The sequence below is a fragment of the Nipponia nippon genome, unplaced genomic scaffold (assembly GCF_047370975.1).
Source record: "Nipponia nippon isolate SJK-2023a ecotype South Korea unplaced genomic scaffold, ASM4737097v1 scaffold_9, whole genome shotgun sequence".
Taxonomy (NCBI): Eukaryota; Metazoa; Chordata; class Aves; order Pelecaniformes; family Threskiornithidae; genus Nipponia; species Nipponia nippon.
The window spans coordinates 37,879,343-37,983,309 of NW_028262413.1; the positions used below are offsets into that span (position 1 = coordinate 37,879,343).

Here is a 103,967-nt window from a genome sequence, read left to right on the forward strand (position 1 = left end):
TGGTTTTCTGTCCCCTCTCCTTGCTCGGGCACATACTCTCCTCCACTTTTCTATTTGGGGCAATACCAGCATGTTTGAAAGTGTCTTGGCACATTACTTTGTCTTGGGCAATAATATGTGCCTCTGTTCCAGTATGGAGACCAGCGTTCATGAGGAGGTTTAATCTTTCGGACTCTCTTAAAGCAAATGCAGCAGTCATACCCACCAGCTCAATCCACCAGTAGCAGTAATTTAAAACACTAGTTTATCTTCTGCACATCCTTATCTGTGTTACGCTCCCACTGACTTTCTGGGGTTGCATTAATGTTGGTGCAACAGCCTGGCTTAGATTTGAAAAACAAAAAAAGTAAAGGAAGTTTTTTACAGTTTTATCGGAAGCTGAAATGCGCTCGTGCTGGCTCTCCCCGTGTTTTGCAGAAAGACTACCAGAATATATTAGCTTCTGTATTGTACATGCGTGGGAATACAAGGAAAGAAAACGGGTATTGGTACATGTAAAAGTTCAACAATAACTCAGTTACTTTAATTTCAGGCTTTGTTGTGATGTGTCCCTATCAAAGCTACAAGAAAAATGGGGTCCTTTCTTTCAAAAGGTAACAGAGACTATGCTGGGAAATTGATCCATCCGCAGGGATTTAAGGCAACTAACTGCAAAAAATTAGCAAACAGGTATTTCTCTGGTAGGTGAGTATTTCTCTGGTAGCTGATTTAAAAAATTTTAAAAGTAAATTTCCAGTATAGTAACAATGGAAAAAAGAGCAAATGTATGCCCATTGGTACCTTTTTTCTCTAGGAAGTGGAACAGCAAGCCTCTGCAGGACAAAGTGACACTGTCGTCAGGGTCACTGCCAAGTAAGAATTCAAAGTTGGACTATTAAGACCAGTCCTGTACAGACTCACTTAACATTTTACCTTTTGATTATGAGGTAGCTATCCCTGGATTTAAAAAAAAAAAAAAAAAAAAAAAATCAAGAAACGGAGCTCTGTAAGGCTACCTGGGAACTTGTCTCCAATTTCTAAAATTCAGGAAGCCGTTGGTTTGACCTGCTGCCCTGTTCCTACAAAGCCATTTGTTTAGACTATCTCACTGCACTGGCATGGCCTGCTGCTGCTGCTGCCTGCCCCACGGCGAAGCAGCACCTCTGGCTGCCGCCGCTTTCCTCGCTGCTTTGGGAAGGAGATGCTGCACCTCTTCTTGCACATGGAGCATCTCTACACGAAGGTCACCTCGCTACCTGTCCACCATGCACCAGCTCAGCTTCTAACAAGCTAAAACTCAAAACAAGAATTTGTGAGCTCAAAGATTGCAGCAGGAATAATTTTCACAGGGAAACTTTAAAAAAATCCTATAAAAGTTATGGGGGGAGAAAGTTCAGAAGGAACAAAACTGACATAAAGTCTCCTTAGGTATTTTTTAAAGGCAGGCACTGATAAAATCTTGCAAAGGGTCACCATTATGGTGTAAATGTCCCCATACTGTTCCTGGCAGCTACGCATTTTACGCATGTAAATGGAGACGCCCTTGGTGGTTTTGTGCAAGACTTCGGCCTGCGTTGGCTAAGCTCTCAAACACAGTTTTCTCAGCTGTAAGTAATGGATCATATTCCCAAATACAGTATATGCTTACATTATACTTTAGATGATGGGTTGGGTAACGTATCTTTTTTTGTACACTTACAGAGCATGTCGAAGGCAAAATCGCGCGTTCAGAACTCTGTGTGCTCAACTTAATTAGCTCGTTAACTTGAATATCCCCTCCTATTAATATGGAATATCTTTAATTCAGATTTTAAAACTGGAAAACCCACACTCTCAATTGTCTAACTGGGATGCGACAAGCCATACCGCAAAGCCCAACTTGAGTTACTGGTTTTACACTCCGAGCCTGGCGCTTTGGGCCGCCGTGCCCTCTGCACCGCCATCGGAAAGCCCACGCCACAGCACCGTCCTAGCGTTGCTGGTCGTTTGCCAGCCCCAGAAAAATGGGGAAGCACTGAAAAACTGCGACGCCTCGCGTAGCTTTCCCTGCATGGCTGCCTCTGTAAGGGAACTAATGCTCCAGCCCTAAGGGAAGAGGCTCAATGTAGTGAAAAGCCCCTCCTCCTCTTGTGGTGGGTGTCGGGGCTAGAGGGGACCTGAAGTGCACTGGTGGCCTTCGGTGATACCAAACCAGCCCTCTTACCTCTAGAGGCATGCTACTCCGCGTTCCCTTTTTATAATTACTTCGTTCAGTAAGATGTCAATGCTATTTTGCCAATTTTAATACATAAGCAGTTCTGTTAATTTAAATATGTACATTGCTTGTGAGATTGGAGTCTAAATCAGTTACAGGGGATTATTTGTTTTATGACTGTTAAATACGCAAAATTAACTTTTTGTACATTATTTTGCTCCTGGTATATCTTGAATTTACTCTAGATCTTATGACCTATTTCTTGAACGTACAGCTAAGGCACTTGTTTCCTTTGAGGGAACACATACCTTCTCAGCTGTTAAAGCTAAGACATTGCTCAGAATAACTACTTTTTGCACTATACCAAGGTTCTTCAAAACCAAAAAGATTACTGAACTTTTGGGACCTCATCAGAAGATGATGTGTAACTCTGGAGCATACCACATACCAACAAAGTAACCAACATTTCTAAACAGTTTAAAAACTCCGAAGTTATACATTTTCTGAGTTTTATTTTCCCTGATTTCAATGGAAACAAGCCGCCTCCTTTTAGGTTATACTTCCCAAGCGTTGTGATTAACAGCAATAAGCTGTTTCTACTTCATCCCATTTTGAAATAGCATATTTTGAATTGCTGAAAAGTTGCGTGTTTGTAATGTTATTTGGTGTATTATCAGAGAGGTATCGGGCAAAGTGTTTTCACAGAAACTCTGCAACTCCAGCACTCGAAAAACCCTTCACAAGTAATGGAGGGGACTTACAGATCCCATTAACCTGTGGCGTCCTACACCTTTTTTGCCTTACTTGACAAATTTTTAACTTTCGTGTTGAAAAAACAAGTATCATCTTCAGCGTTCAGGAGTAGCAGTCAGAATGTAAACTAGTGGGTTGCCACTTTAGCTAAAGCTAGACAGCTGATGTACCTAGGTGTATCAGAAATGGACAAACCTGTGGGGGGGAAAAAATAGGGTTTGGGAGAATTCACCCTTGTTAAAAGCGTAAGAAAAGTGACTCAATAATACCTCTTTTCTGCCAAAGGTGACTTTAGTAGGGGACAAAAATGGTTTCTACACAGAATCTGTTTGACCTTGAGTAGGATATTAACTAGATTTCCTTATCAGTTGGCATTTGCATCTGATTTAACTATATGAAGTCCAGCACTTATTTTGAATAACTTTAAAAGAACAGCTGGAGAATAACAGCATATCTCTGGTGAAACTTATCACGGAGTCAAACAAACAAGAAAAGTCAAAACCAGATTGCTTTTCTTCAATGGTAACGCATTTCATTTCTCATAAAGAGGAATGCTGTCTTTTAATTTTTTCTTTCTGTGCATGAGTCAGTATTTCATCTACATGAGGGGGAGTGAGCAATCAAACAGCCTCAGCCTGGCTACTGGATATTGCAATATTGAGATAAGGGCTTCTTCGAGAGGTTTCTTACAATCCTTTAGCACGTACTGCGGTGAGATCAAGTTACAGCTGGTTTAATGCGATGTAAAACCTATTAAGGTTGACATCACGAATTTTACTAGTCCTGGTGATGATTACATAACAAATAATTACTCAACATAAAGTGCCAGTGACAGACTGATAGTTTGCTTCGAGATATAAAAATGAGATACAGGAACCACATAGCAAAAGGAGTTCTGTTTAAACCAGTTATATTCCATTTTAGATAACAGAAGCTTGCTTCAGGTTAAAGGTCCTTAAATGCAATAAGGCACAAAATAATGCTTCATTATTTCATTCTAATTCACAGCTGACAGTTGTTGATTTGGAAGAAGATATCAGAGGAATTTTGAGTTGACTGTTGGTGTGGTTGGAAGGTAACAGGGTGACAAGCAGCAAATATTTATCCTACTGCTTAGCCCTCTAAGGTTGAGGTACAGTGATGAAAACAACATTTAGCATCTGAACGTAGAAGGACTCACTCTTTGTGGATGACTAACACTGCTAGCTCAGGGTCAGATCACGTTATGTTGCGTATGGCTGACTGACGTCATAAAAGGATGTACAATGACTTCCTTGTGCCATGTGCCATCAGTCCCAGGTCATGGGGATGTATTTCACCGTGGTGCTATGTCCTGCCCCCCCCTTCACAACGCTTTCTGAAGGCTGACGCTCCCCCTGACAGAGCAAGGCAGAGAGGATGTTGATGACTCATTTTCCCTTCATTTTATTCACAAGCTGTTCCAATGAAACAATGTCCTCCCTCTCCATCTAAGCTTATCGCGAACAGTTTAAGTCTAAAATAATTTGATGTCAATCTCTTTACGTTTTTGCATGATCAACAGGAAAAAAGGCATGGAAAATTCCTCACCTCGAGCATGTTCTAAAACAATAGCTTGTACCAGAGAAGTCTCATGCCCAGGCTGGCCTCCAGCTACTTTTTCCTACTTCCCTTGCTCCTTCTAGCTCTTGGATTTACAAATATTAAACTTAGAGGTCAACATGATAACCATGAGAATCAAGTCAGTATAGCCTAAATACTACTGTGAGATGAGATGAAGGACCTAGTCGTGGAAGAACTTGCTCATTAACTTCATGTGGGATGTGAGCAGGTTTAGATTCATTAATTAGAAAGGGAAAAAGGAAGGGAGGAAGCAGGAATGCGGTAGTTTGTCAGAAATGTTTTATGGTGTTAGCTGAAGAATTCAAAAATCCACCGTTTTCTCTGCTTTCCTTTGGAAAGTTCTTGAACCACCTCCAGAAAAATCTTACTGGGCTTCCACTGCTCCCGCTGTCCCTGCTCCGTAAGCCAAGCACTAGCACTGGCGCAGGGGAATCTGGGCTGGAACAAGTAGCTGCGGATCAGCAGGCTTGGGATTCCTCCTGTGCTAAGGGAGTGAATTTAGCCTGTTAGTTGGGAGATCTGGTATTCAGAACTAATGTAAGTTGTCCCTGGAAACACCTAATTTTCCTATTCTATGGAAATTAAGAGTCCTAGGAGCCTAATTTTCATACCTATGTAAGATAGCACAAATTCTTCTTAAGTTAACTAAAAACAAGCATTAGGAGCTCCCCTGCAGCTGAGGAACTCCCCGCAGCAACATCCTAACGTGGAGCTGAATGCCCGCAGTTGTGTGGGTCTTCTCAAATTTGCACCTATTGTTTGCAGCAAATGGGTTCTGCCACCAGAATTTACTACTTGCCCTGCTGAATGGCTGTTAATGCGAGGACGTTTTGTTTCTTGGTATCTACGGTGAAGTTTAAACTAGCAGCTGCCAATTCTGGTTTTTTTTTTAATGCTTGGTTTGATTTTTTTATCATCCCTTTCTAACCATTGGAATGGGTCTAGTAAATTTAGTAGCGTACTGAGCCTCAGACCCTTAAGAGACTGTTTCTGTCACGCTGAGGGTCACCAGTTTTTGGCTGTGAGGACCTGCAGAGCTCCGTCACCCGGTGATGCACAAACCCACGGTTCAGGTGTGAGGGCACACTCGCATGTCCATCAGCTTGGCCCAACACCACAGGGAGTTAATGCTGGCGTTTTGCAGCAAGGGGAGACGGATGATATGACATTCAACATAACGTCACAACAGCGCAGACAAATGAAAAACAGCCTGACAATGAAAATCAAAGTTTTAAAACGAATTTTAACATTCTGATTGAGTTTATACAAAACTACCGCTCTTGTGTGGCTATGGTAGTTTAGAAATTATACCAGGACCTTTAAGCCAGATTTAACTCACTTTTGAACCATGTTCTCATTGCAAAGGAAACACTGAGCTCTCTCACTCCCTATGTCTTAAACAAAAATGAATGGCCTAACAGTAATATCAGACATACATTTCAGAGGAGAGATTTTTCTAGGAAATCTTATTTTTTCATATTTAGGGAACAACAATAATTTCAGCCAAACTTAGTTAATCACTGTTTCTTCCCCCAGAAATGCAGTTTATTCTAGCATACAGTTTGTTGCAAAAGATAAATACTGAAACGTGTAGCGGGAATTATTGTACGAGGCTTTTTGTCAGTGATACGGATTCTCAAGTTTTGCTGACAAAAGAAGTCAAGGTTCCCGCCCTGGACAGTTCCTACTCTAAACTGGGAACAGAGTTGATTGAAGTGGAAGAAACGCATCCTCCTGCCTCCCTCCAAAATGAACTTTCCTCCAATGTTGCTCAGAGCGAGCGACAAAACGTGTTCGGCACGGCGCTCGTGGCAGCCCTTCCACGCCCGAGCGCGGCTGGCACGAAGAGCTCAAACGCATCTCAGCTGACGCCGTTCCCTGTGATGCCGTTTACATAACCAATAACGCCGGGGCACGCTCTCGAGGCACCAGCGACCTGTGATCCACCAACGCGGGGCGCCCCGGCCATGCGGGGACGTTTCCTCGACGGGGAAGCGGAGGCCCTGCCCCAGGCCCAGGCCCCTGCCCCAGCCCCCTCACGCCCTGCCCCAGGCCCCTGCCGCGCTCGCCGCCCGCCCCCGCCGCGGGGGAGCCCCGCAGCCCGGTGCCCAGGCTGGTGTCTTTGCAGAGGGACGGGGCTTTCGCTCTCTGAACCGCGCGTTTCCAGTCAGACTGGTTTCTGCCCCGGAAAGCCCCGTTTCTGCCGCCTCTTCGGCCTTCACCTCATCAACCGCACACGGGGGGCACGGCCGCCCGCCCCCCGGCAGCCGCTCGCACCTTTTCGGGCTGTTTCGGAACGCTGCCCCCGGCTCCCCCTCTCCCGCCGAGGGGCCGAGGCCGCCCCCGCCCTGAGGGGGCCGCGGCGGACGGGCGGGCGGGCAGGAGCCGGCAGCGCCGCGCCGCCCCGGCGCCCCCCTCCTCCCGGGGGCGGTGCGCGCTGACGCGGCAGCGCCGCTGCTCTCCGCCGGCCGAGTCGCACAATTATGAGAAGGAGCCGCCGGGCCGAGGCCGCCGCCAGCGCTGGGTCCCGGTGCGGAGTCGAGCCAGCGCCGTTCTCCTCGTCCCGCACTCCTCTTCGCCCCGGGAGCCTCGTCCTCGCCCGGCTTCTCCCCACCCAGCCCTCCGCTGCTGCCGAGCCCAGCCCCGATAGATGGAGACAGGCCCCGCCACCGCCGACGCCGAACCACGAGCAGGAGCTGCCCGGCGCGAGGAGAGCCAGAGTCGGCGCCGAGACCCAGCCCGGCCCTGAGGAGAATGGTGAGGGCCGCGGCGGCGGCGGGGCCGGGCTCGCCCCGGCGGGGCGCGGGGAGCGGGGGAAGGGACGGGGGCGCCGGCCGCCGCATCAGACCTGTCCCAGCCGGCTGCTCCGGGTGCCGGCTGCCGCGGCCGCCCCGATGCGCCGCGGCCCCTCTGCCGCCCGGGCTCGCCTCCCGCCGCGGCGGTCGCTGCCCTGCCCGCCCCGTGCGGGGCGCCCCGGCGGCGGGGAGGAGGGACCCCGCCGGGCTGTCACCTGCGGCCGGAAGGGGAGGCGCGGGCTCGGGCGCCTCAGGCCGGCCCGCGCGCGGTGCCCCGGCCCCCGGCGGGGCGCCCCGGCGTCGCCCCCCTCAGCGCCCGCCCGCCCACGACCCTGCGGGCCCGGCGGGCCCTGCCCTTCCGGAGCGCCCCGGCCGGGGCTGACCCGAGCCGCCGGGGCGAGGCTGCCGCCGCCTCCCGGCGTTTCCAGAGCCTCCTCGCGTGGTGCCCGCGGGGCCGGCGGCGCCGCCCTGCTGCCGCCGGCCCCGCGGAGGGGCGGCCGCTCCCTTGGCAGCCCTCCGCTCCCCCGGGCAGCGCTCTGGGGAGCCGGCCCTGCGGCCGCGGGGGCCTCGCCGCTTAGAGACGCGACCTTTCCTTCCGTGCTCTTCGAGTGCTGCCGTAATCCGGCATTATGGTTTTGTGCAGCACCAGAATGTGCGCGGCGGACCACGTAGTTCTCTGGGATGCAGCTCTTCCTCCCTTCTCGTCTTTCTACCTATTTAATTTTTACAGTTTCTACACCTTGTCATATACAAGGGAGCGTATAAACCCTTACAAAGAGGCGTATCAGCTTCTACAAAGAAAACACGGGTTTAATTTCAGTTCTTTCTTATTCTGGCTGCTAATCAGTTCTTTATCCCTATAAGTTTATTCCTTAATTGATATTTACGGAGTTCAGTGAGCCGTCACATCAAGTGTTTTCAAATCATTTTGGAAATCTAAGTGTGTGTAAATCTGTGGATTTCTACAGTCTGCTTGAACTTCTAGTCAGATGCTTTATTTCGTTTTAAATAAAAGTGTTTTATTTCACGGTATATTGTTCAAAACCACAGGGATTCATATCCCTGAAGCTTCCATTTCTGACTGTATCTGTGAACTGTGTAGAAATGTGGGCTGTCTTTTTCTAGAATCTGCAAATCCACCACTCTTCTAGGAGGAAGCTGAAAGTGCAACCTTCCGTTCTGACTTGAAAGAGTACTTGGCATCTCTCACTTGTCTGGTACTTGCTCTTCTCAACTGAAGTGTTTTTTTTTTTAGTTTTGTGGGGGTTTTTTGGTCTTGGCTTTTTTTTTTTTTGTTTAGTTCTGGTGGTTTTTTTGGTGCTGACATAGCCTAGAAATGTGCAGATTGGTTTTAACCATTGTAGATTTGTAAACTGATCGTGGCTCAGCACTTTTTCTGGCAATGTAACATGTTTGCAATGTTTTATAAGTATCTGTTTATCAAATATTTTGAAACCACTGTTTAACAGGTGTTTTGCCTGAGTTGAATGTAGGACATTTTATGCAAGTTCATTTTGCTAAAAATTTCCCTGCTGCTCCATGACTATTTAGCAATTTTGAAGAATTGCTGGACAGTGTCCAACATGAAATCAGGAATTATTCTAAAGAGTGACTTGTTCAATGTGGCAATTCCGGGAGTTCAGTCTTTTTTTTAATGTGTCTGTGTGGGTGAGATAAGTGTCTGCTAGATCATCCTTCATACCTTCTGGTATGAAGCCATTCTTGACTTTGCTATTTAAAGTGGGGGGAAAAAACCTTTGTGCATGTGGAACTGTTTAGGCTGGTTTTGGACTGTTTGTACGTTAGCTTCCTGATGTTTTACTTTGATATTTCTTTTGCTTGCTTCAGCTCAGGAGCGGAAGGGTAATTTTCACTTGTCATACAAAGGCACCTTGAAACATCACCTTACATTTAGCAGTTATCTCACTTATGTTTAAAGATACTCTATCAGATCGTTTACCTCCCGACATGGATTATCTTGGAGAGAGGTACTCTATTGTGTTTTAAACTTTCACTTCTTTTCTTGTCCCTTGAGGCTCTGCATAACCTAGTCTTGCCACCTTACCTTTTTGTCTTATCACATCAGCCCTGCTTTCTCTGCCTTGCTGGTGATAGACTGCAGCATCCAAACTCCTCTCTTTTTCTCATAGTTATCTTTACCACTTGCTGTGCTTCCCTTTCCTGGAAGCTTTGCACCAACACCCAAACTTTTCCTGCTTCCCTTTCATGTCCCTTCGTGGGGTGCGTTTCTATTAACTGTTCACTCCTTGTGGACAGTTGTGACAGATGACTATTTTCTAAACAAACAAATATTGTTTTAAACGTCAACAATTGATGCTGATGCAATAGGGTTTGGCCATATTGGTTTGTCGATTTTACACCAGTAATGTTGCAAATAAATCTCTAAGAGGACTTGTCAAAAAGTGTGTGTGAAGGGAGGGAGATGCTTTTGTAGTCTACAATTTGTGTGCTTGGCAGGATTTTTCATAGTAAGTTTAATTTTCTTTCCCAGAAAGACCCTGATTAGCCTAATTAGGAGTTTAACACGTAGTTATACTAGCAGTGACACTTGTACTAAACTTCTGATACTGTCAGCCTATTGTCTGAAACAACCCCAAATTTGAAGTTCCAGTCTTTAAAGGTTTGGGGTTGGATTTTAAAATTGTGGCTTATGCTTTGAAAAGTCAAGACAATGAAATGATACTTCTCATGCCAATATACTTAACCTGAATAATGTATCTTTGTCTTTTTTTTTTAAACAGATATTTATTTCTTTTGGAATCCCTCATTTCCTTTAACCATGTCTACTTTGGCCGCAATATTTGCGTGACACGTTAATTTGCTGAAACAAGTACCGTTAGTTCTGGTTTTTGTGCCACTTTTTTAAAGGCAAACTGACAGTAAAATCAATGTGTGTATTTTCCAGAATTGGAATTTTGTCTTTGAGGTCATGTTTCTTGTTTCTAACATGAATAATTCTGTCTTGGTGCGTTTCAGCTTCACTGATTGAAATTCCGGCAGCTGGCTTTTCAGCAGATAAATTACTGAATAATTTTACTCTGTGTATGTATTTGGATAAGATACTTTGATTATTAAAGATAATGTCACTTCTTACCTCGGATACTGACCAGTAGTGGTGGCCTCTGACAAAAGAGTCCATATGCTTTGTTATTTCTACAAAAAATAGTGAGTGGTACTGACTTGACCTGTGGTAAAACTTGAACGAAGTTTGTTGCATGCTTTCTTCACGTCCCCTGGCCTGAAACCTTCTTTCTCCTCTATTGTATTCTCTGCAATCTCGTTATTGTCCTTCATCTGATTTAATCCCATCTTTTTTGCTCCCATAATGAGGATGTACAGGTAATGGTGTCATGTTAATATATTGTGATACAACCTATACTGAAAATGATCTAACTAATCCTTGGTTTCTGTTATTTTTATTGCTTTAAGCTTTCCTTTTACTTGAATTGTAGATGTTTTTGTATTTCAAGTAATAGAAAGCTAATCTAACAGAAGAACAGAAAAAGTAAACCCCAAAACCTTTGCATTGGCAAGCTTCGCTTCCTGACCTGGCGCAGCCCAGGGTTAGCTGGGCACGGGTGCTGCTGCGCCAGAGAGGAGGTCGGATGTGCAGGAAGTGACTTGTCTTTGTGGTCGCAGCCAGTCATTAAACCAGCGTCGCCTGGCACACCGAACCGTTGCATCGAACTGGATGGGACCACAGACCAGAGCGGCAGTGTTTTGGAGACCAGGCTCCATCATAGGCGTTGCACTGACAGAGAGCATGCTATTTTTCTGAGGAGTGATGAGGTTTTTTTCAGCCTTTTTGACACCTATATTTTGCTTAGCATGTAAAGTGGATGTGAGGCATTTTAAAGCGGGGTTGTGAGCCACTTTCTTTAACTGCCAGGTTTGCTGGAACCACAGTAGAGCTCGAGTTTGTGTTTCTCCCCAGCCACTGTATTTCTTGCACAGAAGCAGGGATGATGCAGGTTGTGTAATCACTGTTAGGTGAGCAGGGGAAATTTCTTACCCCTCTCTTCTTTCCAAGAAGGAAAGGTCTGTGAACTTCTGATGGGATAATGAAATATAAAAAACAAGAGAGAAACTGGGACAAATAACATTGTTGTCCTTAACTGTATTAGTTTTTTTTTTCCTTCCCAAAAATTGAGTGAAAAGTGTTCTAAATGTATGGGACATACAGGCAGAAAAATAACTGTGTTGCTGATTGTGGTGCTGATAGTTCCGAAAAGCTGCCTTGTGAAAGGGCTAGAATATTTAACTGTGGAAAATGGTTTGACAACATATGGTATGAGGATGTTGCAGGAATAGTCTGTAAGGTAAATGTAGTGGTTGATTGCCAAGGAGAGTTTAAAGCATGGTAACAAACTGACAGCATGTTAAAGCTGATTAAACTTGGTTTATAAGTTATGCATTTTTTCCCCTTAACTAAAGCAAAGTTCAGATGTTACTGAGGTGGTAGGCTTGGATCAAACCTTAATTCTGGGGATTTCTGTGTTGTGTTTCTTTTTTTTAAATTCTAAAAGTCGGATCAAGGTTATGGATTATTTAATACTTGTGTTATTAAGAGCAATATAATTTTGTTCTCAAACTCAAGCTGCTTCACACATTTTCCATCATCAGATTTTCTGAAACATTTGAACTCTGTGTGTATGGCAAATGTGCAGTTGCTGAGTTAGTGTATCCCAACCCATCTTTATTTCATTTGATTTCAGCTGAAGGAGGATGGCATACAGTATGTGTGCTAGCATATCTGTTGACTTTCTACAGCTGCAAAATCGGAATTTTACAGGCTGATTCAGTAATAGAGTTGGTACTTTGTTGCGTGTAGTTTGACAACTGCTGTTTTCAGAAGATGATCCAACTTCAGAAACAGCTATCGTAAACCTTCTGTGAAGCTTTATTGCTGCTTCCTCTTCAACCTGTCCATGGAGATCACTGGTTTACATTCAGATATGGTCCAATGTGAAGTGCTTATTTTGTTTAAATGCACATCATGTGTTTTGCAAAGAGCATGCAACTGGCGAATGAATATACAGTTTCAAAGAGTACAGGTAGATATGTGCATATAGTTTGTCTACATCTGAAAATTATGCATGCGTGAATCTTATCAATGTCTAGACTTACTGCAAGTAATTGTAATAGCAACAATTTGGGGAGGCCTTTTTCTGAGCTGGAGAGATTTGGAGCTATTCCAAGGTCTGTGGCAGCCTGGTCAGGCTTTTTACTTCCTAGTCACAGATCCCAAAGCCTGGTGTGGATGACTCCCAGTGCTATTGGATTCTGCCTTTAATTGTTTACTACTAATCAAATGAGGTTTTAAAGAAGAACCTGCAGGTTCTGAGAATTGGCATATTTCTATTTAAAATTCTAGTTCGCTGATTTTTATTTTTTGTTTTTATTTTTTTTTACTGACTACCTTTTGGGTGATTACTGGAATATATTTTTGCTGTCATACACTAACATGTTCGTGCTTGAGAATACTGTCTCAGTTACAGCTCTAAGTTAATTTAATCTAGGTGTTCAGTCTTTCACCATAATATAACTCTGTAATCTTCAAAGCCTGGGAAAGTGTCTGTTACAGCTCAGTCAACCTTATCACAATGGTTATTGCAATTGAATACCAGCCTCTGTTCCATGCATTGTTCCCACTTACCTGTACCCAAAGAGGTAATTATTTTCTTAATCTTATCTACTTGATTCTTGTCACCTTTGCCAAGAGAGGAACAGAAACTTTGCTTTGACTTTGCTTTGTAGTCCCCTGACTTGTGTTGGGTGGAATTTTGCAAGATATCCCTGGCTGATGGTTCTTATCCTAATATCTGCTAAGTCTTTCTCCTCCTAATCCTAACACTGCAAAGTGATAATCAGTTTTTGTGAAATGCAGACTTGACAAACTTGACTTTTAAAATTTAAATTTAATAAACAAATAAATTTACATTTATGCCTTCTGCAAATGAATTTCTGGTTGCTTTGTCAGGCATACTGTATTTCACAAGCACTTATTGCCTAAAAATTTCTAGACTCAGGGCACTTTTAGAACTAGTATTACTGAACAGTACAGGTCTTCCCACTATTACTCACTTCATTGACAGTATAGTTACTGAGAGTGCTTGAGGTGTGGATATGTGTTGCAGGGTAATAATCTCAGATACGAGGCAGGGTTGATGTTCAAGACCATAGTATCTTTACTAGCCGCTCCTAAGTCTGCCAAAACGCTTCTTAAAGGTGTGGTTGTAATCCAGTCTAAACTCATCTGAGCCCTGGCTGTTACCCTTCTGCCCATCCCTTTGTGCTTCCTTCTGTGCTCAGTCACTGTTTCGGGGATCTGAATTGAATGAACATCTAATCATCTCCTTTTTTTGAGGATTAATTCTTTTGTCGGTCATTTCCCTGAATCAGCTCTCCACGTGACTGCATAAATGCTGGTGCTGGTATGAGATAGGGTGGGATCATGTGCAGAGGCTTAGGAAAATGAGATTGTGGCACCCCAAACTTGACATAAACAGTGAAGCTGGTTTGGAAGCTTGCTCTGAGGTGCTTGAGAGTTCACTTGTGCCATCATATTAGTCAGTGTTCGGTTACTCTGTATATCACCCGCTCTATGTGAGTGTTTTCTAAGTCTTACAGCCTTGTGTGCAGGCATGGATGGAGCTGTGCCATCACAAGTCAGGTTCTGTAGCCTCTTCAAAATATAACCCAAATTGCATTGTACACCTTGTCTAATTGTACTGTAGGCACGTAGTAGCTATGCTTGAATACTTTTGTATCTAAATTCTGTTTCCAGAGGATGTTTTCTTGACCACCTTTTCTGAATGTGTGCTACCAGATATAAGATACCTTTTTTTTTTCACCAGATATGCTGTGCTATAATCTGTCTGTGAACTGAGCTGCACCAAGATGAGTTTGACCCTTTCCATCCAGTTGTTTCTGTTGGCAAATGATCCACTGTTGGTAACTTGTCTTGCATAACAAAATATTGCTAGATTTTTTTTTTCTCCGTGCTCTTAACATGCTGATTATTTGCTTTTTAGTGCTATTCCCATCCCTGTTTAACTTTCTCAAGAAGCTGAACCTGTTCCTTTGGGGTAGGAGAGAGCAAAGCTGCCTTCTGCTAATGTATCTGATAGAGCTCAGCACAGCAGCTGTGTGACCAGGTTCAAAGACCGTCATGCTGATGTGCAATATAGTTAAAATTGCATGTATATTGGCTTCGTGTAGTAAGCTCCGTGCGGTATACTGGTTTGTGGCTAGAGCCAGTCTGAAAAAGCTCAGCTTCCTTTCAAAGCCTGTCCCTGTGGCTGCTGCGGTCATGCAAGTGTTTAGTGATGTGTAACTTCAGTCACCTGAATAGGTTAAATTATGCATGTGCTTAAGTGACACATGATTGGAGCCTAAAAATACCAGTTGTGTAATTACAGAACTGTTAATCAACTTTCTCTTCAATTATAAAAAAATCAGTTAATCTACAAGAGTAGGTGCAGTTGATGATGTTTTAAATGTCAAAGTCTTACCAGTTTCTTCTGTGTTCCCTGGCTGCAGTATTGTCTGAACTGTAGTTTGCAGAATTCTGTTAAACAGCTAATCTAATAAAACTTCAACTGAAGGCATTAGAAGAGTACATGGCTGAGGGTGATCTTCTGGCCAAAAAGTTTGAGAGTGATTGATCTTGAAGGAATTCCTGCTCATGGTAGTAATCTCACACTAGGGAAAGAGTAATGAATCACCGCTACCATAGCTGACAAATATCCTGGACAACTTTCTAGGAACTTAGCATGGTCTGGTGTTGCAAGGCCTCTGGATGCAGAACTAGTTGGAAGAGGCTCGCTCCTCCCAATTTCATAAGCTATATTTTACTCACTCCTTAATTGTGTTGCTGAAAGTGTTTATGGGATCACACGGCAGACTAGCCCACGGAGCAGCCCTGCGAGCACTTACCTCGGCCTGTGTGAGAGGCACTGAGCAAAGATGTGGAGGTTGGGATGGACATTAACCTCTTAAACTGGCATTAACTGGCTTTGCAGCCAGAGGCATTGAAAAGCAGAAATATCCCCTTAACTAACCTTTGTCCTTTCAGTTTGTGCCAACTTCAGAAATGCTCTTGATGAGGATTTATGCCTTTGCCTCATTAAGCAATTGGTCTGTCTTATTCTTGGTTTCTTTTATAAAAATCTTATGCAGAAAAATCCTTTTTTAGTTTCCAACTGTAGGAAAAACAGTTTGTTTGCGTACAGTTTTCCGTATAAATCCTACCTCTGTGTGTAGAACTTGGGGACTCTTCACTGTTAAATTCTCTGTAATTGTTTCAATGCTTTAGTGAAACAATGTGGTCTTTTTATGTTGCTTATATAGGGAAAGCGGGCAGAAAACACTCACCGTCCTTGTCCTGGTTGGGGCTGCCAGCTGGTGTTACAGGTGAACGTTCTGCAGCGCTGAAGGCCGCTAACAGACGAGTCATTGTCTGAATGCATCGGCCTGGTTGCGCTTGGTGTTCTGTAGCCCAGGAGAGAAATATTTGGTGCTAGTATAATCATAGTACTTTGCTGGACAACACGATACAGTAAACTTTGGGCTGCACTTTCTTCCTGGTATAGAAAATGTAAAAGACTGAAGCTTTTCTGCCTTCAGAAAAATCCTGTTTTCAGGTTGTAGAAAAATGTTTTCTTGTCACATGCATGTAGACAATCTGCAGAATACAAGTAGACTTTGCAGAGAGGGGGAGGATTATTCGCAAAAGCTAATTAGGCAGTGAGTCCCTCGGCTTGCTCAGTGGAGACTGAGGGGGATTCAGAGCAGCTTTTTTCTCTCTGCAGAGAAGATGTAGAAAAATTAGCGCTGCTAAGATAAGGTTAGTCTTTTTGACTATCCTCTTGGGTGTCATTACTGGGTTTTTCAGGGCTTTTCTGATAAATGTAAAGATCTTGCAGGTAGGACAAGAAAAATCTTTTGTAATTAATATATTAGGAGTTAGCTGGGTTTTAATTATACTATGAATTAGGAAAAAACATCTTCAGTGCCAGATGGAAATGGATGCTATTCTCAAAGGCAGGGTATCTGCTCACCTAAAACGTGACCTTAGGCAATATGTTCTTGCTTCATTGGCAGCTGTCTGAGAAATAAAGAAATACCGTCTTAGCTTCCTTTCCTTCCTGAACATCAGGGTACAGGTGCATAAAAGAATGCCTTTTTGTGTGACAGATCTGTAGTCTTTTCCTGGATGCCTAGAGTAAGTGTGCTTTGGGGGATTATTTTTATGTACCTTGACAGGATGCTTAGATCAGCTCAGCTGTTCTGCTAACCCAGTATCTTACTGCTACCAAAGGGGATGTCCTCCTTCCCTTGTTCCCACCCTGATCATGGCCATGGGGTCCTTTCCTGTGCCTTAGCTTTCAGCCCAGATTGCATCTGAATCTGTTCATTCTGAGATCAAAGCTATCTGCACTTTTTTTCCTGGAAATAATGTTGTGCTGGTTTAGGGAGCCCAATAAACTCACTAAAGGGCTAGTGCACAACTGCTGGTGGGAGGGAAGTAGTAGGAGAACAGGTGGGAGGGCAGGTTAGTAACTTGCTCAGCTTGTCTTCTCTGACTGCACCCTCACTGTATAATTTGAAGAATTGCATCTGTTAACGCAAATATTTCCCTTACGTATCTTGGCTTTGCTGTTGCCAGGACCTCCACCTCCTTACTGTTGTCTTTTTTTTCTCTAGAATGATAGTCTGTCTTCACTCCTTTCCCCCTGTAGGCCAGAGAGGGGCCCGAGGTATAACTCCAGTACAGCTTAGGGAGGCCTTTGTGCCACGTGCCACTTGGCGTTGGTGAGTTTTACTGGGAGTACGCTGGAAGAAACTGTAATAAACAGAAAACAGGTATGAAGTGCAAGTGGTGTTTAATTAGTTGTTTCCCCCCACCCCGCAAAAAAAAAAGTTACTTTATTTCTAAAAATCATGTATTTAATTTCTGAGTGATTATTTAGGCTTGTGGTATTTAACATGGATGTGTTGCAGGTAGTTCAGTTTGGTGGGTAACCTGCAATTCTGCATCAGCATTTGGTGGGAGAGCTGAAAAACTGTAGTTTCTTTGATCTGCTTAAGTAGAGGATACCTATATCACTGTGCAGTGAACAAAAATTAAGAGATAAGATTGAGGCAGTAAATTGTACATCCTGGGGAACTGCCTGCATTGCTTCATTATACTTTCAGTGAATGAACAGTCATTTGGAACGGATCTCTTTTTTATGTTTCAAATTTTTTTCTTCTCGAGTTGATCTTCCCTTTATCAAATATATTTAGCTTTCCCTGTTAGAGCAAAAGAGAGTTTTTGTCCCCACAGATTATTCTGCCTTTTAGTTGATACTGTCCAACTTGATGAATCAGAGTATTTCAAGTCCATACAAGTGTTTGATAAGAGTTTTGTGCTTTTGATTTGAGATCTGAATACTCAGCCTGGGGACTCAAGCTTGCCAAGGCAACCATGTAAGACTAGGATAAGAGAAACACCAAAATGCATTCTTCTGTTTCCCTCTGCATTAGAGCTAGCCAGACCTTGGTTTAAATCAGTAGTTAGGCATTAGTATATCTGTGCTTGTATCTTAATTAGCAATGCTGTGTTCACGTGAAGGACGGTGTTATAGGAAGCTTTGTAGTGCTTTTGTTAAATGGTGCAGTAAAATGGTACGTTTTAGCAGCCTGAGTATTGACTTGGAGATAAAATGAGTGACTTTAAGCTCTCTCACAATACATTGCATTGTGTAGGTTTTACATCTCTGTAATATGTAAAAAGAACATTCATGAAGAGGGATGTAAGAATGTAGTTGAGACTTTCAAAACTTGCTAATAATAAAATGGTTGAATGCTAATAGGAGAATCAGTGTAAAAGAATATTTCAGCAGTTAGTATGAGGTTGTGATGGAGAGCTCAATTTTTATGTAAGACTAGCCTCATGAGAGATCAACAAAATAAGACACAGTAGTTCAAACAACTGTTTGTTCCCCTCAAAAACAGAGGGTGGAAATTTTTTAAAATGCCTAAATAAGCATTATACATTATTTCAGACAGTAATTAGCTGCTTTCACATTTGCCTAAATAAAGCCAGTTAAATTTCTTCTTTGCACTTCTCTAGAGTAAACTGAAACTACTTAAGTAGTTTTAGTGGGGAACTTTATTTTCTGATAAGAGTTTAGGTACATGGATGTCTCTAGAATGCTGTCAGGCTGCCTATGCCCCGAGATGAGGGCTGTAGTCAGTGTGTGCTCTTGAGCAACTGTGGACCTAGCTAGCTCTGTTAGGAGGGCCGTCCTGACGGGCAATGGAAGTGTAACTGAATCCAGTAGCTCTTTGTTAGTGAGCTGAATTTAAAAATGCTTAAGTCTTTGTAATTCTACAGTAGATGAACTATATTACAGCAAATTCTTGCTTTGGCTTGTTTTTCTCCCAGCTCATCCTACTTTCTCCATCCCATTCTAATTTCCCAAGATTTCTGGTGACTGTAGAGAGTTGACCAAAATGTTCGCTTCCCCTACTGCAGCTAGCAAATACTGGCACATTGACATGCACATGTGTATAAGCAGGGAGAACATAGAGAACAGGAGCTAAGACAATGCACCCCATCACACCTCAACGATCCTGTCCATAAGTAATGCACGTGTTCCCCTTACCAAGGAAGTGAAGACAGTTCAGGGGTTATATGACTAACTTCTGTCTCCCTCAGACATCAGGTCCAATGCTGGTATTTTAATACTGGCCTGGAACCAGCCTAATATTAATTTTCTACTCTGAGATGACTTGTATAACTTAGAGTGATTTTTTTACAGGACTTGCTATTAAAGTGAACAAAATTCCAAATCTGTTTCAGGTGCTTCTTTGCTAGCATGGTTGCTGAAGGGCCTCTTTCCTGATGTTAGTAGTTTTGATTATAAAAATAAATTGGCTTTCCCTGATACTGTGTCTAAAGATAAGTTATGTGAAATTTCATCATCCCTAGCAGTGGTCTTGTGCTGTCACCTATTTCACATGCCCACTAGTATGTTCTCTTGTTCTTTGCTCTCACCCATGCTATTCAGAGAAATAGTATTGATCTGTAATAATTTAAATGTGGGCATAAGGCTTCCTGTTCAGTTTTTTTTTGATATTCAAAGGGTCATCTGAGGCTAGCTATGTCAAAAATCCCTTAGTGATAACAAGTTTTCATTGCTCTAGTGTGTTAATTATAGCCTACTTAAGTCAGCAGGCACCAAAATCTTTGCTGGGGTGATAGAGAAGTACCTTTCTTTGTATGACATTTAAAAATAAGTCAGATCTGTAAATGGAACAGGCTAAGAAAGCGGTAGAGCAAGACCAACAACATCCACCCTTCCAGCTTGCTTTTGTAGTTGTAATGTGCTTCAGCACATACTACATTAATCAGATGTCCATGCACTTCATGAACCAGAAAGGCAAGATCTTCTTTAAATCTGCAGCTCAAATAAAGCTGAAATATATCCTTTGCACTAGGTGAACTGAACTTGCAGCCTGTACTCTGTCTATGAATAGCAGCTGCCAGAGCTGAGCTTTTTTCATCTGGGAGCAAATCGGAAGCAAACCGAGGGTGGGATTAATTATTTGGCTGGTCGCAGGAGCCCTTTCGTACTGCCTTATTTCCAGAGGTGGCCACCACTAACTCCTTTCTTGCATCTGTGATTTGTATTCCCTATGTGATGGGGACGGGACTGGAAGTTGCTTGGGGAGGACAGCCAACGGATCCAGGCTATGTGAATTGTTTTAGCTCTGAAAGTGTGCCCCAAGCCTCATTCCTTCCAAAAATAAACCCAGAGTTTATAGGATTGTCTGTTCATACACCCTGTGTGGCATGTGCAAGGTAATCCCAGCATTTGCTAGAAATGTGGGGTATGAATGAAACTAATGCTTTCATGTGGAGTAAATCTGGTGAGCCAGGACGTGCAGAGGTCTTAGCAGCCACGCACAGTGTGTCCCATCAGTCCCTGCGGAAAGGACCAGGCTGAGTGGCCATCCTTGACACCCACAGAAATTATTTGACCCACTTAAAAAGGCTTGGCATCGTTTTTGTTGCGTGTTGGTGGGTAGATATGCTGACTGTACCTCCCTGCTGGTCTTATTTAAGAGAATGTGTAGGCTTGTAGTCTGCATCAATGGTAAGATTAGAACGACTGCAGACTGCAGCTAAATCGTTGGTGTTAAGAGAGGTGAAGTGTACGCAGACTATACAATTGTATCACTGTAGATAAGGAAGAAGTAGGTTGGGTGTTTAAAAATGTAAGAGATTTGGGATTGGTTTATTGGTGACTTGACATAATTAAAAACGGGTTTTGAACAAGGGACCCTGGCAGAAAGAAGCAGGCACTGTATGACAGGTTTGAAAGCATTCCTATGTACTTTTGCCATGTATTTTTTTGGAATCTCTCATTTGAACAAAGTGGGTATGAGAGTTAAAAACGTTGGCTGAAAGGCTGTAGCTATATTTTCCTTGCAGTTACTACCACATGTTCCCTTTCTATCCTTTTCTTTCATCTATGGTTCTAAGTCTTAGGGGGTAAAGAATTATTTTCATCTCCTTTGAAAACCCAGTGAGCTAATTCCTGGTTTGTTGCTTCTAGATCATAGCTTTGGTATATGTTTTGAAATACTTTATGGAATGCATCGGAATTTGATTGGTCTGGGACTTCATAGAAGGTCATTTATAGATTCTTTAGAAGGGCTAACATTTTTTAGCTTGGTATTTCATTAGTTGGGAGGATTGCAAATGTAAACTATGTTGAAATCAATTTACTTCCTCCAGTTTACAGCAGTGAAACTGGTCTACCTTCTTCTGTGTTTTCTTTTCCTACCAAAATTCCAAATTCTGTGGATGAAAGTTGGGAAATAAAAAACAAAATACACCCACCCCACCCTCAATAGGATAATCTGCTTTTCTGAAGGCATGTTCAGGAACAGCGTGCCATCTGCTGTGCTGACACAGTCTTATAGAGTCTCTGGTTTTGGCAAGTTTGTTTAATTACTGTATCTGGTAACTGGACATTTATCTCTGAAGGTGTTTATTGTTACCTCAGCTGAGAGAAAGCCATTTTGGAATTATACCAGTGTGCATGTGTCTTCTGAAATCAACTGATGATTTATTCCAGCGTGACCTGAGATCTCTCATACTGTAGAATCAGTTGTGAAATGTTTTCTAGGTGTATTTTAATATTTTTTTATGCCTTGTATGGATGGCGTATGCATTTTAAGATTCAATACTTTCTAAAAGGGAGGAGTAACTTTATGACTGGTCTAACTGCAGAACAGCATGCACCTTCACATGGGTGTTAAGCCAGCAATTTAAAAAAAAAAATTTAAAAATATGCTGGATTTGCTTTGAATTTACCCCTGAAAGATCTGTATTGCAGTTAGAAGATGACTTTCCCAATAATGTGGGTAAAGTGGATTGAGTCTGAATGTAATAAAAATATTAGGTCTCTGGGTTTTATTTTGGTGCATCAAGATTAAAAATAACGACTTCAGAATGTGAGATTCTGTATATGAATTTATGGTCTTCTGAATTAAATGAACCTACAAAAAAAATCCCCAAACAACTTAATGTTACACTTTGTGATTGTTTGGTGAAAAAGTTCCCACAGAAGCAGCCTGTTCTCCAAACAGCACATTGGAATCACTGTCATCAAGTTTGAGAGAGCTGTAAAAATCCCTTTTGACAAATCCCAAGTATTCTTTGCATCCAAAACTGCACGTGGATTTGGTGAGTTCAGTGGTGGCTGCGTTACGTCAGAGAAGAACTTGATGAAACAATAGCTACTCTGTTAGAGACCTGGATTGCTGTGAAAACTGTTCAGAGCAAATCTCCTGAACTGTTTAATAAAGAATAGGATTGCTGAAGGTTTGTTTTCGGCACTAAGGAAGCCATTGATATGAAGATTGATATCTTCGATTGCTGCCTCATTTGAAGTCTGCTTCTGAATACAGTGTGCAGGAGAATTGACAGCAGACTTTCTCTGACTGCCCTTTTTCTTTCCCTGCTTCCTCAACAGTTTTTATTTAAAATAAAACCAATATTTTTTTCCTGTTGAGCAATGTATTTTCAGGACCGTAGCAATATTTTCACTAGAGAAGTCTTTCAACACAGAAAACTAGAGCTGTTTGGTTTCACATTAGTTAAGTGAAGCCAGGTGAACCGTTCTGCTCAGAACAGGATCTGCAACATAGCAGAGACACCTTTTGTGCCTGATGGGTCTGTGTCTGAGCCGTTCGGGTTCTGTGACAAGAGGTGCCCCAATGGGTTTGAGAAAAAATAAATGAAACAACTTTTTCTTGTAGATGAGGCTGGTAGTTGTTTTAGAATAACAATAAAATAATCCTGATGTGGACTGCAGGTAAAATATCCTTGCAAAAATTTTCATTTGTAGTGGATTAAACAACAACTTAATCTTAATCCGCAATCCTTCTCATTTAGAGTGACGTACTTCACAGGGATATGTTAAAGCACTCTGTATAAATATCATTTGGCATTTTGATAATATTTGGTTGGGCTTTTTTGTCTTTCTAGCATTGCACATATCCACACTTTCTATAGAAGTTACTTAAAATATTGGTAAGGTTGACTGATATTCAAGTTATTGATTCAGGAACAAATTTTGTAAGCTCTTGAATGTGTTGTGTATTCTCTGGGCAGACAGTGCTGTTATTCTTCAGCACAGAGTCTTTTAAATATAGTTCGTAATACTAGCTGGCTAAATGCTTTGTTTTCTCCCCCCCCTTAAAAAAACAAAACAAAACAAACCCAAGCAGTAATTATAGAGGTATGTAATTTTAAATTGCAAGGAAAGCAAGTAAATTAAATGTCTGGGGTTTGCTGGAGCCAGGAGTTTAAAACAAACGTTAGCAAATATATGGCATCAAACTGCCTACCTTTTTCTTTTCTACTCCCGTCTTCTTATGTACTTAATGTTAGCTGAAGTTCTGAAGACTTTCCTCAAATGATGTTTCCTTGAAAAACTGAATTATACTCTGCTAGCATTTTTAGTACAAAATTTTAGGTATTTTCTTTGAGAAATGTAGGCATAACTGTTTTTCAGATAACTCTCCACCCCGTACACAGCAGCTTAGTTACTTAGCTCTTCCTAGGATGCACATTTTTGGTATCGTTCAGTTAATTTGTAGTAAGAACAAGTCCAGGTACTTTGCCTGGAGCACAGTTCTTACTGCCTTAAGGGTTTGAAGCCCCTGCTGGAAGCCTTTGCAGTGAGAGCTAGCATGCATTTTATTTATGGCACCTCTTCCCACAAGAAGTTTTATGGATTCTAAACTACTTGATACGCATTAACTTAATTGGGTATCATATTCATCCTGGTTGTTTGACTTTATTTGGTTTTATTCGATGTATTGAGTACAAAAGCAGTAAGATAAAGGTTTGTTTGGAATTTCTGCCTTTTGGCTCTAGCTGCAGGAGCCCAGTGCTCAGTTAGGGGCTAGCTGGCTGGGCAGGGATCACAGTTCAGTCCCATGGTATAGCACGTGTTTGGCTAATGGAGTGGGTATCTTAGATAAGAGATCCTCTTGCAAATCGTGAAAAGAGTGTGTGCAGTATGTATAGTTATATAAGAAGCAGTAACTTGTCAGTGGACATTTCCTTGAATAGACAAGGTAAAGGACGTTCCTAGTGCAGAACGTCTCTCAGAAATGTTTTGAAATTTATCTTGTTGGTTATAAGTGACCTAGATGGATAGGACTGCTTTACGGCAGCGCTAGCATGAGTATTCCTGCTGCAGTTAGTTTCCACTGTATCTTCTTGTTTTCAGGCTTCCTGAAACTTTCCATGTATTTTCTTTTGCCCAAATGGAAACTTTAGCTTTCTGGAAAATTGGAGGTGGTGGGGAAAGAATACAGAGTCTATTTATTTTTAAATAAAGGGCAAATAACATCAGAGGATCTTTTCCTTTTAAAAACTATTGCATATATTGAACTGCCATATAGTGTAAGCAGAGATTTGAAAGCTGAAATATGAGATGCTGTAGAAAGTGGTATGACTTCTAAATTTGAAACTGAGGTCTATTCAATCAGTAATTGAAATCTCTATTATCAGCCTTCCACAAAAGTCACAGTTTGGAATATTGGTTTTTAATCCACTTCAGTTTCCTGATTCAGCTGGTCAGCTTTGCAGAAAAATTGTCAGCGGCAGTGCTAGGTTGGTATGCAGCAATTACAATTATTTGAGCACTGGTGAAACTGTTATGAAAGCACTTATTTATTGGAAATAGTTTAAAGTATTTCCTTTAATCGTGATCCCAGGGTGAGTATATCTCTTCTAGCTTATTAAATCAAATCTGTGTGCTTTTTGTTTCTTGAAGTTCTTTCAGAAGTATTGAAAGACACAGTGAACTTTGTTGTCTGCTGAGAAATCAGTGCAACCAGAATGAGGTATCTTGCATAACTCTCTACAGCTTAAAGACTGAGCAAAAACCTTGTTGGCTGCTTCAGGACTAGGAGTTAGTAGTTACTGTAGTACATCTTCCAAAAGCTAGAAATTAAGGGGTTTTTGGTGTGCAGATGAGTTTCTGCCAACATTGACTGCTAAGAGGTCTTAATGTGCTGAAATCTTCATAGATATCTTACCTGTAGGAAAAAGATAGTGAAGGTACTTCTGGAGTAATATTAATTGTATTAACATTTTTCTTCTAAGTCTTCAATTTTATTCAGCTCGAGGATTTGAAATATGCAGGGGAGAGTCTGGAAAGCTAAGTTTTTTTTTTTTTCCTCAAGTTGCAAGTTGGAAAGGAAAGTAAATAGTTGAAAAGCAGCTCATTATATGTTCATACTACTTGCGCTTTTTGCTAAAATCTGACTATATGTTTTTGCAGGAGGGTTCATAGTTCCTTTTTTCCCCCCTTTTCTTTCCCTTTTCTTGAACAGCAGCACTACAGAGCTCACTATTGAGAGCTCCTGGCCCACGTTGCCTGTAACCATCATGTAAGGTACGCCTTTTAAAATACACTAGCAAAACAGATCATGTCAATCAGCAAAAGTTGGCCCGTTACTGGAAGCAGAGTTTAAGATGGGTAGTTGTGTATGCTGTAAAGATGATTAAAAAGCTTTAATGAGAGTGGGGAATTTTTTTAAAACAGTCTGATAACTTGCGTATTGATTTTTGACTACTGACTTGATCTCCTATTTTAACTTAATCTTTAGCTGATAAGGAAGTATTTCTTAGAGGTAATTGCTGCAACTAATTTATCTTAACAGTGTCCTCCCATCATCTTCCTTTTTCTGGTCATCACAGGAACGTTATGTAATAGTAGTTCGTTCTTACAGGGAAGGCAATACCGTGTGTCAGTTCTTCCTGCATTTTTAATGTGATCTTTACCCGTTTATTGGAAATGTCTCTCACTTAGTCTGTTCTCTTTTTGGTTTGCTCCCCACCCTACCTTTTCACCTCTCCTCAACTGAAAACAAGACTCTGTAATTAGCAAGTTCTGTGTAAAATCTCTTGCAATAAAGATTGATAGGCATACAGGAGTCCTTCTGGAGAGAGCCTAATTTTACCAAATGAAAAGTTCCAGCTATGTTCTAATAAAAATATAGAGCCTTCTCCATGTAAATTGCATAGACGTACCCATGCTCTACTGAAAATACTTTCACTACTGAGGAATAGAGAGAAATCCTTGATGAGTGGTTAAAACTGTACATTCTTTAAGATAAATTTTTTTTATATAATTTTCAGATCTGTTTATTATGCAAAGTGGTGTTGCATATTGTGAGCCAGTGTTCCTTGTCCCCAGTTTTGATCACCACTCAATAATAAAACAATATTGCATGGAGCAATTGATGCAATTACTTGTGGTTTATATACTTCAGATTCCAGTATCTAGCACGTTATGCCTGTGATAGCTTGCTTCAAGGTGTGGTTTCAGCCAGCTGACTAAACCATTTAAGTATTAAATAATTACTCTGTATCTTTTTGCATTCTGGCGGACCTGCAGAGTTCATATGTAAGCTTAAACTATTGCAACATTAAAGTAATGATCTATACAAGACCTCCAGTTTTAAGAAATGAAGTACAAAAATACATACCCATATAAACAGTGGGGACACTCAGCTAAGCAGAAACCAGCTTCCAGAACTGGGATTCATATCACAAAGGCTAAGGCTTAATAGCGTTAAAAAAAAAAACAACTGTGAGAGGAGGAAGCTAAAAATTTGGACTACCTACTGTACTTATATTTTTACATATAATATTATATACATGTATAAATGTACATATACACATATATCAAATTTATTTTTATAACACTGCTAACCTTCTGATAAAGGTAGAGAAGAGATAAAGCTGTTTTAAGCCCAGCTCATGTAAGGCACAAGTGTCCTAGGAAATACCCAGCTCCTTCATGGAAATTGATGTGCTTGTCTTATCCAAGAACTGAGGAGATTGCCACTGAAAGATTAGAGATTAATTTTGACGAGAGCAGAGGAAGAGATCTTCTCTTTCACAAGCCTGTTTAGAGTCAGTTACTTCGATCTCCTGCTCCAAAGGAGAAAGAAAAAAAAAAAAAAGGAAAACAAACAAACAAACAAAAAAAAACAACAAAGAAGAGGGAAAAGCACCGTAAATGTAATAGAAACCTTCATAACACTATGTTTGCATATAATGTCTAATATCCTGTTTTTCCCTTGCTAGGCCTTCTTTCTTTCTCCATTGTAACAGTATTCTTTCCTGTGTATAGGGAAAGGAGGTAGAACAGTAGCAAATAATGGCTTTGGCTATTTATTCCAGGTGTTTATAATACTAATTTAAATGTAAGATACATGGTGCAAGTGCTCATTCTGTTATTTACATCCCCGCCATGATTCTTCCCTGTGGATTGTGCCTCTACCTCTCTTCTACCCTTCTTTCTCTATTGGGAAGTGCCTGGATCCTGCAACTTTCCGTCCTCCTTGGAAGAGACTGGTGGCCCTCTTAATGTGAGGACAGAAACTGGAGCAGCAGTTTGTTGCCATCTTGACAGACTCATAGTCAAAGTTCACTAAAACAAAATACTGGAAGGAGATCATGATGAATAATGTGGGAAAGATCTGCTGAATCTGGGAAATGTTTGGAAAGAGGGTAGGCAGTTGAGGAGCAGTTTTCCAGGGGCCTATATTAAAACTAGCTGGTACATTCTTACCTGTAATAATTTCTCTGTATTATCTTAAACTGATCTGGAAATTGTGGTGAGTGAAAAACCATCCATCTTTACTGAATCTTCTGTTATAATAGATCTGAAAAAAAAAAAATCTTAATTTCATCATAGTTTCCAGATACCTCTATTTAGATACCTATGAATAATATACATCAGTCTTTTTTTCCCCTCGTTGTAAAATAGAACAGGTATGAAATGTCTCAAATTTTTCTAAAGGTAAAATGTAAATGTAGAACAGGGCATGCTGTTAGCAATGAAGAAATTTTAATGTAACCTTAATAAGGATTTAAAGCAATATTGCATAAGGTGCAAAATGGCATCCCAAGATTTTTTCTTGTTTTTTATTAGTAAAAGTCATGTCTGAGTTCCTTTCCCAATGTATTGCTGAAATGTGATGTAGACATCAGGTGTTATGCATATTGTTTAGCATGTAATCCTGAGATTATCGTGTAAGATAATGTTACGTGGTTGTTTAAAGCAACCGAAATGAAATTATGTCCAGCTATTAAAATAGGTAAGCATTTCAAGAAGTAAACATCCTTAATTTCATGTTTCGGAACATGTTTCGAGTTTAAGCTTAAGACACAGCTTAGAGATGGTAATTAAATTTGTTTATTGAGATGAAAATTCTCTTGATTAAGAACAGAGGTTATGACCTATTTATTGCTACTAGAAAAGATTGACAGTGGTGTTAGAAAACTTCCTTACCCACAATTTCAAGGTAAAAATTTTACTTTATTAAAGAGGTAAATAGATGAACTTACTATTATCTCAGTGTAGCGGAGTTAATTTTTAAAAAATTTAACTTTTTTTTCTTAGCAAGGTAGGTAAACAGTCTATTTTGAAATTGTTTGGGGGATTTTGGTATGTCTTTATGTGCATATTGCAAATTTTTACTATTCAAATGTTAGCTTTGAAAAATATTACTTTGGATTTTAATGGATTTGTATATAAAATAAGTTATATAATGATTCTGGTTATCTCAGCTTTTAGGCAGTGTGAGATGCTTTTATAGGGTCATGTATGGTTTTGTTAGTTTTGGGGAGACAATGACAATTTAACTTCTTTTTGTTAGAGAGTACTTGCCTTCATTTTTAAATAAAAAAAAAAAACCCTCGTTCTAATTCTTGTTTCCTTAAAAAGCATTTTTCATTGCAAAGTTGTATGACTTGTATTTTATGATACTGTTATACTTTTTGTTTTTCAGTCCCAGAAATCCTGGATAGAAAATACTTTCACCAAGAGGGAGTGTGTGTATATTATACCAAGTTCAAAAGACCCCCACAGGTAAATGAGAAATGAGAAATTATGCAAGAACTCATTGCTGCTCTTTAAAATTAAAAAAGTTAGTATTGTAAAGAGAGTGTATAATAGATTTTTGGACTAACTACTCTGTCTGTATAAAATACTGTCTTTAGTTCACTCTTTTGTGACTGGGCATTATCACTCTCCGTGCTTAGTTTAGATTTTTTTTTTTTCCTTTTCTGAAAGTACTTTGGCATTGCAGAAACCTCTAATAAATGTTCCCCTGTTCTCTTTGCTTCTTCTTACCAGTCTTCCTAGTGATGTCTGTGGTGTGTCTACAGTGTGTGTGTGGGGGGTGTAATTTTTTTTTTTTTTTTTGGTGGCATAGTTCTGAAGTCAAAGTCTCATAGAGACATACTCTATTGTAATTTAAAGAACAGCAGTGTGAGTGTAGGGTGAAGTGTAAAAATAAACCTGACAGTGCAGGAAAAAGGGATGAAAAATTCATAGAAGAATAAAGAAAAACAAGAACCGTGCTGGAAGAAAAAAGTACAAAACAAAGACTGAAGAAATATTTGCTTCCAGGGAAGACAGATAAAATAAGAACAGTTCGGATATCGAAAGATTTCGTGTGGTATCTAGTAATTTTTCATCCTTAAGTTCTGTAAGTAAAAAATGAGGCTGAAAAATGGGGAAATATGTTTCTAAAGGGGAGACTGAGACTAATGAAGAATATTTTGCACATCTCACGTGCTGCTTTTACCTTATGCTAAATTAGAGATGTGAAATCAAGCCAAATTAGTGATACCTCTAACATATCTAATTGGTAGAGTTTACCTTCACTAAACGTTACAGGTGTAATTTTAAGAGTTCCTACAATGATGGAACTTGATGTGCATGGTCATGACATCTATGTCACAGATTAAATAAGGTCAAATTGAAAACAGATTAAAAATTGGTATTTTAAGGCAGTTCTCTCTCCCCAAAATGTTTACTATTGTCATTATGGATTTCAGATCAGCTTTTTTTCTTTTTTTAGCTTCGTATATTTGAGAGCAGCTGAGAAACCTTTTCTTCTGAACTTCTGAAAACTTCAATGTCAATCTTTTCCATGAAAATGTTATAAATCTCTTTTGTTCTGTTGGGGCAGAATATTATTTTTCTTTTAAGAACTTTGTTTTTAGGCAGAAAAAGAACAAAGTAAATGCTGTAGAATTTTTAAGTTATTGTAAATAATTTACCACATTCCTTGAAACCATGTGACGTGAGAAGCTTTTAGAATTTATAGCCATGATTGTAGCACATGGAAAATTTGCAAATGCAAACAAAGTAATTAGGAAGCTGTTAAAATTTCCAGAGCACTTCACAAGGAACAAAATGATCTTCAACACTTGCACTTTTAGTTTAACCCATTTGTAGCATACCTTACAACTTTTCCATCAGATTTTGCCCTTCGGTTTCTAAGAATCACTTACTGTTGTTTGTGAATTATGTGTAAATGAAACAAATGTAGACAGGAGTATTTGGTATGTTTTGTTGATCTGTACCGTTTAGTATACATAATTATACTTTAATAACTGTTAGAGAAGATCTAAAGCTATAGTTCAGTATTAAAAATGTAGATTATCAATAGCAGACTGTAACTTCTATAGAGGACAAAATTAAAAAATTGTTTATGCTCAAAGTCTGAAAACAGTGTAAGACTACTGTATAACATCTGTATTTGTACACTTCTGCATACTAGCTCTTAACCATAATTGGTTAACAGCTGCTTATAAAAATTATGGAAAACAGTAGTATAAATTTACCTGCTATGTTAATTTTCAATGTTACGAAAGCTGTTAGCAGAAAAGCACAGAAAATGTTTAAGATGGAAGCGGGTACAAACGAAGAATTCTTTTTATATAATAAACTTTCTGTAAAGATAGTACTGTATAAGGTTTGTTCAAATACATCTTTTTCTGCACATGTAACTTAGAAATGATCGAATAACCTTGCCACACAGGCAGTTCAACTTGCATGTATAGTAGAAGGATGAATTTGTAGAATAGATGCAACAACGTATAGTTAGAATGAGTCCAGGAAAATGCTGGTCTGTAAGTAACTTCTCAGCATCTAGCAAAATGTTTCAGTTTGAGTAGCGCAGACAATCCAGTCTGAAATATTCCTGGGCTTCAGATACTGATGGCTCAAAGCCTGAAAACCCATCTGAAGTCTCAGGACTGAAGCTTTTGCATGTTTATGTGTTTTTACTTGCCAAGTAAACTACAGTCAAGACAGACAAGTTACCATGTTAAAAACGGGCAAACTTGAGCATGATGTTTTCCATTTACTGGAGATCTCTCTTGTTCGGTAATCTTTCTGTAACCACATGAAGTTGTGTGAGTGGTTCGTTCCCCCCCTCCCCCTGCCCCTAAAACTGAAGCTGAAGTTTACTCATATATTTAAATATTTCTTATAGATGCCTTCCAGGATGTCAGATTTGTCAGCAACTTGTCAGGTAATAGTCCTTTGTAATTACAATATTTATGAATATTTTTTTTCCATTAAATAAGCACTTTCATAATAGGGTTTTAAAAAGTTTTGATCAATATTGCAAATGACAAGTCAGTGAAAGGTTAGATGTAAAACAAATATGACTAATGAATAAAGAACTGTCTGCAATACGTAGGTCACAGATTTATAAAGGTTATATAAAATATTTGGCTTCAAAGTATCAATTTTCTATGTCCTGACTACTCAGTTTCTTCTGGCCTCCAACTTGCTATGTCAGTGAGCCTCAATATTTTGCATAATAATTATGTATTGTAATTAATTCTTGCTACAAATATCTATGGCAACAAGGTTTGCTCTGGAAAAGAGGTTTATATAATATTTAGAGTCTTTGCTTTCTAAATCTGATGTATCTCTGTTATAGATAAAAAGTTCTTTTCTCTTGTCTTCTAATAATAGTATTTACTCAAGTATTCTAAACGATATGGTTGGGTGCAGGTGCTGTTGTGGCCGCTTGGTCAGACAACATGCTTGTTTTACTGCAAGTCTTGCTATGAAATACTCCGATGTGAAGCTGGGTGAAAACTATAATCAGGAAATAGAAGAATGGTCAGTGGAAAAACATACAGAACAGACCTCTACTGATGCTTATGGTGTCATCAACTTTCAAGGTGGCTCTCATTCTTACAGGGCTAAGGCATGTATGACGTTTTCTTTTTTTCTTACTCTAAACATGTTGATAGAAATGGTGAATGCTTCATTTAACTTTTGAAATTAAAGGCTGAAAACAATGTCACCTATATTGTGACAAACAAGTGCCCTCTACTATTCTAATTTTTTTTTATTGTGATCTGAATTCTTTCCAATTTCTATTTTTTAATTTATTTTTCATAACAAAAGTTGCTCAGATCTATCAGAATTAGTTGTATTTGTGTACAGGCTTACCTTCAAATTGCAAATAGTGATAAGAATTCATAATCATTTTAGCAAAACATTACATTAAGAATTCAGTGTCACTGTTTCAGACTTCATGAAAATACAGCTTACTTATCTGTGCTGCTTGCTTACTTGCTACTGTTAAATTTTTACAGGACCTGTTAAGTAACATCTGCTATCTTAACCCTCTATTCATAATTTTCAAACCCTGAAAAATCATTTAAAATTATGGACAGATGTGAATATGCTTCTTTTTTTCAAAATTATTAAAGCATAATCGTACTGATCAGAATAACTAAGTTTTTTGGGAGAGGGGGTTAGTTAAAAACAAGCATACCAATAAGTCGAAATTTTGGAAACCAACTCAGTTCACAAGTGCGCATGTACTGGAGGGGCTAGAAAACTGGAAATTCTGACGTATTCTCCACAACTATTTTGTAAAGGATTTCTGGTTGTGGTAGAAATAATTTAATGTTCATGCAGTTATAATCTGCAAGGGGTTCTGATACCGTGTGGCTCCTATGAAGTGCTTGAATGAGGGAGCTGTGTTCCTTATGCAGCCTGCGGAGCCCCCAGGGAGAGTCCTGTGCTCTAGGTGAGATCATCTCTGTGGAGAGAAGGGCTCTTAGCAGAATTCTTTCATGTTGGTAATAGCAGTGTATGTGTTCCTTTGTACACTTAGTATGGCTTAAAATTACTGCGAATCCTTTTCTAGGAGTGCAGAGGTAGCAAGCTGCCTGTACTAATGTCTGTGCTTATTTCTGCAGAGCGCTAGTGGGGTTGCTAAAACCAGTTTATTGGAATAGTGATTTTTTTTTTTTTATAGTTGGAACTTGATTCAGGTAGGGCTTATTAAATAGCTCATATTAAAGATGCAGCCGTGTTTTTAACTGATCAACCATCTACTTAATCTTATGCTGTTAAACACAGCAAGTTAAAAAGCTGCTGGTTTTGAAGTTTTCTATTAAAGAATGTAGCTGTCCTTCCCAGCAGGAATAGAGAAGGAAAAGCAAGCAGCTGACTTGCTGTAAAACTTTCTGGAAGAGACATGCAAGCCTCTCCCCAGTAGATGGCAGAACTTTTATAAATATTTCTGAATTTCATCTAATTTAGAGATCATCCAATGCTTTCATAAAGACTAATTTTTCTATGTCACTGTGTCAGTAGGATGGAATAACATAATCTTTCTGTAGTTGTTCCCTTTCCAAAACTTGCTTTCAAAACTGTTAACGATCTTGTCCTTAATTCTGGAGGACATAAAGTAAGCTTGTTCATTTATTGCATCTGACACGTTTCAAGAAAGCGAATTACATTTTCCATAGCCAGGAATAGGATAACATGTGCTGAAGTACATCCTGGTTCTTCCTTTTACTCATCGATTCTGTGATGATTTCTTTTAAGAACCTTTTAACTCTCTTCTTACGCCTGCAGTATGTGCGATTGTCATATGACACTAAGCCTGAAGCTATTCTGCAACTTATGCTTAAAGAATGGCAGATGGAGTTGCCGAAGCTTGTTATATCTGTACATGGGGGCATGCAGAAATTTGAACTTCACCCACGCATCAAACAGTTGCTTGGCAAAGGTCTTATTAAAGCTGCAGTAACAACAGGAGCCTGGATTATAACTGGAGGAGTGAACACAGGTAAAGAAGTACCAATGAACGTGCACAGTTAACTGGATTATGGTTTGAAAGAGCCAAAAGATTTAATGGATGCATAGTTTCACCTTAAAGCAAAGATTTGAGTGAGTTTGGTCAAGTGAAATTAAAATAATACATTTTGAACATGTGTAGTTGGAAGTGGGCTGCTGTTTTGTCTTGCAAAGAGAAACAATACAAAGGTGGGGGGTTTTTGGATTTTTGTGCTTTTTTGGCTTGGTTTTGGGGTTTTTTTGGCTTTTTGTTTTTGCAACTGCAAGAGGAGAAACAATGCAATTAAAACAAGTACAGTAATGTACTGGGAACTCTTTAGTTTTTACTAGGCTAATATTTATTTTGTTGAATTACTGATACATAGTACTTTGTTTCCTTTAGTAGGTGTAGTATGGTCCTTTTTCTTTGGTGTTGTGTCAAATAAGTTCCCAGATCCTTAAGGGCCCAGTTAGCTAATAAAACAGTTGTATATAAGATGCGACATTCAATACATTGAAACCTTTTTGTGCACAAACAGGTGTTGCAAAACATGTTGGTGATGCTCTAAGAGAACATGCTTCCAGATCATCTCGAAAGATTTGCACTATTGGGATTGCTCCATGGGGAGTGATTGAAAACAGAAATGACCTTGTTGGAAGAGATGTAAGGATAAATTACCTAATTGCAATAATGATTTACCTGACTTTTTTTTTTTTTTTTTTTTGACAAATCTGCTCAAGCATGTTTTTTTCACTCGCTTTGCATCATTGGAATACTTGCTTTAATACGAAGATACATTGACATGTGACTTATGCAAGATCATTGGTGTAAACAAGTTGCAAAATGCAGATGCACTAGAGGAGGAGCTTGTTCTGAAGTACTTAGTCCTTTCCCCCCCCTACTGATATTACTGGATCAAATAACAAAAATGCTAAAGTATTACAGACAATTCACATTTACAGAGGCCAATAAGTAGAAAAATTTTGATGCCAAGTCTTCAATGCTGCTGTGTACCAAAGCAGTCACAAGTTTCCCCAAAGACACCTTTTCAAAGGATCTTTTCTCTATTATCCTTCAGAACAGAATTCTTTTGTAATATAGCTACCTGCTTTCCTGCACAAAGTTAAGGGCTACAGCTGTTGGTGTATCCCGACCCAAGGCATGCTTGTATGTGTCAGTGCTTCTTGTTGTGCCACCAGTTCTTGTGTCTAGATGTTGTGGTTTAACCTGTCAGGCAGCTAAACACCACACAGCCGTTCACTTGCTCCCCCTGCCCCCTGCAGTGGGATGGGGGAGAGAATTGGGTTTAAAAAAGTAAAATTTGTGGGTTGAGATAAAGACGGCTTAATAGAACAGAAGAGAAAATAATAATCATGATAAAAAAATATACGAAATAAGTGATGCACAATGCAGTGGCTCACCGCACGCTGACCGATGCCCAGCGAGTTCCCGAGCAGTGGTTGCTGCCCTCCAGCCAACTCCCCCCAGTTTATATACCGAGCATGACGCCATACGGTATGGAATAGCCCTTTGGCCAGTCTGGGTCAGCTGTCCTGGCTGTGCTCCCTCCCTGCTTCTCGCTGGCAGGGCATGAGAAGCTGAGAAGTCCTTGACTAGTGTAAGCACTACTTAGCAACAACTAAAACATCAGTGTGTTATCAACATTATTCTCTTCCTAAATCCAAAACACAGCCCTATACCAGCTACTAAGAAGAAAAAATTAACTCTATCCCAGCTGAAACAAGGACACTAGACAAAAAGTTAATTTTCAGAGAAATAAATTTGAATCTTTATAATTAAAAGACATTGTTGTGTGCTTATATTTAGGTGGTTGCTCCATATCAAACCTTGTTAAACCCATTAAGTAAACTAAATGTCCTAAATAACCTCCATTCCCATTTCATTCTGGTGGATGATGGAACAGTTGGAAAGTATGGAGCAGAAGTTAAATTGCGGAGAGAGCTGGAAAAAACTATTAATTTGCAACGGATCCATGCAAGTAAGTAATTCTGATGCCTGAGGGGGCTGAGTGTTGCTGTGCTTTAATGGAAAAGGTACTCACACCAAACATCTGCATGAGAAAATAGAAAAATTAGTCTTTTGGTTTTGTTTCAAGTCTGAATGATTATTTTGCAAATGTCAACTGCTACTTTGGACCCTAGATATTGCTAGGAGATTTAGGATTTCTCTGGGACCAGAGAGGAGGGTTCTTCTGAATAAAGTTGTTAGTTTTGCTTTGATAAATCAAATGTATGTCACTTGAGTTACTAGTACGTTGTAAGGCCTTACTGGTCTGATTGATTAATGGTTTTGACACTGATCACTTGCAGTTTCACAATAGGGCAATTGAGTTTGTAAAACATCATCTATGTTTGTGCAAAGAAGCCATGACTTCTTTTGGTGTTTTCCCAATTATGGCGCAACACGTGTGTTTTTCTCTTCTAGGAATGCTTTTGCAATACTCCCTGTCAGTAGAGGGTTTCCATGTAACTGTGTTCAAATTGTATATGTGTTGTCATCTTTGGAAGCTATGTGGGGGGGAAGGCAGAAGGGGAGTTCCCTGAAGAAAAAATGTTCACTTTTCTGCATTCATTCAGGAATATTTCTGTGAAGAGTCTCTTCTGTTTTGTAGACTGTATTCCATTGTATTTATCAGCTTCTTTGCAGTGCTTTCCCCCCAGCTCAAAGTATAAATAGTGCTTGAAACTGTGCATTAGCAGCAGTTAAAATGTCTGGCAGGCAGCATTTTAATATTTATTCAGTAGAAGGGACATACTTGATTTATTAAATCTGTAAAATCAATCTTAGCATTCCCTATACACTTACTACATTGTCTGCTTTTTATTGCTTATTTGCAACTTTATAGGAATTGGCCAAGGTGTGCCTGTGGTGGCACTTGTATTTGAAGGTGGCCCCAACGTCATACTCACAGTTTTAGACTTCCTTCAAGAAAGCCCTCCTGTGCCGGTGGTAGTATGTGAAGGAACTGGTAGAGCTGCAGACATATTGGCGTATGTTCACAAGCAAACAGAGGAGGGAGGGTAAGTCCTAGCACTGCTAGCCAAACTATCAGTCATACACAGATGGGGTTTGAGATCATTCCTTAATGAATTTGTGCAAGAGTTCTTTCTATGGAAAGACAAAGGCTAATAGTGGAGAGTGTAGTCTTACCTGTGATGCAGCTTTCCAGGTTGGCTGCAATAATAGCTCTGGCTAAAGACCAAGACATCTTTTCTAGTTCTAGGTTCCTCCCACATACCTTGTACTAGTTGCACCAAATTCTGTAGCGTACGCTTGCTTCAGTAAGACTTACAAGGACAGGAAAAATGTACACACCTATATCCTAAATTAGGAGTATTATCTCATGTGCAACTTCAGTTACATGCAGTAATTTTGTTACACCATTGTAACTAGAGGACCCAGCTCGCAGTTTAAATGCTCTGTCTGCTTCAACTTCAAATCTTAACTAAGCCACAGTAACTTAAGTGATAAATGGCACTGTTCTTAAGTGTGCACAACAGTTTTGCTCAACAGAAGTCAGAGCTGACCAGACCTTCCAGAGATGTGAGAATAACATAGAGAATAGAACCAAACTCCTTGAAAATATCACTTGACTACATCGAATGGAAGTATTTTCATGCAGTTAGCTGTTGCATAGTAGTAACTTTTCTTGAAAGAGATCAGAAAGAGTTTCTGTGTTATTTCTTCTGAGTAGTCTTAAAACTGAACTTTCTACACACTTCTATTTAGTGTAGAAAACACTTGTCTGTTTTAATTGTAGTTTCAAATAATAAAAGGGATTTCCTTGGGCTCCACAATACTTAGTGATTTCTAGTTAGTTGTCAGGCTTGCATAAATCCTTACATACATTGGGTCCTTGTTGCAGGAACTGCCTCAGAACCAGGAGGCAGGGATCTAACATAGCAGTAAACCAAACAGCTTTGTCCATAGTAAGATCAGAAGCAGGTCTTACTCAGAGGGCTGAGTACTTAGTATTTTGTGTCAAAATCTTTTAGTTGAGAGTATCCTAGAATGGATGAGAAGGAAAGGGAGAGAAGCTGAGTTACTTTTAGGAGGTAGTAGTAGAAAGTCATAGATTAAGCAACCTATACTTCTTTCTAAAGGTTACCCAAGATTTTGCCACTGAAACAGTAATAAGCTTATAGATAGCAGGACTTTGAATGGACATGTTGAAACGAATCAAATGCATTGTTGTTCTTACTGTTCATGTATAACAATGTGTTTTCCTGTTTGTTTGTTTCAATCTCAGGAATGTTCCTGAGGGTGCTGAGCCTGAAATAATTTCAACCATCAAAAAGACATTTAACTTTGGTCAAAGTGAAGCAGTTCATTTGTTTCAGACACTGCTGGAATGCATGAAAAAAAAAGAACTTGTAAGTAGATCTTGCTATAAAAATTTTTTATGCAAGGTGCATGCATTCGTGGATATAATATTAAATTGTATATCAATGTTGTAGATGATCAAGTCATTAAAAAATCTTTTCTGGACATAGTGGATCTTCCAGTTACAGAAGTCAAATACAGTTTTCATGTATACTTTATCTCATGGCCAAGAGAGACTAAATTCTTGTGATTATTTCTGGTAATCTGAGTTTGTTTTTGTTTCCAAGCCTATTTGTTTTCAGATGACAGGATTCTGGTCTGTTTATAGTGCGTATGTATTTTGTATTTGCATTGCTGTCCTTTTTTCTTGCTTTGATTTTTGAAAACCTTGGGACTTTTTTTACTTTTTTTTGGTCTTTTAATTATGACTGTACTAACAAAGGTCTACTACCACTGCGTGCTTAAAGCAAAAGCACTTTATATAGCTTCATATGTAGCCTGAGTTCAGGAACTGGTGTCTCATTTGGACATCATATTGCGTTGTTCTAAAGGTTTAAAATTGTCATATTCGGCTAAACATGTTTGGTGGCAGGTTAGTCTCATAATCTAGAATGAACTGGAGGGGTAAACAGAAGACTGTGTGGTGTTTATAGACAATAGAGAATTGTAATCATAGTGGGGAAAGAAGTTCAAATTGATTGAAGAGTGTAAAGGGTTTCTGCTATGCTTTTTCTCATAAAAGATTGTCTTGTGTGGCACCCGGTTAGGAAAACAATACCGAATGCACACTAAAGGTAAGTTTTTAAGTTGAGCATAGGCTTAAATTGTTAAATTGCATCCAAGATAAGGTGACTTTTTAATGTATTTCAATCTTGACATAAAAGACTGGAGCTAATCACCTTTGCCTGAAAATAACTTCTAAAATATGTTTTCCCTATTTTACCATTTTGGACAGATTACAGTTTTTCACATTGGGTCAGACGAACATCAGGACATTGATGTGGCAATACTTACAGCATTGTTAAAAGGTGAGACTTTTAAGAGCATTTGGAATCCCCAGCTATTGTTGTTTAGTGTTTATATGATGAATTATTTATAAAATACTATAATCTGTAAGAATCTTGTTTTTAAGCAAATAATTATCTACTATGTTTTCTCATTGTATAATACCATAATTTGTCATAAATGATGAAATATACTGTATAACTTTGTGGTGGATTTCTTTATTTGGCCTTTTAAGGAAGCAAGAATGTTTATTATCTTATATTTTAATTAATTTTAAACTTTTTTCATTTGTTTTGCTTCTTCAGGCACGAATGCATCTGCATTTGACCAGCTTGTTCTTACACTTGCGTGGGATAGAGTTGACATAGCCAAAAATCATGTTTTTGTTTATGGGCAACAATGGCTGGTATGTAATGGTGTGGACTAAGCAGAATGATATTTCCTAAGACAGAAACTCAACTTGCTGTAAAGAATGAATCTTTTCACTTTTGTAGAGAGAGACTGTAGAATACTGACACATTCATTTTGAGGACAGTAATTTTTGCATACTGCATGATCTTAGAGCTGTTTTGTTTATTGTGTAGTTGAAAATGGTCCAACAATTTTAGAAATGTGCTAAGTGTTCTTAGTAACTAGAGGAGAAAAAACATTGCAAAAGGTGGAAGCTGGATTCATGTTAGTCAGATGCTCTTACTTCCTTACAGTTGCATGGTCGTAGGAAATTCTTAAGAAGCATCTAGTAAAATGCATATATTAACTACTGTTGGCAGCACTGCAGTGTCTTTTGACAGGGAGGACAAAATGTCTGTTTCTTGTAGTCTGCAAATTAGTTTGAAAACTACATTGTGGATCTTGCCTTTTTCCCATATTACTGTAAAAATAAAACACAATCTTATATGAGTGGGCAGTCAAAAGTACATAATACAAGGCTTGTTGATAGCAATGATGGTTCTGAGCATTTGTCTTTGAAGCAAATTGTGCTTTAAATGGTTTATGTCTTTGTGTTTCATCCAGTATCAATCTATGAGAACAGCTTAACTATGTTAAACCAAATGTCTACTTAGTCCCATGTACTGTGTCAGCAGGAGATAGCTGTGGAAGAGTATAAGACTTAAGTGTTCAGAATATTCTCTCATCCTCTAATTGTGTGAGGTTCAGGGGATTTTCTGAACCAAGGGTGACATCTTTGTATTTGTAGACATATAAGGTTTCCCCAGCCCTGGAAGTGAATGAGGTTGATATGTAATCTAAGTACACTTACTTTTGTGATGCCCTGTTTTACTGGTTCTTTCCAGGCTCTATCTTGTGACTTATTTGTTGTAGGTTGGCTCTCTGGAACAGGCTATGTTAGATGCCCTTGTGATGGATAGAGTTGCATTTGTGAAACTTCTGATTGAAAACGGAGTAAGCATGCACAAATTTCTTACAATTCCCAGGCTGGAAGAACTTTATAACACAGTAAGTGAATGAGTGCTTTTTAAGCTACTTTTAGAACAGCTGTTTAGTCGCTCAGTATGTTGTATACTGGGTCATGTGCACCAGTCCGAAGGCCATTGGGTGTCAATAGGGACGGCTTCCTGGCGTGAGGTTAGAGTTGAGAAGTGCATGCTGTCTGGCTGCTTTGTAGCGCCACAGCTGCTTTCTGGCTCTTCAGAAATGATACCAGAAATAGTTTGTCAGCAGGATGTTCATCTGTTTCTGATGCTGGGGATAGATACTAAAGGGAAAACTGCAGCCTTGTTGTGGAACATATGAAATGTGTAAACCACAGTGGGGAAGAGAACAAGAAAAAGTCAGATGGATGGAACTTGTGCACAAAATATGAGGTCTATAGAGAGTATTGTTAGGGCTTCATGAGATGAATTCTGTCTATAGCAGTTAATATTATCATAATAGTTGTAAAAATAGTTTATTTTGTGAACCTGAATAGTTATAAATATTACTTAGAAAAATTTTGTTGCTGTAGGTGTTGATTTAAGAATTTTAAAGTAGTTTTGTATAACACTAAGTATGTAACAGGACAAAACAAAAAACCTTCCACCAAAAAGTAGCTAATGTGAGTAGCACACAAATATGACTTAGGCTTACATTAACATTCTCATTATCTGCTTTTAACAAAAAAAAAAAAAAAGAAGACAAAAAAAAGAAAAAAAGGAATTCTTTAGCTAATAAAGCTCTGTAAAGAAGCCCACATGATCAGGTTTTGTTATCTGAGTTTTTTTTAATCAACCTTTTATGGTGTTGCTTTTACACACTTGATGTGCATTTGATTGAGTTTTGTATGGGAGCTAGGGTAACAATACGTCTAAAAGTGTAACAGTCCATGCACTCACAAGACATTAGAGAAGGAAAAAAATCCACTTTGGTAAAAAGAGGGAATGTTCAGACTAAAGATTTACAAAGTAAGGTAGCTTTTACTATGGATCCTGCAATACTGTAAACATGAATATCAGTCTGTGTGTGTTCCTGTAAATTAAAATGTTTATTTGTTAAAACTTGTCTCTATAATATTATATTTTAATAATATAAAAACCCCATAATGCTGCTGTTTGCATTCTGGTTTTTTTCTGTTTTTCTTTTTGGACAAACTATGGGTACATTAATTACCTCCCAAATTAAAACAGAAGTAAAATGAAACAAAAAAGGAAGTAGTCTATAGCTAATATGGTAGTTTGAAATATTTGCATTTATTTGATGGTTACTGTTTGTTTAAAAACTAGGGATTTTTTTTTTTCAGCCAACATGCAAAAATATTTGGCTTCTACTGTAATCTTCTCATGTTGTCATTGCACTCTAATTTCTCATTCCAAATCCTCTCTGCCCCCCCCCCCCCCCTTTTTTTTTTTTAAAAGAAACAAGGCCCAACAAACCCAACACTCTTTCATCTTGTTCGGGATGTCAAACAGGTATGCTGTAAATGTAAAAAAAATCTGTCAAACTAGCAGTGCTAGTGTTTTGGTGATTTCTTATGTTTGACTGTCACTTTCATCTTAGGTTTATTATTGGATTTTATTGTAAATAATAAGCTATCTCTGCAGTCATTCTGTTGTTTCCAATACTTGCTGTTGTATGCTTAGTGCCCTGCTGCCAGAAAGATGTTAAATCCGATGAGAGTTGTCTTTCTCATCTTACTTGTGATTGGTTTGCTTTTTGGGGGAATTGAAAGCTGATATGCCCAGCTAGGAGTAATTTTGGCTGTTAAAACAATAGACAAAAACCAGTAAAACAGTTGTCTGTCTATCCGTCCCCTGCCCCACTAACAGAATGAACATCTGCCCTGCTAGGGAAGATCATACAGAAAAGAAGCTATAACCTTGTCTTTTTTGAAACTGATAAATATTGAGCCATGTAGATGTTTTTTTAATCATGAAAGGTTTAATTTGTTTTTTACTTAGAGCTGTGATGTGACATGTAGAAAGACTCTAAGCAAGTTTAAGATTGTAATTTGAAAAAACTAAAAATACCTTTTTTTTATTCCTAGGGAAATCTTCCTCCAGGATATAAAATCAACCTGATTGATGTGGGGCTGGTTATTGAGTATCTGATGGGAGGAACCTATAGATGCACCTATACAAGAAAACGCTTTAGAGCTATATACAATAGTCTCAGTGGGAACAATCGGGTATGTGGCAGTTGGATAACAGGACATGCTGATTCATATGTTCTCAATTAAAAAAACCCTGTGTATTTTGGGGGAAAATTGGATCCATATCGTTTTGTTGTTCTTGTCAATGGATTGGTTCTTTTAAAGGCAATAGTAAGGCCTATGAGGGCAGCTGGTAGCTGTTTTGGGATTGAGGAGAAACAAAAGGTTTTGTTCTCCTGCTCCTTATTCTAGCACATCTAAATTCCTTCTCTGTTATTCCCTTTTTTCCTACTCATAGGGGAAGAATGGGCACTAAACACGCAGATTCACCAGGGCTTGGGATGCAGATATTTTAGCTTTTTGTAAAGTAACACGTGTGACTCTTTATTTTGCGACTTATTAAAAAAACCAAAACAAACAAAAAACTTGTTAAATATCCAGTGAAAATTCTGGTTGTTGCTGTTAAATAAATTTATCACTGTTTCAGTAGCAAAGTAGCTATTTAATTGCTCAACTAAGTATCTAGCTATAAACAGATGATTTTATAATGCATAGTAGGTAAGAGTAAAGAAACCAAACCAAACCCCTTCTCCTTATTCTTCTTACAGCGATCTGGGCGAAATCCTTCAAATACTACTCCTCAGATATGTAAAAGCCACGAGTCTTTTGGTAACAGGGCAGACAAGAAAGAGAAAATGCGCCATAATCACTTCATCAAAACAGCACAGCCATACAAACCAAAGGTACAGATGTGTGAGGGGAACATGGTGGGGTTTATTTTAAGTAGTTAAGAGTGGAGAAACTGGTTGAAATCCAGGTGCCACTGAAGTGTGAGTAGCAGCAGTTTTACTGACTTTGGTAAAGCTGGAATTTCAGCCTTGCGTTTTTTACTTGTTTATAAACTGTCCAGCATGCTTACAGGATTCTGCGAAGAGTGTTTAACTTTCTGTATAGTAGTCTTCTGGATAAGCTTTGGTATGTTAGGGAGCAAAAAGCTTATCTTTGGCACAGTTCTAGCAATGCGGGGACTCGTGGCTTTTTAGACGGAGCAAGATTTGGCCACATGTCTCCATGAGTTTCCTCATTCGTATGTAGGTATATTAGTTACTGCTTTTCTTTTGATCTATAAATCAAAGTAATTCAGTCTCCCCGTTATTACAGTGAATTGGACTCAACTGAAGTTTTGGAACAAAGGTTCCAGCTGCTTTTCAAGTCTTCAGAAATTCATTTTTCTTTTTATAATTATATATAATTTGATATTGGATCACTCAGGATTTTATTTCGTGTTATGTAATGACCAAGTTTAGAGATTTAAAATGTAACTTTGTAATTTTATTTTGAAGATTGACACTGGTGCAGAAGAGGGAAAAAAGAAAAGAACCAAAGATGAAATAGTAGACATAGATGATCCTGAAACGAGACGTTTTGCTTATCCTCTCAACGAGCTGTTACTTTGGGCGGTGTTAATGAAGAGACAGAAGATGGCTCTCTTTTTCTGGCAGCATGGGGAGGAGTCCATGGCAAAAGCCTTAGTTGCTTGCAAAGTGTATCGTTCAATGGCATATGAAGCAAAACAAAGTGACCTTGTTGATGATACTTCAGAAGAACTGAAACAGTATTCCAAGTAAATTACATTTATATAGTTAAAAATCTTTTCTTGAAATTTACAATAAAAGTAGTGGGCTATATATGAACAAAACCCAAACTATTTGATTAGCACACTTGAAGACAATTCCTTTTTGCAAGAAGGCTTAAGTGGCACTCTAGTAGAAGTTTTATATTAGATAGTGCTCTTTCTTGAGAGCTGTTACAAGCCGTGATTTATGATTAAATTAAAATGACACTGAATGTGCCATTTACTTAGTTCCATGTAATTTCCTTGCATGTTTTAACAGCTGTTTGTAACCTGCATATGTTTTTAACAGAAGTCACAGATTCACGTGTTGTAGTTACACATTACTGTGCAGTATATCTGTACAGAAGGGACAGGTTGACAGTCCCTTCAAGTTGTGCTACTGGGAATTCGATAGTACAAGAAAATTCGACCTAAACTCAAGGTCATTTCTATAGATACTAACCTTGTTTTGTTGATTTTTCTTCATTCTAGCGAGTTTGGTCAACTGGCAGTTGAACTGTTAGAACAGTCTTTCCGACAAGATGAAACTATGGCAATGAAATTACTAACCTATGAGCTTAAAAACTGGAGCAACTCAACTTGTCTGAAGCTAGCAGTGTCATCAAGACTTCGTCCATTTGTAGCACATACTTGTACACAGATGTTGTTATCAGATATGTGGATGGGAAGGCTGAACATGAGGAAGAATTCATGGTACAAAGTAAGCATTGTCGCAGTTTATTGGTGTAAAAAGGATCAATGTTTAAACGGAAGGAAAGCATGTGTTTACATGCTAGTAGTATAAAGCTTTCACGACTATAGCTTATGTTAATAAATCCTGTAAAACAGTCTCTTATAACATAATCAAAACTGGAAGTATTTATTGTTAACTCTTCTTTTGACACTCTATTATCTTTTCAAATAAGGTACAGAAATATAGAAGGCAAAAACCAGGCAAGTAGCCTTTAATCAGAGGCTTAAAGAGATCACGTGAATACTAATCCGCTACTAAAAACCTAGTGGTAAAAAACCTTAACAGACAGAAAACCCGCTATAAGAATATAGTTTCATGTGTTTTGGCTTTTTACAGGCAGCACATAAGACTTGCTGTAGAAAAGCCTTGTGTATATCCTATTTTGGAGGAAGAAATTGAGCAAAAGCAGGGCACAGAATGAAACAAGGGTAGGCAAATTGGGGATAGGTTTTCCAATGGTGTCCTTTGTGATATAGATCAATTGAACCAAAATGGGAGTTGCCTATTTCTTTGAGATGGTGTACCAAAACCTTATTGTTGCTAGGAACTTAATGAAATAAAACTTTCCTACAAAATATCTACAAGCATCACTTAACTTGTGACCTACTAAAATCCTCTTTGATAACTGATTAACCGTTTTCTTGCTTGCTTTGTAACAGGCTACTGACAATAAATAGCTCTCACTTATTCTCTTCATCCATACCTTAGCTCATTTTTCTACCATAAGTTGAAATAAAACCCCAAAATAAACAAAACACACATACCCCCCCAAAAAACCCCAAAACTACAACCTCGACTCATATATGCTTTTTAAATACACCTTGACAGTACACAGTTCTAGAGTTTCTGGGAGCGGGTTAAAGAACAGAGTGTAAACAAAACATCTCTGGATCTTCAGGCTTGGAGTACATTCCTTCTAGTGGCTTTTAGTTTTGGAATTTGTTGATTCTTCCCCTTTCCTGTATCTTCAATTCAAGGAATGCTCTGTTTATATGATCTTAGCCTCTTAAGTGTGTATATAAGTAATAACAACTAATTATTTTCTGCATTTTTTTTTCCTCAATAACAAGCAAGTGAAATTTGGACAATATATTTTCCGAGGATGTTCTGTGTGTTGGTGTATTCTAATACTTTAATGTAGCTGTGAACTATTTGCACTTAGCCTTCATCTTTTCCAGGTGATACTGAGTATTTTACTCCCTCCTGCTATACTGCTGTTGGAATATAAGACCAAGGCTGAAATGTCACATATTCCTCAATCTCAAGATGCACATCAAATGGCAATGGATGACAGTGAAAACAACTTCCAGAATGTAGCAGATGAAATACCTATGGTAATGTGTGGCAGGGGGAGATATTAAAAACAATATTTCTAACTTAAAATAATTACATTTTTAAATTGAAGCGAGAGTTAAAACGAGTGTCTAAAAGCATGTATTTCTGTATGTGAAGTTAACAGTCCTTTCATTTTAGGAGGTGTTTAAAGAAGTAAGGATCTTGGACGGTACTTCAGAAAAGCATGATATGGAGACTCCAGCAAAACCTAAAAGACTTCCAATTACACAGAAATTTTATGCATTTTATCATGCACCTATTGTGAAGTTTTGGTTTAATACGGTGAGTTTTCTTCTGTGTAATGTGTATTTTATTTGGAAATCTAATGAAGATTTTTGGGTTCTTTTCCCAACATGTAGTTCTGTGACCTGAATCCAAGTTTAAGCACTTTTTAAAAACAAACGAAAAACCCTTACCTTGCTAAGCTAGAAGTACTTGATTCTGAAAACCTGCATACGCACATGAAGTGCTTCGTGGTTTGGGTTTTTTTTAAGTTCATGATGTTGGCTTTGAGAAATACTTTTTTTTTTTTTTTTTTTAAGCTAAGAGAATAATTAGCATGAACATTTGTATTCTGGCCTTAGTAATGAATTTCACCAGTTGCTAGCAGGAATTCTGTAATCAGTTATTAGGCTAAAGTGTTCATGCACAGCTTTGTTTGAATTACTGTAATAGAAACTCTAAAATTTGTATTAAAGGAAAAATAGCTGCAATAAGAACAAAGCTTTGCTAGTAATAGCTTATTACAGCTATTTTTCCTCTTCTTAGAAGAAAATGTTTGTATCCCCTTATAAACAATAAGTTGTCTGCTTAAAGGGGTAAATATAGTACTGTAATCCTATTTGAAGCTTTTATTGTATACCACATCAAAAGATTCCATGCACATCTATAAAGATCCCTTCAGTAATTATATGTATAATTTTCATTGCTTTTTTTAGTTGGCATACTTGGGATTCCTCATGCTCTACACATTTGTGGTTCTTGTAAAAATGGAAGAATTGCCGTCCGTTCAAGAGTGGATTGTTATTGCTTACATTTTCACATCAGCAATTGAGAAAATTCGTGAGGTACGCCTGTAACAATCTAGGATTTTAGTTTTCTTTGTCAATTAAAACAGTATGCTTTAAACTGTTTATAAACAAGAAAACCTAAGAAACTTTAAGATAAAGGCATTACATCATGTACTCTGATGCTTGAACTTTGGTATAGGCTGCTGGTTTCAATACCGGTGTTTCTTGGCCTGCTGCTTGGACTTTGCTTGCTTTTCTTCTGTTTCCAATGGGGAAGAGATGGAGGCCTATTAAAAGGAGGTGGTTTTTTTTCCTCCTGAATTTCAAGGAACTGGCAATGACATCCTTTTTAAATTGTTAAAATCCACCTCCCCTCCCAAGTTGATTTTTTTTTTTTTTTGTGTGTGTGTGCCTATCTGTAACTCACTGTCTAGAAGTTGTAATGAAATAAGTAACCTTAATTTTCTGAGGGGTGAAATGTGTATTTATTTATTAACATCAGTCAAACTCTACCACTGTGCTACAACTGGGATGACAAAACAAAAAAAGCTTTATTGAGACAGGATAGCTATTACAACTGCAATGTTGCTGGTCAGCAAGAGACTTTTGAGAAGTTCTATGACAATTTTTAAATGAGAGAGAGAAAATTAGTTCATTAACCTGATACCTCAAGCCTAACTGAAGGGGCAGAAAGTAGGACTCATTTTTGTAACAGTAACTGCCTCAACCCCCCCCCCCCCCAAAAAAAAACCCAGAACCAAAATTCCTTCATAAATTGTTCAGACCGAAGGAAACATACATCCTCCTTGTCCTTGTAAAGCTGACGCAGTTAAAAACCAGTTTTGATTCCTCAGTGTAAAACAGTTAATCCATTTGAATAAGTGTTTTATTTTTGCAAGTATAAAAATGTTACTGATTCATATATTTCAGTGTTGGTCCATGTGCAATGAATGTGAGTGACTTTTATCTTTATTGCAGATTTTTATGTCAGAAGCTGGGAAGATTAATCAGAAGATTAAAGTTTGGTTCAGCGATTACTTCAATATCAGTGACACAGTTGCCATTGTCACTTTCTTCATCGGGTTTGCATTAAGATTTGGAGCAAAGGGGAATTTTGGTGAAAACACTTACAGGGAAAATTATGTCTTTGTTGCTGGAAGAATAACATACTGTCTCAATATAATTTTTTGGTATGTGCGATTACTGGATTTTCTAGCTGTAAATCAACAGGCTGGCCCTTATGTTATGATGATTGGGAAAATGGTAAGTCCTACTTTTGTTACTGTGTTTTGTTTTGTTTTTTTTTCCAACTGAAATATGTTTTTCTTGCTGCATCCATTTACAAGTATTCTCAAAGTTTTATTTAGAAAAAGTTTGCTTAACCTGGTGTGATATGTCAAGAACTCAGTATGCAGAACTAGCTAGCTGGAACATAAGTTAATGTGTTTCAAAGCAAGCACTGATTTAGAAGGCTTCCTTTATTATGGAGCTTTCTCTGTCACATATCTGTAAAAAGCTGGCAAATCTTCCTTCTCTGGTCTGTTTTGTTTTTAGATGTCAGAGACTTGAATGAATATGATGATGCCTTTTTCTTGATTCATCTAGCATTGCTTCCCTTTTGGGTCTGAGACTGACTTATAGTCTTGGTTTTCTTGCCTTTGTGCTCTCTAGTGCAAGGCTTCAACTTGTTTTGTGTCCTAAAGCACCTTCATTTTTTGTGCTGTGGAAAACTGGGAATAGATTGTGGCTCTGTTCTTGTCTTCTCTCACACAAAAAATATTCAAATTGTTTAAATTTAAAAACAAATAACTTAGAATAGTTCACTGACAGTAAAGCTAAATGTTAAAAAAGGTTTTAAGGTTTGAGAACTGTATATACAAAGGTGGAAGGGGTGTTTGTTTTTCTTCCCCCTATAAAATGGTTCCTATAAAGTTGAACCCTCTTGTTCCTTAAAAATGAGGGCATCAAGTTGCTCATTTCTCACTTTGATTTCTTGCAAGAGGCATAGGTTCTGTGTTTCAGCCCTTGGAAAACTACTTCTGCGTTTTGTGCAGCTATTGAGTGCATTTAGGAAGGAATGTTTCTCTATCAGCTGCTGCTCATCCACGTAATAGGTGTTTGAGTTACAAAGGAAATACTCTCAGTTGCCTTTGGCTGAGGATACTAAATACTCTGTAAGAAAGGACAGGAAAAAAACAAATTTTGTTACAGGTTTTGTTATTTAATAAAATTTTCTGACTGAAATATAAGTGTTCCAGACTCTTTTCCTTATATAATACATAGAACTCATCAGGCTTACACTGTCACCGTAGAAGTGTTTGAAATTGTGAAATCCTAATTATAACCTCGTGGATTAACTGACTTTTTTGTGTTAATAGGTGGCCAACATGTTTTACATTGTGGTGATTATGGCCCTTGTACTACTTAGTTTTGGTGTTCCCAGGAAAGCAATATTGTATCCTGATGAGGCACCGTCTTGGACTCTTGCTAGAGATATTGTGTTTCATCCATACTGGATGATTTTTGGTGAAGTGTATGCCTATGAAATTGATGGTAAGACACTGCAATTTTGAAGCAAATAAGGAGAAAACTTACTCTGATAAGATCTTCTCAAGGTCTTATGAAATTCTAATTTTATTAAATGAAATGAAAGCTGTCATGCCAAAATTTTGGCTGTGGTGGTGTATTATACTATTTTTTTAATGGTATGATTATACCATAGTATTAACCAGAAATGTTTCCTGTATTTTTCTACCGTATTCCTAAATGCATGGAGACATTTTGAATTGCAGAACCAACGCATGACAGTTGGTTGTTGCAATCTTTATAAGTGATTTTTTTTTTTTCCCCCCCCCCCATCTATACCTGCTGGGAGTTCTAAAAATTGTACGTATTTTCTCTGTCTTTTTTTTCCCAACACAGTATGTGCAAATAATTCTGATGAAAAAGTTTCTCATCTCTGTGGCCCAGGAACATGGTTGACCCCGTTTCTTCAAGCCGTCTACCTCTTTGTACAGTACATAATTATGGTTAATCTCCTTATTGCATTTTTCAAGTAAGTATATGGATAATTGTTAATTTTTGCTAATCCTTTGATAAGTTTCTATTTCACTGCAATAAGATGACAAGATAAGAATAACTGATGGCAGTTCAAAGCAATCCCATTTGCTTGGAAGTGTTTTCAGGTTCTAAGGCTGGTCTTCGTCTCCTCACTGCAAGCCCATGACTAAGTAGGGAAGTGTGTGATGTGACTGGTGTGTGTCACATCTATGAAGCCAGGGGAATTGGAAGTTTAAGAGAATTTGAAAGCATTTTGTCAGAAAACAAACAAAATTATTTCTGGAACTGTATATTAACTGTTGTTCCTAAATTCATTTAACAATCTCTGGTTGGTTGAGTTGAATTGTAGTCGAGCAAATTGTCTTTTACAGTTCTCTGCAAGCATTTGATTTATGGGAATAATCAGCTCGCTAACACTAAAGAACGCCAGACTGCAGAATTAACGTGATCTGATATAAAAATATGGGTTTAGTTAGAAATAAATTTTGTTGTTGTTGTGTGGCAAACTTGAAATTTGATCTCAGTGTAATTTATTTCTGAGGAAAGGCACTGAGATGTTACCTGATGAGGGAATTTTTTAACCCTCTCCTTGCTTTGGATCATGGTATTTTCTTGAATGTGTTTCCAACTTCCACTAAAATAATTTTGCAGTAAAACACAAGTATGTGCTTTTGTCTCTTTACTTAACTAGCTTCGGAATTCAAGATTGTTATCAAAGTGTTACACAAAAAAAAACAAACAAACAACAAAACCAACAAAAAAAACCCCACCAAACCAAACAAAAAACCCCAAACACCAACCCTCACCCGCACCCCCCTTCCCACCACCCCAAACCAAAAACCACCTTGATCTGTTAATGCTTTTCTGTTCCCTTTCAGCAACGTGTATTTACAAGTCAAGGCAATTTCAAACATTGTGTGGAAGTATCAACGCTATCATTTCATTATGGCCTACCATGAAAAACCTGTTCTGCCTCCACCACTTATTATTCTTAGCCACATGGCTTCCCTGTTCTGTTGTATATGTAAAAGAAGAAAGACAGACAAGACTTCAGATGGGCCAAGTATGAACAGTTATTATCCAAAAAATTACAGTAACTTTTTTTGACATGATTAAAGCAAACTGTCAGAAAAGTACTATGTTCTTGGTTATAATGTATATTCTCAAGAAATTTGAAGTAGGTCTTAATTTTCCATGGTTTTAATATTGAATAAGGCATTAATTCTGTTCAAAGTCGCAGTGTTTTTATGAAGTGTATAATGCACAGCCCCTAGAAATCTCCAGTCAAACTAACTTATGACAAAAATAAACAAAAACCCAAGATTTAGAATTCCTATTAGTGTTAACGGGGGAAGAATTTTTTTTATTTCTTTCTGGAAAACTTCTGTTCTTACTGGAAACTCTTTGAGAATTTTTTAAAAAGGAAAAAAAAAATATTCCACAGATGATAAAATCAAGTTAAGTAATCTTAGCTTCTGCCTCAAAGAAAAAGGGATTGGAGGGTAGGAATGTAAGGAATGATATTGTGCACAGATCCTCTCAGAATTACTATTTTGATTTTTATTTTAGTGGAAATCTTTGACCATGAACTTTTTTCTAGCAAGGAGAGAGGAAGGGTCTTAGGTGGCACTGTGTTTTTTTTTGTTTTTGTTTTCTTTTTTATTTTTAACACCCTTTGTAAAGTTGTGGCTATTAGTTTCCAGCACCTGTACTACTTCACTACATATGCATCTTCTTAACTGTTTAATCTCTCTTTAGAACTCTTCCTGACAGAAGAAGATCAAAAGAAACTTCATGATTTTGAAGAGCTGTGTGTTGAGATGTATTTCAATGAAAAGGATGATAAATTTCATTCTGGAAGTGAGGAGAGAATTCGAGTCACATTTGAACGGTAGAATATTTGCAAATAAAATTTCTGAATAGAGAAGCTTAGAGCTTTTGCAGGTTTTTGAAATGTGCTTTAAGGGGGGTAAAATGCAGCTCAAGAAAATACGTATTTATGAAAACTTTAGATTATGTCTTTCCATTGCTATGCAGAAACTAATAGTGTGATTGATGCTTCCTGATGTGTAGCAGTACTCAGTAAGCTGAAGCAATTGCATTATTTAGTTTCTCAAGATATTTTAAGAAACTGATAAATTTGAAAAAGTGCTGTAGGCCCTCTATTGATATGTGTGTTAATTCTGTGATTCAGAAGTATGTACAAACATTGTATTACGAAACAGTCCAACACTATAGTGTATACCATCTTGAAATTTCAGAGGTTTTTTCCTTAAATGGGCAGCAAGAGTTGCAAAGATGTTTCTTTTGCACGTTGAGAAAAATACCTTTCATAGCTACTTCATAATTTGATTTTTCTTAGGGTGGAACAAATGTGCATTCAGATAAAGGAAGTTGGTGATCGTGTCAACTACATAAAACGGTCATTACAGTCTTTAGATTCACAGATCGGCCACCTACAGGATCTCTCTGCTCTAACTGTTGATACTCTGAAAACACTGACTGCACAGAAAGCTTCAGAAGCCAGCAAGGTTCATAATGAAATCACACGGGAATTGAGCATTTCAAAACATTTGGCACAAAACCTCATTGAGGATGGCTCTCTAAGATCTTCTGTGTGGAAAAAGCACAGCATTGGAAACGTCTTTGGTTCTTTTCCACAAGGAGGCCTTGAAAGTAATAATGCTTTACTCTGTAACATTTCTCTACGTGATGAAAAAGAAGTCCAACATAAGACAATTGGTCAGGAGTTAGCTCCAGTTCCCCGAAGAGAAGAAACAAACTTTCAAGAGGCAGGTTCCTCAGGCAGTGCCTTATTTTCAAATGCTGTTTCTCCTCCAGAACTTCGCCAACGAATACAGGCTGCAGAGATCTCAAAGTCTATTACTAAAAGTAAAAAATTAGGCAATTCATCCAACAGCATGCCACATGTAACATCCCCAACAGCTAAATTTTTTGTTAGCACTCCATCTCGGCCCAGTTGCAAAAGTCAGCTGGATTCTTCAGCGAAGCATGAAGAGACTGTTTTCTCTAAGGCTACAGAAGGAGATAATAATGTAGAATTTGGTGCATTTGTGGGTAAGTATAACAAAGTAGATTCTGAATGTCCTGAAGTCATTATTAGCTGCTCTTATCCTCTTGCTTCTGGCTCTGCTTGCCTTGCTTTCACCCAACCTTGTGTTGAAAATGGAGGATACATTAATTGTGGTTTTATTCATGATGAGAGTGACACTAATGATAACTACAGCTGCAGAGTTGACAAATGTGATCACCAGTCCTCTCTCACCTTATCGAAGAACAACCCCCAAACGAAGTTCTCTTTGTCAACTGGCGACTTGACGTCAACAGTCAACTGTGGCGGCTCACATGGAAAATTGAATATTAAAGATGAACTTTCCAAAAGTCAGCATGTCCATGCAATGGAACTACAAAACCAAGATTTATGGTCTAACATCCTTATGGGACTACTTCATAAACTGTGGACCAAATCTAAGCCACAAGGTTTGACTTATCAAGAATTGTATAGTATTTTGGGTGTATTCCGGTTGCAGGTGACTTTATTCTACCATTTTGCTCTGCTTTTTTTTGCTTTTAACATCTCTAATTTCCCTATTGTTGCTTGAATTTTTTTTAATTAAATTATCATTTCTTTATAATTCTGTCACATAGACAATATTTTTCTGAAAAACATTAGCCAGTTGTTGAGTATGGCAGCTTTGTGCAATTAGCAGCTCTACGACTTGGTATGGGCATTGTAGACAAACCTTTTCTGACTCATTATAAAGCTCCTACCTTTTCATTGCATAAACTAAAAATATTGTCTATTTCTTGACGTAATTACAGAAGACTTCTTAGGCTCATGGAATCCTGGACAAATATCTTTGTGGTATCTGTGTCAAGCTGAGGGATCCTCCTATACTATGTTTCTAAACACTGTTACAACTGGGATCTTCCACTGTTGCCTAGGCTAACGTATCTTTTGGCAGTCGTTTTGGAAGCTTCCAAAGTCCTTTTATTAAATACACCATTATGCCTCCCCTCAAGTTCTGCTTAACAGTAAAAAGGTGCATGTTTCTGGTTAGAGGTACTTAGATATTTGAACAGTAAAACAGTGGCAGATTCATTGCAAAACACAGGTGTGGGTTTACTAACTGATTTCTGTAAAGTAGGTAATGCTTTAAGTACGCTTAGTGTATAGCAGAAGATCACAATCTGGAATTGTCAGGTTGCCTGCCAGAGGTGTTGTCTTGCCCCCACTGTTCAGGGATGTCTCAGTGTTTTCCAAAGGCTTGTTGAGGATGTAAAAATTTAAATCTTTAGACAAACGTTTATTCTGCTGCTGTGAAACTTGGAGTTCGAAGAAGTTACCTGCATGCACTAGCATTTTTAGGTTTGGGTATGCATAGGAAGAGTATCCACATGTTTGTACACTCACTAGGTATTTGTTTATAATTTCCTCATGGTTTAAAAAAAGAAAACTTTTTTTTAAATTCAGAAAGCAAGACAAAACAGAAATAATGGACAGTGATTGTAAAACTCTAATCTTTAAATGTACTTCACCACTAATAACTTTGAATACTAACTATACTTATTTTACTGGAGCCAGATTTTTAGTGTATGTTCCTCTGACATCTCTAGCGTTTAGAACATACTCTTCATCCTTATGGTCCACGTTTTATAAAACTTGTGATACAGTGTAGCTTTCCACTGTGAAGCCAAGTAGTTTTTCATTCATTATAAAGCCACATGCTTGGTAAAATTCTGAAAAGTATTTCTTGCAACTGGGAGGATGAAGGGTATATTGTAAAAGCTACCTCAAGAAAACTGTCTGCTTTTCCTTCATTTGTCATATGTAGATAAAAATACTGTAATTCAGACTGCTCTGTTCCTTTCATGTGAGGAGCATACGCTTGAGTAAAATTCTAAAACGTTACTTTTACTTTTTGAATTGTGGTAATCCACACCTTAATGTGGGAAAAGCAATCGTTTCATATTTAGTGTGTTTGGAACGTCTTCTCTAGTGCAAACAGGCACACAGAACTTAGATGGTTTGTAACCCTTTGCTATGGTGATGCAGACTGTTGGCATGGTCAGACTATTGGAGGTTGCCTTTGATTTTGAATACTGTTTTTCAATTCACTGTGTCAAAGGTCACAGAGACAGCATGGAGTTACAGCGGTTTAAAGAGGCAGCAAGCAAAATTAAAGAAAGAAGTGCTGATATTGAGGTAAGCATGGAAGACTATCAAACAGGTGAATGGAAATTTTTGTTTTGTTTTGTTTTTAACACTAACTTCACAATATGTTTTGAAAAAGTCCAGGAGCAAATATAATCAAAGAACTTGCAAAATGCAGCCTGGAAGGAATGTGTATCTGTTTTACGAGTTTAAAAAAAAAAAAAAATCTAGTGAAAACTCATGCAACCTTAACTACACATCAAATACTGTTGCTTCATAATATGATACTAATGAAATATTAAACAAGATCTGAGGTTATGAAAGCTGAGATGACTACAGCTGTGAATTAAGATAAAACTATGTATCCCATAGTTAGTGTTTAATGAAACTTTTGACATGCATAAATTTCAAGATCAGCATTGAGGAAGATTTCGGTGCTTTACGTGATATTTTGTAGAGCAAGATGATAGTGTGTATGATTTTTAAGAGTGACAAAAATTGACAAAAATTGTTCATTAGGCTTCCAAGAAGAAACGGCCTTTCTAATAAACTTACCATAAACTAAAATGATGTATAATATCAATTTTTCAAAAGAATAATAAAAATAACTAAATGGAAAGTGATTAATTGTAACAAACCTGTCCTCCAAGTGCTATAGCATATGTAAAAAAGCTAGTTTTCTCACTGTAGTTGTTAAGAGAAGTTAGTAAATACAAGTTACCATTTGCAGTTACCCCTCATTCAGGGGAGAATCTGACTTGAGAATTGCGTTATGACCATTTGCAATGTCAGTGTTCTGCTGAGTTGCTCTTCTGGACCTTCTGATAAGTATCACGTGTGATCAAAAAGCTTTGTGTGTGTGTGCATTTTTGGCATGGTTTTTTTGGTAATAATGTTTACAGTTTGCTTTGTTTTCTTTTAACAGGAGCGACAGGAAGACTTCAAAAAAGCTATATTGGAGGGCATAGAGACAACCAGACTTCAAGTAAGTAAAGACAGCTTTTGTTTATAAGAGGCGTTATTTTCACCAGATACCAAATGTATTCTTTACAGCAAAGACAGGGAACTCTATTTTCTTATATCATGACCAGGGTTTACTTTCAAATAATGATTTTAAAAAAAAAAAAAAAAGTTGAACAGTTGAACCTTTGTACAAATACAGCTGGATGTCTCCTTGATGTAGGTCTAAATAGTTCCAGTGTTTGGTACTATTGGGATGCAAACTCCAGCAGTAGCATTTCCAGACAGTACCACTGTTCTTAAACACTTAGCGATAGAGTTGTCCCGTCTTAACTGGTGGGACTGGTTTGATTCTTACCTTTCATGTAGGCCCTACAGTCATTGATTGTAAGATGGTGAAGATGTATGCAGAACACTGAAATGCATATAGACCTAAAAATGGGTCTTCAGAAAACACTTTCAGCAGGTGCATTCTCTATGTTGCATGGCAGTGAAGTATTTATGTTTTAGGGATGTAAAGATATAGTCTTTCTCATATAAATATACACACATGCATATACACACACACACACTTATACACATGTGTTTGTGTATAGGTAAACATTTTGCAGACACGCCTGTGTGTATGTATGTGTTTACATGTGTGGGGGTGTATTCCTTAAGAGAGGAGGGTGAAAAAGAGTGATAACAACTTCCTAACTGTTATAAATCTTGGAATCAAAGCAGGGCACAGCATTCCGAGTTCTAGTTTTTTATTCTTCAAAATCTTGAGTTTTTACATTTGGAATTAATAGACTGGTTGTGAGGAATGTTCCAGCCCTATGCCAGTCTACATGTAGTTCTAGCTTGTGATGAAACTGCCTTTCTCCTTTTTTTTTGCAAAAGAAATATTTTGTTGCCAAAAGCTGACCACTTCAGTAGATATTCAGAAAGTATGTAATTATTATTAAGGAATAAGTCCATGAGGAAATTCCGTTCATAAACTGTAGGGTTTTATGTGGCAAGACTTCTCTAGTTTTTGTTCCTATTTTCAGTGGGTTCAAACTGAACTTTAGTTTCTGCCAGAGCCAAGTTCTTAAATGAGAATTGATAGTTAACAAAGGCGCGTGAGAGTATAGCTGAACTTGGTGCTTATAGAGATCCAGTGTAATGCACATTTCTGTAGTCTGTATCCTATTGTGACATTCTCTTTAAAAGAATTCTTTCAGTATGGGTCAGTAGTCTTAATGTGAACGTGAAAATGTTAGCGCTGATGGTTACTGTGAAGAGCATTTTAATTGTATTATGCACTCAGCTTGTACATTTTTGTGCAGCAAGGTATTTGAGGTACATCCAGAAGTTTAAAAAAAAAAAATCCTAGGTAGTCCTAGAAAAGAAAACTGACTGTGTGCCAAAATAGTGCTAGTTGAAAACAATGATAATGATGACTAATTATATGTGGGTTTTGGTTTTTGTTTTTCTGTTTGTTTTTTTTTTGTTGTTGTTTTTAGGGTCTTCAAACTGACTGTGGTCTAAGACAATCTAGTTCTTGCAGTGGGTTTACTGACCCTCTGGCAGTCCATTCAGAACAACGTAAGTGTGTCATCTTTTCGGGTGACCTAATTTTATCTCTAAATTCTATTGCTAATGCATATTCTAAGAAGATACAAAGGAAACACAAAAAGTTAAAGTATCTTGAAATATTTTCATGATTGGCGCTACTTGAATCTGCTCCTGTGTCTCATTGTGGTTCTTCTAGTTATGCCAGCTTAGTTCTGTTACCTTGTATTTGCCATGGATAGCTGGAGTCATAAAAAGCTAAGTCTGCTAGTCAGGACTGTGTTGGAAACTTGGCAAGATCAGATAGTGGCACATCAGGCTTTATTTATGAGAGCCACATTAAGCTGTCTAGTTGATCACTCTATTAGAAGGAAGTAAGTAACAATGACACATGCTGTTCTTTGTCCAGTTATCAATCTCTCTCATTTGTAGTATACAGCAAGAGTAGAAGAGCATCGAGTGAAGACACTCAGCAAGTGGACTCTAAAGCAGCCTTACTGACGGTTTGTATCCTCCTTTTTGTTGTTAAGCAGAACTAGAAACTGTGAACAAATAAAGGAGATGAAACAGATTGTGTAAAGAATAATACTGATTTGCGGACTCATTTGTTCAAGGAGGCAACAGAAGGGGACTTATTTTGACTGAGGGAAGGAGTTGTGCATGTTCTCGACTACGTATCGTGCATATTCTCACTGTGAAAACATATGCAGCTTCCTGTTTATGGAAAAAAACACAACTTTTTGTTTTAAAAAAATTATTTATATAATCCATAAAACAGTAGTAAATATATAGGCTTACCTATTCTTTTAACTGTAGTTACCATTCCTCAGTTGTATTTGAGTCTTTCCATTCAACTGGAGTTCAGTACAGCCTGGTGAAGTATTTCCAGTAAACAGGCTGTACCGCAAGATCTTTAAAACACATTACCACCCCACCTGCAATTAAATATACTATGTTTTCCTTACAAAACTGAAACTTTTGTTTTTCCTCTCTGTTTTAAAGGATTGGTTACAAGGTAGACCTTCAAATAGCAGTCAAATGTAAGTAAGCTTTCTGTTAATGGAGCAATTTTATTACTCCCTATTTTGATTTGTTTTTCTTTTTGGTTGTTGTCTTTGGCTATAGTGGTATTCAGTTGCATTTAATGAAAAAACAAGGTTTAAGTGTTTTTTCTAATAAATAACTGAATGTGTTCCCTGGAATGCTTTGACAGGTTCTATTTAGATTAATGGGGTCACATGTCAGAGGGCAAAACATGCTCTTAAATGAAAATGACTGTGTTGACACTTACTAAGGAGCTAGCTTCCTAGTAAAGGTCTTTACCCAGCCTTTCAAACTGCAAACCTTCTCTGAAATTGTGCAGACATTGCTTTTGTTAACAATTATCCGCTGAGTTAACTGTTAAAGCTATTACCTTATTAATCTGATAACAGAAGGGTAAGCTGTTGTGAACAAGTTTTAATTAAAGCACCTCTGTGGGAATGAGCTCTTGTGATGCAAACTTTACATAATGTTGTGCGTGACTTGGTGGTATTTAAAGTATAGCTTTAAAAGCATGAGATTACCTAACAGCCTTCCATTACTGTTTTGTAATTAAGAACCCTGTCCTGCCCTTGAAAAAATAGGATAAAAGCAGTACTGTGAGGTTAACAAGGTGACCTAGGAAGGTGTGTCAAAATCAGTGAGTAAAAATAAGTTTTTAAGAAGCAATGACTGTTGGTTTTGTGGCATTTCACAGGCCATCTGAAGAAGATGCATTGAATGGTAAGTTTGTTTCTGCTATAAACAAGCTGGGAGCTTTTCATGTAAGCAATGGTTTGGGTCTTGTATGAGAATGTATTTAACTAGTGATAAATTAATGGACATATAATAGTGTGATTTTTTTAAATTACATTTTTAATAAATAGCCTACCATTGAGCACTACAATTTTTAAATCCCCCCCCCCCCGTACTGAAGAACTAAGCATGATACTTAATTTTGTGCACAGCAAATCTTTTTCAAACTCTAGTTGCTTGGCAAGTGTTCTTTGCATGTGTTAATTTTAATACACAGGTAGCAGGCAGTATGTCTTTTTTTTTTTTCTTTTATTTTTAATCTTTCAGGCATTGCTTCTCCTTTCAAGCCTATCATGGATATCAATTACTATTACTCAGGTCAGTCCCTCTTACGAACTAATGCTCGTACTTTTAATGACACTTATTAGATCCTTAAACTTTAACAAATGCTGTAATTTTCCTCTAGCTGTAGAACGAAATAATTTGATGAGATTATCACAGAGCATTCCATTCACCCCTGTGCCCCCCAGAGGTAAGAACTGTACTTCTTGTTGCTGCTTCACTGTGGTCTTTTGGGGAGGAAAACCAAAGCAAACTCTGTACAGATTCCTTCCAATATAGAATGATCAAACTTTTAGTGAACTAAAAGTCTAGTGTCTGTCTTGTAGGACTCAAAAATATAAATGAGTATGATGCCTTTTCTAGGGCAGCTCACTTGATTATGAAATCTAGATTTAATTGTAGTTATCACCCTCAGAAATGGTGATGCAGTGGTGATAGTATTGTACTAACAGTTTTTATAACTAACTATTCTGGAAGGATTCCTTTAAGTTGTCTTAACTCATATAAAGTGTAAACAAACATTTATTCAGTGTTCTTAATGCTGTTTGAACAGTGCCATTAATAGTTCTAATGAGGAGAACAAAACCGCTGTACTACTTTGCTGCTGTATGAAAGAAGTTGGAGAGGGGTCTTCTCACTGTGTAGTTTAAATTTTTTTTGTTGATTAAGGATGTTAGTAACAACTTAATATCACAGCATGTTGAAATCTAAGAAACTGTAGGTTTTCAGTGCTTTTAATTTTAAACTTGGAAAATTAAATGCAGTAATTGCTTTTTTGCGTTGTACCGTAGGTGAACCAGTCACTGTGTATCGCCTTGAAGAAAGTTCTCCCAGCATCTTGAACAACAGCATGTCTTCCTGGTCGCAACTAGGACTCTGTGCTAAAATTGAATTTTTAAGTAAAGAGGAGATGGGAGGAGGTTTACGTCGAGCTCTTAAAGTAGTATGCACATGGTCAGAATATGATATCCTGAAATCTGGGCATCTTTATATCATCAAGTCTTTTCTTCCTGAAGTTGTGAATACTTGGTCAAGCATTTATAAGGAGGACACTGTGTTACACTTGTGCTTGAGAGTAAGTTTTATCCTTGTCGCTTATTAAACGTAGACAGGCATTATATGTTAAACAGGTTCCCCCATCCATTTCGCGCCCCCCCACTACTATATACTTAGTGAAAAAAGAAAAAAAAAAGGTTAGTCTGCGGTTCTCTGTGAGGTGAAGGGTTAAAAACTCTGCTTCAGTATGCTTTACTTAATCAAAAAGCTCAAACTCTTAAAATGTAGACATAATTTAAAAAGCAAGTAATTAGTTACGCTGTCTTGGGGGAATAGACACTTAACTGTTTGTGCTGCATTTTTGGCTCCTTCATGTTCTCTGTCATGTAATGCAGCTAATGAAATACGGGCTTTGAATTGTAGGAAATTCAACAGCAGAGGGCAGCACAGAAGCTCACCTTTGCTTTCAATCAAATGAAGCCCAAATCCATCCCATACTCTCCAAGGTGAGTGTATTTAAACTTCTGTTATGTTGCATGTTTTTGATATAGAAGAATGCCTACAGGGTTGTTATCAGGTGGGTGAAATACATTAAGGTACTGATATGTGAATACATGTCTCGGAACATTATTATGAGTGTGTCAAGCAGAATTATCCTTGGCAGTATTTGTTGATACTTTTTGCACCGATTCTAGCCTAGTGTGATAATATAAATGACTTTGTGTAATAGTTTCAAATTATTTAAATTATTAGTAAATAAAATAAAAATCTAATAGTGATGATATATTTGCCATTTGTTTTGGAAATATATTCATTAAATACGCTTTTTACTAGGTTCCTGGAAGTTTTTCTGTTATATTGCCACTCTGCTGGCCAGTGGTTTGCAGTTGAAGAGTGCATGACTGGAGAGTTTAGAAAATATAACAACAATAATGGTGATGAAATAATTCCAACTAACATGCTAGAGGAGGTTATGCTAGCTTTCAGCCATTGGACGTATGAGTATACAAGAGGGGAATTGTTGGTACTAGATCTGCAAGGTAATGTCCTTATTTTGAAATTGGGGTTGGGGCCAAGATAAATGTATGTGGATTTCTCTTGTGATAGCGTTTCATTAAGAATTCATATGCTGTAATAAATAACAAGCATTATTTAGTGTGTCTTGGTCTAGTTAATCTGAATCTATGGATGTCATATTTTACATGACATTAAATCTTACAGCAACACGGGCAATATAAATATATACATCTTTTCCTAATGATACACACCATAAAAAACATCTATTTTTTGGCACATTTGTGTAGTGCCAATATGGTAAGCTGTATTTATCCTGAATTGTGTGTCAGATATTCTGGCTGTGAGAACTAGATAGGAAACTTCTTTCATGCGGGTGAAAACTAAAATTAGGAATTGCAGGCAGATGTAAAAATAGGTGGAAGAAATCTGAGAAGTACAAAGTGCTTCTATAGGAGCAATTTTTGTAAGGGTGAAGAGTATCGCGTATCATTTGGGTTGGGGATTTTTTTTCCTTTTTTTCTGCCTTTATTCTTGGGGAAGCTGAGAAGTCATAACTAAGGATGCCAAGGCTTTTCAATATTAATGAATTTATGTAATGCATCAGATTTAACTTTTTCTTCATGTGCTGTCTGAAGGTGTTGGTGAAAATTTGACAGATCCCTCTGTGATAAAAGCTGGAGAAAAAAGGTAAGGTTAAAGAAGGATTTAAAGAAAAGTATTACGAAATTTTCACCAGAGAACACATGCAGCCCATGTTTATGTGCACTTTATTTCTAAGGTCATATGATATGGTGTTTGGTCCAGCCAATTTGGGAGAGGATGCAATAAAAAACTTCAGAGCGAAGCATCACTGTAATTCTTGCTGCAGGAAACTTAAACTTCCTGGTAAGGGTTTCTGTATTTCTTCTTCTGAGACACTCATGTCACAAAATGTTGTATGATATATAATGAAATAATTATGTCATGCTGTGAAAGTGGAATAAGTAATAAACAGCAGTTTTGTAATGTGACTTTTAAAACGATACGCCATTTTAAGATACAATCCTAAATGAAGGCATTAAGAATGTCTGTGTGTTCTATATCCATATGCACAGTATTTGAGGAAGGTAGACTGGATTGATCAAGACTTCAGAAGGTACAGTAAAAAAATTACAAAGGTTCCTAGAAAAAGTAGGAAAAGCAGGTCAAGATGACTGCAAACCTTCAGGCTTTTAAAACAAAATAGTGCTTATGTTCGTTTTGGGTTTGGTGTTTTTTGGTTTGGTGTTTTGTGTGGTGTTGTGGGGTTTTTTTATTATTTTTTTTTTTTTTTTTAATTTGAGGTGTTTGTTTCTTTGCTGTTTGGTTTTTTGCTTGTTTTGTTTTTAAAAACATGCCCAGGTCTGCAGAAATTCATTCAATTCCAGATATTTTTTTTTGTACGGACTACACTACACTCATCTCAAACTTCAAAATTGTTTCTTTGTATCAGGCTTTTAGACTCCAGCAGAACAACATAAGGAACTTGCATGATTCCTGCCTGTTTCACACTTCCAGGTTGTTTCTCACATGCTGATAGGCCATTTATTTTAAATTCGAGTTGTAAATCCTGGTAACATAAAACAGATCATGGAAGGATCCAATTTCTGTGGAAAGTTGACTCAATGCTTGCTATAATGTCTATAAATAAAATAATTCTGAGGTTTCCATCACTTTTTAAAGCAGAGCTTTAGGCTTCCGATTACATGTATGATAAAAACTTCCTTTTTTGACACAGTGCATATTGAGTTCTTCTTCTTTATAAGTACATATGCACAACCAATTCTGTGAAAGACTTTTATGCCCCATTGATTCTACTAGCTCAAGAAATAGTAATCAGTGACTTCATTTTGTTTGTACAGATCTGAAGAGGAATGATTACACACCTGACAAGATCATATTTCCTCAGGATGATTCCCCTGAATTGACAATTCAACCTGGAAGCTGCACCAAAGAATCCGATTCAGCTAATTCTATTCGTCTGATGCTCTAATGATGTGACCAAATCAGTGGCTTCACCATGGAATGTCACAAAGTTGTCCCTTATCTTTCCTTCACTGTAATTAAAAGGAAAGATATGTCAAAGCAAGGATTACTATCTAAGTGGAATTTTGGCTGGTCCATAATCTAAGGGCCTAACAACTTGTGATAACCATCTACAAAGAACAGCTTGGTGGCTGATTGTTTTAAAAGGCTGAATAACGACAAGTATTTAAGATATGTTTTTAAAGGGCCTTTTTAGCAGAAAGTTTCTTTTTTTATTTTGTTTTGGTTTAGTGGAGGATTTTCTCTCTGTAGTCCTGTGGTGTGCAATATGCCTTCAACCAAAAGGATTTTGGTAGTTGATGTTTTAAGGTAAAGCGTTTGTCTGTTTGGCAGCTGTCTTACTGTCAATCGGCAAAAGGCAGGAGAAAGCACCTACCTCTGTAATGCCAGAGTATACTTTGAGCATTTTTGGAAGTGTTCCACTAATATTTTCTCACCAGATGTCTTTTAATCTGGCCTTTTGAAGAGGACAGAGCCAATGAGGTGTGTATACGATGCTAGTACGCTGAGGTTGAAGGTAGGAACTTGATCTGTTCCAATAGAGAGAGAGTGTCTCCTCTCAGGATTCAGCTTCATGGCTGTAAAGCTGTTTTTTTCGTGGAATAGAGCCCTAATTGTGCATAATGAAATTTCTTGTTTTATACATTTCAATTTTATCAAGTCACCGTCAAATAGTAACAAAGCCATGATAGACCGGTATAATCATATTTAATAGAAGAAATAGTATTTACTGGTCCAAATAAGTTGCCTTGTAAGGACACAAGTTGGAAGTGCTTTTCCTCGTACGTAGTGACTGCTTCAGAAGTTATGCCTTCCAAAGATCTCGTAAAACCAGTATATCAAAACCGAATGTACACATAACTTTTAAATGTATTTAAAATTGTGTAGAAAACATCTTTAATGTTATGTTATTTGTGGTACTTATTTAAGAGAGACTAGGATTGGATTAGCATTATGTAAAGTACGGGAGATGGCAATGCACCTTTCATGCCAATAAAATGTAATTTAACTGTCCCAAATATTGTTGAGCATTCAGCAAGAAAAACCTGTTGTCCAACTGAAGTTTCATGCTGCGATTTTTTTTTTTTTTTTTTTTTTGTTACATAGGTACTAATTTGTAATTTTTAATTAAAGGGCAGTATATAGCTCTAAATTTTTTATTCAGTAGTGTATCTTATAGATACAGACCTAAGGCACGAACACAATAGCTGTTTAAATGGTGTTTTATGTTTGATGGGGAAAGGTAAAATGTTATAAGGATATAATACTGTATACATTTTGTATATCATCAAATCTTTAAAGAATCTAAAAATAAATTTATTCTTGTTTACAGACTTCTGCTGTCCTCTTAGTCTGAAAGGTTATTTGGGTGAATTTAAGTAACTATGCAGAAAAGTAGAATTTGCCATACTGGATCAAAGCTTTTGTCCGCCTTTGAGGTATCTCAGCTTTGGCTAACACTAGAAACTGGGGGGCGGGGGGGGGCGGAGAAAGTGAAAACTGTCATAGTGGACAAACATATGTGATGGGATTAACGGGTAAATGAGACAAAAATACCTTAAAGCTCTTTACAATGTTTGTTTCGAATCAGGAGCTGCTTCATGGATGCCTGACTGCATCCCCTTCTGTTGCTGTGAGGTAATGGGCAGTTATTCAAGAGGTACTTATACCTTTTTAATGCTATGTTCTTAGCCAAGTAACAGCAACAGTGACTCTGTAAGGTGAGGCTGACTCTTCAAATTGGGAAGGATTTCTAGAGGAGCCTCAAGTGTTGTGAAAACGTGCCCAAGTTCAGTGTATTAAATAGGAAGACCGTTTTGGGAAAATTGTAAGTAAAAGTTTGAAAACTTTTTGTTTCCTGACAAAATTTACTTAACAACGCACACTTAATTTTTACAGCCGTGACACCTGTCTTCAGTAGTTTGGCCTGTGACTCATTTCTTAACAAAATAAACAGATGTGACTGGTGATGGGGGTGTGTGATAGTGGGGAGTGTTCCCTTTGCTCTGTGTTGCAGTTCCAAGACCAAAAGAGACAAAAATAGGGTTGGGGAATGTATGTAAGACTTGGAGTGGTTAACACTACGTATTTCTGTACATCTTCCTGGCATGAGTGCTAGCTTACTCTGTGAGACTTAGAGCTAGAATTATGAGAGAAGCCTGTGTCTAAATTGAGGGGGATTAAAATCACAGCTTTCACAAATCATCTTCTCCTTCACGCTAGGAGAAAAAAAATCATAAATGTAAGTATCCTTCAGGGGAGGTATTGGAAAGGCGTGGTGGCAAAGAGAAAGAAACCAAGCTGGTTTGAAGAAGTAGCCTGACTGTGTTAGGATAATGCCGTGTCCTATTGATGTCAGGCTGTAGGAACATGAAGGTTACCCCATGTAATTTAATTTGGTTGAAAACATCAAGTGTCACTCCTCTGCTGAAACCCCATTGCTCTTGAAGTGCTCTATGAATAGAGAAGAGTTGTGATCCTTTAGCTTTTAAATTTCCTTTTGATTACTGAAGAGGAGAAAAGTAGAAGCAGCACTGGAACTTCTGTTAACTATCCAAAACCAACATATCAGCGTATCTTGTTAGAGCCTAGTTTTTAAATACAGGAATATAATTCAAACCTCTAATTATTTTTAGTAAAAATCTGAAATGTTTCAGTGACTCTCCTACTAAGAGGGTATTTAAAGAGTCTCGTATAGGGAAACAGGTAAGCTACATTATTTTCCTTGACAGATAGTTTTGATTCCCTACCACCATCTTCAGAATCTTTTCATTAGAAGAAAAACCACTGAATAACAGATTAAACTGAATACTATGTACTTGTAGACTCGTGTTGGTTACTTATGTAACTTCTGTTTTAAAATGCACTTTAATTTCCTCCAGCATCAATATTTCTTTATGCAAAAACCTCACACATACAAGTGCGCTAATTTAATCTTTTAATTAATCCAGCAAATTTAGCATTCTTGACTGCCTTCTTGCAGTATTTAGGTGTTGAAACATTTTGGAGAAAACCAATCCCAAATGTGTTGTGGCAAAATATGCAAAGGTGAGTCTCCTGGAGAGCTGGTTTCCCAGCTGCTGCTCAGCAGCCACGTGATTCAGAAAAGGGGGGATTTGGCTTTTAAGCCTGCGGCAGTGGCTTCCTACACTTTTATTCTTTGTGGTTGCATCTCACTTAATGCCACAACACTTAACACTGCAAGAATTTGGAGGGGGGAAAAGACTACAGCTGAAAACGTGGTAGTAACAGTTCATGTTGAATGTTCCTAAAAGATCAATTGGAGAAAGAAAAAAAAACCCAAACTTTTTTAAAAATATAACAAGGTTTCTGAAAAGACTTCTGATGATGTAATCTTTCTTTTTACAATTAACACTTTTCCTTGCAAGTAATCCATTTTGTGGTGAGAGTAATGGTAAGTTAATTCTCAGCCCCTGAGCTTGCAGTAGGGTAGCACTGATGTGGATTTGTTGTCGTGTTACGTTAAAATAGTAAATCAAGGTCTTGATTCGGATTCCACAAAAAGTAGGAATAAGCATACGCTTTTACCTTCTTGAATGATGCATGTTAGCATTGCTGATTTTAGTACTAAAATTCAGCTATATGGATTTATAGTCTTTTTAAAATACTGACAATGTATTTAATGATTTCAGTGATTTGTAGTCTTCAATACAAATTTTGTTCTACCTGTATGACAGCTGTTACAGATTGAATTTAACTTACCGTTTCCCAATAATGGTTTCAAAAAGTGCTTTTTAGTGCTGCCATCAGCCTGTATATGACCATAGTACCTGTTTTTCAATATGTTTCTTTAAGTTATCTTCCTTTTCTTTAATGTGTTCCCCTCTGTAGGAAGGCAAGGACTCTTGGTAAGAATGTTTTTAAGGGTTAGTAAAAGTTGAAACAGCCCTCGTTAATGCTGCCAGCTGCTCAGTAGTTTGCAGTGCCGTTGTTCCCTGTCGTGTATAAGAAAAACAAATTACTTTGTTCCTGTCTGCTGTTCTTGGTCTGTTTTACAGCATACCTTGTTTGGTGCTCTTGCTCTAAATAAATAGTTGGCTGTGCTCGTGCTTGTCATTAATGGAGTGAAATCAAGGTACAATTCCTTCATATCAGCTATGGTGGGCTAGAACTGCAGCGCATCAAATTAGTCTGGAAAATGCTGTGGTTGCGTGCACTAGCACATCACTGTAAACATCAAGCTTGTGAACAGTTTGTAGCTGCTAAGCCTTTGGGGGCTGTAATTTATTTTTGTGCATTTGCTTTTTTTTAGAGCAGATGATGAGAATATTTAGTGCAGTAACAGAAGCTTGCCAAGAAAATAAAGGAGCAGGTTCCTGATGTGGAGATTCCAGATGAAGTGGGCAGGAAAGGTAAGATATGCTGGGGGTATAGGGCTAATTACTGTTTCATTAGTGATAATGAAATATATCTCAGTATTATTTAACCATGTAGAAGGGTGAAGATACGTCAGCATGGATTGTCGCGCTACACCAGAAGCTAATAAAAAAAAAAAAAATTTAAAAAAATCCAGGTAGTGATTTTCCGTGTTTGTGCCATGCTGCTATGTTGTTGGGTTTGTGCTAAGTATGACGTACAGATAGTGATATAAGTAGTAGTAGTAGAGGTAGAAACTAAGCCCCAGCAATTGCTGAGGGGTGTTGCAGAGCAGGAAGAGGAGGATTAGGGCAGATTGCTTTTTGAACAGCACCTGAAAAACTCTTTCTTGCAGGGAGCTTTGAGGTCAAGAAAAATGGCGAGCTGACTATTTTCTGAGATTGAAACTTCAGGCTTTCCCTTTTCAGAAGATGTGAGTAATGACCACTGCAACCAGTGACATCCTTCTCTCATCTTGTGTCCACAAAAATGCAATTAACTACTAACAAAAGCTGCCCTTGGAAGGTGACACTAGGCAGGAGGAAGCTTCCTTGTCCCTCGCACCCTTGCTGCAACTGAGCAGATCTGTTGCAGAAATTTGCTAGAATTTTATTTCTTCGAGTCAGATGTTGGTGGTCATTCCTCAGCCTCTGCTGTGGCCCAAGCTCAGCCTTTCCCTAAGCTTGCATGAAACATCTCGCTTCCTCCGTCCCACATGAGTATCGGTCAGTGTGTCCTTCTGTTAAGACCATGGTCGAAAATATGGTATTTGTTCTAAGTAAGACTTAATAACTAATATCGTCTGGCTCCTGTTCCACTCGCCTGTGGAGAGCAGGGAGGGACATCCCCTGAGCCCGAACAGGCGGTGGGAAGGAAGCAGCAGCGCAGAGCGGGAACCAGGATGCGGCTGCATGAATCAAATCTGCCAGTCGTAAGAGAGAGCAGGGGTAGGAAAGACATGCCATGAGCAACTGGGAACAGGGATAGACGAGTCCTGGAAGCACCTATGTCATTCGCCAGTGACAAAAATGGTTCATAGGAAGACAGAAGAATAAAACCAACTTATGTTGTTGGTTACCTTTCTTTGAAGGGGTATTTATAACTGCATGACAGGTAAGCTAGTGACCCAAAGCCAGAAGACCTTGTTAGCCCTTTCTTACCCTAACAATGTTGAAGCTATACATCCCATCATCAAAATATTACAGTTTTGATTTTGACTTTTCTTGGTTTGTTTTTTAGGCTGGAAGAGCTGCTAAAATGAAGGATAAGCGAGGCACTGAGAAAAATCACACAAAGCATCAAAAATTCATTAACCAGGAGAAGAACACAAGCTGCTGGCAGTGTACCCTGTATTCCAAACTAGGAACGGATACTTACCATGACTCTTTTTGTCAAAAAGAAGATAAAATCAGGAAAATACGGAGAGTCATCCCATTGAATACAATTTATTTTCAGTGGCTAAATTCCAATAAAGTAAAATGAATTCCTTACTGTTCTTGTCCTTTCTTGATATTTTCTCCAATGTTGCAACTGTCCTGATTCCTGTTTGAATTTTATTTCTGTATTAGTGTACATTATTAGAAGTTCCTTCATACTTTTTTCCCCTGAAAGGCTGCAGGAATAAGCAAGGGGCCTTGGAATCACAGAAATGTTGGAGACGGTCTCACAGAAATGAGAATGAAGGCTCCACCAAAACAGGCTTTCAGAGAATTTACAGAAGTCCTGTACAGACTGCAGATGTATTACAGGCTTCAACCTACACCTGCACAGAGATAAGAGTAAGAGTGCATAAGTACTCTGCGTGTCGGGTCTATTTCAGTTATCCAAAGCAAAACAAGTCAAGCACAGCTGGTCTGCAGCAGGCCCTTTGAGAAATCTGCAACATGCATTTGTCTCTGCGTTTTACCTGCAGCCCTTTGACAAAGTACCTCCATCCAGGTACAAGCAATCACAGCCCCGCAGGGGAAAATGCATTGCATTTCACCCTCATATTTTGCATATTTGAGCTGAATAAATTTGCAGAAAGAGGCAGGATTGAATTCCTAGCTAGTTGAGATTTGTCAACAAAACTTAACTAAATATTTCAGGGTGGAAAAAAACCTGAATATACCTACATATATTAGGACATACTCAGGCATTTGTATGTGTTTGTTAGAAGTTTTAGGTTTAACCATGGCATTATAATTTAGATTTTAAAACATCTGAAACTCTTGGTAAAGTGCGTACAATATTACAGTTCCATTTACAAAAACGTAGATCAGATGTTGAATAGTAGGGGTGGGGGGGTGTGTGTTGCTTTTATATCTCGGTTTGCAGATATGGTTTGGGAGGTGAACAGCAGTGACAGCAGATACGCTGTCCAAAGAGCGCCGGGAGACATCCTTTGCCTGCAGCTTAACAAGTGAGACAATTAGGGATTTTTTTTTTAATGGCTTCCTGGGCCTCTTCTGTGGATACTTGTTACTTCCCAAATTGTATGTGAAATAGGGAAAGCCTGCTGCTCTTCAGTGGCGTATGAAATTCAGAGATCCAACTACGCTGTCTCATTAGCTAATTAAAAAGGCACTTCTCTGCCACTACCCTTTTTCCCAGGAAGATTTTCTAAATGCCAATAAATTAATTCAGCGCGATGTTTTGCAGTAGTTCCATCTTTTTATGGTCAACACCCTCAGTCATCACTGCCCATCCGTCAGAACACGGCAATAATAAACGCTAATGCAAGTATGAGCAAACACGAATAAACGTGGGTCAGGCTGAAACGCTCTGCCCAGCGGTGGTTACCTGTCGGCGGGTGCCCGTCTCGTCCCAAGGTTGTTTTGGGTGGCGCGTAGGAAGGAGACGGAGGCAGGTCGGGTTGGACGCGTTCCCCTGGATGAGAACCAATGGAACAGAATGGCATCACAAAGCGATGGGGCAAGGGGAGCCCGGGGGACGGGACGCGCAGGATGGTGCCAGTCATGCCATGAAACTGGATGGAAGAGGTGACGGTATGAGAAACGAGGGCAAGAGGCAGCCTCCCTGAGCTGGGGCAAGCACAGGCTCCCTGCGGGGCTGCTCGTGGCTTCCCAGCCATCTTTCATACCCTACGGTCCCAATATGTTTTCTCCTCTGAGTTGGTGTTTCTCAGAGATGTCTATAAAAGATGGAATTAAATGTTTTCATAGGAAACTGGTCTATAGGTAGAGCTGTTTGGAAACGTTGGCTCTGCTGTTACTGAAATTTAAAAGGAAAGGGTTATCAAGCACTGGAAGAGGCTGCCCAGGGAAGTGGTTGAGTCCCCATCCCTGGAGGTATTCAAAAGACGGGTAGATGTGGCACTTAAGGACATAGTTTAGTGGTGGACTTGGCAGTGCTGGGTTAACGGTTGGACTCGACGATCTTAAAGGTCTTTTCCAACCTAAATGATTCTGTGTAGTTGTTTTGTAGGTAGCAGATGATAGAAAATGGCTGTTGGCCTGGGAGGTCTCCAGAAAGGGGAACTTGGGCATGTGTTGTTGAGCTGAAGGGAAAAAAAATGGCTTTTCTTGTTCTACAAAGATTGTTGAGGTTTCAGAATTTTCCCCCCTTCTGCATCAGAATAAAAGAGTGGCCTTTAAAAATTCAGCATCAACGAGCACATCTGGGTTGCGCAGGGTCTGTGTTCAGACCTCTCTTCTGCCTAATTGGGGATGGGGACGGTTTGGTCCAGGACAGACTTGTGCAGCAGGAAAACAAACCTCCTAAAATTTTCTTAATGTGAATTAAGTAACATTTTGTGGGAAAAGTCTAAAGAGCAACCTGTTTATAGTAGCATCTGGACTGCAACCTGTGGCTTTAGAAAGTACGTAAGTACCAGACCACTGAGGAAATGAAATATAACATGCATTCTGTAGGGAGAAATGCTTAAGAGGATAGCTATTTACAGCTGGTTGCAGGTTTTGAGTAATTGCGTATGGAGTCAGAGACTGAGTGGAATTTTAGGAATAACTCTAAAACGCCAGGTATTGAAGTAATACCTCTTAATGATGTATCTCACCCTATTGGGAAGAGCTTAGTGTAGGAGATAGGGAGTCTTGACCACTCTATTAGCCTGATGAAAGTAAGGGTGAATGTGGCTTATGAAGAAGGTCCTGAAACAGCAGGAAACGTCTCCTCAAGACAGTACTGCTTCCTAAAAACACAATACAAAAAGCACCGTAGCATTTTAGATTTTCACTGTTGTGGTTTTTTTTTCCTGGTAGGTGGAAGTATGACTCCATTTGCTTGGGAAGCGTGAAGTATTCCTGCAAGGAAGGGATGGAGCAGATGAACAGCCAGCGTGCAGGGCTCACCGGCCTGAGGAATCTGGGCAACACGTGCTACATGAACGCAATCCTGCAGTGCCTCTGCAGCGTGCCACCGCTCGTGGAGTATTTCCTCTCAGGACAGTACAAAGCAGCCCTACACAAGTCAGTTGATTTATTTTTTCTGCTTGGCACTGCTGTTTTCCTTCTAAAAGATACGTGTTGCCATGAGAATGTCTGAGGCAGCCACCTACCAGCTCCCCAGCAGGCAGTTGTAGCCAAATTGGCCACGAGCTGGTTTCCTTCCCCTTCCTCCGAGACCCTCAGTCATTTTTCCTTGCCGAGTAACTTAAGCATTATACTTTTTTTGTCATTTTGATGGTAATACCAGTTACTGTCATTGCTGTCTCGATGATGATTCCTACTACTTTTAGCATCTGCAGAGTCCCTCAAACCAAATGACGGGCTGTCAGAGCTGTACCTGCGTATGTTTTCTACGTTTGTGTATTATGCTCTCATTTGAAGGTGGAGCCACCATCTTTTCATGCTTTACCTGAAATTTGTGTTTATTTTTTTCCCAAGGGAGAATGGCGAGTCTGCAACTGCCTTTGGCTGTTTGATGTCCGATATGTGGCTTGGAGAGTTTGACTGCGTTTCCCCGGAGGTTTTCCATTCCGTCCTTGGGAAGCGGTACCCGACTTTTAGCAAGAAGACTCAGCAGGACGCACAGGAGTTTCTGATCTGTGTGCTGAACGAGCTCCACGAGGCTCTCAAGAAGGTACGAGTGGTGGTGTGGGGACCATAGCTGGTTCCTCTTTGCACGTCATGATTTAGCATTCCATGTAATAATTGCCTATCCTCCTCTCCCAACCTACACCATGTGCCTGCTAAAAATTGTCATTTTCTTCCTTTGCTTCATACCCACGTACACACAGTAATTCATTTGCTCTTGTCTAATGCTCCATCAGATTGCACCCTCTATCTAAATGATAATGCTCTCTGTAGCTCCATTATCCTCACCTCTCCCTCTCCTTGCTCCTTCCACGTTTTGCATTCTTCCCCTTTTTCAGCTGCCTGAAACCTTCATGGCTGCCATGCCCCCATGTCCGCCTTTCTCTTCTGCAGATCCACTGATAAAGAGCTTGTCTAGCAATGAAATCACTCCTGTCTAATGTCCAGAATATTATATTTTTGTTTCATTTCTCTCCAAAAAGGAATTTAGCTTACTCTGCATCTATGAAATGTCAAGAAAAGTAATAGCATTTTAGAGCCAAGTTCTGCGACAAGACTAACAACTAGCCTACACAAGCAGAGGGCAGCGACCGTCAAAACCCAGTGAAGGCACTTCTGAGACAGTTGGTTACCTACGTTTTGTTAATTTTTTTTTCTTCTGTATAGTCAAGCAATAGAAGATGCATAACCAATGCAAAAGCAAGCGGCGTCAGTGAAACATCCATTATCACACGGTTATTTGAGGGACAGCTCAGTTACAACATCACGTGTCTGGAATGCAAGACCACCACCGACAGACCCGAGCGCTTCACCGTTCTTTCCCTGCCCATCCCTTCGAAGAGCAGGTGCTCTCTGCAGGTACGACTTCTGATACATTCCTGCTGGTTTCGGCTTCACGTGGGAATAGGTGGCTGAGACTTATACGTGTTATTAAAAAAATGCAGGTTTTTAGTTACTGTGGTTTCCTGGGCACTAACGGATAGTCTTTGAACGGGTCCTGAGAGAAGTGGGGTTTCTGTGCTGGTCTCTGGACCGCAATGGCCGCTAAGGTTGTGGGAGCAACGCTCCCGAGTTGCCACGGGATGAGGGATATTAAGATTGTTCAATAGCAACCGTGAGGGTTTCTTTCACTCATCAAAGTGTTTTCTCATTTTTGGGGGGAAAAAGGAAGCCGATGTTGGCTGCTTTCTGTTCCAAGTGTATTTATTTGTAATGTCAGCCTTGCTACGTCGTGCTTCGATTAGGAAGAGAGCTCCAAATTATGGCAAACCCCTCTCTTACCTTGCTTAGGATCTTCAGAGGTGGAGATCTGTTTGATCAAATGATTATTTTTTTTTTTTTCCTTTGACAGGACTGTCTCAAATGCTTCTTTCAGCAAGACACACTGACTTGGAACAACCAAATCCACTGTTCCTGGTGTGGAACTAAACAAGATGCCGCAGTGAAGGCCACCATAAGCAAGGCACCGCAGATCATTATTTTTCACCTCAAGAGGTACAGTCTGTGGGGGGTAGGACCTGGCCATTTCCCAGGATTTGTGAGACATGAAGGACAGTCACGTTTGCATAAAGGGAAAAAAAATCACTGCAAATGGGTGGTTTTAGTACTTTTCACACCTGGAAGCTAACGGGGCAGTTACAGAAATACACCTGTCAAACATGCAAGTTGCATTCCTGGAATCTCAGACAAGGTGTTCTGCCTTACGCTGTACTCCAGCCCAGCACATTTCACTCACTACATTTGGGATCTCTTCTCCAAAGGGAAGAAAAACTCCACCGAGGAGTGAGCGACTACAGTTAGTACAGCGGTTCACACGGTCAGACATCCCTGCAAAAGCGAGTTCCTCTGGCCAGTGGGAGAGCTCGTGACTTGGGTTCTAAGTGCAGGACCGAAACGGGGCGTTTCGCTTGTCATTCTTGCAGCCGAGACACTGTAGTTTTCCTTATCCCTTAACTAGCGCAGGTCTAAGCAACTAGGTCTGCTGAACGGAGCAGTGCCTCAGCGTAAGAGCTCCTGATAGCAGACTTTACTAGCCACGCATGGCCCAATGCTAAATTTATTCTTAAGAATTTGTTCTTAACAACTTCCCACCTATAAAAAAAATCACACTGGGATGATTTGGTTTCCCAGAACTACATTAGGTAAAGTTATTATTTAATTTCCCGTTCAGTATCTGCTTTCCTTGACACACTCAAATGAACTTGCGGTCCCCAGCTGCAGCCCTTGGCCACATTATAAAAGTTTACAAGTATAATGTTGTACTAAAAGTTACAGAGGGAAGAGGGATGGAGCCTGGCACGACAGAAGAGCTGACCACAGTGCTGTCCAAAACATGTAAGACACAGTGACAGCGATGCAGAGATTTGACTTCTGCCATTTCTAATGGACAGAAGGATCAGGAAGCAAGATCTTTGCTTTTCTTGCTGGACCTCTCTTGGGGGTGTAGTGTGTTTTCTGTTAGTTTACAGCAGCACTCAATACAGATCTTTTTATTTCAAAATGCTGGGTAGTCAGTGGTTGTTTTTCCCTTCCCCTAGGAAAGTCAGTTAGCAACCACTACAATGTAAGAAAGAAGTTGAGTGTTACTTAAAATAGTTCAAAATGTTATTTCAGGTTTGAATGGCAAGGCAAACAGGAAAGGAAACTCTCAACTGACATCTGCTATCCACTCAGCAGTCTGGATCTCTCTCCTTACACTTCGCCCCTTTTCCGCCAGGATGCAGAGTACAGCCTGTGTGCCGTAGCGGTGAGCTTTGCCTTTCCTGCTTCCATCCGTAACGCCCTGCCGCCGGTAGCAGCTGAAGCCTGCGCTGGTTTGGACTGGAGGAGAGCAAGTCATCTCTGGTCCAGGCACTTAAAAATTGCAGCTAGAGCATGTGACAGAGCATGGTTCCTCTGTGCTTCACTAACAATGTACCAGTAACAAGGTTTTTATGTATATGATTTATGGTTTTATATATATAAACACATATATATGGTATACTTGGTTTTTTACCTGCCACAGCCACAATCCAGTAACAGTATGTTACCAAGGAAGAGAGATGTTACCACTTCTCTCTGCTTCTCCCCACCACATCCCTATTTCAAACACCACGCGCCCCTGGCACGTAACGCCTCAGCCTTTTCAGCATAAACTCGCCAGCTGAGCCTGCGTGGATCCTCTCCGCAAATAAGGACTAAATGATCTCTTTTTCCATCACTCACTGCAAGTGGGGCCTGCTTATAGTGAGCCGTATCAGGGCTAATAGCTGGGTTGCAAATTTGGTATTGCAAAATAGAGCAGCATAATTATCATCTATTTCCTCTGTTTTAAAGCATTTATTTGAATTCATATTCCTCACTATAGGCCAAAGGGGGGGGACAGAATCTTCTCTCCCATCTTTTCCAAGTGTAAACAAAAAATGATTGCCAATTCCTAGCTTTGCCTGCGAGGAGACAGAGTGAGCCTGCTGTTTGAACAGACTGTGGTGTTTGTTACAGAACCACTCTGGTTTTCTGGATGACGGCCACTACACGGCGTTCTGCAAGCACTCGGTCACCAAAAAGTGGTACAGCTTTGATGATGCACAGATCACCAAGATCCCAAATTCCTCAGTGCAGACTGACACAGCTTATCTCCTCTTCTACATCTGCCAAGGCCTTCTCTGCACCCATTAAAAACCTGCTAGCCATGGAAAACGAACAGTGAGTAAGCCAGCAATTAGCATTCATTGGCAGCATTTGCCAGGTCCTGTTTCATCAATAAACTGGAGCATTTGCATTACCTGATCATCTGGTGTGGTCCTTCAGGGAGTAACTTGACAGAGAAGAGCTGCAGCTTCCGAGCCCGTTAAGGACCGCGCATCCACTCCATTTCTATGAGGGCTAATGGTTGTTTGCTGTGACAAACCTCATACATGCCTCAAAAGACCACAATTGCTGAGCATATAGATGCACTTACCTGGAAATTCCTGGTTCTCTGTTGGTTAAGTAAATTATGTTGTTTTAAGCTGCCTTTCAGAAACTGACAGCGGGATACTAAGGTGAAAGCATACGACCAGATCCCTGAGGGTGTACGTTTCAGAAGAGAGCAGGGGATGAAGTGACCATTAACATAAGGGAAAGAAAAAGGCATTATTCTAGTACTGTCGGTTTTGTCCCTCTAGCACTGCAAATTCATTTGCAGCTTGTAAGCTTCTAGAACACAATCAAGCCTGGGCTTAATTCCATCAGCAAGACACATGCATGTAGACAGAAAGAAGCTCACAATGTAGGATTTAAAATTTTTGAATGCCAACCTAATCGGAGAGGGAAGACTAACCTAAAGCCAGGGCAGGGAATTGCACAAGATGCAACTAAAATAGTTTCTAAACGAATCAGTTCTACGCAAAGTAGTATTTTTTTTCATCTGAAGAACCTTTAAACTGTGTGAATATGATTGAGACTGTCAGTATGTAGAATCCTGACCATTACACAACTAGTTGAGAATGAAAACACCAAACCCAAACATACATTTAACAGGATATATTTTTAAATCATTTCTTCATTAAGGTTTTTAATGCATGTGTACATGAAAATTTATATTAAAAAATTAAAAAGGAAAATCTTGTTTGTTTAGAATAACTCTGAAGTGCACAAATATTGACAAAAGCTAACAGAAAAAAAATACAGCTCTGCTTTTTTAAGTAGTGTTGCAGTTACTTAGAGCTGGCAAATAAACGCAATCCTCTGAGTTTTAGAGATTCTCACAAAAAGGACAACATTTTATTATATACATAGTTCTGATGTGCAAGTATGCAATCAATATGTACACTTACATTCCTAACTGTTTACATCATTCTAGAGTATTCACAGTAGAATCAAGCTTAAGGTTAGAAATGTGAAAAGGCCATAACAGTGAAAGAAAAAAATAAAAATCAAGATATGCCTTGGGATTTTAAGACATTTTAAACTACTTGTTAATAGATTTCAGATGACTAAGCTAGAATTTAATTTTGGAGCAGACTAAAAATATAGTTGTTTTTTAAATAAATGGTAATGCAAGTATGCTTCTTAAATGGTTTCACAGATGGCAGTATTACCACAAGCATTATTAATCAGTCTTCTGATTTTTAAGCACTAGTACTGACCAGAAAGAGCTTTCTTGCAGAAAAGCTGCTGCAACCATCCCCATATCTGTGACTATGTTTGTCATAGTTTTGCATATTTATATGCATTCCCATACCTACTTTGCTCTTATAAAAAGAAAACCAGTTTTCTTAACCCACACTACTTTATGTGGCCACATCCACTGCTCGCTGTTCATAAGAAGTGTAAAAGAGAATATATGCAGCTGAGGATTTCACAGATGATGCTGAGATCTCAGACACTTCATGGTCGTCAAACTTAAACCAGCGTTGTTTTGAAGCATTTTTGCAGTAGGCTGTATAGTGCCCTCCATCCAACCCGCCATAATGATTCTGTAAACATAAGAAAAGGAAATAAAATGCATGGCCTCGAAAGCTGCCCTTTCTTCCCTGCTTAGGGAAATAGACTAGAATGCGAGATTTTTACTAAATACCAATCATTCTTTTTAGAATACAACTTAATCTGCAACCAGGTAGGCAGCCTGGAAACCCAGATGAATTGCACAGGCTAACCCAAGCCTTGGCATAAAGACCAGCTGAACTTTGAAATGGGACAGGGTTACTTACTGATACTGAAAACAGATTGTATCTCTTCAAGTTATTCTTTGGACCAATAACATACTGTGAAAGGTCAAGAGTTTCCAATGGGAAATCTACAGAAGTTTGAAGCTTTTGCTTCCATCTTCCATCATAGGAAAATCTAGAGGATTAGAAAGCATCATTAAAAGTTACAGGTTGTGAACAAGCTATTTAAGAATATTAAGCATGTTTGTTTTCCCTGTTTTTAACCAGGACATGATCCCCCAACTAAAGCATTTGACCCCCGATTCTGTTAATGCTTGCACATGTTAATGCTTAGCACAAACAAAAAGAGATCACTTCATGAACTACAGCCTAATAAAAGAGACATCCTATGAAAATAAAATTCTTGCAACATTACAACTGGAAATACATCTGGAGCTTTCTCTAATGAAAAATGGTTAGCTACCGCACTGGAACAATCGATCTCCATCAAAGCCTCGTTGCTTCATCCTAATTAATTTTCACCAATCACTGTTTCTCTTACCGTTTCAAGTGCACAAGAAGAACAGGTGGTAATTTCCAAATTTCTATTTTTTTCAAAGAATCCCTCCGAGTTTTGCAATGGCTACAGTAAAATCTATTGTTATCAGTGAGCTTTTCCTCTTTGGAGAACAACCTAAGGCATTCCTAAAACGAAATACAAACACAGATTGTGAAGGGCAGGTGTTTAGGAAAGTGTAGCAAAAATGTTTGTTTCCTATTTGGTTGTTAACCTGCGTCAATTATCTGTGTGCTATGTTTCACAAAGGTGAGGAAAAGTGAATTAAATCCATGTGTGGAAGTAAATGTTACTGTGTATATTAATTAGCTGCAAGTCCTTCAAAATATACCTACAATATTTTGTTTAAAAACACAAAATATTTATACTACGACCTACAAAAACAAATACTATACATGTCTTTGCTGCTACTGTGGCTTAAATATTTCCATCCTGCTTGTCTTTTAAAACTTTTAAGGAATGGCCTATTTTTTTAAACTTTAGAAGAATTAAAAAATAATGAAGACTCAGATCTGTTCATGTCTCAGGTTAGTGTAAATTAAGCTGGAATATTGACCAACCCCTTCAACAGGAGGCTGAGCAGAAGCAACATCATAATGAAGTCACAGAGAAATGTTTTGACTTCAGGACTGTTTCTCTCTAGTGCCAGCGTACCTGCAGTGTACATTTACTAGTGGATGCAAGCGGTAACGACAAATACATGAAAGCCTCAAAGGTCCGTGACTTCTTGTGACATGTGAGACACTGCACTGTAGATTTGAACTGGCCTTGAAAGAGTGCCACAATAATGGATTCATTGAGCTGTTTGTGTTTGTGCCAGGCTAGTTCTGCTGCTCTGAAGTCATCAAGATGATCATTGTTTTCTTCCTTGTGTCTTTTCCTGTTGTCAGCCTGGATAACAGAAGTTTAAATACCATAGCTATATATTAACATATAAAAAAATAGGAAGTCTCATCTATAGGCAAGCATACTGTTGAATATTTGCCAGAATATTTAAACATGTCAGTGTAGCCATCCATTTCTTATCTAGTTAGGCTTCTTCCATTACTCCCTTCAGTACCTTATACTGTTTCAAAATAAATTCCTACTTTTAATTCTGAATACAAGTACTTCCTTCTATACAAGGTTCCAGTAACATAATCTTCTTATGAAAGAAGAGGGTCTTTTTAAAATTTATTTCTCTTATCATCTGACAGATGTATAATTTGTTACAAGTGTATTGCTTACTTTATTTAGGTCTTCATGCAAGCCATCCATTAGAAAGAGAAGTAATTCTTGGGAGTCCTGTTGGCTATATCCTGCAAATTGGTCATTAATCTTCCCAATTGTAATTTTAAAGTCTTTTGGACTGATGTATTTATACTGTCCTGTCCATAAAGCTTTCATTATTACACCAAACTCTTCAGCCACTTCACCTTTATGCCCCAGGAAATTTGACCTATACAATTAAACAGACCAGGAAAAAAAATATAGTGAGCCATTCAAATAACTCTTTTTTTTAATATATTACTGTTATTAATTCAAGACATTATCCCAATTTCAAAGTAATTTCTTTAGACTAAGAAAAACTGGCTGTTAGACTGAGTTAAAATTTTTTGTCTACTTCGGCACTGTAATTTGGTTCCATATTCAAGACTGGACGGATGGAAGGTACAGCTGTTTCCAGCTTGTTTTGTAAACTGCTATTTAAATATTCTGTTTGGTTTTAGGAGACTCTAGTACACTTATATTTATCAATATGGAAAGCACAGTTTAATTAAGACTGTCCAGTAAAATCTATTTTGTCACACACACAAATTTTGAAAACGTCAAAGAGACTTAGAAGTTGGCATTTGTCTCCTACTTAAGAAAACAAGCAACCCCCCCCAACCCCATTAAGTGATTTTTTTTGAGTTAACAATTGTAATGGCAGGTTTTTTTCCTTCAATTATACATTAAAGGATGAGAATAAGAGATTGTTACCTGTTAATATCATCTTGATACAAGTTCCTGTTAAAATAATCAGCCAGGTGAGGTGCATTGCACAGACACTGTAATATGGAATTCATATAGCAAGTGTTCCCTAGATTACGAAGTCCTGTAAGAGCTGGTCCCGATCCCCCAAACACAGGATTCAGATTCCGAATTTGTGATGCAGAGAGTCTTGAAATTTCTGCTTTAGTGTAACAGACCGGTCTGTAAGGAAGAAATTACTTTTTAAGAGTCTCAGACTTGACAAGGCTGTGCACATAAGCCAACAGAACCACCCTCCCTCACAGGGAATGGCACAAGATAAAGGTTTAAGGTATTCAAGACCAGTCAATGCAATAGTGAGAACGCCATATACACTGGCCTATAATGAGGCTAAGTTACAGGCTCCATCAGCTGTGGGGTTTTTTTATTGGTTTTTGGCATTTGTTTGTTTGTTTGTTTTAATTCACAGATGAAGAATTAGCTGTTGACTTAAGCCAGTTTGAAAACTGGAAACTCCGCATTTCACAAGCTGTCAGAAGGCTGGCATTTAGTATGTTAACACAAATACCACCACTTAAAAAGGAACAACTGTTCAATTAGACTGTGACCTCTGAAATTCATGTTAATATGTAACAATTACATTAATTATCAAAAGATAACTGCCCTATACATTGAACTTTTAGCAATGAAATTTAAGTCTATCACGCTTGCATCCTTTCAAACCTACTTAGAAAATATTAATGAATTTCAGTTGGTTAAACACAAATAGAGTCCTATATATTATCATATTGCATGAGCTGTGGTATAACTTATTGAACATACTTATTGTCACGATTGACTGCAGGAGTTACAGGAATTCTTTTCTTCTCTTCCTCCTGAATGGCTTGGGTTATATCTGGGGAAGAGTAGGAGCGCTTCAGTTTGGAGTGTTCTCTTTCTCGTTCAACAGTCACCTGTGGCTTGGGTTTATGAGTTGGAGGGGTTGATGGAGGAGTGGATGAAGGAGCCATTTCTGGTGGATACATATGAACAGTATTTGTTGGCGAGTGATAGTAACGAAAGGTTCCAGTGATTGGATCCAGAAACTTGGGGAAAAAAAACAAATTGTTTCAAGAACAAGTAAAAATCCATCATTAACTTACTTACCTATTTTTCAACTACTGTAAGAACAGTGCACGAGTTTTTCAAACATTGAGACATTAACAGTCGTGACTGGCCTCAACACTTAATGGATTAAGTTTACTGGAAGGCACCACTTTCACCAAAATGCATATTAAACAGCAACTGCTTAGTACCAGAAACAGCAGATGAGCTCTCCTAGTTTCATTACAAATAATGTTAAAATTCAGAAAATAACTGTGTGTAAGTTGAAGGGGGGGGGGAATCGAATGATCTAACTTAGAAATAAGACACAATTGAAATACATTACAAAACTGCACAAGGCAATTTGATTATAACATCAGAATAGAAAGTTACCTTTGCCCAGCCTGCAGGCAGTCCTGGTATTATCCTTCCCATTTCTTCACTTCGCGCTCTCATTAATGGCTCCCGCTGAGACTAATAAATAAATGGAAATGTAAGGTACGTATAGTTACTTATGCAGAGCAGCAAGCTGCCTGTGACTTTCCCTATATAATTACATGATTTAATGCAAAACAGTTCAGTAAGAAATCCTTGATTATAGCTGGAAATACAATTTATTGTAATGGTAATATAGTACTACTATTTTGTATCACTGAATCTAAACAAAACCCATTTGTTGACATGCTCCAGAAAAAAAAGGACAATTCAGTCTCATGAAAGTCTAAATACTCAACTTTTTCCCCAAAGAAGCTACTTTATTAGGAGTATGTGCTTCTGTTAAACACATATGGATGATCTTTTCTCCCTTTCAAAGCAGTATGTGCAAGAGTATGCGTGAGATGATTAATTAGTGTGGAATGCTTGTTAATGCCATCAGAAACATATGAAGATTTCTAGTGAAAGGTTCAAGTATTTTTTTCAGATGAATATGACAAATGAAAAAAAGCAAACAAACAGCTGGAAACATGGCATAGTCTTTTCTTAAGATGATGACTTTAAAAAGTGAAATGAGGTGGAATTTAACATAATATAATGATCATAAAGCATCTGCACTTGATTGGTTTTGGCTACATACAACACATTGTATTTACTTTAAGTCTTTCAGTATCTTGTTCAGAATCCTCTCTAAGGGGTCCTGGCTTTTGAGCTCCACTGTCTGGTTGTCCTTTAACCCCAGTTTGCTGTAAAAGATTTTGAGAGAAGGCTTTCAGTTTTCATCTGGAATGTCAGTAAAGAATGCTGATAAAGCAAAATAGGGGAAAAGCAGAGTTTTCTTTTTCGGTTGTTAAATGCACATGCCACAAAGAAGTGGTTAGAACAGGTATCTACACATCATGTTTACTCTTCCTATCTATACTATAGGCAATTCGCTGGAATAGCCTTTGTAGCTGAATGTCGCGTTACATAAGACAGTTTGTTATGTAGTTTCAAGAGCTCAGAAATAAAGTGCAGAAGTTCCACCTACACTACTTCCCCCCTAAAAGCTGTGGGGTTTACAATTTGTTTTTAAATGAAAGACTTTTTCCCCTTTTATTTCTCACTGTGACAAAGCCTCTCCATGAAAAAGGCAAACTGTGAAGCCAACATTATGCATTTATTTTATCATGGGCAGTCATTTTGGGACTATGTGAAGTTGCTCTGTCAGTCAAACAAAAGCTCAAGAGTGACTACGCTAAGGTTGCCCAGGAAGATTTATTTTGGCTTTCTTGTGCATCTGCATTACACAAGCATCAAAGTTTGGTGAAGAGAGAGAAAAATATCCTACTGCATGTTCTTGAGAAACGGTATTAAAGACATCTGTTCCGTTATTAACTCAGCTTCACAAATGGCTCCTGTTCCGTGACCAGATGATTTTCACTAATTTAACTTTGCTATTTTTTTCAAGAATCTGAGGAAAGAAGGAACTGTGAGCCCCCTACAAAGAACTGGAACTGGACTGTTCTCAGCAAAAATACTAGATTAGGGTATTGCTTTGCTTCCTATGCGAGTCAACAAAATCCTGTTATAGCAGCATTTATGCAGCTGGGGGCACTAAAGAGTTTGTTATGATAATGTGATTGTCCCCAGCATGAGTTACAATAGTATAATATACAGTACTGGGCTGGTACAAGAGAGAAAATGTCACCATGCCTCTATTTTTGAAACAGAGGATTGCAGCCTATGAACCATCCCTTCTAGCTCCATGTCAGAGGGAAGTTTTATTATCCTATGGGGATTCCATGCTGCCCACCTACAAGCAATAATCAAGGCTGTCTTGAAAAAAAAAAAAAAAATCTATTTGTGTCTTGGTTTTAACTTTCGCCTCTACATTTATGTAAATATGGCCTAAATAAAAATCCAGTGATGTATCTAAGTTTCTAGATTGATACTAGAGTATGCACTCAAATCATCCTGAATCACTACTCCACATTTGGTGACGATTTTCTCTTTCACTGACCTTGCCCGAAACAGTCGCAAAGATCTGAGATGCGTCACCCAGTGCCCGTCTCTGCATTTCTGGTGTTCGAGTTCCCTTTTCTCTTTCTTCCATAGATATTTTGTCAATCTCAATCCTTTTTGCACCAATGCTTTCCAGTTCATTTTTATTTTGCTTTTTTGCTTCTATTGCTTCTTTGCGTGCTCTTTCTTGTTCCTTTTCCTCCTGTTCTCTTTTTATTTGTTCATCCCTCTCCTTCTGGTCTCTGTCCTCTTTGGATTGCTGTAGCTTTTCTCTGTGTTCTTTTTCTTTTTGTTCTTCTTTTGCTTTTTGTTCTTGTTCTTCTTTTTCTTGCTTGAGTCTCTCTTTCTGTTCTTCTTGTTGCCTCTCACGAAGTTCTTTTTCCCGTCTGTTTTTCTCTAACAGAGCAGCAGTTTCTGCATGTATACGACTTTTTTCTTCTTCTGTCAGAATGCTCTTTGTATCACGTAATGGCTTTGTGGACCGGTCTGGAACTATTCGTCCATTCTCAACAGGCTGGCTGTCACTGCCTGTAGTTTCAGATTTTGGTCTGTTATCATCAGGGATTTTTAGTGAAGGCTTTTTAGTACGATCAACCTGTAACACAAAGCGTACAACAACAATTCACTACAGCTATTACTGCTCTGTTAGCTAAGCTTTTCCTAAATGGAATTTATAAGAGAATAAAGATGATGTAAAGTTGACTTCTGCCAGAGAGATAGTGAACTTTTAATTTCATTAAATCTGGTACTTCAAATTGCTTGTTAGTAAAAGTAGGTATTCGCTTAACTTCCAGGTATGAGATAAGTATCAACAAGCCCTAGAGAACCATAAGGACAGCATTAAGCACTGATTACTACAACTCTTTATTTTCAGGCTTCCAAAGGTGAACATTTTAGGGCAATCAGGCAGCCTAATCTGGGCTTGGCTCTCTCAATCATGTGACAGAGCATGTGATTAAGGCAGATCTGCTTGCTGGGAAGAGGTATTTAAGAATGGCTTATGCTCAGACCTAGGAGAGCAAGTTGGTTTTGATGCTGAAGTGGAAGTTCTGAAGAAGTAAAAGCCAGTCTAGTTCAAGGAAAAACAGAAATAAGGGGTTTTTTACAGCTTAGGGTCCCTTAGCTGAAATCTGTATTAAAGGTAGTATCTAGAAGGGTGAAAGTGAAGAGTTTGACTCTAGCCTTGTCTCCTAAGGAAAATGTTATTTTAGTGAAAGGATTCTACAAAGGTGTCTTTACAAAGTTTTATCCCCGTGAACGGAAGAAACAAATCCCTACACTCTCACTACTGGGCCAAGAGTGACAAGCCACCTAAATGTTTTATTATTTGAAGGAAGATACAGTTGCTGGAAAGCAGACCTTTGGAATAGCCAAGGTAAGCCATGGCCTAACTGCTCTCTCTGTATTTCATCATATGTATGTTTTAAGTAGAAAAGTTTGCTTATAGACTTTCTGAATTAATGATCAATTGCTGACCTTCAATTTCTCAGGTGCTCATATCAAAATATTCATGAAAAGCTCTGCAATTATGTTAAGTATATTCAGTTTCATAGAGTTCTGTAGATTAGTTACAATGGCTTCACAGACACCGATAGTCTCTGTATCAATATACTTGCATACGAGCCTTAAACAAATACTGAGTATGTTTCTTTGTGGATTTAGGCTTCTGCATGTGGTGGGTCTCTAGTCGATTAGCCATATACTAACTGAAAAAAAGAAACACAGCTTACCTCAGGGATACTTCTTGTAATCGATACTGGATTAACTATAAATGAACTGTCAGATTTTGGAACAGCAGTATCCTGTACATTTGGTCTGTTGAGTGATTTTAGTCTCTCTTCCAAATTATCTCCTGTTTCTTCATTTTCAATCACTTCTGTTGGAGATGGCTTTATAGCAACAACAGGTGGAACAGGAGCTGGCTCTTCCAGAGATGGATATGTAAAATCCACTTTAGGAAGGGGAGAGGAAGGAAGCATGATAGAGCTCTTAAAAACATAAAAGCAAAATAATCCCCATGTTCCACCAGACCCCAAAATTTAGATATGAGATCTAGCCCAGAACAAGGCTATCCTAAACATATTTGAATAATTATACAGCCTTTAATTATAAACAGTTGGGGGGGTCATCCTTTATACTTACAAGAAACAGTCACTGCTTCACTTCTGCTATGCTGGGGTGGAGTTACTTTAGCATTTGTTGTGTACTGGGGAAAACAAAGGAGCCAGTTTTCGTAACCTCCTTCTAGAACTAAAGGTTCATTCTGCAGTATAGTTTTGCTTTCCCACTATAAGAAAAAAAAGTTTGAAATTAAATGATTTAAAAATAGAAAGAGACTTTCACATCTTAACAGTGTTGTTGAAATTTCTGTGTCTAGTCATTACATTGAGACAGGTTATTTCTGAGATTTTTAAATAAGAATTAAATAGGCTGCAAAAACCCTTTGGGGAACAGGGACCCTCTTTGTGTCTGGAGAATGCCCAGCACAGCGAGGTTCCTGGCTCTACCTACAATAGGGTCTGAATTTCCGATACAGAAAGAACCACTTACTACTACTTCAGGTAATGATCCTCCATGCAGAAAAATATTTTTGTTATAATATTTGCTTCAGTTTCTTATCTGATAAGTTTACTGAGTGATTAGGGGCATTGGCTTTAGAAAGCATAATGTTAACTTTCTGAAAAACCCTTGAGAGTTCAGGCTCCAGACTGGCCTCCTCCTCAGGTCCTCAATATTAGAAAATGAACAAGGCACAGGGGTTCAGAGAATATTCTGCAAAGCAATAAACAGGGAGAACTGCCTGAACTGTCTCTGAACCCCAGTCTTGAATGCTTAGGTAACAGAAAGATGTGCAGTCTTTCACAAGAACCATGAATATAAAGGGTAGGGAGAACACAGCCGTGGCCAGAGTTCTGACTTGAGAATATTGAGTATCTGCTTAATACTGAGTCTCTATAAGCTCCTTGCACTGATGAAGCTCAATTTAAATTCATGTTTCTCTAATAGTTATTTTCAATAACGCACAAAAGTTAGCCATGCTCAAAATATTTCTGGGATCTCCTTCAACAAAACTCCTCCACTCTAGAAAGTGCCTGGCTGATAGGACTGCAAAGAAGCTAGCCTTCTTTGGCCTGCCTATGCAGGTGGCCAGCCAGTTCCCATGAATAAGGAATTAGAGTTGCTAGTACAGGAAAGAGGGTGACAATTTTTCTGGCAAACAGTACTTTCCCAAATAGCACTGTCAGCCAAGAACTCTAAGTTTATGAGCTAGTTGTTGAGGAGAGGAATTGAATCATCCTGCTGTTTACCTATTTAATAAATTATACTGTCCTCTACTAGAGCACAAGCATGGGAATGTGAAACTTCAGACTACCCTTCCGCTATCAAAATAAGCAGTCTCTGAAAACTGAACCAAGATGTTTGCCTAAAGCGTCATTAAGTCTTCCATATACTTTGTAATTATAGGTGCTTTAAGACCTTCTTATTTATTGAAATGAATTAATAAAAAACATAAAACTTGCCAACCTTAAAAAGCGCATCTTTCAGGCTCTGAAGGGTTGTTCCTAGCTTTAAGTCTTCGGCAGAACTAGACCAGTCTAGCAGTATAACATAATCAAAATGTCCTCTCCTCTTCCATGGATCTCTAGAATCCTCTGGGAGTCTAGCTTCAATCCAACTCGCAGTAACTCTAAAATGTATTAACATGCATTTAAAGACAAATGTACAAGTAACATTTTGTCCAACAATGTATAATCCATATTACGTTTATGCGCTTGGATAAAATAAATATGCTCTGGCTTGAAGTCAGTACATGCAAGAACAGACCTGTCCAGATATGTTTCACCCACTTGTATATATCAGGGACTCCAAAACTAAGCATACAAGCTTCAAAAGCATATAATCTTTTTTTCAGTCAATTTATAAATAAAATTTTAAAAATTTCAATATGAAATTCAATATTTCACTATCATTTAATGTTATTTCATACCCAGGACTGATAGCTTCTTCTGGGACACTGATAGATCTTGGAATACAGGATTCCTGATAATCCTTTAATCTTCGAGCATCCATTATAATCAATTCGATATTTTTGTCCGACATCATTGCGAACAGTTTCTCAGCTGTGACTGCTCCTTGAAATACAGAAGATATTAGATGCAAAAAGCTACATTATAAATGGAGATAGCTGTGATCACATCTGACTGGTGCAATCAAGACTGCAAACAGATGAAACGGAACAGAAAAGTCACACAAAGTCACGGAGGTGAGACACTATAAAATATATTGGCCCTTTTGCTCCTACTACTGTAGTGATTAGCACCTGATCTGCTGAATTACTGAACACTTCAGTGATAAACTAGTTTTAACTTTTTGTGGTCTCATTTAAATCAAGCTATATAGGCAAGCATTTGTAAACTACATACTGCAGATGTTCCTCTTCAGTTAAGAACTCTAGAGAACACTTTCACATATTTATTACAGGAACAAAAACCAGAAGGTTCGGACGGGGAAGGAAAAATTTCTTATTTAACTGAGAAAGTTGACACATTTCAGCCTTGCCTAGATTTTTTTTTTTCTTATCAGTTGAGGAGACATTTTTCTTTCCACTTTGACCACTCTAGGGCTAGTTCAGCTTTAGTTACTAAACTGGTGAAAAACTACGTACAGCTTTCTAAGTTCAAGAGGAGTGATGAAGGTGGCAATACAGAGCTTAATTAATTACTAAGTCACTGTTATTGAAATGCAGGATACTAGAATTTCATCCAAATACTCTGACTGTGAAACTCCTTAAAAGAACCGCAACTGCTTAAGCGATAGGTGCATAGATAGATGGAGACCTCTTTCACATCTGTGTGAACACTGCATCTCTTACCACTCAGACTGTCAGACTGATCCTTTCTTTCCAGGGAACGCTTCCTCTCACCATTAATCTGTGTTGTAAGGGGAAAAAAAAGTTAGTTTAATACTCGGAACAAAGGTGGCCAACAGGCACTGACTCTCATACAGTTTGAAGAAAACTGGTCAGACTGTAAGCAACAGGAAGAAACCTAGAAAAATGAAGTTTTTTCTAAGATGTGTTGACGGATGTACTAAAAAGATACCAAAACTGCTGCCCTACCTAGACAGAAACCAGTTAAAAAGGCAATACAACCTAGGACAGCATCATCTGCCAGATGAAATTCATAAAGCATTTGCAGAGAAATGAGTTTCTTTCCACACTATTGCTGAAAAGTCAGCTGTCTCCTAAGAGGAGACGTTATCCATAAAATCAGCTTATTACCATTACATTGGGTGTCTTACACTAGCCAGTTCTGTCATAAAACAGAATTTGACTTCACAAAAAGCCTAGTCTATCTTATGCAAGACTGGGAGGTTGGTAGGACTCAACATCTTCCAAAGAAATGTCAAAGAAAGGTTACGGGGAGTGTAAACTAATCTTAAAAAACATGATTCTGAACTGGAAATAGCTACTAGTAGAGACCAAATGCTAGATTAAAACTATACATTTAGACTGAATTAGAGAGTCTGTAAACATTTTCAGTTACCCTTTGGCTTTTTCCTTTTGAATCCACAGTACTTTCTGAGTTTTTGGCTGAACTCTTTCCATCATCTTTTGGTTCTTGCTTTTTCTGCAGCTCTTGTCTGTCCCTCTCTTCAAGTTTTTTCCGAACTTCAGCTTCCTCATATCTATTGGGGGGGGGGGAAAAAAAGCCTCATTTTTTTCCAGTATTGCATTATTGGCTAGCCTTGGATAATTAGCATCAGAATCAAGTCTTCAGAAGGAAAAAGTATTTAAAGTTTAAAAAAAAGTTAAAGTATTGTCAATCTTTCTATTTCCAACAAACCCCATTTTCCTCCATGACTGCGTGGTATTATTTCTCCCACTCTTGGGTTGGTTTTCTTATTCTTAAAACCTGGTTTGGGTCCTATTTCATAGCCGCTGCTCTTAAAGCTAACTAATTTTTTTTTTTCGCTAAACCTGGAGTCATGCTTAGCTACGGTGTCACTCAATGTAATAGGTCTTTCATTTCGTAAAGAGTAAGTACTGGTGATGTACAGGTAAACTTAATATATTATAACAATCATCCTAGGTATTTTATTTGGTTTTGCAACAGAGCTAACCAACAGGAATAAGTTAGCTCAGTTATCCAAGTTTCCTTTTTCTGAGAAGTTGGATCAGAACTACCTATACGGTAGCAGTCACCTCCAGGATGTAAGCGGACTTTATAAATACTGTTATGTCCTCACCTGTGTCCCTGCTGTTTGTTTCAAACACTGGCGCTACAGTGAAGTCAATGCAAGAATCATGATACTCAAGAGCTCTGGTGGACCTAGGTCTTGCATACAGCTGGCCTTTTCATATATATTTAATATAACGAAGACGCTTGAGGGTTACTAGTGATCCATAAAAAAAAGAACGTTTTGAACTAACAGTTTTGATGACTGAACCAAGCAGCGAAACATGAACACTGAACTGTATTAGAAATTGCTCATTTTAATCAGATGTTGCTTAATCAGGATTAAAATGACAGCAATACAGCTGTATTTCATATCAAGAGTACTGTGTTAATAAACTAGATCATTAAATCAAATTCTGCCTCAAAGTCTACTCCACTAATTGGCCACAAATAGGAAGGAGGCTGCAAGCCTGTAATTTTATTTTTTAAACAGGCTTCTTGATTTGGCAAAGGCATCATAAGTTAGAACAGAGCATTTTGTTCTCATTTGGAGTTAACGGCACTAAAGCATACTTCAGCTTTTAATTTAATTCGGTCAATATGGAATATTTACCCATCAATTTCCCACTTATGCCTTTGAAGCACATAGTAGGTCATTCATGTAGATATTCCTGCTCCTATACAAATGATGTTTCAGCAGCTCCACTTTTAGTTAACAATTAACATTTAAACTATTTGCTGGCCTACCGCCTGGAGAAGAAGTTAGACAAATAATTTCCCTGCAACCACTTCTGTAGTTACACAAGTCATGTTTCATTTGTATTCCCTTTAAATATATATACATTTTGCCCAGGGTAGTTGAAAGTTATTAATTGTGTCAACCTTCAAAACCCTGTTCCTTTCATAAAAAGCTACAAGTTACTAAACAATGTGTCTAAATAATTTTGGTTTTCTATAACTCTATCAGTGTTTACTCTTACAGTGAATTTGTAGCCCTGTTGAATTGTAAGACTCTTAAAAATAAGGGAAACCTAAAGATTGTTTCATGCATAGTATCATCAGACAGCTTTGGAAAGTCTATTTTCATATACATGCAACTATACTCTTACTTCCTTGTCCACCTAAACTAACTTTATGGATTAAGCACTTCGAAGGGTGCTTTCCCAATAATACCTGGGGGGAGGGTGGTGTGGGTGTGTGGGAAGGGAAATGTGCCTAGCTGAAGGAAAAGAGTTAAAAGGGTGAGAAAGGGGCAAGAAGGGTAGTCCCTAAGGATGCAAGAAGCAGATAAGGCTGGAAGCAAGACATACTGCACTAAATATCACCTAAAGATAGATTCTACCTTACAACCTCTTACTGACACAATTTCGTGGCTTACGGCACAAAGATGTATAACTTGATAGTTGTAAATGAGCTACCCAAGAGCCCATTAGCATCAGCTCAGCTACAGACTGGCAAAACTGTGCATTTCCATATACTTGTCTGCATGTGGCAGAGGTAGAGAAAAGGTGTAGCAGCGTTAAAGAATAAAAAATGTGTTTTGTTAGCGTAAACTAAATCCACACTAGGAGGACTTTAACATATGTAAATATTAGGAGCATTTGTTAGTATATTTGGTTTCAGATGACTTTATGATGAAAAGGGTAAGGAGGAAATGGCTCTTGATCATCTCTAGTGTATATACAGTTTATATCTTGTGGTTTCTTTTTATTACTCATTAAACAAAAATAGCAGACAATATCAACAAATCATAGTCACCAAGAATTAAAGAGACAATGTATACAGTGGCAAGTTACTGGAGTATGTGATTATGAAAATCATCTCTAACAACAGACTTTTGTGGATAAACAATTTAAGCTCTCAAGAGTTTTGGGTATCTAAGGTCTACTCAAGTGCAATCCCTTACTACTAAACAGCATGAAAACATGCAATTGCACACGTACAGGCTTCAGGTATAATGAACAATGTCTTATCTATTAACTGTATTCACGTACCTGAGTTTAAGGCTGTCTGAGAGTCTTTCAGCTTCTTCAATAGCTTTTTTTAAATTTGTAGGTCCAAGAATTGAATGAAAATAATCCTAAAATTACAAGCATTACCCCACATATTAGTAGTACAGCTTAATAATGCCCTCTTCTGTGCATATCAAGAGCTGCTAATGTACAGAGAATTGGTATTATAATGATATTAATGCCAACAAAAGGAATTGGTTTGAATCAAAATATTTTCCTCTCAAACATGAGTTTGTTAGTAAAATTGTTCTATAGCACTAATAAATACAGGCTAGGCAAGGCAACTGCACCAAAAATAGTCTGAATGGGAAAGATGGTAGGAATACCTTTCCCTGAAAAATATTCACAGATCTGACAATTTATATACCTTATGTGTATTTAAAGCAATTAACAACAGACTTGTCAAATATAGGAAGGAAAATATATCGTCATAAGTGAGACAGTTTACTTAATACCAGTGTAATCCTTTGAATGTGCATTAGTGTAATTCTCTGTACTTCTAATACTTCTACCAGTGCAGAAGAGGTCAGTCAGAAAGCTTTTATACCTGTTGCTGCTTAAAATCAGGTCTCTTTTTAATAAAGTTATAAACAGTCACGTATTTCATATATAGGATGTAAGCTTTTTCTTCATCTCGGTCCAATCTGCTTTCCTCTGCTGCCTTGAAAATCTTAAGGGCACTCTGCACATAACTGAAATCAAAGGAGTAAAGCACGTGATTGTTGACTTGTCCCCAAACACCTTTTCATTACAAGATGCCATTTTAAGTGTTCACAGCCTCTGCCCATATATGAAGCGTTTGATTTTATCATCTTAATATAAGGCTTTCATTAAATATGAATTATGATCATGCTCCTCCAAATAATGTTTCCTCTTTGCTAGTTTGTTTACTAGCCTTACTTAAAATCTTCCATAATTAAAGAGCATACTGAGATAGGGGGGAAAAAAAGTACTTTTCCCTTCTAAAAATAACATTTTTTTGAGGAAAATCTAATAGTAAGACAAAAATGAAATTGTTGATTATCTAAAAATGCTAGAGGCAAAATATTTTCTATTCACACATTTGCTAAACTTGTTAATGTTTTTAAGAATTTGCATTATATAGCCTTTTCTCAAAATATAAAATTTTCATGGGCGTCATGCTCCGTTCAAGTCATGTTTTGGCAGTATGTGAAGTTACCTTCTGTAGGCAGTAAGCATATCCCATGTGATAGTTGAGAGATCTATACATAAGACTACCAAAGATTTTATATCTAACAGAAATAATTGAGGAAACTTCAGTCCACAACATAGTTGTTCTGGAACCTGCTCAGCGGAGTAGCACTAATACTTCTAATATTAATCCAAAATAAATTAAAATATATATACCTCTTTGTACTTGTCTTTTCAGGTTTTATTTCTGTCTTCTTGTTGAGATCTTTCAATGAAGTACAGAGATACAGCTCCTTAGGTACAGATGCCACAGCAGGCATGTTAATGTTGTTACTTATGTCCCTTCTAGTGTGGTACAGCTTCTTAGAAGTCTCTATCAATATTTTTCTGGGGGGGGAAAAAGTAGCGAGATCCCAATTATATTCCAATGACTTTTAACACAGTTATAGTTACGTGTATGAGGTTATTACCTAACCTAACTCACTTTATGGGAATTAGCACTAGTATAAAACAATCTGGAACTTATGCAGTTAAAGATTAAGCTATAATGAAAAATTCTAAATGTAATTTAATTGTAGGTAATGAATTGGAGTACCTGATCTGGTCCACTACAATCTGGCAAAATGTTATAATAACAGTACAGCATCAGTACTTATCAATACACCTGTGTCTTTAATATTAATCTGTATTACTACTATTAAAACAATTACTTACATAGAAAGACACATTTAAAGCAAAAAAAAAAAAAAAAGGTCACTTATTCTGGGCAATTATTTGTAACACAAGAATAAAAGGAAAAAAGTATTTCCAAAAGTCAAAGAAAACTTCTTTGCCAGAATTTAGAAGAATAATGTAGCTGGTTAAACTGCAACTATTTAAATGTTAATTATCCATAAGGGTCCTCTTGTATCAGTTCTAAGTATTACTGATGCAAACAGAGTGGCTGAACAGCTAACAGTATCAATTAATCCTTCCAAAGTGACAGAATTATTTGAAACCACTCCAGGTAATTTATTTAGAATGTTAGTAATACGTTGCTAACAGAAGAATAAGAAAATAATAAGAAAAGAAATACTGACTTAATGTTCAACATCATCATATGCAGCAAAATTATTCAACTATAACACCAGTAAGTATATTATAAAAAATTAGCTGACTTCTCTGTACTCCGAAATTAGTAATTGGTAATTATGTTATCACTACCTTAGCACAAACCTCTGCAAATACACGCTACACCCATGGAAATGTGACTTCTAATGTCTTGGTAAGAGACAAGCTGAGAAAAGGAAGGTTGCTACTGTTAAAGTCAACTTGAAACTTCTTGAACATACCATAGGTCTTAAACTCCTAGGTATCATTGTCCTTCTGCTTTCACTTGGAAGTGCTCTCCAGGTAGTCATGAAGTAGTTAAGCAGAGTTTGGCCAGAAGGGACTACTACATCATCGCATCTAACATTCTGCATAGAGCAGTCCATTAAGTCTCATACAGACAGTCTAACTAAAAATCTTTGGATCTAATACAAGGTAAGCTATTTTAGCCCTTAATGGTGGCAAGGGAGGGACTGAGCTCCTGCTCAAGCGATGACACATTAAAGTGCTAGCAATACTGAAGAAATTAAGGGGAACTAATTAGAAGAAAGATGTTGAAATGATCCCAACAAATAAATTATTTCCCAGTAGTGAAAACCCACGTGGCCTTTAACAAGATGAAGGCAGGGCATTTCCCTTCCACCCTTCAGGTGATGATCAGCATGACAAGTGTGACCCAAAAACCAGTGACCTCAGAGTGAAGTTTCACAGAACTGAATTGATCTGTAGCTGACTGCCACCAAATGAGGTGGTCCTCATTTCCCTCCCTCTTTCTCATGCTGGTGCAGTCCTTGTCCAACCTCTTACTGAGCCAATTCAGCTTGCTGAAGAGGCAGAATGGCTACACATCTGGTGCAAGGAGGGCAGCCAGCATATGCAGCCAAGAATGAGAAGCTGAGATGGGAATGTGATCCCTTCCCATGGCACATATCTGTTATTCTTTGAAGTACCATCGCACATATAGTATCACTAGGTTGACTGTTCTTGGTCTAGGAACTGGTTATCAAATAAAGACACTAAGTTAACCCAAACTGTTGCTAAGTTCATGTTGGAAATAAATACAAAAAATAAGATACATGTCTAATGATGATTCTTTGGCTTATGGTCTGGCATGCCAAGGTCAGACTAAACAATATCCAGCTAGGTAACTTACTGCTTAAACACAAATGCTATACTTGCTAATTTTCCAATTACATAGCAACTTTTCAAAGTTGATAAACTTGTAAAACATCCTTCCTTAGGAGACCAATTTTCAGATAATTCTAGGAAGTAAATAATAAAGCCCTCAAATATTAATTTTAATACATAAAATTAATAATGTATCCCATACCCCACTCAACTTAAAACATTGTCTTCCCCATATAAGATGTCTTATCTTCAACTGTAATTTTCAGGGAGATATTTAGGTGCTTAAAACAAGGCAGAAAATTCATTAGAAGAATTGCATTATTCTTCTAGTAGAAACAAAACACAGACACACCCCCTGCCCCAAAGTAACAGACCTTTCCAATCTAAAAGCTTTGTTGCCTAAGACAAAGACATACTTCTTACAACTTCACAGAATTACAAAGAAAGGCTTCACTCCTTAATAAGATTTTAGCATTGCTTGTCTAATCCTACCTTCAGAGCATGTCTTTACCTGACTTTTTTTTTTTTCTTGGAACTGTAAATAGACTTTTTCTTTGAAGCTAAGTCCTTTCCAAATATATCTTCAATGTTTGCTCTATTATGTAACCAGTATTTTCTTAATCTTAAGTGGCAGCATTTGGTTGTGTTCTGACAGAATATTGTAACTAAATGTCATCCAAAAAAGATACGAATATAACATTACTGTATCTGTGTGCATATGAGGAAAAATACCAAGATTATGTGGAAGACGAACAATTTCATGGAAGGCAAAAGATGCTAGTAAATTCTCAAGTGTTGCTGACACACCTTGATATGGGCAGTTCTTCTGGAACCTCATCTATACAGATGTAGAACTAGTGGATAAGAGCCAAATCTGAGTTTTGGCCCAGAACAAAACCTGGCTTTTCTGCTATGGTTAGTAAGTTATAACTGCAGGTCTTTAAATTGTCACACAAGTTCAATACTGAACTTACTTTTATTTCCTGATCTGAAGAAATTTCTATGCCTCTTTTCAAAATATGAGCTACTAACCACAGTATCTGATGAATGAGGTATTACTCTTTGACCTCCCACAGCACCATAGTTCATACAATATGCTGCAGTAAAATGAGTAAGGACAGATTAGGAATAACATTCTCTAAGAAAAAAAAATCATTCTCAACAGCCTATTTAACAGAACTACATACAGCATATGTCATAAGTTAATATAAAATTTCAGTCGCAGTTTCTAATTCATTCTTCTATACAAAACTTTAACTATGGAACTAAACTAGCATTTTCAGTTCTATGCAGCAAAAATCCCCTAACTATAGCCTACAGGCTGACCACTAGTTTGCCACTTGACTGCTTAGAGTCTTGGCTCAGAAGAACCCTTAAAACTCCTTAAGCTTCTACTAGATTTTAAGATGTGCTTGTAATTTGATTTTCCCTTATACTCAAATGGATGAGGGGATTTTTCCATTCTCTGAGCAGGCTTTGGGAAGACACTGATTTCAGAATCCAAATCAGCTCCTTTATATATAAATATAACTAGCTGATACCGAACCTAAATTTTTTTGCAGATATCAGATTCCTAACTGACCCGGTCTCAATGGTTCCTCCAGCAAAATAAGTTGCACAAATAAAGACATTCAGGAGTAGTTAACATACAGTAGTGAAATGCATGGAGACAGACCACCTAATGCAAGGTCTGTACAAGGTCTGTATTTGTTTCCACTAGAAGAGCTGCAATGAACTGTACTTTCTTATCAGAATCACATCCATTTTATCAGGATAAGCTCTTGCTGCTCCAGGCTGTATTGACTAGATTACGCTCACTTTTGCCAAGCATTCCATTTCCCTCCACACTTATAATCACCATATCAATACAATGGCAACACTGAGGCATCGATGAACCCTTCCAATTATATATGTGGATCTTTCATACATCTTGAAGGAAGAGAGATATCTTTCCCAGCGAGAAAAGAGAACTGAATCATAAAACCATAAATACAATTAACTGAAGAAGCTGTAAGAGCTAAATCTACTATTAGTCAACCCTGTGAGGAAGAGAAAACAACCTATTTCAGGTTTGTTAGCTTTTTTCTTAAAAAATTAAGGTCAAACTTGAAACCATGGATCTGTTCCACCCTCAGCTGGAGTATTATCTCAGGCTCCTTCTTCATACTTAGAGTGCTGAAAACCAGGCCAATACCCAAAAATATAAGGGAAGTCATGCTTGGATGTTTATGGGCATTTAAAATACTTAGAATGGATAGTTTTACACTGACAGGGAAACATACCTGTTGGTAACAGGTTTTTCAACATCTAATTATCATGCCTGTTTTACTAAGGATATGAGTAAGCTTTAAGTGGAACGACCATAGCAAGAACAACGCACAGAAGCAGTTATATTGCAAGCAGCATACACTAACACAGTCTGAAATAAATTGACATGCTAAGTACTGTGCATCACCAATTCAGGTATGTAATGACGTATTATTCACCTGCTTATTTTTGTCTCTAAGACTTGAGCAAATGAGAAACGGGTTTCTCATGAGCATTAAGTTCCTCAGTTCTCTTGGAATTAAGTTTTACTGTCTGTACCCTGTAGACAAGAGTTGGTTTTGTTAAGATTATCCGTATTCATCTAGAGATACAGTATTTTAACATGACTGAATTATACGATCAATCACCATATCTATCTCTGTGAGCCCTCTGGCTTTCTTTCAGGCTCTGGTACTGTTAATGCTACAGGCCTTGGTCCTGTCACTTAGAGTGCATAGGCTGATTATAACCATTGGGGCTTCCTATAGCAAAGCCATTATGCTCACGCGGAGTACCCAGACTTTCATCATTTTGCTGGGTACCACCAGTCATCGTGGCAGTAACACACTGCGGGTCTGCCTCTGGCCACGTACCATGCTGAAACTACCTGCACTGCCAAGCCGGGGAACCGCTCTGTTCACACAGTGAGAAAATCCTTTCCGACAGTTTGCTCATCCAACAGTTTAACTGATACTGATGGAGAGGGAAGACAGTACAAAGGTAAGTTGCTTAAAAAATAGTTGGATTTTATACATGAAGTTTTAAAGTTATTCAGTCTAACTAAGCACACAAATAGCCTCACTTCCTATTTAGATAAATGAAAATCTGCAAAGCATACGCAAACAGTATAGGTGATAAGAAGCCAGGGAGGTGACAGAGAGGCTGACAGCCGCTCGAGTTTTTAACGGGGCGGTCAGAAACCCTGCGGCGCCCGGCTGCGGGCCCGGGACCCCGCCGCTGCGGCCCGGCCGGGGCTGTGGGAGTCTCCATGACACCGCAGCTCGCCGCCTCGCCCGCTCCGGCCGGAGGAGTGCACTCTGGGAAGCGCTGCTCCCGTGCCGTCTTCCTCCGGCCGCTCTCGGGCTCCGGGGCGGCTTCCCCTGGCCCCGCTCTCCTGTCACCCCGGCTGGGCTGCGGCTGGGGGGACTGCGGGCTGCCCAAGGTCACGCCGCCGGCAGCGGGGCGGAGGGCTGCCCGCCGGGCCGGGCCGGGCCCGATTCCCCCCGCCACAGCCCAGCGCGGCTCCCCCCGCCCTCCGCAGCCCCTTGAGGGCCGCCATCCCCCCGCCTCTGCACGGCAGGGCCGGGCCCGCGGCTCCCCTGCAAGGGCGCCCGCCCCCTCCCGCCGCGGCCGGAGGAGGGCGTGAGGCCAGTCCGCCTGCCCTGCAGGCCTCGCTTCCCCCGGCGGCCCGGGCGCCGCCTCCGGCCAGCGCGGAGGGCTCGGCTGCGTACTCACCGCCGCGGGGACTCGCTGCCTCAGCCCGGCGGCCTGGGGCAGGCCCATGTCCGAGCACGGCCGCCGAGAAGACGCTACGCGGCCATGGCTGCTGAGGCGGAACTCGGCGGTGTTCCTCCCTCCCGGGCCTCCGCTCCCCCGCGGGGGCGGGGACTCTCCGCGGCCCTATCCGGGCTGCGGGGCCGGGCTCGGGCCGCGGGGGGACGCGGCGGGAGGCTGGCGCCCAGCCGCTGTCCTGCGGGCCCTGTGGGGCGCGGGCGGGGACCCGCTGCTGCCGTGGAGCTCCCTCGGAGGCGGGGGCGGCTCTGGGGGCGGTGTGAGGAGAAGGGAGAGGCAGGTCGCCTCAGATCGTCGCCACCCGCGCTGGCTCCTCAGCGTCAGCCCTGGAGAGGGCTCCCAGGGCGCGTGGGGCCACCCGCAGCCCCGTCCCGCCGTGGCCGCCCGCCGGGCGCTCCGCAAGGCCGAGGCCGCCCCGCCCGGCCCCGCCAGCCCCCTGTGGGCCTGGCGCCCCGCCCGCCTGGCCTGGATCCTCCTTTCGTTTCCGGGCGCTTTGTGTTATCGCGGCCAAGCCGCTAAAAGCGGGCTCTGAGGTCTGGCACCTTTTGTGGGACATTCAGCGCTTGTAGGGGGGGGTTGAACCGGCCCTTCTGAGGCACTGTGAAATCTGGTGTGGGAAGGCGAGACGCCTCCCCTTAGGAAAATATCTTCTCCCCCCCCCCCCCCCCCCCCCGAGAAAACTGCATTGACTGGGGACACTGTAAGTTCAAACCTCATTTTTTGTTGTGTTTTCTGTGCAGCTTGTGGTGTTACTACAAGCATCGTACCGCAGGGATGGCAGGTACGTGGTGACATGCTGGTATAGTCATACTGGGATTTAAAACATGGGAGAAGGGAGGGGAGAGGGTGGTGCTGAGCCTGTTTCCAGTCAGTCGGTGAGGCAGGTCATGCCATGGAGATCTTGCACAAGCAGAACGATACTCTGTCCTGCCACAGTCCCAGTCTGTCTCCTAACTGTGTCAAGGTGGGGGATCCAATTAAGATACTTTAACCTACTGCTCCGTTTTGCCAATGGAAATGTCTTGTGAACTGGAGCAGTTTCCCTCGGCCACTTTGGGAAACAGGGAGGTCACGAAGCCAAAATGAGAAAGATGCCTGTCTTCATGTAGCCTTCCAAAATACTACTGGTTCATTGTCCAGAAGGCATAACTGTATCCCAGTACGTAGAGGTACAGTAACGTTGGCTGGTATTGGGTACATGAAAGGCTCAAACAATATCCTCCATCTTTAAGTAGCAGTGCGTATAAGAGAGGAGACGTAAAAATTCTAGGAGAAACAAGTACAGGTCTAAGTCGTCTATATTGTGCAGAGAGGTTAATACCAAAGTTGATATACTCTAACAACATTAAACTGAACTGAATAATATTAAAAGCACAGTGCTCTTGTAATTGCCTTTTCCAGAACTGCTCCGTTTGTGTTAGCCAAGATGGGTCATGCCAGAAAGTTACGAGAAGATGAGAGGAGTAAGTCCACTGATGTCGAGGCTTGGGATCTCAGTGTGCAAATTAATGTTGAGTATGATACTAGCTGCTCTCCAGACTGGACTCATGAGTCTCCCTTTTACTGTTTCTCTTATATGAAGAAACTGTGTCATAAAATCTTTTGGTCTTACTTGTATGGGCAAACCCCAGCCATATATAGAAAGGCGTTGGGGAGGACCTGCCTGTACAATTAGCTTTACCATATTCAAGAACTTGTTAAAACATGCTAATATGTTGATTGCGTTATAACATGCTGTGTTGCCTTAGGTTAAAACACGTTTTCCTATCAGCACATATGTTACTGTGTAGCAGTGTAGCAGTAAATAAAAGAAGCATTTTAAACAGTAGAATCAGTCTTCTTTTTAATAGACTGTGTTAGATTATTTAGTCAACGAAAACTGTAAATTAACTATCTTATAAAGTGGGGTAAAACAAAGGAAAAGAAACCAGGTACTTTACAGATGTGAAATGTGTTTTGACTTGCCTACATCAGACACCAAATGTCTGTCTCTTAAATGTACTTTTGGTGAATTCTGTCAAAAAAACCAACATTAGACATGATTATTTTAAAGATGGAAGTTGTGATCATAATAATGAAAACTCCTACGCAGTGCTAATGGGCTACATGCAGACTGCATTCTTCACCTCTATAAAAGATTTTCAGTAACACAGAACGTTTTGCTTTCCACTGCAGCTAATGTCACAAGGCATTCCTGCTTGTTGGCGCGCGCCTGTGAGGACATTGTAATGTTTTCTGTATCTGCTGCTACCACGTACATGAAAAACCATAGTATGGCAAGCTAAATGCTTGTTGAGAGACACAGAACACTTACCAACAATGGAAAAGAGATGTGATGAAGGCTGGATTTAAGGTTTCTGTACCCTGGTGACAAGTGACAGCCCCGAGAGGTGTCTGGACTTGTTCTCTAGTGCCGCCTTCTGGCTGATCACCCCTAGAAAAATAAGTCAACAGGTCCCCCGGCCAGGTGACAACATATAAAGAAGGATTAACTGGCTTTCCAAAAAGCACATGGAGAATTCCTCCCTGCAGCCTAACTCGAATCAAAAATACTGCAAGAACGGGAGGGAGTCAGGTCAGCCAGGGCAGCGTAAGCCATCGTGCTCAGCCGAGGGCTGTTCTGCCGCCACGCGCGGGAAATGCAGTTTTCTCTCCTGGCCTGAACGGGTCCCTTTCAGCAGTGACTCGAGGTTTCAGTTCTGCGATATCTGTGAGGCAAGGTTCGCTCTCTGGAATCTGGTTATCTCTATTTTCTCCAAAGCTGTGTTAGGTAAGTCAAGGGCAAAAAATAATGGATCTGTAAACAACGTAGTTACAAGTATTCCTCTGATTACGAGTATCTCGTAGGTATTACAATCTCCAAAATAAGAAAGTGGAATTTTGTGATTGATACCTTTTTCTGAAGGATGTGGATTATGGGATCTATGCTTTACAGTGGTGTCAGAAGATTTGTGACTTGGAATAGCTTTGGGGAGAATGTGAGCATGGCCGTTTTGCACTACTGAACCATAACTAGGAGAAACATTGCAGGGGCTGGGATGGCAGGTCCAGCGCCAGTTTGGGACTGAAGGCCGGAGCTCTCTGACAGAGCAGCAAGGGCTTAGGATCATTCTGGAGCGGTCATCCATATCACATCCCACCTCTGTGAT

General features: G+C 39.0%; 3 protein-coding genes across 6 annotated transcripts; 2 read left to right on the plus strand and 1 right to left on the minus strand.

Annotated features, from left to right (window-relative positions):
• The first annotated feature begins 7,159 nt into the window (after positions 1–7,159).
• TRPM7 (transient receptor potential cation channel subfamily M member 7) lies at positions 7,160–65,741 on the plus strand. Its single transcript, XM_087743809.1, has 40 exons — positions 7,160–7,285; positions 28,729–28,808; positions 31,228–31,266; positions 31,758–31,956; positions 33,627–33,840; positions 34,367–34,491; positions 35,656–35,827; positions 36,695–36,869; positions 38,099–38,222; positions 39,128–39,200; positions 39,483–39,583; positions 40,501–40,635; positions 42,030–42,083; positions 42,659–42,799; positions 43,372–43,506; positions 44,107–44,387; positions 44,871–45,099; positions 46,311–46,466; positions 46,606–46,749; positions 47,406–47,534; positions 48,456–48,740; positions 49,856–50,030; positions 50,400–50,532; positions 51,416–51,600; positions 52,296–52,428; positions 52,900–54,038; positions 55,688–55,764; positions 56,639–56,698; positions 58,164–58,245; positions 58,645–58,715; positions 59,215–59,252; positions 59,951–59,976; positions 60,316–60,366; positions 60,455–60,520; positions 61,122–61,405; positions 61,750–61,832; positions 62,161–62,366; positions 62,979–63,030; positions 63,122–63,228; positions 64,224–65,741. The coding sequence occupies exons 1-40, from the start codon at positions 7,283–7,285 to the stop codon at positions 64,352–64,354; spliced, it is 6,093 nt and encodes a 2,030-aa protein (XP_087599935.1). The 5' UTR covers positions 7,160–7,282; the 3' UTR covers positions 64,355–65,741.
• Positions 65,742–73,044: 7,303 nt separating this feature from the next.
• On the plus strand, positions 73,045–78,120 carry USP50 (ubiquitin specific peptidase 50). The gene is made up of 6 exons (XM_009470266.2): positions 73,045–73,211; positions 73,629–73,824; positions 74,445–74,636; positions 75,130–75,272; positions 76,392–76,524; positions 77,259–78,120. The coding sequence occupies exons 1-6, from the start codon at positions 73,060–73,062 to the stop codon at positions 77,433–77,435; spliced, it is 993 nt and encodes a 330-aa protein (XP_009468541.2). The 5' UTR covers positions 73,045–73,059; the 3' UTR covers positions 77,436–78,120.
• Positions 78,121–78,266: 146 nt separating this feature from the next.
• Positions 78,267–101,335, minus strand: USP8 (ubiquitin specific peptidase 8). 4 transcript variants are annotated; one of them, XM_087745009.1, is made up of 21 exons: positions 100,762–101,335; positions 99,900–99,999; positions 94,999–95,169; positions 94,178–94,322; positions 93,613–93,698; positions 90,986–91,127; positions 90,313–90,370; positions 89,428–89,572; positions 88,965–89,127; positions 87,582–87,726; positions 87,170–87,390; positions 85,438–86,034; positions 84,092–84,181; positions 83,394–83,474; positions 82,740–83,002; positions 81,927–82,139; positions 81,192–81,402; positions 80,619–80,855; positions 79,950–80,092; positions 79,451–79,583; positions 78,267–79,216 (listed from the first exon to the last, which is right to left on the minus strand). In XM_087745009.1, exons 3-21 carry the CDS (start codon positions 95,100–95,102, stop codon positions 79,031–79,033), a joined length of 3,363 nt encoding a protein of 1,120 aa, XP_087601135.1. In that variant the 5' UTR covers positions 95,103–95,169; positions 99,900–99,999; positions 100,762–101,335; the 3' UTR covers positions 78,267–79,030. The 4 variants fall into 4 exon arrangements, with proteins under 4 accessions (XP_087601135.1, XP_087601134.1, XP_087601136.1 ...); XM_087745008.1 differs by lacking the exon at positions 99,900–99,999 and having other exon boundaries at positions 100,762–101,334; XM_087745010.1 differs by lacking the exons at positions 99,900–99,999; positions 100,762–101,335 and adding an exon at positions 96,114–96,135.
• Between the last annotated feature and the right edge of the window lie 2,632 nt (positions 101,336–103,967).

Bases quoted from the DNA above. Each gene is read 5' to 3' on its own strand.
- USP50 (XM_009470266.2), top strand. From the start codon at position 73,060: ATGGAGCAGATGAACAGCCAGCGTGCAGGGCTCACCGGCCTGAGGAAT. The intron at 73,825-74,444 runs GTACGAGTGGTG...TCTTCTGTATAG, and splicing joins TCCACGAGGCTCTCAAGAAG to TCAAGCAATAGAAGATGCAT. The intron at 76,525-77,258 runs GTGAGCTTTGCC...TGTTTGTTACAG, and splicing joins ACAGCCTGTGTGCCGTAGCG to AACCACTCTGGTTTTCTGGA.
- USP8 (XM_087745009.1), bottom strand. From the start codon at position 95,102: ATGCCTGCTGTGGCATCTGTACCTAAGGAGCTGTATCTCTGTACTTCA. The intron at 87,391-87,581 runs GTAAGTATAAAG...CCCTTCCTAAAG, and splicing joins TGAAGCAGTGACTGTTTCTT to TGGATTTTACATATCCATCT. The intron at 80,093-80,618 runs GTACGCTGGCAC...ATTTCGTTTTAG, and splicing joins CTAGTAAATGTACACTGCAG to GAATGCCTTAGGTTGTTCTC.
- TRPM7 (XM_087743809.1), top strand. The intron at 59,977-60,315 runs GTAAGTTTGTTT...TTAATCTTTCAG, and splicing joins TGAAGAAGATGCATTGAATG to GCATTGCTTCTCCTTTCAAG. The intron at 63,229-64,223 runs GTAAGGGTTTCT...TTGTTTGTACAG, and splicing joins CAGGAAACTTAAACTTCCTG to ATCTGAAGAGGAATGATTAC.